Source organism: Rhinolophus hipposideros (assembly GCF_964194185.1).
Source record: "Rhinolophus hipposideros genome assembly, chromosome: 21".
Lineage (NCBI taxonomy): Eukaryota > Metazoa > Chordata > Mammalia > Chiroptera > Rhinolophidae > Rhinolophus > Rhinolophus hipposideros.
This window is the reverse complement of record NC_138067.1, coordinates 30,093,847-30,238,025: the sequence shown is the minus strand read 5'-3', so window position 1 is coordinate 30,238,025 and position 144,179 is coordinate 30,093,847. Positions and strand designations below refer to the sequence as shown.

The 144,179-nt window shown below is 48.0% G+C and overlaps 1 protein-coding gene across 1 annotated transcript; it reads right to left on the bottom strand.

Annotated features, from left to right (window-relative positions):
* Positions 1-49,053: 49,053 nt before the first annotated feature.
* On the bottom strand, positions 49,054-111,065 carry CRISPLD2 (cysteine rich secretory protein LCCL domain containing 2). The gene is made up of 15 exons (XM_081031433.1): positions 110,812-111,065; positions 95,410-95,724; positions 89,866-89,984; positions 88,563-88,695; positions 88,001-88,116; positions 84,072-84,172; positions 78,682-78,825; positions 76,933-76,993; positions 74,029-74,095; positions 73,367-73,497; positions 71,575-71,618; positions 70,259-70,331; positions 67,756-67,831; positions 60,067-60,200; positions 49,054-51,556 (listed from the first exon to the last, which is right to left on the bottom strand). The coding sequence occupies exons 2-15, from the start codon at positions 95,647-95,649 to the stop codon at positions 51,502-51,504; spliced, it is 1,494 nt and encodes a 497-aa protein (XP_080887559.1). The 5' UTR covers positions 95,650-95,724; positions 110,812-111,065; the 3' UTR covers positions 49,054-51,501.
* Between the last annotated feature and the right edge of the window lie 33,114 nt (positions 111,066-144,179).

The window sequence follows — 144,179 nt, the reverse complement described above, 5'->3', positions numbered from 1 at the left end:
TGAGGCATAGAAAGGTCATGTGAGTTGCTGAGGTCCCAGAGCGAGAACGGGGCCAAGCCAGGACAAACCCCGTGTTTTCCTGACTACAAACCCAACCTCCTCTCTCTATCCAGCTCTGCCCCTGGGGAAGGATCCTGTGACACTGAATTGTCTCTTTTTCAGAGTTTACTATCCGAGTTCAGGCCAAATCTGAGTGAGGTTTGCTGTTTCCTCTGAGAAGTTTGGCCTGATCTCAGGGTACTGCTGCCTGGTCCTTGGCAAGAGTCCTCCGTTGGCGGCTATGGGCAAGTGGACAGGCTGCTCTGGGCACGATTCAATCGAAGCTCAGATAACTCAATAAAAACTCTTATTTACCGTTGTGGCCAAAACACACAGGACAACATTCGGATGTCGTATATGATCATGCCCAGTGTTGGCATGGATGGGGGATGGGCACTACCACCAGTCTTTTAGCAGAAGTTTAAATCTGCACAACTTTCTGGAGAGCAATTTGGCACTATGACTCAATTGTCTTAAAAATGCTAAGCCTTTGACTCAGCAACTCCACCTCTAGGAACATAGCCCGAGGAAATAACCCTGCACAACACAATTGTTCTCATTCACACATCAGCCGGCTTGACTACAAATTGAGGGTCCCAAATGGTCCATAGAACTCACATCTGATTGGTTAATTAAAGCAGTTGTTCTTCCCTGATCTCATTTTGTTTTCTCGCCAAATGGAAGCGCATTTTGGCTATTTTGAAAACTAGCGTCTAATTATGCATATAAATTTCTATTTGTTTCACACAGCTTGGCTTGCAACTCCAAAGCCACAGAATTTTCCATCTGGAGGGGACCTTTGGGTTTTTCTGTCCAATATTCCCCAAAGTGTATCCCACAGGAGGTGAAAGTGTAGGTGAGAAGAGATACTTTCATGATTGAATAAGCTCGGGGAAATGGAACATGCTTTTCCCTGCAGGACTTCTCAGGGCCTTTGCTATAGGAGGGGTATTGCCAAGTCTCCACAGGCAGATAGAGGATGCAGTCTGTCTGCTCCATGTTTGGCCACTGTATTCATTTCTTGAGGCCACCACCAACTGGGTGGCATAAGACAGGAGACATTTATTCTCTCACAGTTTGGGAGGCCAGAAGTCCAAAAATCAAGGTGTCCGCAGGGCTGCTTCCTCTGAAGGCTGTAGGGAAGGATCCTTCCTGCCTCGTCCAGCTCCTGGTGGCCTCAGGTGTTCCTTGGCCTGGGGCCACCTCACTCCAACCTCTGCTACTGTCTTCACATGTTTGTTGTCCCTTTATGTCTGTGTGTTGTACTGTATTCAAATTTCCCTCTTCTTATGTCATTGGATTTAGGACCCACCCCACTCCAGTATGACTTCATTTTAACTTGATTATATCTACAAAGACCCTATTTCCAAATAACGTCGCCCTTATAGGTTATGGATGGATGTGAATGCTGGGGGGAAACTATTTACTTCAGAACAGATGGAAAGACCTCAGAGGCTTCTGAGCAGGGGAAGCACAGGAGCCAACTGATGTCATTCTTCCAAGCTTCTCTCAGCCTGCTGTATTGGGACAGACTGAGAGCGGTCTCACAGGGACAGCAGTAGGGAGGGGACAGCAGTGGGGAGGGGACAGCAGTGGGGAGGGGACAGCAGTGGGGAGGGGACAGCAGCAGGGAGGCCACTGCACAGTCCAGGGGAGAGGGGACAGCGTCTCGGACCAGGGGGAGGCTATGGGGTACGAGTACTGGACTCGGGCTGCATTTTGAAGGTGGAGTAATAGACAACCCCGCCTTTGGACACGAGATGGGAGAAAATGAGGCATCAAGGGTGACCTCCAGGAGTTTGCCCTAAGAAACCAAACGACAGATGTGCCATCTGCGGAGACAGCCCACTGGTTACCAGGCAGGAAGCCTGGTAACTGCTCTCAGGAAGCGAGCGTGACGTGGACTGGGATGGGGAAATTGATCCTCTAGTGTTCTGGGGCCTAAATACTGAGCCACCCCATCACGCCCTGGGTATAGTCCTCTGCTGTTTCCAGAAGGAAGTTCCAACTCCCAGAATGGTCCCCGATGTCCTTTGTAAGCTGGCCTACACGTCCTCCCTCCTGAGTCCTGCCCCCCACTCCTGCCCAGGGGTCCTACACTCCACTCACACCCCAACTTCCTAGGGACCCACCACATGCTCTGCAGGACACACCTGCCTCCCTGTCAGCATGGGAGGCTGTAAATATTGGGACTCCAGCAAGTCACTCCTCACTGGGCCTCAGGGTCCTCTTCTGAAATACGGAGCTCCAGACTCAAAGGTGGTCCTTTGGGCAAGTGCCCTTGGGCCCCTGTGGCTCTGCAGAAATGACCCTGCTTCCCCACCCCCAAGATCTCCATGGGGCCTTCCCGGCAGCTGCTATGTGCCTGGGGCATTCTAGGGGGGGTGGGATCGAAAGGCCCGGCCTGACCTCTTCCTGGGAGGGGGCATCCCTGTGGGTGCTGCCAGCCGACAACAGGGTCTACACAGTGCGGGAGAGGTCACTGGGTGGGGAGACTCCTGCGGCCACAACCTCAGGCTTGGAGCCCGTTTCTGTCGACAGGGCAGAGGGCAGTTTACGCTCATGAAAAAGAGTGGTGCTGCCCAGGCTGGAGTCGCTCACCAGCGCCACACCACAGTCACTTCTCAAGCTCACCACACAGCAGGTTACAGAGCCACAGTCCACTGTCCTAATTTGAGCTCTGAAATTCCTTGTGGACCTCTCCCTTTTGCCGGGAATTCAGAGGACCTGGCCCAACATCTGGGCCAAAAAGGAGGCTGCCCTGCGTCCACAGAACTGGCTAGACTGGGCGGCAGATGTGGCTGTGGACTTGTTTGGGCAAGGTGTGCGGCTCAGAGGCTTGGTTTTCCCATCTGTAAAATGGAATATCACTGATCATCATCCCTTTACAAAAGGACACTCTGATTCCCAACAATGAAGGAAGGACGTAAGCTGGGCATAAAGACCAGTCCTGGAACTTGGATATGTTCCGCGTGGAGGCAGATCTCCTGACTTTCTCATGTTTCCTCCCAATGGTGACCACTGGGAAATGGGCAACAGTAGCCAATGAGTGTGTGAGTGTCCGTGGGCTGCCGTAACCAAGAGACACAAAGGGGTGGGGGAGTCTCCAAACAGCAGCAACATATAGTTCTGGAGGCCAGAAGTCCAAGATGAAGGTGTGGGCAGGGCCGAGCTCTCTATGAAGGCTCCAGGGAGGTTCCTCTCTTGCTGCCCCACCTTCTGGTGATGCTGGCAATCTTTGGCCTTCTCTGTGTGAGAGACGTATCGCTCCGGCCTCTGTCTCCATCATCATGCGGCTTTCTCCCCGTGTGTCTGTGCCTACAGTCCTCTTTCCTCATAAGGACCTCATCGGTCATTGAATTCAGGGCCACCTTAATCCAGCATGACCTTATTTAATTACATCTGCAAACATTCTAGTTTCAAATAAGGTCACACTCACAGGTTTGGGGGTTAGACCTTGAATGTGTCTTATTAAAGGACACGAGTCAACCCAGTAGAATGTGTAGCATTATGGGGGCGCCCCCCACATTCTTCCCACGGTGACAGCCAAATGTGAGACAGCCTGAGTCTCGCGACAATTCCCTCCTGGCTTTTTTATTGGGGGGTAGGGGAGGCGACCAGAGACAACTGGGGACACATGGGGTGTCCCACCTTCCCTCACAGCTGTAAGTTCCACATGCTTTCGTTTCAAGGAGCAGCCAGCCTGAGGTCAGCCAGCTGCCCTCTGGCAAATCCAGGCCGGAACGGAGAACTTCTGTGCTGGGCCAGGGCTGGGCCATGACCCAGGGTTCCTTCTGGGGAAAGAGCTCAAACTCTCCACCCCAGTCCAGGAACCAGGCCCAGCCAAGGAGAGGCAATGAGAGCAAGAATTCAAGGCAGAGAGAAATCTGCACCTTTGCCTTTTGGATGGCAGGAGAACTTGACCTTGACATGAAGGCCTCTGGGTGACCTCTCAGGCCACGTGTACAGACACCACAGCAGCCGCCAGCCTGGTCAGTCCTCTGGATAGGGACCAGAGTCAGCTCACAGGCTCCCTGGAGGCTGGCACCACAGAGAAACTTGAAAATGCTACCAACCTGAACAATGCACTTCACAGAGAGGTGCGGAGACCAGCCTGAGGTCACACAGCAATCAGGGCCGAGGTAAGAGGCCAGGGGCCATGCCTCCCCGTTCTGCCAGTGAGAGCCTTATAGCCCTTTCCCGTCCAAGATGACATCCATCGGAGGCGGTTTCCACCCACGGGAACCCAGGGTTAATTCTGTAAGGTTTTATAGTGACAGTCAGGAAGAAAATATCCCCGGCTTAGCATCAGGCCTGCTGGGACACCTGGTGTTTGGGAAGAGGGGTGAGATAAGCACTACTGACTAAACGCCTGCGACCTGCCATGGAACTGCACACACACACATCCAGTTCTCACCTCACCCCGGGGGTAGTTACACACTCATCTTACCTGTGAGCAGCCAGAGGCTCAGAGCGGCCTGGAGTCGGCCAAGGGTTCCCATCCCCGCTCAGGCCCTCTCTGATGTCAGTTCAGCACAATGAGTTTCAGTTTCCTCATCTGTAAAATGGGATCACACGCTCAATGTCACAGGTAGTCGTCAGGATTAGGGATTCCATCCCAGGAATGGGCACATAGTAGGTACTCAAGAAAGGTGATGTATTGGTTTTCTATTGCTGCTGTCATAAATTTCCACACTTAGCTTAAACAACACATTTATTATCTTAGTCTGGAGGTCAGAAGTCCAACACAGGTCTCCCTGGGGCTACATCGAGGCGTTGGCGGGACTGCCTTCCTTCTGGAGGTGCTAGGGGACGATCTACTCCTTGCTGGTTTCAGCTTCTAGCGGTGGCACATATTCCTTGGTTTGTGGCCCCTTCCTCCATCTTCAAAGCCAGCAATACTGCATCTCTCGGATCCTTCTTCCACTGCTATGTTTTTCTCTAACCACAGTTGGGAAAGGGTCTCTGATTTTAAGATGCGTGTGCTGACAGTGGACCCACCTGGATACCCTAGGCTCATCTCTGCCTCACAAAGTCCTTAACTTCAGAGTCTCTTTTGCCATGTAAGGTCATATATGCACATGTTCCAGGAATGAGGGTGAAGACATCTTGGGGAGCAGGAGGGGGCGTTCTTCTGCTAACCACAGGTGAGTTGAGTTGAATTTCATAAAGCAAGGGACGCCTGGGCCGGTCTTTGGCAGTTCTTTTGGGAAGAAGAGAATTCCACTAAAACCAACTCATTCAAGGGCCATTTCCCATCCTTCTGCTGTTTTCACCTCTCTTCAAAGAGGCACTGTCTAGCCAAGGAGACGGAGCCAGGGCTGCCAAACCTTCGCTGCAAAATAAATCCTACCAGGAAATTTCCATGGGATCAGGCCCTTTGCTTTCCCCACAAACCTGCCTGAAGTCCCAAACCAAGCAGGGCTTCTCTTAGAAAGGCCATCAATCAGACTTCACACTCTTTGTTGTTGTTTTGGTGTTTATTTTCTTGTGTGTGTTTGTTTTTCTCTGTCAAACTAAATAGCGCGAGGGTACTGTTCTAGGCAAAGTGAACCTGGCTTAGGACATGGTCATGAGCTTAGGAAAGGGTTTTATACTTCTTATCCTCAAAGGGTCCTGTCTATCACACCACCCCAGCTTAAATTCCTCAGGGCTTCCTCCTCAGAGCCTTCAAAGAGTGCTCAGCTCTTTCGCAAGCTCTGGACACTTTACGGGGAGCATATGTTATGCCAACACTGAGGCAAATACGTAAACCCCACTGGCCGAACACCCAGCGTCTTTTGACTTGGATTCATCCAGAAAGTCACTATTCACAAGTGGACTACATTTGTTTTGGATTCTAACCAGGTTTACAAGGACAGATAGCATCTGATGAATTCTCCCGACAATTGTAGCATTCCCACTTTCCTGAGGAGGAAACAGGGTGAAACCAGGAAGGGGATTTGGTCACGGCCACTCAGCAGATGAGCGACAGTGCTGGGATTTGAAGCTGGGTCTTCTGATTTGAAATCATTCCAATTTACTGTGGCAACACTCATGCTCTACTGTGATGTCGTGATAGACTAAGAAATATCCATTTGGTCTTCATCCTGGGTTCCTGGCACAAGAGCTCCTCAAACATATAATTTTCTGATAGGGGTGAGAAGAGCGTTTTTGGTTATTCCTAGCAAGCCCCTTCCAACCACACCTGAGCTTACACTAGTGAAGTGACTTGGTGGGTCAATAGCTAGCTTCAGCATGGGGACGGATTGCCAGAGGAACCAAGCACGTGATGAGAGGGTTGAAACTCGCAGTCCCATCTCCAGCCTCCAGGTAGAAGGGGAGAGGGGCTGGCATGGCCAGTGATTCAATCAATCATGTCTATGTAATGAAACATCCATAAAAACCTTAAATGAAGGAGTTCAGAGAGCTTCTGGGTTGGTGGACCTATCCACCAAGAGGGTGACTGTTATGCGGGGTCTCGAGTCCCGCTCCCCGCACAAGAACGCAGGATATGGTGAGGCCAAAAAGGAACACCCACGGAGCCATAGGTAGGGGTGTCATACCACTACATTCTCGCTGGCGGCTGGGCTGGAGACACAAAGGCAAACATCTGCCAGTTCTACTACATGAGGTCTTCCTGCACTCCCGTCTCTCTGGTGGCTGGGTGAGACACAGGAAGCAGGATCCACACGATCCGCAACCTGCCATCCATGCTTGCTAACCCCACTTGCTAGCCGCAATCCGCCGTCTGCCTCTCTGCCAACAGTTTACTAACTGCAACCTGCGCTTGCTAGCTCAGCCACGGCAGTTATATCAGTGGCCCATGGCTAACTGGTTACAGCTGCTGGTCACCATCTACTACCCGAACCAGCACCTTTCCATGTGAGGCCGAGAGCCTGAAAACTGCTCTCTGGGACTCTGTCCCCACAGTGACACACCCCAAACTCCACAGAGACAGCCATTTCTACACTCAGCACCCTTCTAGACCTCACCCTATGCCCCTCTTCATCTGGCTGTTCATTTATATCCTTTATAACAAATCAGTAAATGTAAGGCAAGGGTTTCCCTGGGTTTTGTCAGCTGTTATAGCAAATGATGGAACCTAGGAGGGGATTGTGGGAACCCTCGATTTATAGCCAAATCAGATAGAAGTGGGGGTAACCTAGGGACCCTCTACCTGTGACTGGTTTCTGAACTGGGAGTCATCTTGTGGGACTGTGGGGTCTGTTCACCTTGCCTACATAACAGACCCCTTAACTTGTGTGGTCTGTGCTAACCCTGGGGAGTTAGTGCCAGATTGAATTAAATTCTAAGACACCCAGTTGTGTTCACAGAGAATTAGAATATTGCTTGGTATGGAAAACTCACATATTTGGTGTCTGATGTGTTGTGAGTAAAACACAGATCTTAGTTGTATCTATTTTTATCCGTGCATTAATTCATTCAATGTTTAGTTACTTCATTAAGTCAACTTTGTGCTGGTGGCAAAGTGATGGACAAGAAAGACTCACTCCCTCCCCTACCTGAAAGTACTAAGAAGGGAAGCCCAATCTCACCCCCCCACCCCCTCCCACACACACACACCCAACTAGGATCACTGTGGAACTCAAAAACAGCAGAGATTCTGATTCAATTGGTGTGGAGTGGGCCCATCACACTGGTCATTTTTAAAATTTATTTTTAATTTAGGTACATAGTAGGCTGAATAATGACCCCAAAGATGTCAGGTCTAATCCCTGAAACCTATCACTGTCACCTTATATGGCAAAGACTCTGCAGATGTGATAAAGTATCTTGAGATGAGAAAACCATCCTGGATTATCAGGTGGGGGCGGTGGGGGGGGGGAAGAGATGGGGAATCTAGATACAATCACATGTGTCCTTATAAGGGAGGCAGGAGATTTGACCCACACAAAGGAGAGGGCAATGTGATCACAGAAGCAGAGATAGGAATGATGTGGCCACAAGCCAAGGCTGTCTGGCAACCACCAGAAACTGGAAGAGAGAAGGAACGATTCTCCCCTAGGGCCCTCAGAGGGAGCGTGGCCTTGCTGACACTCTGGCTTCCAGGACTGTGAGAGAAATAATCTTTGTTCCTTTAAACTACCGAGTTTATTGTAATTTATGACAGCAGTCACAGGAAACTAATTAAGGAATAACTTACATACAGTTATACACGTAACTCTTAAGAGCACAGCTTAATGAACTGTTATATATACATACACTCATAGGCCACTCAGATCAAGATAGAAATTCCCAGCATCCCCGGTTTCTACTCAATACCCTCCCCAGAGATAACCTTTCTCCTGACCTCTATCACGATAGACTAGCTTTGCCCGTCCTAGAACTTCATACACATGGAATCATACAGTATGTACTCTTGTGTGAGGCTTCATTTCCTCAATGAATATGAATGATTCATGCATGCTGTTGGTTTTTTCTTTCTTTATTGCTGAGTATTATTCCACTATGTGATTATATAGTGATTTGTTCCTCTATTGCTGAGTATTATTCCACTATGTGAATATATCGTAATTTGTTCATCTGTTCTCCTGTTGACGCACATCTGAGCTGTTCCCAGTTATCTGCTATTATCAATAAAGCTGATGGGAACACCGTCCTTAGGCACATACCTAGGAATGGACTTGCTGGGTCTGGATTGGTAATTTGCTGTAGCTTCCAGGTGATTCAAATGTGTAATCAGGTGTGAGAAGCACTGGTCTAGGACAATGGTTCTTAACTGGGGGCGATTTTGCTGCCCCAAGGGACGTTTGGCAAGGTTCGGAGTTGTTTTTGGTTGTCACAACTCGGAGTGGGGGATGCTAACAGCATCTAGTTGATTGAGGTCAGGATGCTGTAAAACGTCCTCCAGTACAGAGGGCAGCCCCCACCCCTCCACACATACAACAAGGAGTTCTCCAGCCCCAATGGTCAAAAGGATTAAGGTGGAAAAACCTGATTATACGACAGTAACTCACAACCACATGCATGAAAAACCCACCTGCACATAAGCTCAGCTCACAGAGTCCAGCTCCTGCTTGGAGGGGTGGGATGGGTTGATGGTGCTGAGAGACAGAGGTCTGGCCACTCTGGGTGAACCCTGGAGAAAGAGGACAGGCTGCCCTGCTGAGAATGTGGAGAGGCTTTCTTGGAGCCGACCTCAGCTGCAGGCCTTTAGCTGAAGCTCTGAGGCAACCTCCTGCTCCATAGGTGCACTGTGTGGGTTTCTGTTCAGTGGTTCTCTCTTCCTGAGTCTGTTGGCTCCAGGGACACAGAAAGCTCCCAGAGGATGGGAAGCATGTCTTATCCATCACTGCAGATGTTTGCTAAATGAATGGATAAATGGGCTTCAAAGCCAGTCTTCCTGTTTCAGGGATAGGGCGTGCTGAAATGAGGTAGGCTTTGCGGCCCACAGGACACAGGAACAAAGTTCCAATGGGCAGGTTTTCAACAAGCTCCATCTGCTGGGGGGTGTTTCATGGCGAAGCACAGGCAATCTCAAGAGGTCCGCCTGTGGGGAGATTGGCTAACGGTTCACTACACCCCCTTCCTCGCCCTCCTAGGCACACAGCTGGACTACATTTCCCAGTATCCCTTGCAGTCAGGTGTGGTCATGTGACTGAATTCTGGCCAATGGAATCTGGGTGGAAGTCATGCACGTCTCTTAAAAAACCTCCCACACTTGGCTTCTTCCTGCCGTCCCTCCCCGCCAACGGGAAGCAAAGGGCTCCTGGGAGGTGGCAGAGCCACAGACAGGAGGAACCTGCGGCCTAAATTACCCCTTGGAAAAGCCATCCGTTTCACACCTGCTTTGCACTATTAAGTGGAAAACAAACTTCAGTATCGTTAAGTCGCTGACACGTGGAGATTTGCTTGTTACAGCAGCTACCACGCCCTTGACTAGTACAACATGTTTCTGTAAATGGGGGATCGGGTTTCAATTCCACTCCAGGTGAGAAGTGATTTCGCCCCCCAAAAAGGACTTAAAAGACAGAGTGAGGAAGAGGATGCTGAGTTTGCCGAAAAAGCACAGCTGCTAAACAGACCATTGAAAAACAGATAACGGTGGCATCGGCATTTCCCAACCAGCGCCGTGGGGGTGTCGAAATTTACAGACAGTGACTCAGACGCGCAAAATGAGTGAATCGTTCTATGCTATCGTTTTTAAAAAATTTTTATTTAATTTATTAAATTACACATACATATTTACAATCATATATTTCTTTAGAAATACGGCTCATTTCTACTTGCACGTTTCACAAAAGCATTCTATTCAAACTATTCTCTGCCTTTCACATCAGGACTTTTGTGTCCTGTCACCTGCATTACATTATTTGAGAGGTGGAACTCTTTGAATCCAGATATTATTTTGATTACTCCCAGCGTGGCGGTTCTGTGACCCTCGATCAGGGTCACTGTGCTCTTTACGGTGGTGACCCCCCTCCTCTGCCATGAGCTTGCCAACCTGCCCCCTCAGCCACCTCCCACATTCCTCGCTAGGGCATGGGAACTTTGCAAACCCCAGAGGCCATCCCCGAGCCATGGGAAGCAAGGGTGTTCTCTCATCTGCCAGGTCCCTTTGGCTGTAGATCCCCTCCTGGCCCTTCCCTTTCTCAGCATCATAGTTGGGGCGATCCCCAACAGCTGCATTTCCCAAGTGCCTGGGTCAGCCCAGTGAAACCAATGGGAAGCATGGGGTGAGGGTGGGGAGCCGAGTACTCCTTCCTTCCCTTCCGGCTATGTCCAGCTATGTGGCTGCTTGTCTCCTCCCTGGGCCCCCCTTCCTCTGGTGAGGTCTCTGTGTGCTAGCTTCCATCTCTGTTCCTTCTGTTCCAGAATTGGAGGAAGCTTCCTGTGGTAGCTGAACTCAAGGTTATTTCATAGCTCTGTTTGGCTTCTCAGCCATTCTGTCACTGGCATAACCCACTCCCTGCATTCAGTCCCTCATAGAAATGCTTAGAGGGCTATTTCCTGGGATGGACCTCAATTGCTACATGGGGCTCATAGTGAGGTTCTCTGCTGTGGGCCCCTCTTTCAAAGCCCACTGGGGGGAGTGGGGACAGGCCACCTGGGTCTCTATCTCTCTACCTGGAGGGCTGCAGCCAGGCTCTCATCTCTCACCCTTGCCCCTCTCCCCTTCTCTTCCTCTCCACATGCTGTTCTCCTCCCTCAGCTGTATCTTGTATCTTCCTCTCTCTGATTCACGCCGAGGTCAGTCTCCATGTGCGCTTTTCGGGAGAAAACACCCAGCCCCAGCTCTGGGAATTCCGGGAGCATTTACTCACACTTGAAAGCCTGGCTTTCAATACCACTGTCTCACTAAAGACTTTTTAAAAAAATCTCAAAAAAGTTACTTCCATGCTCGAAACTGAGTGTTTATCCCTTTGTATCTGTTTTCCTCCTCCCTCCGCACTAAACTGCATTTCATGGCCTAGTTGTGATAGCAGAAAGGGTGCTGCTGGGGGGCACCCCAAAAGAAAATTACTGAGCTATTTCATAATATTCTTCTCCTCTAGAAGTAAAGCCAGTTACCCTGTAAGGAATGGCATGTTCATGGGAGCAAAACTTTTGCAGAAAAAGAAGGTACTGGTAATTGGGAAGGAAAATGGGGTTTCTGGGGTGAGAGGAAGACTCAAGACCCTGACGCCCCTTTGGCGCTGTTATACTGGCCCATGTCTCACTTTCTGAAAACGAAGGGGGAAAACACATCTCTTTCCAAAAAGTTCAGTTGGCTCAATTCATCCAACCTGAAATGAAGAAGCAAATAAAGAAGAAAAACATCTGATAAAAGTCTCTTGTTTAAAAGCTGTACTTTGAGGAAGTACCTAAGCTGTGACTAATAACTCGCGGGCGATTTGTGATAAATATTTGCAGTTTCAAGGAGAAACAGGCCACAGGCATGTGAGGGAGGGTCCACGCCGCCGCCACCAGATCCCCTTCTGCTGGCTGGTGGGGGTTTCTCTGCCGTCAGTAATGTCGGGGATTTGAGTTGCTGTCATCTGCCTCCGCTCCTTGGCTGTTTGTCTGAACAACAGACCACGCACGTCTAAGGGCTGAGAACGAAGGCCGCTCCAGGATGGTGAAGGCAATCGGGATCTCTCTCCTCCCTGTGCTCAATATCTGAAGTCAGACCCAAACCAGGGACCCCCGGGAGAAAACCCAGGCCAGCTAGCCCTCTCTCTGTCTGTCTGCTCCATGCAGCTTTGGCGTGTTCTCTGCTATCGCCTGGAAAGCATGGCTTGGTGTCATGCCACCTGAGAGGCTGGGCCCTCAAAGCTGTGTCCTCCAGCACAAAGGAGCAGGCAGTCACAGAGAGACTGTATCTATCTATAGGCACAGCAAGGAAGACTTAGAACCAAGCCCAGGACCCCTCCTGGCCGCAGTTTCTGTAGTTCTGTGCGGCTCCTGAACATTGAGGGTGCCACTCCTCACACATCCACCAGAGGGCTCTGTCCAACACCCTTCTGAAAACCTTCCATGGCTCCTACTGGCTCTTAAGATAAAGGCCAGAGTCATAAACCCGGCTTGCAAGGTCAGGAATGAGCTGACCTTTCCAGCTACGTCTCACTCTCCATGCTCTCTGCTCCAGCAATGATGGCTTTCTCACAGTTCCTGGAAAAGACGGCACTTCCTGTGGTCACGGGGCTTTTGCAAGCACTCTGTCCATTTCTCAGAAGGCTAATCCACTCATCATTCATTCACCTAGAGCACGCCTGGTCATCTTTTAGGTTTTATCTGAAACGTCAGCCCAGTCCCAAAGGGAGGCTTTCCAAACACCCCCATGGAGTCACATCACCCTGTTTGGCACCCTGTACTCCTCCTTTGCAGCACTTGCCGTGGCTGTGATTCAGTCATTAGCTCTGTCATGGTTTGTCCACGGCCTGTCTCCCCATCTTCAGCATCTGCTGTCTGAGCCTACCTTGTTCGCTGTTGACTCCCAGGTCCACACAAGGCTCGTTCGGCATTGACAGCTACTAGAAGCCCGCTGTAGTAGTCAGTCACCAACTATTTCTGGATCTCACTCCCTGGGCACCTGGTAGGAGTGCACGTTCTGTCCCCTTGTGGTGGGGATGTGGCATTCCTTCCCCTACGTACAGCCAGTCCGTGAGCTGTGAGCCACTGCCCAGGCTAGAGCATTTCATTGCCAATGGCCACTCTCCGGCAGGGTGCCGGGCAATAGTGGCGATGGCAGCTGCTCCTGTAGGTGGGGTTTCTGAGTGTCTATGAATTGGTTTACAAACTTTACGTTACTGTCTCACAGGTGGCAGTCATGACAGTGGACGTGGCCTGTGCCGTGCAAACCTCCAAAGCGCCACCATCAGCACTCGTAGCATGGGTGCGAATAGCTGAGAAGAAAATCAAAAGGTGGTGCAGAGGGGTTGAAGGAGGTGACGAATCAGATGTGGGAGTGAAAGGGAGCCTAGGCGACTTTCTCTCTTTTTCCATCAAGACTAAGAAGCCCTTCCGTCCCAAACTCCTCCCCATTTTAACATCTCTGACGTCAGCGTGCATCTTACATGCAATGGACTCTCATAGTTGATGAAATATGGTCATTGTGAAGTGGGTTTAGTCACCTGTGCTCGTGGTGGCACAGAGAAAACAGAGACCTCAATTACAATGAGTCCAGAAGGGATTTGGAAGAGCTGGTCTCTGCAAGTGAAGACGTTTAGAATATTCTGTAACCTGTTTGTTTCATTCATGTCTTCTTTTTTTTTAATGTATGCCCAAGAGTGTTATACAATAAGAACCTCTGTGGAAAGAGCACTCTTTTGGTAAATGTCAAATAAAACGAAATGACAAGCCAACCCCATGTCGTAGGGGTGATGGATTTGTGCTTTCTTTCTCAGTGGTACAGGCTGACCAAACACCCGGCAATGGGGACAACCTACACTTGAGGATATACAGTAGTTCCCCTGTATCGAGGGTGCTGTCTGAATGCCAAAAGGGCTATATCTCCATTTCTCGGTGAGGAAATCAGGCTTCAGAAGATTCTTGAAAGTGCCCCAGGCCACTGTATTAGTGAAAAGCACAGTGGGGTTGGAATGGCCCCCAGTCCTCGCTCTTAACCCCCACCCTACCCCCTCTTTGGATTCATGGATTCCCCACCTCCCCCAGGCTCTTCCCAAGCGGCGCTGCTCCTGGCAGCTGACGTACAACGTTATTCTGGAGGTGCTTTAGTGACAACTTACCTACTTACCCCTAGCACTCTAACAGTCACTTAGCTTTCAGGGTGAAGGCTGCTGTGAGCAGGGCTTATCCTGAAGCAGCTTGTCCTGGGGGACAACCTGGGGACATGGCCACCGTGCATTGGCCACCTAGTGGTGAAGAAAGTGGGTCAGGCCCACCGAGGCTTAGAACCCAGTCCTGCCACTTACAGCCTATGTGACCCTCCACCTGCTCCTTGTACAGAAGGATATCAAGCACACATGTACACAGACACGCGGAGACACACACAGACACGCAGACAGACACACGTGCGTGGACATTCCTACCACCTAGAACAAGGCCTGCTCACAGTTAGTACTCAGTAAATATCGGATGAAATATCAGTACTTAGTACATGAATCAATCATTAAATGAATAAGTCACTTAGTCAGTCACATGCTCACTATGCTAAATGCTGGAGGAAACCCCCCAAAACAGTGTCTTAGGTAAGAGCCCCCAAAAGCACCCTGCAGGGGAGTATTCATGAGCATTACTATATGGAATTGTCCCTGGGGAGAAGGGACCTGGAGTGCGGGAGCACAGCAGGATGGGGTGAAGCCAGCAAGGGTGGGATTTCAGGCTCCATCCCAGCTTCAGCCTAATCCTGTGTTATCTGTAATATGCTGCACACATGATACGCACGTAAATGCTTTGGGAAGGAAAACCATCTTAACAAGTTTGTCCTGAATATGGAAGGAGAAGGGAGAAGAAATTACCTGGTCACCTCTGTTAATATCAGGCAGGAGTCCTGGGAGCCTCAGTTTCATCCATTATAAACGTGTGACGACCAGGGGCCTCACCCGCTAGGCCTGCCATGAGCCTCAAGGGACAAGAGGGCACACAAATCGTCAGCCATTATCATCCATCCATGCCTGGCACCGAGGCTGCCATGGTATGCAGCTTCTTTCTGGTTGGTTTGGGGGCCCGTCCACGGTGTTAAACTAACCACATCCCTTTCTGACCAAGATGAGGTGGAACTCGAGTATGACCGAGACAAAGTGCCAGCCTCTGGCCAAGCCCATCAGCTGCGCCCAGCTGTGCCGGTCCCACCCAGGATTTGCCCTGTAGTCTGGCCTCTTGTTAATGAGAGGTGAGCAACAAGCTTCAGGCAGGAAATGCCTTACAGATGGCAGGTGGGCCAAAGGCAGCTGAAAATGGGCTGGAGCAGGGTGTCATTTAAACACTTCCGTAGGATGAAAAGCCAGAGCTTGCCCAGCCCAGGCCACAGCTGAGCAAGCATCAGGCAGGAAGCCTGCTCTGTGCTTTTGGGCTGGACAATATCTTTTTAAGTGGAAATGTCAATGACTTTGAGAAGAAGACTCAGTCCTTGCACAGAAGCCAAGTTGTCCCCAGGCCAGTAGCCTTGGGCTGTGCGTGAGCTGGCCCAAATTGGAGACTGTCTCCTACATGGGAGTAGGAGGTTGGGGGATCTTGAGGACCTCCAAATGGGGCTGAAGAAGCTTTGACCTCAGAGAAGGTGGGCTATGTGATCCCTGCTTCTCTCCCTTCCTCCCTCCTTCTTTCCTTCCTTCCTTCCTTCCTTCCTTCCTTCCTTCCTTCCTTCCTTCCTTCCCTCCTTCCTTCTTTTCTTTCCCTCTCTCCTCTTCCTGTTTTTTCTTTCTTTTGCCAAATATTTATTAAATGACTACTCTGTATGTCCCAGATGCTCTGCTACGCACTGGGGATTCAGCAGTGAATAGATAGAACAACAACAACAAAAAATCCTGTCTTTGTAGAGCTTACATTTGAGTGGGGGAGATGGACAACAACTAAATAAGTAAAAATAAGTTTCAAAAATGTGCAGAAGAGAACAAATAAGTAAGGAACAGGGGAGAGGCTATAGAACTCATGGCTTAGGTCTCCAGGGAAGGAAGGTCTCACTGAGAAGGTGGCGAGGAAGTAAGATCACTGGGGAAGGGTATTCCAAGCAGAGGGCACAGCAGGTGCAAAAGGCCTGGGGTAGCACTGTGCACGGTGTATTCATTGAGGAACATAAAGAAGACTCAAACTCACCCATTGCCATTCTCTGGACTGTTGCAGAAACCTTCTTTTTGTCCCACCTGCTTCCAGGTTCTCTCTCGCTGAACCAAGGCTACTCGATGCCAGATGGGTGCTGTGCTCCATGCTGGGTCTCGGGTGGGAAAACTGCAGCGTGTGCCCTCATGGAGGTTACAGTCTAGTCCAGACATTGAAAATTGGTGGCTCATGGACTCACCTTGACCAAAATGCTTGTTTGGTTTAGCCAGCACTGAATATTTTGTTTTGATTGGAAACTTTTCATTTTGCTAGAATTTCAAACTCACAAAAAAGTCGCAAAAGTAGTACATGAAACTCCCATATATCCTTTATGTGAATTCACCAATTGTATAGATTTCCCCCCATTCCTTCCATCATCCATGCTCTCTCTCTCCATGTAGATTTATATATGCAAGTGTCTTCTCTGCACCATGTGAGAGTGAGTCACAGTCATGAGACTTGTTTGGTGTGATGGAAGCGACCTAAGTGTCCATGGGTGGGTACATGGATAAAGAAAATGTGGTCTATCTAGGCAGTGGACTATTATTCAGCCTTAAGAAAGGAGGAAGTAAAATACAAGAAAGAAAGAAGAAAATCCTGCCATTTGCAACATCACGGATGAACCTGGAGGATATTATGCTCAGTGAAATAAGCCAGACCCAGAAGGACAAATACTGCAGGATTCCTCTTATACGATGAATCCCAAACAGTCAAACGCATAGAAGCAGACAGTCGTCAAAGGACACACAGGTACCACACAGCACAGAGCCTGCAGTTAATAATGGGTCATATGTACTTAATTTGCTAAGAGGATAAGTATTATGTTAGGTGTTCCGATCATAAAATAATAAAAGGCAGGAGGAAACTTTTGGAGGTGATGGATATGCTGATGGCATAGATGGTGGTAATGGTTTCATGGGCTATACTTATCTCCAGACTCATCAGGTTGCATACATGAAACTTGTACAGCTTTCTGAATGTCAACTGTGCCTCAATAAAGTGGTTTTTAAAATACCGTAGTGTGCAGTTCCTGAGAATGAGGCTAGTCTCTCACATGTCCACAACGAGAAGATCAAACTCAGGAAAGTAACACTGACACAATCCTAGGCTCTACTCCATTCTAGTTCTACTTCATAATCTAACCTCGTTTGTATGCAAATTTCATCACCTATCCCAGGAATGTGTTTTATAGCTGTATTTTCTTTTCCTAATCTAAAATCTGATCCAAGATCAAGCATTCTGGATCCTATCTGTTTAATCTCTTTTCATCAGAATAGCTAACTTGACCTTTTTTTTTTTTCTTCTTCCATGACGTTGACATTTTTGAGGTGTATGGGCCAGTTATTTTGTAGACTTTCACTCCATTTGAGTTGGTCTCACAGTTAAACTGAGTTTCTGTGTTTGGGGTGGGAATAGCACAGCAGTGATGTCCTTCCAAGTGCATCTTATCCAGAGGCACATGATGTGGGTTTGTTTCAATATGGATGATGTGAATGTGTTTTTCTTTAAAAAAAAACAAATGCAAAAGTTTATTAGCCCTAGGAAAAAAATCGATTCCTCAAAATCAATTCTTGTTAAGCTCCCTGTAAAACAGTAAGTATACAGAAAATTTCTCTCTCATGAACAGAAAATCACTATGCTTTTGGTGCAAGATATGTTGGGGTCTTCCCTTCTTCTACAGATGACAGATGGATATAGCTGCATCTATGAACAAGCATACTTGCCCCAAATGTGCAACATAAATACAGATGCGATGAGCAGAAGGCTCACAACCAGTGCTGTGACAGGCTCACCTTGAGCCCAGGTGAATCTCCTGTGTGGAGTTGCCACGAGTCCCAGTGCTTGCCGAGATTGTCATGCAGCCTGGGGTCCTTGACCCACGTTAGCAATTGTCCTCTTCCCCAGGGTGGGGAAGGCGCCTACTCTGCCCAAGTTGGTGCCCCTGGGGGTCGGACCATGCGTGCTGGTGGGTGGCAGGGACTAAGGAAGATGACTGGGAAGTCGCAGGGGTTAGTTGTGAGCACTTGATAAGCCTGTTTTCTCCACTGAAAAGTTACTGTTTTCCCCCTTGTCAATCATAAATAATTTGTGGGGAAATACTATGAGACCATAAATATCCTGTTTCTCCAAAAATCATCACTCACTAGTTTTCAGCCTCCATTCATGATCTAAGTCCACAATTCGTAACATAGTTGTTAGTTGGCAAATAGGTTAGTTGGCAGATAGATAGTTGGCAAAGAGAAGCTTTCTTTCAAAGAGAGCTTTCTCTTCGCTCTCATTTATTTATTTACTTGTTCATTTATTTCTGTCAGCATGGTGTGGGTGTTTCATCCATGAAAGGCTCATTCTAGCCGCTGTGGGGAGAGTGGACGGAGGTGGGTGGTGAGTGAATTAGTCAGTTGTTGTGGTGTAACAAATCACCCCCACTCGTATTTGTAAACATGTATTATCTCTTGTTGTCTCTGCGGACCAGGTATTTGGCGGTGGCTCAGTAGGGCAGTTCTGGTTTGGGGTTTCTTGGGGTCAAGATGTAGGCCTGAAGGCTTGCTTGCAGATAAAGAATCCACTCGCGAGGCTGTCATGTTGGTGCTGGCTGTTGGCGGGCAGCCTCAGTCCCAGTCCACAGGCTGCGTGAGTGTCCGCACGTCACATGGCAGCTGGCTTCCCCCAGAGCGAGTGAGAGCCCGGCTGAGGCTGTCCTTCCCAGGACGTGCCCTTAGAGGTGGTCCACCATACTCTATAGGTTACAAGCAAGACTTAGTGAGCCCAGCCCACACTGAAAGGGAGAAGAGGTAGCCTCTGCCTTTTAAAGGGAGGAGATCAAAGAATATGCACGCATGCATGGATTCCTCGGAAAGTTAAACACAGAATCACCTTATGACCCAGATATCCCCCTCCTAGGGACAAACCCAGAGAACTGAAAGCAGGGACGCAAACAAGCACTTGTACACGCGTGTTCATGGCAACACCTTCTAACCACAGCGAAAAGACAGAGCCAGCCCGCGTGTCCATCAAGCAATGAATGCATAACCCAAATGTGCTCTATCTATGCAACGGAATATTATTTGGTCATAAAAAGGAAGGAAGCACTGACACACTCTACCACAGGGATGAACCCTAAAAATGTGTACTCACGCGAAAGTAGCCCAGACACAAAAGGTCACATATTATTGGCTCCATTTACATGAAATGTCCAGAATAGAAAAATCCATAGAGACAGAAAGTAGATTGGTGGTTGCCAGGAGCTGGGGGGTGATGGAAATAAGGAGTGACGTCTAATGGGAACAGGGTTTTAGTTTGGGGTGATGGAAATGTTTGGGGCCTAGACAGAGGTGGTGGTTGTACACCACTGTGAAGGTACTGAATGTCACTGAACTGACGACTTCAGAACGGTTAATTTTATGTGATGCGAGTTCACCTTAATAAATCATTTGATACAACAAAAACCACCATAGTGGGAAAGACTAAACTCCGAGACACCGGTTAGAGCTGCCATAGTTGATCGGAAGGGAGAGATGCAGAAGGAAGAGGCTAGAGAGAATCTTAAGGTGAGCAGAGAGATTTCAGACGGGTGGCACCACCTGAATGGTGGGGTCAGTGGGAGAGGACAGGATAGAGACACCCCAGCTTCGGGACGTAAGGTGGGGCTCATCAGAGTCTGGAGCACAAAGGCCCCAGAGTTTCTGGAAGAAGAGTGATACATTGTTTGTGTGTTGGGTTTGTGGTGCCAGGGGCCTCCTGGGGGATACTCATGTGAACGTCTTCTACCAAATGAGTCAGAGGGAGGGTATGCTAACATCTATCTGGAAAAACAAGCCATGTGTCCTGTCATCTGAAACCATCCCTCCCCACCACGTTCCAGGGGCTGCGCCCCTATGTCAGAATGGCTGGCGCCTTAGCCTGGCCTGACGTCAGACTAGTGGATGTTTGTGGGGGATGCAGAGCCATGTGGGGTTGAGGGTTCTTGTGGGTAGTGGGGAGCTGTGCTCATGTCAAAGGCATGCCCCAGAATCTTCTGTGCTTGCTCAAACTGAAGGGTAGCCTCCCTCAATTTCGTTGGATTTGTCTCTGTCCATTTTTCATTGGGGGCTGGAATCTGGCCACTTGGGTGTTCGGCAGGGCCCATTTCTACTCCAGAAGATACCCAGGAATTAAAGAGATCATTGGGGATCAGAGCAGATGACATTTTCATCAACAATGAGCTCCCGGGATGTTACTAGCCCAAGCGATATTCATTATTATGCGAACCCCTATTTAAGAAAGTGGGCGAGTGCACAAAGGTAACCACTGTGACCCATTTTGGGGTACATCACAGGGTCACAAACTTGGGCTCGGGTCAGATGGACTTGGAGTCATGGCTAGCTGTGCCAGTCACGCGCACCAGCCCTCTGTGCCTCGACCTCCCCTTCTGTAGAATGGGGTAATAGCGATACCTGCCTGATAGTGCCGTGATGCACTAGGTACCGTGCACACGACAGCAGTGATTACCCGGGATCATCCTTACAATCGTGGAAGTGCCTGGGGTGTTGGCCCCACTTTGTCTAATCCCCCTTCCCACAACCGTCTGGGGTAACAACAATTCTCCCCATTGTATTAAGGGAAGAGAGAGAGATTCAGTTCAGGCCTAATTAGGGGTGGGTCACATCTGCTTGATTTCAAAATTTGAAATTTTCTTTAGTTCAGCTTTTAGTTTAGCTTTTCTTTAGTTCGTGAGCCTCTCACAAACTACGTACCTACCATTCCAAATACGTTTTAGAAAATTCCCTTCTTGAAATGGCGCCAGGGTTTGGGCACCTACAGAGCTAAGTCTCAGCTGTGAGCACAACCTGGCACACGAGCTCTGCGTGGAACCAGGGCAGCCACAGAATAAGGCTGCTCTGTTTGCTCCAGAACCTTCTCAAGGTCACGAGAAAGCCACGTATCAGGAAAGGGGAGCAGGCAGAGCAGGCCCATGGGCACGTGGCATCACGGTAACTGAGGGGGACGTGAGTAGTCATCGTTGCACCCAGATGTGGGCAGGGAACGCGGGTGGGGCAGGCCACTCCCTGGGCCGGTAAGGGCAGTGGTCGGTGGGCACCAGGCCTGGAGGCAGCTGTGCCCTACTGCGGAGCCCCAGGATGGAGAGGGGGAAAGGTGGACTTATACTAGTGACAGCAGCTGTCAAACAAACCCCACATCCTTCTAGTCCAGCATGCGCAGGCCAGGAAGGGCCCACATCGGGAGACCCGGGGGCTGCTGTACGGACAGCAGGTGAGGCTGGGTGATTGCATGAAGGGGAGGTGGGGAACCTTATCCTGCTGTTTGTAAACCTCAGAAAGTCAAACAACCAGTCCCTCTTAGAAGCCAGGCCTGGATTGGCCATGGACATCTGGAAAATATTACCCGATTTCCCAATCTCTGATGACTGCTCTCGGGGCTGTGGGAATGCTGCCCTGGGCTGACAGGGATGGGCCGAGCATGTAGAGGGGCGGCCTTCTCTACAGGCCTAGCTAACAGGGCCCAGAGCACCTGAGGAATGTCACATTGGATGGCCAGATGGACCACTGAGAGGCAGAGCTCGCTTGGGTCCTGTTCAACGTAAGGCCAGACATGGAGAGGATGGGCAAGTGTTCTGGAACCTTCCGTGCGGAGCACAAGGCCTCATCTTAGGCCTTCTCACCATACCCTGGGTTCAGTTCATTTCCTAATACATGCCAAGACGCTTTCCACAGTGGGGTCTTCCTTGCACTGCTGCCTTTGTCTGAAACACTCGCCCAGCCCCCTTTCCTCCCCACGGCCCCCTCCCCCCTCAGATCTCATGGAAACATTCCCATCATCCTAAACTGGGTCTGAGCCACTGTGGGCTCTTGGAGCCCCCAATTAAATAATTCATCGCACTATCTGTCTCCCTAGCTGTCAGCCTAGGGTGGGCGGGGGTGTCTGTCTGGCTCACGTCTGTGTCCATGCCGTTCCACACGGTAGAAGCACAGCACAAAATGTGTTGAGTAAATGGATGGACCACTGGAAAATGGTGATCAAGGGTGTTTCTCAACTCCCAACTGTTTCTCCTGTTACAAATGTGTTAGAAACACATGGATGACAGAATTCCTAACTTTCCTGAGATGTATTTTTGATGTTTTGAAGGGAAAGGAAGTAGAAACCAGCAAAAGCTAGTTAGTTGAACCAACTGTGACAGTGATAGTGGGACACTCTTCATAGCTCGTCAGCCAGTCTTAAACCTTCATAGGTTTGCACCCTGGGGTAGGCATTACTGCCCGTTGGGCTGGGCCAGGCTGGGCTGGGGGTTTGCTAATATCCTGCATCATTCTAAAGAACTCTTTCCTCAGTTGAATGAATTTAAGCCGAGGCCTCAGGTTCCTCCTGGTGTTCTAGGAACGGTGGTACAGGATTCTGTCTACCTAGGTTTCCTTCAAGAGAGCAGGGGGCCGACAATTCAAACATGCATCCAAATGTTGATTCCTGGGCCGTGCTGATTTTGGAGGACTGGGTTAGGACCCCTGACAGGAAAATACTTAGAGGAGCTCAGGATGATGGAATGGCCTGTGGCCTCTCTATAGGAGGGCCTCCAAATCTGGAGTCCTAGGGTGGGGAACCCCAATGAACTACCACACATTTAGATATCCCACCCCGCACTTTGGTGACTTTGCATGAATGAAGATAACTGGGGAGTGGGGTGGCCCTTATTAGCAGTTAGATAAACAGAATGGTTTGACTCATAAACCGCCTCTCAGAAAGCCAGGTCTGGAAATTTTGTGCAAGAAAAAAAAAAAGTTGAAACAAACAAATATGAAAAAGAGGGGCAATGTTTTTAAAAGACTGGAACCAATTTGGGGGTTAAACCCAGTTGCCCACACAGATTCATTTCAGCTTCTCCAGCGTTATTCTATATGATTTATTTCCTGCTAAAGCATTTGACAACTATTGTGTAAATGGTTTCCATTTATTCTGGAAAGGCATCTTCTGCTCTGGGGAGGTCCGACGAGGACCCAACTAAATCAAAAACAACAACCGGGTTTGATTTGGAAAAACAAAATGTTCAAGACGACAGAAGAGTAAAATAAATGCTGATTCCAGAGGAATCTTCAAACACTACGGAATGAGTCACCCAGGGTACCCGGCCCTCTGAGAGATCTAGGTTTGAACCCTACTGTGTGTCCTTGGGCAAACTACTTAACCTTTCTGAGCCCCTGTTTCTTCATTTATGAAATGGTGACAGTAGTTGGACCACCTCACAGGGAGGTTGTGAGCATTAACTGAGATTGGGCCTGGCATATTGGAAACATTAAGAAATGGTAGCAGTTAGTATTCTCATAAAACAGAAACATTTGGAGCACAAAGGACATTTCCTCACTTTGCTTAATGCATCAGTTCATACTACAAGGGCTCCAAAGGGGACTGATAACACCTGGATCTGAGTTTTGGACATGGAAGGGACCTATTAGAACACAAGGGAGGTATAAGAATGGATAAGGGATCTGTTTGTTCAAAGGCTCACAGTCCAGTAAAGTTATCTTTTCAATCTGAAAGAATCTTTTCATCTGAAAGAAAAGGGGACTGTCCTGCAGAAAAAAAAGTGGTTTACAAACCTCACAATCAAGTCATTATTTTATGGCCATAACAGAATCTTTCTTTTTTTAAATTTAGCCAGTTCTGTGAAGCTAGTTGGAGAAAAAGAGAGCTTTCCATGAGCTGATATTGAGGTAGGATGAAATTCAGCTGTTGGGAAAGGGGTTTCTGGAAAGCTCGTCAGTGTTAGAAAAGACCAGTTTTCTTGTAGTGTGTGCCCGAGAATGGGACAGTTGGAAAAAGGTTTGGATTTTGCCATGAGTGGGGAGGGGGCCGCAGGAGGGCAGGGCAGCTTGCGGCTTACACATCTCCAGGTGGCTCACGGATGCCCTGTTCAGTGGAGCTGGGCTCCAGTGGTCACCATTTCTGTGGGATGCTTCTGCAGCTAGAGCCACCAGGCTGGCCTGAGAAGCCCACAGTGGCCCAAGTCTGCCAGCTTGGCCAAGGCCCCTGCAGGTCAGAGCACAGGGAAGGCTGGCTGCTGCCCTGGTACGTTCATCAGCACATCTGGGTACCCTGTGGTAATAGGAAGAGAGAGGCCAGGGGCTGGAGGCCAAGAAAGCGATTAGAGGTCAGCATCGGCAGGGCCAAGTGAAGGAGAGAGGGAGCAAGTGCAGGCCAGGCCAGGAGGCCAATGTCAGCTCCTGGGCTCCAAACTAAGCCACGGCCAAGTAGGCAGGCCAGAGAAAGCACAGGGATGCTGACGGGCCTCGGAGAGCCTAGCAGTGGGCAGGGAGTTGCCTCTTAGCCCAGGGGTTCCCAGCAGTGACACAGGCTGCTTCCTGAGGACACAGACCGCTCACTCTTGGCTATGACCTTAGCTGCCTCCTGTTGGGGAAGGGCAGATGAAGGGTTAGAGCAGCTGGGATGACCTAAGTGTCAGGGGGGGGCACCCTGTGGCTCCAACTTCTTAGCTCTGATGTGTGCTCTGACTCAAGGCCAGGCTTAGCACAGGCCTGGAGGGGCCTCAGGATGGGGACAACCCCCAAATGCCAAGAACCTTCCCAGCAAGTGAGGGGCAGCTCAGAGGGGTGGCTTAGACCCCTACAAGCCTCCCCTCCCTCCCCCCACACTATTCATTAGTTTTCTGCTAAGAACTAACTATTCATTAGTTCTTCTGCCTGTGTTTTAGGTTGGGTCCTCCAGACACAGAGCCTGAGGCAAGGATTTGGTTGAAATAGTTTATGGAGGAGGTACTTTCAGGAAGCACAGGTAAGGAATTGTGGAAGGGAGGTGGGCAGGGGAAAGACAATAAAGGAGCAGTCCTGAGTGGGAGGCCTGCTGGGGACCCCAGGGGAGGACTTGGAGCATGCCTCAGAGTTGTCCCACGTGGGGGGCAGGACCTGGGGTTTATACACCCACACTTGTCCTTCCTTGCTTGACCACTGCTCCCGGGCTGTTACTCCTCCATAGGGAATAACACTACTCATCTGCCTGGGACCAAGGGGTTTTCGGGGCTCTGGGACTTTCAGTGCTAAAGCCAGGAATGTCCTGGACAAACGGACACAAGTTGGTCAACCTACTCTCTGGTCCTCCTGGGGGCCCCCAACACATGCTGAGCTTGCTCCCGTGGCCAGAGAATACCTCAGTCAGGGCACTGCCAGTAAGAATATGTTGGCATGAACCATGACGGCAAGTTCAGAGGAGACATGGGCAAGGGGCACCCAGCAGCATCTGCAACACCAGACCAGCCACCCCCACAAACCTCCTACTGTCTCACCTCCCAGTATCCTTCCTGCTGCCTCCTCTTATTCACCAGCCGCGATGTCCCGCAAACACTTCCAGCCGGCACCTCTGACCTCTGGGCCTCTGTACTGGCTGTTCCCTTTGTCTGGAAATCTCTTCCCTAGACACGCCCATCGTAAAATGTAACCTTTGCGAGGGAAGTTTGTTGGGCATGATCAGTGGTGTTCCCAATGCATAGAACAGTCTGACACCTAAAACACCCACTAAATGAATGAATGGATCTAAAAACCACACTACACAGAAATAATGGTCTCAAATCCACCTGGAGATGAGACTCCAGGCGTTTCCATCCATGGAGAGTGCTTCCTCCAAAGGAAACCGGAGAATTGTCAAATGTGGATACCTGGGAGAGAGCTGAGGTTTCTGACTGTCTCTGGCAGCCGCCTCTGCTGCTTCGTGCCCTAGGAGCCGCCAGCAACCCCTGAAGCCGTCGTTGGAGGCATGGCCCAGGACCAGGACTTGCAGACTTCTCCACTTTACAAATTAATCTATGCACAACCCCATCAAATAAAACAAAAAATGTGTTTTTGCCTTCATTAAAACAGGGTTGGAGAGGCTAGACCTACCTGCTTCCAATTTGCCTCATGAGGGGCCCAAAGGACAACCTAGGAATTTGGGAGAAGCTTAGCATGGGGATAGGTCCAAAGCACTGAAGAGCTCAGACCAGAGCTTCTCAAACAGTGACATGTGCACTCCTCAGCTGAGGGGCTTGTTAAATGCAGTTTGGTGCAGAAGGTTTGGACGGGGGCCAGAGTCTCTGCGTGTCTAACAAGTTCCTGGTGATGCCAATGGTCTGTGGCCAGGGCTCTGAGCATGCACATTTGGGAAAGTCTCTCCTTTCTGCCTGAGTCAGGAAGAATGTGATAACTTTGTCTGCAGTTTCCACTGGCTCAGTATTGGTGAGGTATAGAAGGGAGGCAGCAGAGGCCCTTGGGGTCACTGGCAGTGTGAGGAACGAGGCAACCTCTCAGCTACATAGGTCTCTGTGTCTGAGTTGGGGTACTGTGAATGCTGCTATGACAAAGAGGTCCCCTAATATACTGGCTTAAACAAGACAGACATTGATTTCTCTCATAGTCCAGAGGGAGGTGACTACTAGTAAGACTGCTTTGCTAGCTTCAACACGTGGTTTTTATCCCTGGATCCAAAGTAGTTGCTGCAGCTCCTGCCATCATGTCCTACATCCCATATAGTGGGAAGGAGAAAAAAGCAAAGGGAGCTCACGCTCATCTTTTTAAGAGCATAATCTGGCAGTGGCCAGACCACAGCCACGTGGTCATTTCTGGCTGCCAAGAAGGCTGGGAAATAAGCAGTCTTGTGACCAATGAAAGCTGAGGCGTTCTGTCATTAAAGGAAGAAAGGGGGGTGGATATTAGGTGGACAACTGCAGGAAGAGAAGTTATTATAGTGACACTCTAACATTGAATTCATATGAATATTCCAACAATTTCATTAGACAGGGGCTACCTGTTCCAACGCTGCAGGTGTAGAATATGTGGCCACAGGTGGCCATGTTTCAAGCCCTAGAATTTGTAAATATGTTACCTTACATGACAAAAGGGACTTTGCAGATGTGATTCAGTTAAGGACCCTGAGAGAGGAGAGATTATTCTGGATTCTCTGGATGGGCCCAATGTGCTTATAAGAGTTCTTATAAGAAGGAGGCAGGAGGGTCAGAGTCAGAGACGGAAATGTGATGACAGGAGCAGAGGTTGGAGCGATATGCACTGAAGACAGAGGAAGGGGCCATGAGCCAAGGAAAGCAGATGGCCTCTAGGACTTGGAAAAGGCAAGGAAAAAGATTCTCCCCTGGAGCCTCCAGAAGGAACGCAGCCCTGTCAACACCTTGACCTCAGCGTGGAAGACTTATTTTGGAATTTTGGCCTCCATGACTGTAAGAGAATACCCTTATGTTCTTTTAAACTGGTAAGTTTGTGACCATTGGCTGCAGCAGCCAGGGGAAACTAACACCCTGCGCTCAGGAATAAACACCCTGTTTAGCATAGCTGCGTCCTGCTCATTTGAAAGCTTTCTTCTCAAGGCTCTGGGCTCCTTAGTAGCCACACAGGTCCTGCTCTCAGTGGGGGCGGGGCTGAGCCCTGACTCCCACCAGACCTTCTGTGATCTTAAATGACCCCTATTTGGAACCACCCTCCACCAAGCACAGATTTGGCTTTTCCTACGGTCAGCTAATAACAGTAATATGTAACCCAGATAAATGCTGAGCCCCACGGGGTTCAGCAAGCTGCAGTCCCCAAAGAAACACAGTCTTCGCCTCACAACTACCAAGAAATTTGGAACGGACATAGAAGTGGACCCAATCATCAGTCATTGCAATAATGTGACACCCCCTCTTCTCTCTCCTGTTCTCTAACAGGATAGTCTCAACTGTGTCAAAGCTGCTCGCTCTCACTGACACCCCCTGACCTCCAAAACCTGTCTCAGGGATCCAGCAGCACCGAGCTCTGGCCACAGCTCCTTTTCTCCTCACAGAGGAACTCTCAATCCTCCCCAACTCTGAAAATGCACTTTTCTCTCATGCCGCCTCGAAGGTTTCTGATGAATTTTACAAACCAGCCAACTTTTTACAAATAAGCCCTGGATTTATTTGGACTTATGTCAGGCACTCTGCTCAACACTTCCCAACATACGTGACCTTTCGCCTCCATGACCATCCTTCAGAATAGGGATGTGATATGCACCCCTAGACCTTGTGTTAGGTAGGAAATGGGTGGAGAGGTTCAGTGCTACCCCAAGGTCACCTTGCTGGGAAACAGAGTTGAGAGGGCTTCACCCCGGGTCTGGCACCCCAGTCTCTGCACTGTTCCATTGCCTGCATCTGGATGGTTGCGGGAACTGGCTGCAAAGAACAAAATCCACTTGACAGCCTGAACAGCTTGTCCATATTTGCTTTCCAGAAGGATGACCCTCAGGGTCTCCCTTTTCCTAATGGGGAAGATAAATGGAGCTGGAGCTGGGGGTCTGAGGTTGGGCCAGAGGCTCCTCCCGCCCAGGAGGGCCGCCCAGTGCTGGGCCAGGGCTGATGAATCAGCAAGTGCATGGCCAGAGCCTGGGGGACAGGTTCTTCTCAGCCAAAAGAAATGTGACCTCTCGCTCTGGCCAGGTCCGAAAGTTTTGTTTAAACGGCATCCGTTCCAGGAGCTGTGCCGGTCACTGAAGGGCTGTGGACTGCACCACGTTTCACCCTCGGCCAGTGGGCCTCCCCCACCATCTTGGAAACCCCAGGAAGCTGAAGAGGAGGAGGCTGGCCTTGAGTCCTGTCCTCTGAGGCTCAGTTTCTCACCTACAAAATGGAATAATCGCCTCCAGGTGCCTGCGAGGACCAAATGAGATAACGGAAGAGAACGTATTTTGGAAACTGACTCACGCTATTCAACACTGTGGTCAAGAGCCTGCAACAGCCGGGCTGGGCAAGCAGAAGGGATAGCAATGCCAGCCCGGCCCTCCAGGAGTTTTGGTGTGGTCAAAAAGCAAACAGGCCACTACACCATTATAGCCCAGGAGCCCTGAAGTGCCTGGCCATTCTGGAAGGTTCTGGAGGGAGGGCAGGAGGGGAGCTACCGCTGGAAGGATGAGCGGGCAGTTAGCAGGCCAACTCTGGAGAAGGAGCCATCTGGACGTGGGAGCCAATGGAAATACTGACGCACCCCTGAGAGGGGATTCTGGGCTGGGGGTGCTTTATCTCATGGGTCTTCACAAACAGCCCCAGGAGGCTCCTAAACTACAAATGGGGATTCCCGGCCCTGGAGGGAGTGACTTGACCAAAGGCATGCAGCCAGGACCTGGTGGAGCCTTCTGATGACAGCCTTTGCAAAGGCCCAGGCTGCAAGGGAGCTAGGAGAAGTGGCGGGGTTGGCAATGAGTCTGAACAGGAGGCCAGGGGTCAGCCTGTGGGACCTGAGGACCCCACTCCCCAACCCCTAGTCTGAAGCCATGTGAGGGTGACGGGAAGATGTGGGAAGGTCTGAGCTGGGGAGGAGGCAGAGGACGCAGAATCCTTCAGCCCCTCAGGAAGCCCATTCTTCCATCCATTCCCTGGGTGACTTCTACCAAGGAGGGCGGGTGACTTTCCCTTTGGTTGGGGCTGCTTCACCCCCGGGAACTCTGCCTGGGCCCTCTTCTTCTGGAACATTTGGAGCAGGGTGGGGACATTTCCTCCTGGAGATAAGGCCTGCAGGCCTCCCTGGCTGCTGCCTTCAAGGACAGCTGTGGATTCGGAGCCTGGCTCTCTGGCCACAGAGATGCTGGAATTTTTCTGACAATAAGTTAGTCCTAAGTTCCTGAAGATCCTAGGGGCTTAACCTATCTCAAAGTCGGTATGGCATTTACCAGCAATATTCAGCTGGAAAGTCTGCAGCCTTTAAAAAAAAAAAAAAAGCCCCACAGTTTGACGGGCTGCTTTATTCTGCTGTGTTACAAAGACCTGGCCTTGAACAAGGGGCCTGCAACAGAGCCTCTAACTTGGACGGACTTGAACTCAAGTATGTTTTCTAATCAATTTTAGAAAAATTTAAATATTCATAGGTGATCCTATCCCCATCCCCCCATTAACAATAAAAATAACATTTTATCTTATGGGAAAACGTCTTTTTTTTTTAAGAGCTCTTTTGAGATCCAATTCACACACCACACAATTCACCTGTGGAAAGTACACAATTCAATAGTTTTTCTTGAGCACATTCAGAGTCATGCAGCCATTGATCCAAACAATTTCAGAACATTTCATCACCCCTCAAAGAAACCCTGTACCCTTAGCCATCAGCCAGTCTCCCCACCCTCTGCTCCGCCCTAGCCATCACTAATCTGCTTTCTGTCGTCATGGATTTACTATTCTGGATAGTTCATATCCATGGAATCCTACACGATAAGATCTTGGTGACTGGCTTATTCCCCTCAGCATAGTATTCTCAAAAGGTTCACCAAGAAGCCTGCATTATTGGGTCCACAGGACCCTTCCTTGAATAACATGTGAAGTGCTTCAGTTTCGACTTGGGCAAAACTACCTGTAAGAAATGATTCCCGCTTCACCTGGGACCTTTTAGGACCTCCAGCTGGAGTTCTATGTAGGACGCACCATGGAGCACGCATTCAACTGGAAGGAAGAAGAGGGGCTGCTAGAAAGGGTGCGGGAGGGGGGAGAGTTGTACAACTTCAAGGTATAAATTCAGACCCCTCAATTTATATTTAAAAATTGATCCCGGTGCTCTGCTGCCCCCTAGTGGTGGGCAATCTGCACCACCTCCGTTGGGAGGCTCCCTTCATTGCTGACCCAAGCTAGGGGTATGACACTCGAGACCCCAAGGCCAGACTCCTCATACATACTCTGTCTTGGGAACCGGTCTGCTATCAGTCCATTGAACCTTACTTAGCAAGAGTAAGTTCTAGTCCTTGAGTCTCTTTTCCAGGGGAGATTTTCACTTAAATCCCAAAGCTCATCGCTGAAGGACGGAAAGGGTTTGCCCTTGGCTTTAAGTTTTATGCACCAGAAAAGGAAAAGAGGGGTGTCCTTCAGAGAACCTTGGAGAGGAAGTGTCTCCTCTGACCTGGCATGTGGGAGAACCTGGCTGAGGCCCTGCTTCCAGCCCTGGACCCCCCACCAGGCGGAGCGGGGTGTACAGTTTGCGTCCGCCTTGTCAGATACTAACCTCTGACTCCGAGCGTTTATCCTGGGCTAAGCTTCCTGTGTGTTTATACAGCCCTCCAGGGTCAGTTACCGTTATCCTCATCTTACAGATACGGCGATTGGCTCAGACAGCCGAAGGGCTGGCTACCTTCCTAACCAGTAAGCTGAAGTGACCAGGAGACAGCAAGTGGCGCGGCCAATGACCAGTTGGCCCGCGGGCCCTGGAACTCAGAAGAGGCAAGAGCTGAAGACGGGGGTGGGGTTGCCTCACATGGATGTACTTAAAGCCAAGGAGGGGGTGAGCTCTCCTCAGGAGCGGGGGTCCAGTGCGGAGGAGAGAGGCCCAGGGTCAGCTGTCAAAGGGGACAGGAAAGGGGCCAGGAGATGAGGCCAGGAGGGAGGGAGATGAGGGATGCAGATGGTACGTGTTGACAGGCAGACGCCAACGGGAAGTGTGTGGTCTCTAAGAAAAATCCATTTGATGAACTGCTTTACTGGCTGTGGAGCAAAGTAAATTTTGTCCATTTTGAAGAGGGGCCCAGAAACATAGCCCGAGGCTTCAACCCTGGGGTGGAATTGAACTCAGGTACTTTCCCTGGCCTTTAGCTTGAAGGCCAATTTGCAAGAGAATGTGTGTGTGTGTGTGTGTGTGTGTGTAATATGCAGTGGGGTGAACGGTGGTGGCCTGTAAAAAGATGTGGCCACTTCCTAACCCCCAGAATCTGTATGTGGGTCTTTGCAGATGTAATTGTTAAGGATTTCCAGAGAAGATCTTCCCAGGTGCTAAATTCGATGGGTGCTAAATTCAAGGACAGGTGTGCTTATAAGAGAAAGATGGGAAGACACAGACACAGAGGAACAGCCATGTGACAACGGAGGCGGAGATTAGAGTGATGCGGCCACAAGCCGAGGACCACGTGGGGCCACCAGGAGCTGGGAGAGGCGGGAAGGATCCGCCCCTGGAGCCTTCAGACTTCGGGAGATTTTACCTGTGTTGTTTTAAGCCACCCAGCTTGTGGTAATTTGTTGCAGCCCTAGGAAACTCAGGCTTTATATATCAATATGTCTATCTACATAAAGATATCTGTACATATAAATGTAGTTATAAAATAGACATCGTCCCTTGTGGACATATCCTATAAAATGGGAATATGCAATCTCAGTGTTTCTCAAAATGTGGTCCAAGGAACCCCTGCATCAAAACTGCCTGGGGACCTTTTCAAAAATAAAGATCCATGAGCCCACTCCCGGGCCTATGGGATTTGACACTCTGGTGGGGCCCCCGAATGGGCATTTTAAAGTAGCTTTCCAGATCATTCTGATGGACTTGGAGGTCTGGAACCCTGGTGGTCCCGGAACATGACCGTGAGAATGACTTGAGGGCAGGTGGGAAAGACTCATCACAAGGCTCTTCTGGTTGAGGGGAGGTCACTAGTGTGCCTTCCTTGAGACTCGTTTGTGCTGTGGGCCAGATGTTTGGGGTCACGGGGACCCAGCTCTGCCCCAGGCGCAGCTGCTCTGCGGAAGAGCCAGGAGCACACAAGGCCTGTTGTTGGGCTGACGTTTGTACTCGCATGCTTGGCTTTCCAGCTGTTTCCGCAGCTGCTACGTATTGGGCTGCTCCAGGAATTCCGGGGCCCAGAAACGTGGCTGGGGCTGACATCCCAGGAGCAGCTGGTGGGGTGGGCCACAGGGCCATCTGAAAGTTTCCAGGCCTCAAGGAACACTTATGTAACTTTCAGAAGGGAAGTTTGGAAGATGGATTTGCTCAGGGCCAAGGACAAATTGAGTATTTCACACATTGGGCTGGTGGCGGGGCTGGGGCGGCACTTCCAGGCCAGTCCTGGCAACATGGACCTTCTCTTATACCTCGAGTCTCCCCAGTTGCCCAAAGTGTTCCATGTTGTCAAGGCTGGAAGAGCAGAGGAGGGGAACATAAGGTCTACGAGGGCAGGGCCTTCTGTTTGCTTTGTCACCCACAGTGCTCAGTAGATGTTTGTTGAATGAATGCGTGCATGAACAGGGTTCCTGCCAGGAAGAAGGGTCTCTATAGAGCAAGGGGTCAATGTGGGGCTCCCTGTACCAGCAGCATTAGCATTGTCTGGGAACTTCGCAGACGTGCAGCTGCTCAGACACTGAGGGGTGGGTGGTGAACTGTACCACCCCTTCAGGGTTCTGATGCCCCTCAAGTGTGAGGACCACCTTGTGGTGCATGAGCTTTAGCCCCGGTTGTGTGTTAGAATCACCCTCAGAGTCCAGAGGTCAAAACCAAAGCAAACCAAACCCATACCTACTTCAGACTGATTGGAACCGAGTCCCTGCTGGTGGGCAGGTGTTTAGATGTTCCTGGCAATTCTCTTGGGTAGCTGGTGGAGAACCCCTGGTTTTAATAAAGGGGTACTCTGGGCATGTGAAGTGACACGGGTTTGGATTCAAATCCTGGACCTGTCTCTTAATAGCCGGGTGACTTTGGGTCAGTCACTTAAAGCCCTCAGTTTCTTCATCTGCAAACCAAGGATAGTAATAACAGTACCTGCTTCATAGATGTTGTGGGAATTCATGTGTTCCTTTCTGTAAAGGGTTTATGACAGTGTTTGGGACACAGTGAATAATAAGTGAAAGCTGCTGCTATTGGTAGTAGTTATGTTGCTATTACTATGAGTATCATTCCTACTGTGGTTAACATTACTACTATGGTTACTACTACCACCAGCATTATTACTATTGTTACCATAATTACTGCTGCAATTACTATTACTATATTACTACTGCTTTTAATACTTTTTCCATTACTGCTATGATCACTATTGCTGCTATTATTATTATTAGTGTTATTATTTATTTATTTATCTATTTATTTATTTTTGCAAGTAGGGTTTATTAGAGAGAAGGGGGGAGAGAGAGAGAAGCCTAGGCCCCTGGTAAGAGAACAGGCCTAACGGGCCTAGCTAAGGTCGGGGAGGGAGAGAGAGGGGGAGAAGGAGAGAGGGAGAAAGAGATAGACAGAAGCCTAGGTCCCCAATGTTAGTGATATGTTCTCAGGGAAGAAAATGGGCCTAGCGGAAGTGGGGGAGAAGGAGAAAGTGGAGAAGAGAGAGAAAGAGAAAGGGGGAAAGAAAGAGCAAGAGAGCAAGGACGAGAGTACCAGAGCTATTAGTGCTACTATTAATGCTGCTACCATTATTACTATGATTACTACACTACTACTAGTACTAGTACATTATTATCACCATTAATACTATCACCATTCTTACTATGATTACTACTGCTATTACTATTATTACTCCTACCATTATTACTACTATTATTAATGCTATTACCATGATCACTGCTATTACTACTATACTGCTATTTCTACAATTTCTGCTAATATTGCTATTATTGTTAGTTACTACTACCATTATTTTTACCATTACTACTATTTTGTCAAGGCAGAGAACTTTATTTTCCAAGTTTCTTCAAGGAGGGACAATTATTTCTCATACCTCCTGACTGAATTCTGGGCTATTGGAGCAGGAACTCAACTAAAATCCTACACTTTGTAGAATCATGACCCCGGCAGGGGTCAGAGAGTTCCCTGCCTCAGATGCTAAAGAACCTACTCAATGGCTGACCGAAGCCTTTTAGAAGTCACTGGATGGAAGCTGCAGAGGCCAGGCCACCACCCCTCCACTGCCCAACATTTGGGAGCAGCCCGGTTTATCAGCCCTGGAATGCAGCTGTGTTCTTCCCCAGAGGGTTCCAGTATGTCAGGGTTCCACGATGCCATGTCCAGGCTCTCAGGCTCACGTTTTAAAAGGATCTCAGCCAAGCTTTTGTCCTTCCCAGGCAGACAGACAGGATTTATGATGGAGGTTTCTTCAAAGTAGTTCTCTCCCCAAATCCTATCTTCTAGGGGCCAGAAATGAAACAAAACAGAGTGTCTCTCCCAGCCTTTGAAGCCAGGGAACTGAACGCCTCTTATTTTTTTTAAAGGCCCAAGTGCTGAAGGAAAATGTCAACCACATCAAACTGTGGTTTGATTTGCACGTTTCTTTAGGAGAAAATATAATATGGAACTTTTAAAAAGAAACTTATAATGAACTTTTAGAATTCAAAACATAGTGCGCAAACCTGGACTTAATAAATGGAGCAAAAATCTCCTTCAGAGAGGCTTCCGATGGGGAGGGCTGAGCCTGGCTTGCAAATCCTAGTGGAAGTGGGGGCGGGGTTAAACCCAGGGCCATTGAGTCCCAGTGCTGGGAATTCCCTCTCCCTGCTCTGACCAGCCAGAGTTACTCTCTGAAAAACATTGAAAAATTACCTCCATAAGAAACTCAGATTTGATCAAATGTATGTATTTTTTCAAGTGTAGTTTTCCCTAACTGTAGTATTAGTACATGGTCATTAATGAACATTTGGGAAATGGAGAAACGTAGAAAGAGGAAAATCCCATGTTCAGAGAGAATTTCTGTTACCCTTTAGTGAATTTCCTTTCAGTCTTTTTTCTGTACATTTTAAACACAGATAATATCGTACTGTAGATTACATTTTGCATTTTTAATTTACGATGACAAAGATTTTTCTTTCTCCCTCTCTCCCTTATCTAGAGTTACCTGAACTGACAACACTTGGTCCAGTTTCACAAAACCAGACACCCTGGGGGTGACTGTGACCCTGCCTTCTCCCTCTCCCCAAAGCCCGTGAACCCACAATCCTGTCAATGGTGCCGCCTCAGTACCGCTCCCTCCATTCACTTCTCTCCATGCCCACAGCCACCACCCTAAGCTGCGGACCCGCTCAGAGACAGAGGGAAGTGCTTTGGAAATAATTGGTTTCAGGCCTCTTACTGGGTTGGGCCGTGGTGCCCTGGTTTCCAGCTTCCACTCTGGACCCCTCAATCCACTTTTCACACTGTTGCTGGAACACATGTTCAAAATGCAAGTCCTATTACATCACGTGAAGACCAGATTCCTCCTCCAGGAAGCCTCCCTGACTGCACCCATGAACTCCCTACTTCATGCCACCACCTGCTGTTCTTGCAAGTGTTTGTGGGCCCACGACCTGCCCTCTCCTGAATCATGGCGCCTCTGGGAACCCTCTACCCAGGACTCAACCGAGAGATGCACGCTGAAACCGCATTTGTGACTGTAATGAATGGAAAAGCTCTCACCCCACAACCATCAGCACAACAGTAGAGCCGCCTTATAATTCACATTGTGGAGCTGTCACTGTTCTCTGAATCCTCGTCTTTTTGGTGGAATTTAGGATTTGCAATCACCCAGTACCATGCATATCTAGACACCCTCAACATTTCGGCATCCACCGTCCTAATGCTGACGATGGCAAGACCACTCTGATTTTGATGTCAAGGACACAGATCTAGTTCTTCGTCTACAGAATTTTGGGGAAAATAGCTTAGGAAAAAGTGGAGATTAAAGACAGCGTTTCCCTGAAAATCCTGTTAGGTTATGTGGACTCCTGCACTCCTGGGAGTGGGAGACCCAATTCTGAATGTCCTCTCCCCTTGCTCCCTGGAGTATGGGGATGTAGTCATCACATAACTATGCTCATCACTGCCTGCCATGATCAATGAATGAGCCTCCTGGGGACATTTGGAAAGACAGCTGCATGGTAAGCTGAGGCCACAGATGCAGCCCAAACAAAGAAACTGTTGGAATCCTCCAGGTGCCAGCCTCTACGCTCCCTCTCCTGGACTGTGTTTTAGGGTTAGGTCACTGAGCCCCTGGGGCCAATGCAGCAATGATACAGGAAGAGGTCATTGTGGGATGAACTGTGAAGAATCTGAGGTCACTCCGAGCTAGAACCCATTGCTGCTGATACCTCAGGGTTTTCCTACTACAAGCAGCATCCTTTCCGTTAAAATAATAATTCTCTTATTAAGTGGCAGGTGGTGGGGTTTGTTCCTCCTGCTTTTGGCAAAGCAACAAGAGGAGACACAAACCCACACAGTCTGGAAGGAAAGGAGTTGGCCAAATAATGAGATTTGGACCCGGTTCTTAGCAGCTGGGCCATGATTGGAAAGAATGACGAAATATGTTAGCCTCGAAATGATCGTTGTTCTGATCAGCATCTCCGCCGTCATTATAAAGTTTGTCAAGCACGGAGCCAATGCTTTGGATGCCATTAGTACTTATATTTAGAGATAAGAATATCTAGGTTTAGACTGAAGATCACAGGGTTCCTGAGTGGCAGACCTGGAGCTGACCCACACTCAGATTCCTTACCTGCATGCCGACGCCTGCAATGCTCCCCTGTTCTCCGGACAGTCGGGCTGCTCTAGTAGGCAGAAGACTGAGAAGTGGATTATACTTGTGAAGTCTCAGTTTTCCCACCTATACAATGGGCTCATACTACCTAACTCACAAATCCGTGGAAACCATTTTTTCCCCTTTCCTCTTCCCCTAGCTTTTCTCCTCTTCCTTTGAGCCTTGGTATAAACTATTTCCACCTGGATGCCTTCCCACCTCCTACCTTGCCCCAGACCAGGTGGGCTCAGACCCGCCTCATCTTTCTAATTCCTATCCTGTGTCAGTGGGTTCCCTGAGGGCAGGGATGAGTCTGTGTCTCATTGACCATTGAGCCACCAGGGTTAACACCAGTGCCTGGTACACAGTAGGTGCTTTTGTCATCACTGGAGCTGGGAGGATGAGGTGAGGATGTCCAGGACAGCTATCTATGGCCTCTCAGACAATCCGAGTAATGGGCTGTGCACCTGAGTGTGATAATTTCCAGCAGCCACGGGGGGATTGGGAAGGCTCAGGTGCGTTTCATCGTTGAGGAATGCTGGTAATCTGAAAGAGAGGGGCCAGGCTGCAGCTTCAGTGCTACTTTTGTTTGTTTGTTTGTCACTATTTTTTGTAACTTTTTATTTTCATATAATTTCAAGCTTACAAAAAAAGTTGCGAGACTAATATAAGGAATTCTCGTGTAACTTTCAACCATATTCATTCAACAGTCATTTACATTTTGCCCTGTTTGCTTTACCATTCTTTCTCTATATAGGTTTTCAAATATATACTATACTCATATTACATATACTATAGGTATGTAAATTGCAGGAATCAGTCCCTTTTACAAAACCCTTAGTATTTCAGCATTTATTTCCTAAGAAAAGCACTTTCTCTTATCTAACTACAGTAAAATGATCTGAATCAAGAACATTGACAATTTACATGGTAGATTTTACTATAGTATATAATATACTTCAATACTATTAGCTAACTCACTTTCTATACCAAGTTTTCCCAGTCATGCTGGTATGTGCTCCAGGGCTGTTTTTGTTTTCCTGGGTCCAGGATCAGTTGTGTGTATTTATCACGTTCCTTTCGTCTCCTCTAATTTGGAACAGTTCCTTAGCCTTCTTTGTCTTTCTCAACTTGTTTTTGAAGAGTCTGCCTCTTGTTTTGATCCACGAGTCGGGAACTATGAAAGCCCTTCTGGGCTAAGTTTAGAGAATTACGCGGTTTACGAGAAGGATGCCCCCACTTGTGATCACGTCCTGTCATGTGGCCCCAAAGTGTGACTGTGACTTACACTTGCTTTTGGAGGTTAGGGAATCCCTCTGAGGGTCGGGTAGCCTGGTGGTTAGGACCTGACTGCTCAGGCTCAAATCCTGGCTCCGTTCCTTCCATCCTGTGTGAACTTGGTTCAGTCACTTACTCTCTCTGTGCCTCATCTTGAAATGGGGAGAATAATAGTACCTACCTGATGGGGTTGTTATGAGGTTTAATAAGTGAATTTTGTAAACAGCTGAGAACAGTGCCTGATGCATGCAAAATGGAGCATTTTTGAGTACGGTGGCCGTCTGGTTTCAATCACACAATCTTAAAGATGCAGCTTGCATCACACTGATTCTGGGCACAGTGGCTCAGTCACATGAAACATATTCTTGCTTCTCCCCACCTACCCCCCTCCCATTCCTTTCCCTTGGGCTCTCCCTTTACACACACACACACGCACACGCACACACACACACACACACGAGGAAACACAAGAGCTCATTTTCTCTGCTGGTTTCCCAAGCCCAGAATGCTAGCTAAGGGACTGTGTCAACTGCCTTCTGAGATTCGACCCCAAAGGGATTGGTCACCATGCCTCAGACAACTCACCAGGAGAAATGATCCCCACTGACTTTCTTCTCTATGTTAGCCCCCATCATTGAACAAGAGGGGGCACAGTGAAAACTGGGAAGTGGGGAGTCGCAGAAATATAATCCCCTTCTTGCAGGGCTGAGAAAGTGGAGTAGGATGCTGTCTGTTGCTCAGGCTCTCAGATTTCCTGCAGGAAATCACACTTCACTCCTTTCCATCCACTTGGGCCTGGGTTTACAACCACACACATTCTGACCTGCCACCCGGAGCTCCTGACACGGGGAAACAGGACCAGGCTTCCGCATGTGTGTTTCCAGTGTTAGTCTAGTCAATCTTCTGTTCATTCACTCAGTCATTCATTCATCAAAGTGTTACTGGTACATATATTCTTTGTTGCTCAGTTGTTTTTTATAACCGTTCGCCTATTATTGTAATATTAGTGAACACATTTGCAGTTCTTTCTTTGTTATAGTATTAATCAGTCTTTATGAAGCAATCCAGGTGCTGTTTTAAGCACTTTAGACACACTAGCTCATTGACTTCTCATAACCACTCTATGAGAAGTGGAAGTACCTATGAGATAGGTACTATTATTGTCCCCCTTGTACAGATCAGGAAAGGAAGGCAAAGAGAGGTTAAGGCACTTGCCTAAGATCACACAGCTAGAAGGGACCACACAGGCGCTCTAACCTGTAGGCTCCTTGGGGATGATGTTGGGGAGGAAAAGGAGTCCAGAGTGGGGCTGACGACGAAAGCTTAAGTACCTGGGGTATTACATCCTTGGAAAGCAGAAGTGCAGAGATCTGTGAGACCATATCAGAGAGGCCATGCTGTCTGGGAGTGAAGCCCCTCTCAGGCACCTATCAGCCGAGTGACAAGTCTCTGAGGCGGGTAGGTTTCCCACTGAGGTTTAGGGAGGGAAGTCAATGACTCACTACTCTCAGCAACTCAGGGGTGGAGCTGGGCTGCAGCACAGGTCTTCCGGTTCTTGCTTTGCATCTGGGTGCCGTATAAGCTGGGCTGTGTGTACTCAGCATAGCTACCCAGTTCGCAAAGGGCAGCTGGGTCTATGGGAAGCCTTGGCCAGGATTCGTTTCGGCTTCTTGTCTGCATTACCTTGGCCAAGTGATCTAACACAAGCTGCAGTTTCCTCCTGTGACAAATGGGCATAATAATTGTTGTTATGTCATGGGGTTGTTGTGAAGAGAAGATACTTTGTTTTAGCAGACTCACCTCAATCCGGAGGAGCAAATGGGCTCTTCATTTTGACCTTGCACGTTGTGTGTTACCTTCCAGAAGTGAGCCGGGGGAGGCCCCAGGAAAGAATGGAAGGAAAGAGAATGGCAGTATGGTTTGAATTAAGCTGTTTATATGTGTCCTCCTCTAGTCACAAACGGGTGCAGTGACGGAGAAGTGTGGTTTCAATTTTCCATTTGTGATCAGCCATCTCCTGGCTCTGGCAGCTTCCTCCGGAAGTGGGCATGTCATCCCAGTGGCCTTGGGAGCTGGAGAAGGTAGTTTTTGACCATCACGCCCCCTTCATGCCTGCTCGGGCCACTAGGCCAACCAGGGAAGGAAGAGAGTCCTCACCGACCCGGCCTGAGGCCTCTTTAGGACATTCGAACTGTCCTTGAACATTTGTGCCCACACACAGGTGGCCTGTGTGACAAGGCCATCTTATTTTGGGGGCAAAACCGATTAGCACATGTCCACGCCCATCAGCACAGACGTCCATCTCAATTGACCCATTTGGCTAGAGTGGGCCATCCAGGCCAACCCCCACAGGGAGGGTGGGGCGGTACCGGCAGATGGAAGGGCAGGCTGGGCTTTTGGTAATTTCTGTGTTGATTTTCAAAGTCCCACAGAATGCAAGGGCAAGCCAGAGGTGACTCGAGCTGGAAGGAAGCTTGACCATGAAGGCACTCCACAGCGATGGCAGATCTCGGAGTCAGCTCGTGGTCAAGACAGGCCAGGGGACCTGGGCAAGGTGCTGAGCCTCACTGGGCCTCAGTTTCCCCATTTATAAATGGACATATCAACACCAGCCTTGTGGACTGGTGGTGAGAATTAAATAAGAGGATGCATGTAAGGCACTGTGAATTTTCAAGCCTCAAAGTCCATTGTGCAAGAAAAGGTGCATCTTTAGTTTTCTGTAATGAACGTTGACCTTTAAGTCTCGAGTCCTGTCGCGTCCCCCATCGCTAATGAACTTGGCAGAATAAAACTGGTCATTCAGAAAAAAAGCATCCTGGTTTTTCCTGTTTCAATTCAGTAGGTTCTCCATCACCCTCTCCCCTTGAGGTGGCATTCCTTTAAAAATGGAAGTCAGACCCCATCTCTCCTCGGCTCAGAACCTTCCCATGGCTCCCCAGCTCACTGAAGTCAACACCCGAGTCCTTCCTGATGGTGCCCTGACCTGCCCACCAGCTCCCTGCCCTCGGGTCTCATCTCTTCCTCTGCTTCCTCTCCTTCCACGCAGACCTCTTGGATCCCTTGGGCCACTCACACTCCCTTCTCAGCACCTGCAAGCTTGCTGTTTCCTCCTCCTGGAACTCTCCTCCCTCTGATATCCACCCAGCTCCTCTCTCACCTCCGACTCCTCTCTGTCAAACATCTTCTCAGTGACCCGCACCTCACCTTCCCTGACCACCTGATTTAAAATACCAACCCGCACCCCAGGACCTCCCCTCCCTTTTCTGGTTTCTTTTTCTCAATAGCACTGCTTGCCATCTAATAATATGTGTAACTTGTTCGTTTGTTTACTGCCTGCCTCCCCACACAAATGTGAGCTTCAGGTGGAAGCAGACACATTTGTGTCTTTTTTTCAGTAGGTGCTCAATAAATGTCAGATGGATAAATGGATGGAGGATGGGTAGATGGAGAATGGGTGGATGGAGAATGGGTGGATGGATGGATGGCTTCAGTCTTGGGAATTCTGCAAGTTCTGGACGGAAGTGGAAGACTAATTCCCTTCTACTCTCCAGTTTCCCAAAACTGATCTGGGGCTTCCCTTTGTTACCACCTGACTTCAGTATGACAAGGAGACACAGGCAGCCCTTCCCAGCACCCTGCACTCACTGAAACAGAAAAGGCACTTGTTACAAGAAACTGAATATCCCACAGAATCTCAGGGAGGGCTGGAGGACCAGGCGAGAAGTTTCTGCAGCTAGAAACAATGCCCAAAGTCATACCACAGAATGGTCTAGTGGGACCCACTTGTTGGTTGACTGAGCCTTGGGCAATGCCGTTTGTGCTATGGAGCTCCCTGGGCTGGGAATCTGGACTCTCCTGTTAGTCTCACACCTAGGGTTGCCAGATAAAGCTCAGGAGACCCAGGTCAATTTGAATTGTAGATAAACAATGAATAATGTTCTAGTTAAAGTATGTTCTACACAATGTTTTATTATTATTCTTTTATTTTGTCTAAATCTCGCATTCCTATTTGCTAACCCTGAAGCCCCCGCTGCTCCTCTGACAGAAGTCTCTAGACACCAGTTTCCTTGCATCAGGGGCTCCCAATTCAACGTCATAGAAACATGTCACACGTATGCATTCTAGATGCAAGGGAGTCTGAGAAAGTGACTGTCAGGTACGCTAAGCTGTTCCAGTAAAAGGGGGATCCACCTCATGAAACTGAGGTGCCCCTCAGACCGTTGACAGCATCTGGTTTTAGGCTTCTGCTGTCCTATTGTCCAGAGAAGCTGGGCAGGGTAAAGAATCAGACTCTTCCAAAATCTGCTATCTGTTCCATGAGATTTGGTTTTTGAGATATGGACATCCCTTCCCTCACCCTATTTTCTCTGCCAGATAGTTTTACGTCTATTTAGAAACAATTTCCACTAAAAGGAACGAGGGATCCTTGGAGAAATGGCTGATTATAAGCCTGGGACAAGGAAAGTACAAGATGAGCCGGGAACATCTTGTTGTGCCAGAAAGTTGTGCCAAAACTGACGGGGCTACGTCAAAAACACACAGAACACAGCTGGAAGGAGCTCTCACTATTCAAATCTGGGATGGTGTGAGCATCCAACGAAAAAATGATAGTAAAGCATCGTAATATACTGTAAGCAACAAGAATTAACAAACTCATACCAATATGTGTGTATATACATAATATGTATATAATATAGAAGTCATATATAATACATAAAGTATATATATTATATATTTATAAAACATACAGTAGAACACGTGTATGTGTGAATACATAAATGAATAGGGGAGAAGAGAAGACTTTTCCTTATAGGACAGTAACTAAAAAATGTGGAGGCATAGTGGAATTAGAAAAGTCACCACTTGGCAGCCATGATAAAATCCTTGTGTAGGCAAGACTCATCAATAGATGCTGAAACTTGTGAGTGAAGATTTTACGGGGTGTGGGATAGTTACATAGTCTCCATATAGCTTTCCATGAGATGATTATTTAGTACAAGAAATATAGAACCTTCACAGTGGAGAAACTTGGCAGACACCACCTTAAGCAGTGGTGAAAATTGAAATCCACAGCAACAAGGCAAATAGACCTGTGCCTCTTTCTCGGGTGCGTGGAGAGGGACACCGCCTCACTTCTGAGAGGTTCCTGCCAAAAACGTGTAACCTGAATCTTACGATGAAGAAACGCTAGACAAACTCAATCGCAGTGACATTCTACAAAATATTTGGTCAGTAATCTTTTCAAAACACCAACAGCATAAAAGAAGAACATAAAGTAAGGAGTTTCTCCAAATTCAAGGATGCTAACGAGGCATTAAAACGGAGTGCGATTCATGACCTGAGATTTTTCTTTTGTCCTAACCGACATTGCGAAGACAATCAGTGACATCTGAATAAGGGCTGCATATATCGTGGAATGCATCCATGCTAATTTCCTGATTTAGATAATTATACCAAGTTATGCAAGAAAATGTCTCCTTCTTAGTAAGAGAATGGCCTTTAGAGCTGAAGGGGGTTTCCATTCTGCAACTTCCTCGTAAATAATTTAGAAAAGAAAAAAGCGAAAGAAAATGATCAAGTAAAGGCAGGAAATTTAAAGCCTGGGAATCTGAATGAAGGGGATACGGGAATTCTTTATTCTATTCTTGCAACTTTCTGCAAGTCTGAAATTATGTCAAAATAAAACGTTAAAAAACAAACCAAAAAGTCTGTTTAGAAACTCAAAAGCTAGCATTGACCCTTTGTTCTTACTGTTCCCTTCCCGGAGAAAGAGAGAAGCTGGAACAGCTGGAGCTGCTGCTGAAGGTCCAGTCCAGGATTTTAGAGGAAAAAAACCTGGGAACACACAACACGTTTGTTAAAATAACAGTATTAGCCGTAACAACTACCAAGTATATAGCATTTATTATGTGCTAGGCTTCCAAACGCTTTTCAGAAACTCTATTTACTTGTTTGAACCTCATAACGACCCTACCAAGAAGTTGCTATTATTATGCCCAGTTTATATATGAGGAAACTGAGTCACAGAAAGGTCGAGTAACCTGTCCAAGGTCTCCAAGATCATAAGTGGTAGAGCCAGGATTTGAACCCAGACCCACTGGCTCCAGGTTTCTCTCCTGTCCCTCAGAAGTGTCATATTGGGAAGATTTCAAAGGTTCAAACCATCCATGAGGGACTGAAAAGGAAAAATAGGACAAGGTACAAAGGGGTTCTGGACCCAATTCCAATGTGGGGAGGGGAGGAAGCTTGGCGACTCCTGCTCAAGAGAAAAGACAATCACCAGTGATGGAATGCGTGATAACCCAGACATAGGAATTAGCTGGTAGACATCGGTGCAGAAGTCATAAAAGAAAATATCTTCAAAATAAATGAAAAAGCGAGAAACTTTGCAGAGAATTAGAAAACTAGAAAAGGAACCAAATGGACATTCTAGAATTGAAAACTACAATTATCTGAAATAAAAGGACCAGAATCAGCTGTCATATTGCTTTTGCCCAAAAGGAATGTCCTCTTCTTTTCCAGAACGCCTCTGACAGGCTGGTAGGGAAGCAGTCATATTTCAACCCCGAGGACACATGCCATGTGGAGGATAGCAGAGCAGGAAGTGGGAAAGAACCTGGTCACTGGGGACTTTCAAAGCACTGTCCCCTGGACTTCTTACCTTCTACTGTGTTTGGGTCGCTGTTACATCCAGCCAAATACATGGCTAACTGACACCGACAAAATCAGATAGTACCTGAATTATATTGGACAAATATAATTGAATTAGCAAGTCCTTGAAAGAGATGTGTGCTTATTAAATGAGATAGCATAGGCTTGGTACCCAACCTGGCACATAGTAGGCACTTGGCACAGGTGGACTTTTTTGCCACCTTCCTGTGTCAGGCAGAGAGGGGGCAGTGGGCCTAGAATGGTGACAATGGGATGGAGAGGAAACATCCTTGGGACCACAGCCACGATTGGTGATACAAGGTGAAAGCAGGTGAGCTGAGAGACTGTTTGCTGACAAGCCAGCCCTCTCCTGTCCAGTGTGGTGGCAGCCAGGGCACACAGGGAGGCCTTCTGCCCACCTCGGAGCTAGGCCAGGCGCTGACAGAGGGAATTGGTTTAAGGGCCTGTCTCCCTGGTTCTTGGCTGAAGGCTGCTACCAGTTCAGCTGGCCAAGATGAAAGAGTAAAAGGAATGTCATGAGGTTTTCAAAACCTGTGCCTTCGGCACCAAATTTATTTTTCTAAGGGTCTAAAAGATTTTTTAAGCCCCAGCGGCAGTCTTGGACAGGTTTTGGCTTGGTGTGAAAAATTGGAAGGAAGGTGGATAAACGAACAAACAAAAATCAACGCAATAAAACAGAGCTGTTTCAGGACCACCTACGTAGCTGCAGGGGTTATTATTTTTTCTTTTTTAGAAGAAAGTTGCCATGGCTTGAGGATCCAGGCTTCAATAGCTCCATGTCACCCCTTCCCTAGGGTCCCAGACCCCTCTGGGAAGGGCTGATGAGGGAAAGCCTTAAAGTCAATCTAGTCCAAGATTCTTCCATCTTCTGCTTGTATTCTTCCAGAGATGGAGAACTCACTCCCTCTTCACATTGACCATCTCATCTTTGGATAGTTCTTCGAGTTAGAATGTCCTTTATTGTGTTTGGTAGAAATCTGTCTTCCTGTGACATGCTCCTATTGGCATTAGTTTTACACTGCAAAACAATGAGAGTAACCATTTGTGGCAGCTGTGTGTGCATACCAAGTGCTAAGCATGTCTCAAGTTTGACCTCATTTAGTCCGCATAACCGCCCTGTGGAGTAGACACTGTTATTATCGCCCTTTTGTGGAGAAGGCCACTGGTGCTCAGAGAGGTTCAGTAACTTGCCCAGTGCCACACAGCTGGTAAAGAGCTGAGCTGGAATTCAAACTTAGGCATGCCTGAGTCCCGGCTCTTAATTCTTACATCACGCCGCCTCCTACGACAGCAAATCTTTTTTGTATTTAAAGACAGCTCTCATGGCCCCCTGGTCTTTCCCTGGCCACTCCAAACCTTCTTGCTTTATCAACAATCGCTTGTGATTGATCTGAGAATGGACATATGGCTCGTTTATGATGAAAGGGACTTAAAACCAGGCCCGCTGGGTGACAGCAGGAAACACTGTCCTCCCTGATGCAAGCGAGAAAAAACACGTGGGAATAAGTTTCTTTCACTCCATCCTTCTTCCTATCTCAAGCTCAGTGTGTGGGGACAGCTTGTGACTTGGCGCTGTTGTGACCACAGAGAACGGGTGAGGTTTGTAGACATGTCCTAACGTCCCTGAGCTGACGCCCCTGAATCATCTCCTTCCTGGCTTCTTCCCTGAGATATCTGAATATCTTTAGAGTGATGACCCTCCCACTGGAACAAGCACCCAAATTCCCCCGATACTTGTTAACACACAGGGTTCTGGGCGACCCCAGAGGTTCTGAGTCCATGGGTCTGGGCTGGGGCCTGCGAATCTGCGTTTCTAATAAGTCCTGGTGCCATTAGATGGGGGTTTCTGTTATCTGCAGCCCCAAAGCATTCCAACTGGTGCAAATAGTTACTATTACCTGAGCACGTTCTTGGAAATCTTCTTTTTATCTACAGCCCACCTGACTTGATCTTTACACACTGAGGAGGTAGCTGTGATAAATTTCTATTTGATAGATGAGCAGTCTGAGGCCCAAAGAGGCAAAGTGAGTTGTCCGAGGTCCTGCAGCTGGTAGGAGGACTCCCAGGTCCCTGCTGTCTGTCCCTGTGTTTCCTTGAGTTGGAGCAACCTCTGTCAGTACACCCCTGAGCCGTGTGGCCTCCCTACAGCATTTAACCTGAAGTTACACGAGTCTCGCAGATCTTCGCCTCCTCTCAGATGAGTTCTGCAAAAAGGAAGCACCAGCCCCTCTCCTCCGCACGCCCTCCCGCAGCAGCCACAACTTTTACATGCTGGAGGCTTGGGGACAGAGAGCTAGGGCACAGGGTGGTGGCATCCTGGGCTATCAAAACACGGGAAGGCAGGCCAAGAAAGCTGCAGATTGGCTGCATATTCGAGGGAGGCGAGCTGGGAAGGGAGGCTCCCCCACACTCTGGGGGAGTTGCCAAGGGTGAGGCTTTTCTATGAACTTGACAATGCTTTTGTCAGAAACCAGTGTTTCCCACACCTCAGCCATTCCTCTCCAACCTCCGTGATTCTGGCAATCCATCTGCACAATTGCTTACTTAATATTTTAAAATTACCATCTAAAAAGCCCGAGCCATATGTATTAGAGAGGAAAGCTATTGCACCACCAATGGAAAAGAGCAGCACTTGTCATACATAGGGGCAGTGTGAAGGCAGAGGCAGAAGCATGGATGGCGAGATGAAAAAGGCCAGCCAGGTGCCCCTGAAATCGCTTGGTCATGGCTGTACACAGATGAGCCACGTGGGCGAAGGGGAGGACAAAGACAAATCTCTGGAGTCCCTGCTGAACTCTAAATAAACCAGCACTGCCGCACCTAGAACCAGCCTGCTCGTGGCAGGATGCTAGCAAGGACACAGGCTATGGTGCATTGGGGCACAGGGGGACACGTGACTGGACTCAGAGGAAAAGAAGTCGATGCCTTTTCAAGAACAGGATGACTGTTAGGGACTGAATGGTGTCCCCCTTCTCTAAATTCTTATGTTGAAGCCCCAACCCTCAATGGGACTGTATTTGCAGATGGGGTCTTGAAGGAGGTAATGAAGGTTCAATGGGATCGTAAGGGTGGGGCTCTGATCCAGGAGGGCTGGTGTCCTTATAAGGAAAGACACTAGGGATGCAAGCAGAGCGAAGGGCACACACAGTGAGAAGGTGGCCGTCTACAGCCAAGGACAGAGGCCTCAGGAAAAACCCGCCCTGTTGGCACCTCGATCTTGGACTTCCAACCTCCAAAACTGGGAGAAATCAAATTCTGTGGTTTAAGACGCTGTGGTATTTTGGTATGGCAGCCCAAGCAACAACAGTGACAGAATGAAGTTGAGCCTGTCGCTATTCACCACTCAGAGAATGGTGCAAGGACCAGCAGTGTCAGCCACGCGGAGCTCCTGAGAAATGCAGACTCTCAGGCCCCACCCACCCCAGACCTGCTGGACCTGCATTTTGACAAATGCTCCCCCGCCACACACACACACACACACACACACACACACAATGACATGTGTGACATCGCATAATTTAAGTGACATCGCTTGCCATTTAGCAGGTGGAGGTCTCCTCAAGGCTCCGGAAATACTGCAGTAATTAGCATCTCTGGCCTGTGTGCAACATTCCTTCCTGGTACAAGTGGTGTAAACAAAAGAGCTAACAGCCTGTAAGGAGATTTTTAAATGGTTTATTTCACAGACTGTTCAGATTTGTCCATAAAAGATATGGCACAGAAAAGTTTTAGAAATCAAACCAGTTTTATTGAAACAACAGCAATGTGGTCCCTGTTTATGCAAAGCACAATTTTTTTTTTTTTTACAATAAACGTTTGTACATAGGAAGTAGTAAAATACATCATTTTTCATAGAAAAAAGCACACACATAAGCTGCGGGCTGAGTGAGCCTACAGACAATATGAAATCTCAGAACACGATGGGACAAAAATCTAAAAGGCACCGAAACCTTTCATTTTGGGGGCAGGAGACCCAGAAACATGGTTGACCTAATTTACTATCTTTTTATGGGTTAAGTGCTGATGGTGCAATAGACACTGTTAAACACAAAATTAGAGGTGGTTCCTGATTACAAGGGCTGATCATTTGTAATCTTAGTTTCCATTTTCAGAAGAAAAATAGTTCCAGTTTCAAAATGTTCGTGAGGATAAAAAAGACGTAAGATCTGGCTCTGCGAGAGAACTTTCTGTTATTCGATGGGTCTGCTTAATGAGACATTCAGGAACCTGGGAACTTAATTGAAAATGATGGAGTCGACTCACTCTGAAAGTTTCAGATTCTGCCTCCAGCATGAGGCTTCAAAAGCAAACCCACCGAAATTCCCCTGGATGTCACTAATTCTAAACACCCAGCCTTGCAGGCTCGACATAACCACAGCCACAGCCACAAAGGGCTGATGACAAGCAGAAGTCCAGTAGCACCAACACATAATATCCAGAAATTTCCTAGTACTCAGTAACCAGACACAGTATCTGACAGGCTGACCTGCTTTCACTCTGACATTTGAGGTGAACGGTCAGAACCAATGCATGGCTACAAGCCCACAGCACACACAACAAAAACAGTCCCACGAATTTCAGCTCTGAGGAGCTCAGAGCCCCATTCCTTATACAAACTCCCCAAAGGGGGGAGGGGAGAAGTTATCTACCGTCAGTGTTTGCATTAATTAGGAATGCACTCAACAACACACCATTTTTTCTTTTTCTGCGGATGCCTTTGCCTTTGAAATATTTTGATGGAGAGTGAAATCAAATTTGAAACTGGCACTCCTCAAAGTGTTCTATTGGCCAGGCTGGTGCTGGAGGGTGGAATTTTACCTTCCGTAAAGAAACGCTATTTACAAAAGTGGATTTGATTTCACTGTGGGTTTTTGGTCTGGGCTTATGAAGAACTTTTATAAAGTGATGGAAGCCAGAGAGCACCACACTCCTCGGAGCCTCAGGAACATTTGGCAAGAGCTGTTCCACAAAAACAGGAAGAGAAATCCTTCTAGAGTGTTACCCTTTCTTGTTGTTATGACACCGCAGGATGGTTTCATAACCACAGACCGTTCCTCGCCCCAAAGCTGCTAACTTCGGCAAGGAAGGTACTAAGGAATCCATTCCTCCCACTCCTAAAAAATAGGTCATCAGATGGAAGCAAAATCTGCACGTTTGTCATTTTTTTAAAAGCAGCAACCAAACAGCCCTTCTTTGGCTGTTCTTAGACATCTCCGTGGAACCAATAGAGGCGAGGAGTTTAAAATAAAAAAGTGGGGCGTCAAACAGAATCGCTTGCAAAGGAAAGACCCTGGTGTGAAATAAGACACGTAAACTAGTCTGGGCAGGCGCGGGAGTCACAAGGGGGAGGGGGTAAAAAAAAAGGATCCTGGTTCATTAGTCCTCAACAAGACCAAAAGTCATGGCAGCAAACAGATGGACCACATGGGTGAGGGGAAAGACAAAGACAAGATAAATCTTTGGAGTTACTGCTGAACTCTAAATAAACCAGCACTGCTGTATGTAGAACCAGCCTGCTCGTGGCAGGACGCTAGCAAGGATGGGTGCCAGGATAGAGCCTGAGTCTTACTTCCCTGGCCCCCTGTTCCGGCCCATTTGTCTGACCAGCAAACATTAAACCCATTTTTCTCCACTGGTAGGGACGGACTGTGGTTTGTAATTTTTTAAATAGCTACCTTCTATCCCATTCCTGCAACTGCCCGTCGCGAGTGCTCAGTATGCCTCTTCCCACGCGCCTGAACACCTCACTCTGTGAGCTCCAAAGCCGGTGCCCTCTCTGCAAGTTTGGAATCCTCTCTTCCCCCCAAAAAAGTACACATGGCAAGGACTTTCTCAGGTGACTGTCTGTGCAGAGAGGGCACCCAGATGGAGACCCCCAGGCCTCAGCAGGACCGGTCACCAGTTGTCCAGCCAGGCGCCCAAGGACACTGCTTCTCCACGGTGTGGAAATGAGACAAAAGCATGAAGGATGGGACATTGAACACCACTCAAAGGAACTTTCCTGACTTTCCATATCCCCAGCCCACCCCCAAAGGATAAAATAAAAATCAAAAGCAAAACCCCGAAGCCTTCTAGAAGACCCCCTTTCTCCCCAGCACTGGAAGTTCACTGCCTGACAGCAAAGATCCGGAAGGCCTTTCCGTCTTGAGGGGTCCTCAAGCTGAAAAAGAAGGGAGAGAGCATGTTATGTATAGGAGTACTTCCTATAGGGACTCTAGCTGGAAAGGGAGAGGGGGGTGCCCCTCATGAACCGGTGGTGGAAGAACCATGACTGAGGGATATTTCCCAACAGCTGCTGGAAAGAGAGTCTGCCCCAGCCAGGAACAGCTGGCGAATTCCATTCTCTTTGCAAATGGACCTGGGCCTGAATCTAGGTCAGGGTTGTTAAGTTATTTTCTTTTAGCTCTGGGACTTATTGGCCCCAGTCTGTCTGAATTGAACTCACCCTCCAAGACTTCTGCCTGGTTTTCGCTACCACCTGTCAACCAAAATAGTAGCCATCTGGTTGACCGATTAATAGGAGTGATTAATATAACAATAACGCATGTGCTGCTGTTATTAAAACGGCATTCTGACTGTGCTCAGATTTTGTGCTGAGCATTGTGCAAAGTACTTTGTATCCTCCATTTTGCCTTCTTTCCCAGGTAGGTGTCGTCAGTGTCCCTACCCTGTTTCCCTGAAAATCAGACCTAGCCGGACAATCAGCTCTAATGCATCTTTTGGAGCAAAAATTAATATAAGAGCAGGTATCATATCATATCATATCATATCATATCAGACCTGGTCTTATATTAGAGTAAAATAAGACCGGGTCTTATATTAATTTTTGCTCCAAAAGACGCATTAGAGCCAATGGTCCGGCTAGGTCTTACTTTCGGGGAAACACCGTATTTTGCGAGTGTGGAAATAGAGGCAAGGAGAAATTAAGCAACTTACTCAAGGTCACACAGCTAGTAAAAACCACCCTCTCAAGATAGGAATTAAATCCTTCCGCTAACCGAAAGCTTTTTTTTAACAGCTTTACTGAAATAGAACATGCCATGAAAGTCACCCTTTTTAAATGTACAATTGAATGATTTTTAGTGAAATTATAGAGCTGTGCAATCATCTCCACAACCCAGTTTTAGATCATTATAGTCACCCCACAAAGTTCTTTTGTGACCATTTATAATCAATTTTCCCTCCCCGGAGGCCCTGGCAACTTCTGCTTCTATGGATTTGTCAATTCTGGACATTTCATATACGGAATCATACAATGTATGTGGCCTTTTGTGACTGGCTTCTTTCACTGAGCATGTTTTTAAGGTTCATCCATGTTGTAGCATAAATCAGTATTTCCTTTCTTTTTATTGCAAAATAATATTCCATTATATGGATATACCACATTTTACTTAGCCATTCCTCAGTTGATGGACATCTACATTCTGTCCGCCTGTGGCTAGTCTACATAAAGCTGCTATGAACATTTTGTGTACAAGTGCTTGGGTAGACATATGTTTTCAGTTTTGGGGGGGTGGATACCTAGGAGCTGAATTGCTGGGTTGTATGTTAATTGCAGGTTCAACTTTTTAAAAAAACTGTTTTCCACAGTGGCTGCACCATTTTATATTTCCATCAGCAGTGCATGAGGGAGGGGTTTCAGTGTCTCCATGCCATTCATTGCCAACATTTGTTATTGTCTTGTTACAGCTATTAGGAGTGGCTTTCTATACAGAGAGAGTTTCTCATCCTTTCTATTCGACTGCATAGTATTCTATTGTATTAAAGTATAATAATACAGACAAGTGGGTCCTTTTTAATGGATATTCAGTTGTTTCTAATCTTTTGCTTTTGCAAACAATGCTACAGAGAATAACCTTGTCCAGGACTTTTTGCATATGTATGAAAGATACCTGTAGATGAGCTCCTGGAGTGGGGGGGGAACTGCTACAAAAAAAGGATGTGTGCGTTAGTAATTTAGACAGCTCACCAAGCTGCCCTCTACAAAGGTTGTGCCAATTGACAGCTTCCATCGACTTTGCATGAGGCACCCCTGTTTAACCTGCATGCTTTCCAGCACAGCATGTCATCTAGCTTTTTGTTCTCAGCCAGTTTAAACTAGGGAATAGCATCCATATGTATTACACTTTTAATTTGCATCTCACTCATTATGAATAAGTGTGAGCGTGAAGATGAACGGCCCAGCCATGATTTAAGCCTGATCTCCTTAGAGTGCCCCCTCCAGATGAGAGGGACCCAGATTGGAAACTGATGGATTAGATAGGTGGCCCTTGCCCTCTCAGACTACTTGGCAAGATCAGCCATCTGCACGGAACAAGCTGCTGGGAATCCCTGTTTCCCCTCTTTCCCCATGGCAGCTTCATGCTTTTGGTTATCCTGGGATAGAACTTTTGAAATGTGGATCACATAGGAGCCCTTGGTGAGATGGAGCTGTAAGGAAAAGCAAGAGCCTGGACAGAGCAGAATGCTTGGCCAAGGTGGCCTCCGTGCCAGCCATCCCCACTAGCTCATGCAGAGGTAGAGAGCGTCCATGCAGAGGCTGGCATTACCCCAGCTGCCCTGCTGGTTTCTGGAAAGCTCAGATTCCAGGGCCCTCCTCAGACCTCTGGGTTGCAAGATTTCCTTGGTTCTCTGCCCAAATGAATAGTCTGGGAGAACCACCCAGAGCCACAAGGCACTTGGCTCTTCCACATGGTGGGCAAGCCACACTGGGGAAAAGTACCAGGGTCTGTGTCTTCTGACTTACTACTGGAAATTGAGGCAGTGGACCTCCCATTCCCAGGGCTCCAAACAACCCAGGTACAAGGGGGCTATTCAGGCTATCATCCATATAGGTACCCCAAGCTACCTGGATGTTTTCCTGGACCTACCGAGCATCCCCACTGAACACCTCGTCTACCTTGGAGGTAAGAGCAGGCCCACTGAACTGGGTGTGTATTTCTTAACACATCAGACAATGTGCTGATGACATGAGGGTGTTGATGTATTATTCCCCAGCTCAGGTCAAAAAACCTGCATGGGTCCCCATTTGTTCATATTCCACTTACTAAGTACCATTTCTGCTAGGTAAGCAGACAGTTGCGCTTGTTTGATGAAAAACTGGTATGATTTGATAAATTATAAAATAACCAATTTTTCAAAATCTTGGTTTCTGATTCTGTTGTTGGGTTACCTTGTAACTCCCTCACATACACAAAGGGAGCGTAAATTGGCAAAGCATTTCTGAGCAACTTTCATAAAAGGTATTGAACAGTTTAATAAAGGTACTAAACAATTTTCATAAAGAGTATTAGCTATCCCTCAACCAGTTCTAAACACATTGCTGAACTCAGCAATCAGTCTGTCATTCAACCCCTGTTTACTGAGCACCTACTATGTGCCAGGCACTGGGTTGGATGTTGGGGACGTGGGGTTAACAAAACTGATGGGGTTCTTGCCTTCATGGAGCTTACGGTCTGGGGGGTAGAAGATAAGCAGCTAAATATGTGTAAGTAATAATTTCAGAGAATGCTGGGTACTGGGAGGAAAATAAAATCCAGGGCGATGGGATCAGATCAGATCGGGGAGGGTGACCATAGACTCAATAGAAGATGCTTCCTCAGAGAAGTGGCATTTGTGTGTAGATCCAAATGACAAAGGGGACCCAGCCACAGGAATCTATAGGAGGTAGAAGGGTTCAGGGTTGGCTAAAGTATGTGCAAAGGTCCTGAGGGCAGAATGATCTTGGCATGTTTGCAGAGCAGCGAGAATGCTGATGAGGTGCAGTGCTGAATGAAGATGAGCAATGCACCAGGAGAGGGTGGAGAAGTGGGCAGGGGTGGCATCAGGTGTGCCCTTGTGTGGTAAGGGGAGGAGATTTGATTCTTATCGAAATGGAAAGCCATGGGTGGCAGGGTTTAAACAAGAGAGAGACACGCTGTGCAATACATAAAGAGATCAATTTGCAGCTGTGACTACGCTACTAAGAGGAAGTTACCTAAAGAAAGTGTCAGGAAAGCATACGAGCTTGTGCAAAGATGTTCTTTGCAGTGTTGTTTATTACAGTAAAAGAAAAAAGGAAACAACACAGATGTCCATCAACTGGGTAAAGAAATGACAGTCTGGGGGCAGCCGGTTAGCTCAGTGGGTTAGAGCGCGGGGGCCTCTTAACAACAAGGTTGCGGGTTCGATCCCCACATGGGCCACTGTGAGCTGCGCCCTCCACAACTGGATTGAAACAACTACTTGACTCAGAGCTGATGGGTCCTGGAAAAACACACTTAAAATAAATAAAAGTATAAAAAAAGAAAAGAAGTGACGGTCTGTCCACACAAGGGAATAGTGTGCAGCCACTGAAACAGATGGTGCGGCTACATCACACGTGACTTGGACAGATACTCACAGTCTGTTGCTGACTGAAAAAAGCAACAGAATGATACAGATAATAGGATCCCATTTTTATATTTAAAAAGAAACACGAAAAATAAGGTGTTTGTGTGTAAACAGAAAAAATAAATCTGGAAGGAAACATACTAGAATGGGGATAGTGGTTCTTTCTGGGGGTGGGATTTTCAGTGATAGCAATGTCTTAAAATTATGTTCACTATTTCTTGAAGTTTCTCCAATCTTATTTTAAAAAGAAAGAAAAATGGATGGGAGGAAGGAAGGAAGAAAGGAAGGAAGGAAAAACCAACCCCAAAATTCCCTTGTAGAACTCGGGAAGAACCTGGATGGTCAGAGAAGATTCTGGGAAGTTCCCTTCAGCTGACTCAGTTAACAAGGAAACACTGATCTACTTGATGAGCTGTGACAAGTGTGCTCTGAGAAATAACGTGTCTGTAGCCTCAGGTCGGGTCACCATCCCAGCCCTGGCTAACGATTCCCAGCCTTCTGAGGGCCACTCACCCTGCCCTGGGGCTGACACTCACATCTCTGTGCCAGCAGCGCCGTCCAGCACACACACGTACTACACAACTGACGCTGCCTCAATCCTTTAAGTCATCTTACCCATCCATTCCTTGCAGTAACCCCACGAGATCTCTCAGGTTCTTCCCACTTAGAGACAGGAACCAGGGCTCTGAGAGGTGACGCAACTTGCCCCAAATGGAACACCTGTTCCAGGTGCAGCTGGAATATGAGACCAGATCTGTCAAAGCTCTGGGACCCCTGTCTAAACATTACCCTAAATGGACAGACTGTGGCCGTACCAGCCCTGAAGATGGCATTGGCTGACCCAAAATTGCAATGGAGGGCTCAGATGCTAGGAGCCCGTCGGGAGGCAGGGGCCTGCAGGTCCCTGAGGAGCTGCAAACATAAGGCTGTGTCCTGGAGGGTCAACCCTGCTGGTGAAAATGACTTAGGGAGGAACTGACCATCACTTGGCACCACACAGCACTGACTGGATTAAAGAGAGAGGACAGCTGGCAGTTCTGGGAGCAGGGTGACCTGCCCTGGGAGGCACCGAGAAGTTGTCCATGTCATTGTTGGTGTATTTCCCAATCTCCTTGTGAAATATGTCTTAAAAAATAGTGCTGGCCTAAGAAAAAGTCTTGAGCTAATATTCATCCAGATGCCTAGCTTCTTCCTGAGAATATTCGGACAAACCCCAGTCCCAACATCAAAAGCCCTTTCTGACACCTTCCTCTGCGATCCGTCATGGGCATGTGTGTGAGGTAGAGAAGGTGCCTGCCCGCTTATGTTGTCTGAATTCTACATGGTGACCTTTCAAAACTTTTAGGAAATCCTCTTCTAGAAAAAGGTCATTGCTAAACTAAGGCCACTTTGAAGCAGAACCGACTTTTGGCCCGTGTGCTGAGAACTTTGTTCAGGAGGGTTTTGTTGGTTTGTTGATTCCCTGAATTTAGAAAGCAATTAGCTGTGAACATGTTGCAGTATGGGACCAACATCTCCCTTGGGACCAACTGTGACCACTCTAGGGTCCCAGCAGATGTTGGGGACAATGCCACCCTCTGGCCCCAGGTGGGTTCCCACAATTCCTCATGGGACCAGGTACTGGGGAAATTTCTCAGCCTCGGGCTCTGTGTAGAGGGTTGCTGAGATCCCATCTAAACAAGGGGAGGGTGGAGCACGGCCATGCCAGAGATGTCCACATATCTGCTGGAGCCATGTCACCAGGAGGCGCTTCTGGACAGTAAGATGGGGGGCCCTGCTTGATGTGCTCAGCTCCCTGCACTTCCCCCCCCCCGTGACGCAGACCACCTGTGCTCTGCTACTAAAGTCATTGTTTCTGCATCGTCTGTCCCCCACTCTATGATGAGTCCCACAAGGGCAGATGGCAGGCTGTGTGTTCCCTGCTGGGTCCCAGTGCCTGGGACATGGCAAGAGCTCACCAAGTGTAAGACGCCTGATGGGTGAGTGCACATTGGAACGATGGATGAAAGGAGGAAGGACTGAATTACTGGAAGAGGCTTTTCCCCTTGTCCTTGGAAGATAATCCACATAGGCTATTTCTTATATTATGATCCTATGTGAAAAGAGCCCTAGCGTCCTGAGGTTTGACCTTAGAAATTGTGTCATACCAATGAGGGCGACAGGATTTTTGGGGCACTTACTATGAGCCACCAATAAGCATTCCTACATACTGCCCCATTTCATCCTCATAGCAACCGTTTGACAGAGAAGGGACCGAAACTTGGGGAGACTACCTACCCAAGGACAAACAGTGCAGCACGGTCCCAAATGCCATCGGACCCTTTGTGCCCTCCTGGCCTAGCGTCTTCCCTTTGTATGTGCAGGATGCCATGGAGCCCAGCAGGTCCCGGCACACAGTGAGTATGTAGTACATGAATGATGCTTACTGGCAAAATATCAGAATCACGTACAGCGCTGACTGCGTGTGCCAGAGACACGGTGACCTTCCATCATCCTTACAGGGGCACTTGTCATTCTCCAGTATGCATCAGGACCCTGAAGGGCACATCACACAGCCTGCAGAGCCCACCCCGCGTTTCTGATTCAGCAGGCCTGAGGCGGACCCGAGAAGCTACTTTTCTAGTAAACTCCTGGGTGATTTGGATGCTGCTGGCCTAGGAGCCCACTTTGAGGTCCCCCCACACCCCCCACAACACACAAACCTTACCACCATTCGGGGGGTAGGAGCTAGCTGCTGAATAGTGCGGTGGGTGTCAGCCACTCTGGGCCTGGGAAAGGCTACCTGAAAGATATTCATAATGACAGTGGCCATTCAGGTGGGTCCCTTGGAAAGAGCCAAAGAACAACGGGTCTCCCTGGAGTGGGGGGTGTGACAGTGGGAAAGAAGCCAATTCCTGGCTTCCTTCCCCATCTTGGTTCCCTGCCCTCCCCAGATGCCCACTTGTGAGGGCCACATGATAAGCCCTTGTTGTAGCCCTGGGGAGCTGCTGTGATGTCCTCAAGGGTAAATATAGGCAGAGAACAAAGGCCAACCTACCCCCGCCTCAGAACGACTGTTTCTCTTCAAGTGCACAAAAAGCACAATAGGTTGGTGTTCTGGGCTTGCTTTCTAGCCTGGCCAGGAAATTCCACCTCATCAGCGGCTTCATTTCCCTCCCATTAAATCAATGGAATTTCCCTTCGTTAAGCCTTTCCCAAACAAAGGTTGCAAACGCTGAGGGAGAAATGGCAGAAGCTGTTAACTCTAGCTCTTGGGGGCTGAGGGCAGTGACTGTGCAGAAACCCCTGGGAAGAAATGCCTGTGGTTCGCATCGCTTGATTCCACAGTTTGTTCATATACGGCACCGTCCTGAGGCTCAAAAGTGCCCCAGGAAGATGATGGAAGGGTGGGGATAGGTGCCAAGCTCCATGGAGCAATGAAAGCTCAAGCATCGAGTGGCCTTAGCACACACTGTTCTCGATATCATATTCCTTCTCTAAAGAGGGCTCCTCAAATATAAAGTCTTCAGCATTCCTCTCTGTTACGGGCTGAATTGTGTAGCGTTCCCTTGACCCAAATTCACACATTGAAGTCCCAACCCCAGTTGCCTCAGAATGTGAGTGTACTTGGAGATCGGGCCTCTAAGGAATAATTAAATTAAAATGAGGTCATTAGGGTGGGCCCTGCTCCAATATGACTGTTATCCTTATGAGAAGAGCTGGATGCCATCTCAATTAATCCTCCCAATAACCCTATGAAGTAGAGACTACTGGTATTCCCATATTACAGGTGAGAAAACTGAGGCTCAGAGAAATCAGGTGGCTCGTTCAAGGTCACAAAGCTGGTAAGAAGCAGACCTTAGGTCTGCGGAATTCCAGACTCTGCTCTTATGTAATGATATGTAACTATATTATCACGTAGTCATATGTAACCACTATGAAACTATAATTTGATTCCATTGTTTTGTGGAGGCAAAAATGCTTGCCCACACACAGAAAACAGGCCAGAGGGATATGTACCAAAAATGTAACAGTAACTCCCCCAGTTGACAGGTTATGGATGACTGTGTCTCTATGGGCTCATCTGATGTTTCTAAATTTTCTACAGAATCATGCACTGGTAATAGAAAGAAAAATGTTCTTATTTTGAAAAAAAGAAAGGAAGAGAAGAGAACCGGCTTGTCCTGGGTGTTCTGGTGAAGCATTAATGCAAGTCTGCTCAAGTTTTATTTTAATGGGCACTGTCTGGGGCCCTCTTGCCAGGACCCCCAAGGGCCAGCCTGCTAGCCTTGGATGTTGTGAGAGAGAACGCAGCCCTACCTTTCAGACTGGACCCCATTCCTGAGCGAGCCCACGTACGTCTTCTTTTTATCGACAGGCATCACGTCCACGTAGCCCCCACTCTCATTCCTGATGACTCCTGCGTGCACGGCAGTCTTACAGATGCTCGACGTCTGAAAATGCAGGAAGAGTACGGATCAATGTCAAGGAGATCGGGTTCCTGGGTGCAGCCCTGCTGGGGGCCAACCATCCCAGTTGGTGAGGTTTTGGCCATGTCTCCCATGAGGAAATGACCATCACCACTTTGATTCCTCCGCGGTCTCTCCGGAGAGACCTGGCATCATTCATTCATTCATTCATTCATGTGTTCATTTGTTTGAAAAATATTTTCCAAGCACCTATTATTATGTGCCAGGAACTGTCCTAGATGCAGGGGGGTTCTAAAATAAATAAAATAAAGACCCTGCCTTCATAGAATGGAGGGAAACAGACAAGTAAACAAATACACAAACAAGTAATTCAAGCTATGAAGAAAATAAAGCCAGATCATGAGACAAAATGGGTGGAAGGAGCAATTCTAGAACAGTTTATCAGGGAAGACTGCTCTTGATATGACATTTGAGCTTAAATCTGAGTGACCACAAGGAACTGGCCACAGTCATGGGACTATCTCTGAGCACAGCACAGGGAGCAGCTTGTGCAAAGGCCCTGAGGTCCTGTCCAAGGAACAGAAAGAGGGCTCAGGTGGCTGGAATAGAGCGAGTCAGGCAAAAAGTGACCGGAGAGGTGGGAGAGGTGAGGAGGGGGCAGTCACGGGAGGCTGTGAGGCTCACAGTGGGAGTCTGGGTTTATTCTAGGTGCACAGGGAGCCACTGGGCTTCAAGCAGTGGTAGGGTATGCTGTTTTCTAAAGTCATCACATAGTCCAATTCCTGCATAACAAAATCCTCATTTTAAAACTTTCCTTCGGGCCTTAACTTATCCAATAGAAAAATGGTCCTCAGATCGGGTTGTAGGAGAGTACTGAATCAACATTTCTCAAAGGTAGGGAAATTCATTCAGGGTGGGGTGGCTGGTACTTATTAAAGATGCAAGCTCCTGCGGCCTCACCCCCACCTACAGACTGAGAATCTCCCCAAACGAAGGCTATGTGGTTCTGACACACACTCAAGGTTAAGGACCAGGTAAGGAGCACCCCGCTGCCTCTTCTGTGACCCTTTCATCTGACACTGGTCTTGGCCGTGGGTCTCAATCCTCACCGCAGCTCAGAGCCATGTGCAGCATCTTTACTCGATGCCACTGCCCAGAGCCCCCAACCCCTCCTACCCCCACCAGAGTCACTTGCTCTGGGGTGAAGCCCGAGACTCAGTATTTTAAACGCTCGTCAGGATATGGTCAGCTGCAGCCAGAGTGGCATAGACGGGCTGAGCTGTGGGGTGACATTTGTGGGGTGACAGCCTCCTTCACAGTAAGCAGAGCCGACACTCACACTGAGCATGTTAAATGCCAGACGGCCTTTGGCTTGTCGTCTCATTTAATCTGCCAGTTAGATGGGTGACTACTGTTATGCCCATTTGACTGCTTGCAAAGCATGGGGTTAGCAAGATTCAACAATTTTGCCAAAGCCGTAAAGACAGTTAATGGCGTAGTAGAGATTCTCACTGAGGTCGGGCTATGCTTCTATGGTCAGCAGAATAACGGCCCCAAAGAGGTCCACATCCTCACCCCGAGAACTTCTGACTACGTGACCTCCCATGACAAAAGGACTTTGCAGTTCTGTTAAGTCAAGGAGACCTTGAGATGGGAGAGTGTCCTGGATCGTCCAGGTGGCCCCAGCAGAATCACAAGCGTCCTTGTAAGAGGGAGACAGGGGATCAGAGGCAGAGAGAAGCTGGATGAGAAAGACCCGCCTGCCAGGGCTGGCTTTGCAGATGGAGGAAGGGGCCACAGGTCAAGGAATGGGTGAAGCTCTAGAAGCCGGAAAAGACAAGACAGTGGTTTATCCTTTGGAGCCTCCAGAGGGAAGCTCTGCTGACCCCTTGCTGTGAGGCCGGTGAGGCCTGTGTCGGACTTCTCAACTCCAGAACCATCAGAGAAGCAATTTGTGCTGTTTAGGCCACTAAGTTTGTGGTCGTCTATTACCACAGCAATAAGAAACTGATACAGCTTCTAATCACTGTCTTATCACAGAAATATCTTATTTATTAGACCGTGTACGTCTGACGACTTCCAATTACAGGTTTACCCCACTATCTGAAAGTAGAGTGTTCTATGAAAACTTCTGTAGCTGAAATGGCATCAAGTGAAGAGTATCTCCTGTTTTCTAGAAATTCATGTCATGCAAGCGTTGGGAAAGTGGGGGATACCTGTATATAAGACAATAGAGCCACCCAGAGAATGGCCCCAGTGACGTCTGAAGATATGGAGTCACCTGCTCAGGCCAGCTCAGCAACTTGCCAACTTAACGATAAAACGCCCAACCCGGTATCTACAAGGCAGGAAGACGAACTGCAGTCCTGCCTTCACCCACGACCTAGTCACCTGTGGCCACGACCGTGACAGGGAGCTTAGCGTGTTGACTCCATGCGTGTCAAGGGTGGATGGGGTGGACGGGGTCAGGCTGTGCTTTAGGCCGCCCCTGTGCGGTGCCGGGAGTGGAGACAGGCCTCTGCTGACTAGGTCCTGACTTGGAAAACTTCAGCGCTGCCAAGGCAATGAGTCACTCAGCGGGAGGGTGGGTCTGCGTTCGGTTGCCTCTCCACGCCACCCCTCTGCAGTGCCTGGGACCCACTAATCCCCTGTCTCCACAGATGACTAAGGTCCCAACCGCAGGTTAACCAAGCCAGTACCTCCTTCATGAAGAGCACAGGAGAGGGAAGAAGACAAATCCTGTATGATTCTACTGACATGAGGTATCCAAAGGAGTCAGCTTCACAGAAACGGAAAACAGAGTGTTGGTTACCGGGGCCTGGGGGAGGGCGCTGAGGAATTGCTGTTCAATGAGTACAGAGTTTCAGATTTGTAAGATGAAAAACTGGAGATCTGTTACCCAACAATGAGGATATACTCGACATGTCCGAATATGCTCAAGAGCGAAATTCTTGTTATGTATATTTTACCACAATAAGAGAAAGAGATAAAGAGAGGGAGAGAGAACGCTACACCCTAGCCTAGAGGAGAATGATTTCTAGAGGTCAGCGGCACAGTCCGAGAGTGGTTGGCCCAGCCTCTGTCCCTGGCACAGCACTCTGAGTTCCTCTGTCCCCTGTCCTCACCTCTGTCCCTGGCCCATCTATGTTTGGAAGATGTACCCTGAAGCGCCTTTTGAATGGGACAAGCAACCCATCCAGCAGGTCCCTAACACCAGACGTGAGAGAATGGATTAAAGTGAGCTCTTTGAAAATTTGAAATGTCACTGGAGCAGGTGCTTATTAACTAACTGCTCAGAACCTGCGGCCCTTTCAGAAACTGCAAACACTCCCTCTCAAGGGATCAGCTACTGCCTTCTCCTTGAAAAGCCAGGTCATTCCAGAGAAGCTCCTGGTTTCGCTTAAGAAGAAAAAGGCTTCACAGCACAAGACCCCTCTCTGCCTGTTCCCTGGGAAGCTAATATTGCTGTTAAAAAGGTAGAGAGCCTCAGAGCCAACACACACATTCATACTACGGACTGGAGAATTGGATTTCTTGCTTTCAATGACTAATTCACCTGGTAACTGAAGGCCAGGGTTTTGTTTTGTTTCGTCTGTTTTAAACCCCGCACTAACTCATCTTGTCTTCCTCAATAAGTAAACGAATGAGGACAGGGTTCCTTGGCCCCAAGTGGCCTCCAGATAATCTGTGAGGCTCCGAAGGTGCAGGCAGAACTCTGAACCAATAAGGTCAGCGAGCACTTTCCTGGTTTAGCATTGAGCACAGGACGCGATGGGCGGGGACTTCTCAGTCCCGGGCCAACAGGGGAGGCTGTCACCCTCTCTGCACAAGGGAGCACCCCCTTTTTTTCCTGGAGAAAGGATCCACAACTTTCCAGTTCCCACCCTCAAAGATGAAAAAATAATCAATTTGCAGCCATCTCAAAGAGAAGCACAGAGATATTAGAAGGGAAATGATCATTTTAGAATTTCGCTACATTCGCTGTCAGTGAGGTGAGCGTTGTCAGTGAACACAAACATCCTTATTGTTCTTCCTGGCAGGCGGAACTGACTGGCATTTTCTTTTTTTCCGTCTCTCCGGGTATTGCTCACTCTGCTAACCGAGTTCCCAGAAGGGAGGCCCCGAGGCTGTTTCCATCTGGAGGACCACGAGGGACTAATCCTTCTAGTGTCCCAAGCCCGCCCTCCTGGGACCCAGACCAGGGAGGGGCACCGTTTTGACTAAAAGCTGCCAAGAGGCAGTGTCCTTTGGTTCTGCATCCTCTGTGACAGTCCTTTGCCTCCCATCCCCGGAGGATTTCTGGGTACCAGTGGCACAGAAGTTTTCTGTGATAACATCAAGCCATGGGCCGTGAGTATGCAAACCTCACACCCACGGCCAGATCCTTCTCACACGATAGTATCGACCGTTATGGATAACTCACATATTCCACCCCTGATGTTGGGCAAATACTTTTTTCCCTTTTGTCCCCTCCTTCCTCCCACACCTCTCCTCTCACCAAGCTTCTGGAATGGTACAGGTTGTCTACTTTCTCTTCTCAGGGCCCTAAATGACACGAATATCTGAATGTTTAGTAACAACTTATCTGCAGAAACCTGGTCTCAGTGAGGCTAGAAGCCAATCCTACGTCTGTCGCTTGCTGCCTGTGTGGCCTTGGATGACTATTTTAACCCCGGAGTCTCTCATTTCTCCATGTAAAGTGGGGATCATCATCGCTGACATTTTTCAGCATCCCCGAGGCAGGCTCTGTTCTTAGTGTTTTAGATGCGTTGATATAGTAATTTCCCAATAACCCTGCAAGCTAGGTGTTATTATTGTTATTCCCTCTTAACAGAAGGGCAAACTGAGGTTCAGGGAGGTTAAATGGCTGGTAAACAGCAGAGCCCTGACTGCCACCCAGAGCCAGCAAGTTATCCACTATTCTACAGGGGCAGTAATAGCCTAAAAGGGCTATCGTGAAGATTAAGAAAGATCAAGGGCTGAATGCAGGCTCGCACACAGTATGTGCTCAATAGATGTTAGTTAATAAGACAAATACGACCACTGATCAGCATTGTCACTCTCACCATTACTGAAAATTCTCAGGGACAGTCGTCTCTAACCCAGTAATCCTCGAAGTGCAGTCCCAGGTCAGCAGCATGAGCGTCACTGGGGAACTTTTCGGAAATGCAGATTCTCTGGCTCCACCATAGACCCACTGAGCCAGAAATGCGGGGGATGGGCCAGAAATCTGTTTGAACACGCTCTCTGGGGGATCTGATGCATGCCCAAGTGTGGGAACTCCACCGCCAAGGGAGAAAGAGAGGACAGATAAGAAAGCTGAGGTTCAGAGGGGGCAGGGAGGCTTGCCCGCCATCCCACAACTGGTAAATGTCACAGGTGGGGCTTCAACGTGCGTCTTCTGACCCAGACTCTGCTCTTGGGGCTACACCCTGATACTTCTGCCTGCAGCTCACCACAAACTGAGGGGTCTGCCAAGTAACGCACTCTGGATGAGCAGGCAGGAACTGCAGCACCATTAGGCCCTTCGAAGATCTGGAGACAACTCTCCCAAAATAAATCTCTTAGCTAAACAGACTTTTTCCAAAAGGCATCATCATTTCCCAGAATACAGAGTGACCTAGAAACCAAGGCCAGAAAAGAACCTCTCAAATGGAGGTAGCTTTCTTCTTTCCCTCTCTGTCTCCTCCTCTCTTTTACTTTTCCTTTCTCCTTCTTTCTTTCCTTCCCTTTCTTTCTTTCTTTCCTTCCTTCCTTTGTTTCTTCCTTCCTTCTTTCCTTCCTTCTTTCTTTTACTTTCTGAAGAGCTGTTTAAGCATTGACTACTGTATTATCTTTATTTATTTATTCCTTCAACAAATGTTAATCAAACACTTATTATGTGCCAAGCCGTCATGAGCACTGTGGTTCCAAAAGCTCAAAACCCTAGAGAACAAGTTAGTTAAAGACTGAAGACAGGTTTTCATCCAAATGCCTGTTCACATCTGTGTAATGACAAGTGCAGGTACGTTCAAGCAAGGCAGACAGAGTCAGGAAAGAACAGAGCCCAAGGCACGACACATCCTCGTGGCATCTCACCTTTGCCACGTACTAGTCTGCGTGATTTGGGCAGCTTATTCGGAGCCTCACTTTCCTTCTCTGTAAGATGGGGATAACAAAACCTAGATTTTTTTTTAAAAAAAGAACCTAAAATATAGTAAAAGGCAGCTTTATGTTACTACTAAATTTTCATCAAGTTCTCCTTGCACTTCTAACTTTTTTTTTTTTTGGTTTATGTTTAGCTGCTATGTTGTTTGGTACATATAGATTTGATTTTCATATCTTCATAAATTGTACTTTTTGTGTCACTACATAATTAATTGCATTGTCCCATTCAGGATGCTTAACTTTAAACTCCACTTTATCAGATAGCAACATTGCCTCTGCTATTTGTTTGTTTCTTTGTATTTGGCTGGAATCACTTGGCCCGTCCCTTTATTTAAAAATCAAAGTCTCTGTATTTTAATAGCAAACTTTGATTCAAATATTTAGCATAACAATTTGTAAACGTTATTTTACTCCTTCATTAAACTTTTAGAGCTCAATTTTGGCTGAACAGCTTTTGAGAAGAACAAAGACTCACTTAAAGAAAAAAGAAAGGTGACAAAAGTTAGCCATGAAGCTGCTTTGACCTTACAGAACGCAGTGTCCCCACATTTATAGTAATCTGGATCAAATGAAGGCAGATGCAGGCAAAGATGGTAGTGGTGGATGAGAGAGAACCGTAAAAATGAAGATGAGAAAAGGTTGAGTAAAAATGCTAGCAGGAGATGAGCGATGCTGACCGAATCATGGAAATTTAGAGCTAGAAGATTCCCTGAACTAGAAAATCCCAGCTGGCTCATTCAATAGTGAGGTAAACAATTTGGAAAGAAGATCACACAGCCTGTTGGTTAGAGCAGTGGCCATAGTCACATCTTCTGGGTCACCCTGTCCCTAAATCTTAGGCAGCTGGAGGGAGCAGACTATGTTCTGGATGATTCACTTTAAAAAAAAAATTAAAAATCAGGCAAAAGCTTCCTTGCTAAAGTTAGGAGGGAAATATAGAAGCACAGGCTTTTACATAATAAGAGTGGTTATTAACAAGAAGTACATTAGTATAATTTGTATTTTCTTCTGTGTGCTTTTAGCTAAGTGTATACATAGCCAAAAAGAAATGCTGCGAGTAGAGTGGACCAGTATCTACAAGCGCATCAGGAAAGCTGGAAAGATTTCTAAATATTTAGGGAAATGAAGAATGTGGTTCATGAAAGGCTTCACATTGAAAATGCATGTCAGCGGGGAAGCAGGATTCAGTTTACCAAACTATGAAAACGTTTTGTGTGAGATGAGGTACAGCTGCTTCTGAATGCATCAGCGTACATAGGTGGAAGTACTATAAATAGAAAACTAGGGTAATGGTTGCAGAAATGAGTGGTCTAAATTTAGCTAGAGGCCCAGGAATGAGATCTCAGGTTTCTGGAATCCAGACCTTGGAACGTGGTTTCTGAGGTCTTAACAGGCTTTGAGAGGCGGTCACTGAGAATACCAGCATACTCACGTCTGCATAGATGTTGGTTCCAAACACGGGAGCCCAGTAGGATGGCTCGTCTTTGCAGTGCGCTGGACAATGGACTCTGGAAAACAGGAAACATTTCTGTGATCGCTATGATCAGCAGAAAACAATACTTCTTGAGAAGCCGCTGGCCCTCTTTATTTGAATTTCAAGATTTAGGTTCTTCGAGGAAAGGAAACTACCATACCGTTCACGCTTTAAGAAAAAAATATGTATACCTCTCCCACCCTAGCCATGATGAAGATGTTTTTCCTCTTCTTAAACAGTTCAGATAGATTTTTTAAATCCCATACCAAGAGACACACACAAACAACAAAGGGAATAAATATCTAAGAGAGGTGAGTATAGGATTGTATGAGGTTGTACCTCCCACTCTTGGGCGTTGGCCAGTTCATACTGTGGGTACATTATGGAGATTATAATCAATAGACTTTTTAAAGGCCACTTCCCAGTATGGGGGAGGAAAGGGTGGAGGGCCCTCACCTCAGTGAGTCACAGAATATTCCAGGGAGGGGGCACTGATAACCTGAGGCGGAAAGGGGTTAGATCACTGCTGTTTCAGTTACCACATCCCAGCCATCCTCATACGGGGTGAGGTGAGTGCCTCCAACTAGCAGTGGGTGGACCCTACGTGGTTTGAGAGACTCGAACCAGGAAAAAGCATGAACTGTACTTAAGAAAAGGTCTTTTGCCTTTTTCTGGAACAGTATACCATAAGCTGGAGCTCAGGGTCCAAGAAACCAACATGGTGCCCGGAAGCCATCTGGCCCCAAGACAGGAAGGAAGAAAGCCAGGCAAAGGGACTGAGAAGTTGAAATGGTCCTATGGGGGGAAGTGGCAGAGGTGGGAGGAGAGAAAGGGGTGTGTGTGTGTGTGTGTGTGTGTGTGTGTGTGTGTGTGTTTGTGACACACAGATTTTTAAAAAGAAACAAGAATGTAGGTAAGAATGTTCTTTCCTAGATCTTCTAGAATGGCAGGTCAGAAACCTGTACTTTGGATACTTGTACTATATCCAGTTTTTCTTTTTGCTTGTTTGTTTTTGCTGAAATTATTTCCTTCTGCTTCTCTTTAATCTTTGGGGAAATTACTAAAAGGTTGTTAGCCGTGCTGGAACATTTAAGAGGAGGTCAGCGTGGTGGTGGCACGGACAATGAGAAAACCTACAGGTGAAGGTGAGAAATAAAAGGGACAAGTCAGGGACCCCATCCCATCTTCCCATCTTCTCTGTCACCATCCCATCTCTTCTGTCACTGACACCCTCTCAGGTCTCTTCTCTGCTCACATCTCAGGGCTCTCCACCTATCAGTGTTAAGGTCAGTCTTTCCCTTCTAGAATCTATAAGCTTCCAGGCCCAGGATAAGGGTTCACAGGGTGCTACATCACCCAGCTTCCGAGAGGACCTAATGGGTACCTCAGAGACACATGCTAGGAGGACACTCTTATGTTATGACGCCACATCCTCCAAAACTCAGACAAGTAAGGTTTTGGCAGACTCATGTGAAACCTAGTCCTTAGGCAAACACATTGTGGTACAGCCACAGAATAGACCACCACACGACAACATGAAAGCATAAACCAGGTACGTTCCACAACATGAATGAATCTCAAAAACATTATGCAGATGGAAAGGAGCCCAACATAAAAGTCTGCACAATATGATGGCTCCACGTATATGTAAGAAAAGGCAAAATTAGAGTGTCAGAAAGTAGATCAGTGGTTGGCGGGGATATGCGGAGGAGGTGGAGGAAAAGGGACACAAGGGGACTTTCTGAGGTGACGAAAACGCTCTCTATCTTGATTGTGGTGGTGGCTGCATGACTGCACACATCTGTCAAAACGCTTCGAGTTGTACACTTCTAATGGGTGAATTTGATTGTGTGCAAATTATACCTCAGAAAGCTGAGTTTTAGTAAGCTATTTCTAAAGTGACCCATAGAAAATATCACAGATCAAGTAGAAGAATCATCAGTGAGCTGATTTAAAGGGCACAAGCAGGTTCCAGCTTCCAGAGTTCTAGACTGACCTACGAGACTAAGAATGACAAATCTCGAGGTCTGTCTGAGGGGGCTTGGGAAGAGCTGTGCGGCAAATGAAGTCATTTCTACAAGTGAAGTAAGTACTCTGTCCAGTGAGTAGGGAATAGCACCAGGTGGAGCAGAGTCATTTACTCAGTTAAGTTGCCTAGCTGCCCAGAGGGCTCCCCCAGAGGCTTCTAAAGAGGCTGGTGCCCCGCTGGGCAGAGGCCCTGGGAATGTGTGCCCCTTGGCCGACTCCAATGTGCAGCCAGGGTTGAGAACGAGCAATCTCAGGGAAAGTCTCGTGGGCCCTTGACTTTGAGCACAAATTGACTGATTTCCTGGGTGTGCATATCCAACGGCCACATTGGAACTCTGCTGTGCTCGATGGCCAGGAGATGACCCCCAACACAGCACGGTACCTTCTTCTCTTAGCCCCCATGTTTACAAAACCAGATGCCAGTGAGCCTTACCTTGGGCAGTGGGTCCCCGGCTTCTCAAATGGGCAGAGCTGACCGACGGTGGTGTAGCAGTCCAGGTCCTGCACTGTGAACAGGAAGTGTCAGGAAGGGTCAGGCCACCGGCAAACCTGGGCCTCGGGCTACCGGCCCATGAAATGGGCTGCTAGACAACTGGATCCTAGGGCTTTGTTGTGCCCTCAAATAGAGCTGGGGTGAGAAGCCAGCAGGTGTCAAGTCCCAGGGCTTCTGGCACTCCACTTAAGGCCATTCAAGGGATGAAACAAAACCCATGGCCTGAGTGTGTTTATTGGTCAAGGGTGTTACTGCCCACAATAACTTCTCTGTGGATGGAGAATACTTTTCATTTGCATAGTGCTTTTCGATTTTGAAACTTTTCCCTTACGTTACCACATTGGATCCTCATGGCAGGTGTTATTGTAATTACATAGACGAGGAAACTGAGGCTGAGAAAAGCTGAAACCTCACAGGATATGAATGAGAACCCAAGTTTCCAATTCCAAGCATAGAGCTCTTTCCAAGGGGGCTGGTGACTCTTTTCTTCTGAGTTGTACGTTGTGTTTAAACAACAGATGTTAAGAAAGTGATGGTTCTAATCCTCACCACCTGTGGTCTCTGGCAGCGCGTTCTCATCTAGTCCAGGGCTGGGCAAACGCTTTCTTAAAGGGCCAGAGAACAAATACTTCCAGCTTTGTGGGCCCTATGGTCTACGCTGCAAATACCTAAAGGCTTTTGATGCAGAAACCAGTCAGAGCTGATGCATACATGAATGGGCATGGCTTTGTGCCAATAAAATTTTATTCACAAAAATAGCCTTAGGCAGAATTTGGCCTGAGGAGGGAGTGACTACAACGTGCTCTCCCATGGATGCATCTCACCCTTGCCAAATTAACACACACCATGTTTCCCTCTCTTGTCCATGGCAGACATTACTAATCTGCTAGGCTCTTTTTTCTGCTGAGCCCAGAATGAGCCCTCAGAATCCTTCTCAAGCAGTAGAAATTGACACGTCCTATGCCACCTCTTTGCTACTCTAGACGCAGGCATTGAAGAGTCTGTGACTTTCAGCTGGAACTCTAGGCCTATGCTTCTGATTTGGCAAGCTAGGGCCCACGCCAAGTTCAGATAGGTTTAGAAACTCGTTAAAGAAAAGTTCCTCAGGAACCTCTTCAGAAAGCCTTTACATTGCTGAGAACAACAATGTTAAGATGACGTGAAACACTAAATCAACAACTAAGGGAAATGAAATTTCCAGGGTTCCAAATAACCCGTGCGTTACGGTCATATTAGAAAAAAAACCACCCGCTTACCTTTTACTTTTGACACCATGAATGAGCTGGAAGCCTTGTATTTGCTGTAAAAGAAAATATTAGGTAAATGCAAACAGAATGGCTTCTATATGCGCAGACTTGCTCCTGCGCTTATTTTATTTACAGCCTCAACGTGACATTTCCTACTTGTTTTCCATTAGTCTGAAAGCCCTTAGAACATTCTAGAGCAGGATCCAGAACGAGAACTTTCTAGAACGTGACTCGCTAACGTCTTTGTGCCAAGGACCCCTCTGGCAGCCTGATGTAGACTACGGACCCCTTCTCAGAGTAATGATTTTAAAATGCATGTGATTTATTTAAAAGACTAATGGGCAATCAATTATTATTAAAATCATTAAGAAAGTATGAAAACAAATTCTCATTAAGGTAATAGCTGGGCTTCTTTATTAACGCATTAAAAACAGAATCTAGAGGCGAGTCTTCTAATTACTGTCATTTTAGGGCAACAACGGCCGAGACAGTGTTTTGCAATGTCTGCAGCAAGTGGATTTCTACCAATAAAAGAGGCACCAGCCCTGCTTCACACTGCTCTGGTTTGGGGGCCAACATTCTTCAAGGAAGGAAATGCTCCATTTCAACTGGAAGGTAGTGAAAAGCAAGCTTTCGTTTACTTTGCCTTGATGTTCACAGACTCCCTGAATTCTCAAATGTGAAGACCCCACACTAGGACACAAAGCTGGGCGTTGGAAAGGACCAGAAGTAGCCCCAGGACAAGCGTGTCGGGCAAAGAAGGACCCGAACCCGGCCAAGCCCACAGCTGAGCTTTGTCACGGCCAGTGCTGATGTCACCCAAATGACATTTCCGCCAGGATCTTCTTTGCTTTTGTTTAGACTTCCTTGCTCTTTTTTTTGTTTACATGACCCCCAAGTCCCTAGCGAAGACAGAAGGGGAAATACTCCAACACCCCCAAAGAGAGCCAGATCGTTCAAAGAGGAATGACTCATGTCGTTTTTGAAATGTTCTGCGTGGCCTTGTAACCTCGCGGGAGCATTGTGCTCAGCGCTTTTCTTGCCGCAGACCCTGGCATGGTCACTGACATGGAGAATCCCTGACCGGCTGTCCTGTTGTGGATTAGCTGGGTGTCAGCCCTGGGTTCTACTACGGTCCTCATTTATAAATGAGGGTGCTGCCACCCAGCAGGGATGAAGAAACCGGCCCAAGGTCATGCACAAGGAAGAGTCAGGACCAGGGCTGTTTGACCCCATGACCTCTGTTGGGCTCCACACTCCTGGGTTACTTTAGCATCTAATTCCATAGACAGACCAAGACATGGTCTCCGGCTGCTCTATATGGCCTCCCCACCGCTCCTCAGACAGGTCTGACCCATCAAGCATCCACATAACTTATGTGAAAAACACTATCTTGCCAAGAAAAGTAAGCATGTTTAAAATATGAAAAGCCTCATTCTTAGGAAGTAAGGAAACTGTGAATCCAGAATTAGCTTACAAGCTCAAAGATGCCATCAACCGTTAATGATGACATGTCTGAAGAGTTCTCGGGAACTAGGAAGGGAGAAAAGGCAGGAGTTGAAACTCAACCAAATTAGAGAGAGAGAGAGAGAGAGAGAGAGAGAGAGAGAGAGAGAGAGAGAGAGACCCACTGGAATGAAATATGCTCAATTGCCTATGGGGCGATTTCTGAGTTATGGGACTAAGGTCGTCTCTATTTTTGTCCTGCTTCTTTATATTGTTCAGTACTTTTCCAAGTTTCAACAACACTTTTATAACCAGAAAAAAAAGTTTTAAGGAACACTGATCACGGAATAGTTACCTCAAAGACTCCACAGCATTTCTCTGAGATTTGACGAAAAAGGGGACCTTTCCGTTCCTGGTGACGTCGACCAGGCCGCCCCTGTCGTCTAAGATCCCATAGTGAATGGCAGCCCGGCATATGCTGGACGACTGGAAACAAGGGAAAGACCGTAAGGACATCCGAAGTCATCTTTGTCAGAAATACCTAAGATGTTTGTCTTCAACCCACAAAGAGCCAAAATGTCAGGCCAAAGCTCACCCCACCTCTGACTCTTGCCTCTCTCTCTAGAATACGTCTTTGTTCCTGGGGTTGCTTATCTTAGACAACTCATCCAAGGTGCTTTGCAAACTAAGAACGGTGACAAACAGCCCTTTCGCCCCATGCAGCGGAGCATATTAACGCTCTGTCTAAAATGGAGACTGATCTTCATGATGGTTGGCCCCACTGCCCGAAAGTGACCTCACAAGTTATGAGCCCATAAAGACGCATGGATCAGCGGATCAGCTCCACAAACTTTAAGGTTGGATGAAGGAGGGAAAAGAAAATCTTTTCATGTGAAAACTACCAACCATGTGCTCGCTTCAGCAGCACGTATACTACAATGAAAACCACCAACCTTCTTTAAAAACACACGACAGCATTTCACACAAGCCATTTAAAGAAATACTGGCCACACTTACACTTTCATAAAAGAGAGTTCCAAAAATCTTTGCCTTGTTGTTCAGGCAGCCTGCTGGGCACTGGTACCTGAGGGAGATAAAAGAAAATGATTTTCAGAGGTAAACGTATTGATGAAAGTTCACCTGTCATTAAAGCTCATTTTTTTTTTTCTTCAGCAGCTCTATTATTACATGTAGAAAAGCTTCAGTGATGTAGAATCCATCATTTTTCGAGCAAGTCACAATTTACTCAGGCTGAAGTTTCTGGTCACATAAATATAATTGCAGACTCAATTTGACCTTGTTAAGGACTATTTTCATGTGCTCAAAGAGATTTGTATCTAAGGCATATTTGTGAATACTTGGACAATTCACAGAAGAAAGATAACTGGCAGCAAAGGCACACCAAAAAATCCTCAAACATCAGTCATCTAAGAGGTGCAAATTGAAAGGAGATGCCATTTCTAGGCGTCAGATTGCAAGGGTTTTTTACTAGAATAAAACTCAATGATGAAAAAAAAAAACCCTCAATGATGGTGTTCATATTCATGAAAAAGGACACATTACTCTTTCCAGAAAGACTGAAATTCGTTGATTCTGGAACTTGCCTTGCAAGTTATATCCCGAGAAGAAAGTCAGAAAGTCAGACCACATGTTATGACAACTGTTTATAATTGTGAAAAACTGGAAATAAGCCAGCAGGTATCAAAGGAATGGCCAAACATTTTTGAGTAGCCGTACGTCAAAGTGTTGCACAGCCCCTGGAAATAAAGTTTTTGAGGAATACTTAGTGACTCCAGGAAATCTGAAGTAAAAACTAACACACAAGAGCATATCCTCCGTATCGGCCCATCAGTGCACGGAAACAAGACTGGGAGGAACTACAGCAAATTGCAACCATCTTGAGGAGATTCCAGGCATTTTTTTTTTTCTTTATACTTTTCTGTTGTTGTTTTCCTCAATTACAATGAACAAGAATACCTTCTAAAGTCAGAAAAGAAGCCCAGCAAATACTATTTTTGTAAAAGAACCAGGTACAGAAAGATGAAATGCCAGGTGTTGGGACAGCTTCTAGGCAAGAGACTATGGATGCTCTCATGTTTACAGATTGGGGTGAGTTATATTTCTTGACAGGAGGCCTCTAACCGTTTTCATGTGGACAGGCTCCTGCGTTCTCCCTGCCTGGGGAGAGTCCCCTCTGCCCCTGACTCTGGAACTCTTTCGACGCTGTCTGACAAGGGATTTTTTTCTCCAGACATTGTAATTTTTTTCCATTGAGTACTCAGGCGTGATGCTCTCATGATGAGCTTACAGGACAGAGAGTCACATCATCACAAAAAAGGGACAACAAAGGAGCGTTCCCAAAACCCTAGACCCATGCATTTGTGGAGTGGATACCCCTTCCTAACGTCGTCTGCTTTCTGCCCCACGCAGCCAGCACACACAGAGATGAAAACATCCCCAGCACCGTACACAGGGCCAGTTATTGCATCAGGCATCATTGCCACATCTTACTCATCTCACCAACAAATTGACCGTTTGCTTTTGCAGTACTTGCTGGCCTATCGCCAGCTGCTCACGGGATACCATAGGAGCCTCTCGAACCACCTCACCCTGGGTTGCTCAATGTTTATTTCAAAACACTCCTGCCGAAGTCCGAGCCAGGCATTCTGGCACACCAAATTCCAAATCCCCCTCGTATAAAAGAGGACCTGCTGCCTACTCTTTTTAGCATGCTTTAAATGATGTGATTCAGCTTCAGATGGAGGAATGCCAGAGTCCACAGGAAGATGAGTAGGACCCCTCTACCAATGACATGGTTTTCCTACCGTGACCTGAGGTTGTGCATGAGGCCACGGCCCCTGTTGGCTGTTCACTGCCAGAGAGCGCAGCCCCGCAGTAGCACTGCCAAAACCAGACTCGTCCTCCTTGGCAGACGCTTTCCGACACCCAAATGGACAATGCTCAGTGACTCCGTTAGCTAGATGAATTCATTCAACTACCCAAGGCTACACTGGCAGCTCTTCTTCTGGGGGGTGGGGGTTGGGGGGGGGGGGCGCAAGGAAACAGGCTCACTCAGATGCTGCAGCAGGCCTGCTGGATTTGTCAACAGTAGGGCGCCGCCAACTCACACGTGCCCTCCCACTGCCCCAGCCCGAATCCTCCCTGCACAGAACTCTGGGCCACCCTGTGACCCTGTCACACGCAGAGGTGGAAGGGAGCCCCCGATCGCGCAAAAACATTGGTCAAGATCGTCATGTCTATAGCATATCTGCTACGTGCACATCTGGCATTGCTCCAGTGTGGGAATGCCTTTTGAACCAATAACCCAGAGCTTCTGTCATTTGGACACCTCCTCCCCACTAGGGATGAAATACTTAACTGGAATAATGTCCAGACAGGAGGAGACCAGAGCTTGGGCCAACCCTCCCGGTCAAAGATTACCAACTAGAGGAGATCTGACCCCTCAGGGGACACTGGCAATTTCTGGAGACATTTCTCAGGATCACAACTAGGGTGCTTCTGGCATGCGGTGGGTCCAGGGGTACTGCTCAACATCCTACACTGCACAGAACAGCCCCCCCACAAAGGATTTCTGGTCCTCAACGTCAGTAGTGCCAACACTGAGAAACTCTGGTCTAGGTTACCAGCAATGGATCGGCTTTGTGTGCCAAGCTCTGAATAAATGGTGGCGTCAGAGGGAGCTCTGGGATGTCGTGGTCACTCTAATGTATGACACGAAGCAAATTGAGTTATGTCCCGCTCAACCTGACACACCTTTGGTGCTAAAAGTAGAGAGTGACATTTTTCTCTAGGTTTTCACCCAGCTTGGTTTGAGTGGCCGTCATAATGGGACCCAGCACCCACAGCAGGTGCTTCAAAGGGCTAGGGATCGGTGAGAAAATGATCCAACCCAGACCTTACCTATTGCATGTGGACCCTTTGCACTTGTCCTTCATCTTGGTGTCACACCTGACAACTTGGGCTAAGAGAGAAATGCAGAAATATGTATCACATTGAGAAGATGGGTTTGAGTTAGAAGACCCCAGCCCCCCACGCTGAGGAATTTTCTGGAGCATTCTGGAATCTATGCCATCATGAAAGCAAGAGGATTGCCCAATGGCTGCAGCCTTCAGTGGTGAGGTTCAAATCCCAGATCCACTTTATAGTAGTCATGTGACCTTGGACACATTACTTCCCCTCTCTGAGGTTCAATTTCTGCACGTAAGTAATGGAGATAAGAATAGTGGATACTGCATTAAATGTGCATTACATGAGAAAGTAAGTGTGGCTTCGAAGAGAGCCTGGCACACACTAAGCGCCTTGTAGTCCCTCAGGGTTCTGGAGGACGGGACTTTCAAGTTTCATTCAGCCCAAGAAGGAAGGAGCCAACAATTCCCACCTGTGTCATCGCCCTGCCCTCACCCCCAAACAAGCTGACTTTGCCAAGCTTTCCTTTTTGTTTATTTTATAGGGACAGATCAGAATCTTGGAGTAGAGTTATCATTGGACAAAAGGACATACATTATTTTGTAATTTTACATTATTGTAAAAAACACAGTGGGACCGTTTCGAACTTTTACACAGACAAGAGCCTCAGCCTATCTCCTGGTCAGAGAAGCTACAGGGTGGTTCAACAGGCAGAAGGGAAGAGACACTTGAAGGCCCAAGAGGACAGAGAGGCTGACAGGTGGGGACAGGAGAGAAACAGTTGAGAAATAGGGGAGGGTTTCTGAGAAAGATGGGCACGAGGGGGGCCCTATGCAGGGCTGAGTCCAGTTTCATGCCGTTTGAGGCTCAAAATCAGAAGAATCGGAGTGCACTGCAGGCAGACAGCCCGTGCCTGTTGCTGTGTCTTAAGAAAGTGCCCCTCCAGGGCCCCCAACCTCCAGTAAAGGAGCCACCTGCACAGGTGCCCAACAGCAGCGTTGGGGGAGGTTGGAATGCTGAGTTCTAGCCCAGGCAGACAGGGCAGGAAGAAGAAACACCTTGAGAAGTGAGGTACACTGGGAACCAGGGGAGGGGAAAGCGCAGCAGAGGTGAGCGTCAGAGCGCTCTGGGGACTTCCAGAAGCCTTGGGGGAAACATTCAACTTTCCACCTAAGGGAAGTACTGGAGGCAACTTGATGACCTCAAGTACAGGGTCCCCCACTGACACTGGGGACCCACATTATCGCAAATAATCCTCACAGCAACTCATGGGCATTATTGCCCCATTGGATGGATGAGCAAATCAAGTCTCAGAGTCTAGTGGAGGTACGAGTCACAGAACCAGTACCTGGTGGAAAGGGCAGGAGCCCACCAGAGCTGGCCTCCACCCTGCAGGCTCTGTCCTCTCCCTTAGGGAGACCAGAGCTTGCAAGAGGAACCCAATTTCAATCCAGGTCCCTTGAAAGGACAAGGTCTAACCTTAAAATACTTGCCTGGGGGAAAAGGGCCACTCAAACGCAGCTCCTATGAAGCTCACCTTTGAAATAACTTAAAAATATCATTTTTTTAGGAACGTCTTAGGGTTGTGCTTTTGGAAACTGCTCCCCACCCTGCTTCTGCTGTTTGTGGACTTGGAGACCTCTTAACACACCAGCTACCCATCTCCATCCACCCCAAAGAAAACTGCCCCCTTTCAGAGATGGCTTGCTGGGTGACAGAGGGTGAAGAGGGAGCTCGACTCACTCATGTACTTCACGGCAGACGTTTTCTTGGGCTTGGCAGGTCTGACCACCCTCGGCTGGACCCAGACGTGTTTCTCTTCAGGAATGGGAGCTGTCTCCACCTCATTCATCTCATCCGTTTCAGGTTTTTGGTTATAAGTCTCTTCTGCATAGTGGAGATAGATGAAAAAAATAAATGCTGGGATTCAACAAAAATGCACTTTGGAGAAAAAAAATTGGAAACTAAACTTGTTTGAGGTTTAGTTTGACAAAGAGTCATTTCAGTGGCAAAGAGAAAGTTACATTTCAGAACACACCTGGCCAGGTGGAATTCTACCAGCCAAGACGAGATGGATAGGCTCTGCTCACTGTGTATGCTTTGGACCCAAGAGCTGCTAGGCAGACCAGAGGTGAGAAAGCCCACACTTGGGTTATCATAATGGTTTCTTGTCCCACCTCCTCCTGCACCATCATTTGCCCAAAGAAGTACATCTTCTGACTCCAAACTGTAGCTGCCTCCCCTGAGGTCCCTCTGGCCCTAGGTTTCCACTGGGAGAGGGGTCGTCCTCACTTACAAGCATACCACGATGCAGGAAGACCCCCGTCAATGGTCATGGGCCCCACTGCCCCTCAGCCACGGCCCATCCTGCTCCCTTCTCCACCCCTGTGAGTCAAGGTCACTTAACAACACTCAATTCCTTTCGCTGCCCAATAACATTGGATCCACAATATAGAACCAGCCAGAGACCCAACTCCTGGTTAAAAAAAAAAAAGTTAGTTCGTTGGGTCCTAATCTTTTCCCCAAATAGTATTTCTCCAACCATGATCATGACCCCCGTTGTTTTAAGATATTTTAATTAATCGAACAAATTGCATTTATTATAAGCATCAGTTTATTTATCTTCCAGTTTTCATCACGAAAGACAACTATTCACTGCTGACCAGCATCTGGAATCAGGCCACCAGAATATCAAACTGCAAATTTCAGCCAAAGCAAAGCAAAGAATTGCTATTTTCATTTGCTTGAATGGCCTTCTCAAAGATGAATGGATGCACATCTCTACCAGACGACCCCTTTGCACCTTTATAACTTGCACCTCCATCCCCCTCGGGTGTCTGTGGACCAGAGTTGGAAACCCCTGCCTTCTGAGTTCTCCCAATAAAAGACATGATAGATGTATTTGGGTAAGAACGATTTCAAGGAGGAGGAATGAAGAAGCACCCTCACGGGCCTTTTTGGGTCACTGGATTAAAACTCAAGTCCCATCCAGTGACCAAGTGTTCATCAGGACCACAGCCTTACTCCCACTTCTCCTTAAGAGCAATGACTTCTCTTCCCCAAAGGGCAGACCAAGTGTTTTGTATCTATACAAGACAAACATTCAAAGGAAGGGCAGATGAGTGGTTCTCTGATGCTTTTTGAGGCTGGAATATTCTGCATCTGTTTCATTGATTAATTCTCTACCACACAACCACCACCCCAGGTGAACCCATTCCCGAGAGCAGAAAGGTCGGCATTTAAGCCGGTAGGTGAACTGCAATCTTGAGTCTCAAGTCCATTCTCTGAGAGCTCATAGACCACCGGTGCTGCTCCTGGGCAGCTAGCTCATAGCTGTGATTTCATCACCACCTGCCTTTCCCACCCTCTGTAAATTCCCTGAGGCCAGGAACCAGCCTGTTTCACAGCCCACTGGACACCCAGCTCCCAGCACATAGTAGCTGCTCAACAAAATTCACTGAATGAAAGATAATCAAAACCCCAAAGAATCCTGTCTTTCAATTCTTTTGAAAAAAAATATATTCCCAGTGAAGTTTAAAGACATTCAGGAAGGGAATTCTGAAAGCATCATTTGTAGCCAAAAGCTATTAGGTGAAATGTCTACGAAGACACTGGGTTTGCAATGCCGTTTGGCACAATCGGTCACCTCTGGTCTGCCTTCCCGTCAATGTGGCTACTCAGGTTTGCCCTTCACTGAAAGCCAGAGCTGTCTCTGGAATAAGCTGGGTTTTCTTCCACTGGCCTTTAGGATTTTTATACCTCATAATCGTGGCTTTATTTAGCCAAATATAGTTTGGTGAAGCAGTCTAAAGCATTTGAGGGCTCACTATTTAAGAAAATGGGCAGACAGTCCTCGCCCTCAGACACACACATGAAAAGTGGAATGCTTGCCCAGAGGACAGGCTGTATTTGAGCACATCCTAATTAAGCTCCCCTGTGTGCATCGGTGCAGGCCTGGGGAAATTCCATGCCTGAGTTCACGGCAAGGCTACTGTATGTGCCGTCCAGCTCCGGACCAGGGGTCTCAGGGCACACAGCATGGCTTATGTCATTCTGCAGATCCACACCTGGTTCTGTAAGTGCTGAGAAAGCGCACCACTAATGGTTACTAAATGTGGACCCAATGACTGCCCACCACCCAGCCCTTCCCTGTATGCTCTCGTGACATCCTCTCATTGCCCTAGGAAGCATGATAAGCTCCATTTCACAGACAAGGAAACCAAAGCTCAGAGAGGCTAAGCCAGCTGCCTAAGCTCACACAGCAGAGAGTAAAACTGCCTTTACCCAAAGCCCGCACCCTTTATCTCCCCACCTGGCAAGGCTGGAGGGACAGAAACCTCTCTTATAGTCTATCCTTATCCCTGCTCTATCTCCATTATAGGTCAAGGCCCTGCCAGGCAACCTCAATAAACACTGATTAAGGAGCTTATGCAGATAAACCATTTGACAGGAGACTTTCTGCATGGTTAACTAAGAAAATTGGGATGCCTGCCAAGTGATGTTGGATATTTTCCACCAAAAATAAAGAAACAAGTACAAAGGCTTCACTGGATGGGTAAGCTGGCATCCAGAGGATCTTTGTGTGTATTTGGTCTTAGAAAATGACCCTGTGTGGGTTTGGGGGGGTATGTGTATTCGGATGACATGCAAAACACATTTGCTTCATGCCCCTGGAGGCCCTGGAGTGAACCAGCAGTTGTAACTACGGGTGAGTCTGTAACTACAGGTGAGTCAAAGTTCAAGGAGAGTCTGGGGGCAGTAAGAACAGGGAAGCATGTGCATTGCCTATCTGTGCAGTCAGGGAAGACTCCCTGGAGGAGGTGTGACACCGGGTTCCAGAGATGGATGAGACACTCAAGCTGGGAGAGAGCCGACATTCCCCACCAGGTGATGAAGGACCTCATGCCGGCAGCCATACCTTCCACTTCACCAAGGAGCTAACCAGCTGCATTTACAAAGCACTGACTATGTGCGGTTGTTGTGCTTGCAACTCTCATCCTTCTCACTGTATCCTCCCAGCAAATCTCCATGGAAGGACTAGGTTATTATTATTATAGATGGGGAAAGTGAGGCTCAAAGAAGGTGAGCAGTATGCCCGTGTACACAGCCAGGAATGGTAGAGATGACCCTACTCCATCTACCCTTGATCTGGAGAGCTCTGGCCCATCACACACACACAGAGCCCTCTGTGTGAGAGGAGACTGAGGAGGAACCCCAAGGGGCATCCTTCCCTCATGGTCCCCAAGTCTGAAGGGGACTTGACCCCTCTGGATGAGTGGACAGCAGCCACAGGACCTGGGCCTGAATAGGAATAAGGGCATGGAAGCTGACATGCCTGAGTGTTGACCTCGCCCTGCATTCTTCTCCTAGCACCCCCACACTCCCAGGGTTGACACAATTACCCTATTTTCAGACGGCAAGACTGAGGCTCACGGAGATGAAGTGACCTGCCAGGGTCCCACCGCTGAAATGTGGCAGGGTTGATATTCGTAAAGCAGGTGTGCTGGACTCTAAAACCCATGCTCGTCTCACAAATCCAGAAATCAGAAGGGGTGTGTCAGGGAATAGTTCGCTAAAGACAGGCATGTGGAGCCCATCCAGAAGACACTGAGGAGGTGTGGCCTGACGGGAAATGGGGAAGTGGGAGAAATTCCATTGAACAAACACTTACGGAGGCCATGCTACGTGGTAGGCACAGCTGGGATCTGCACATCTGTACAGGGCTTCCCGTCTTCCTCTCCTGACCATGCTGCCTCATGCCTCCAGGCCTTTGCACATGCTGTTCCCCCTGCCAAAATACCTTTCCCTTCTCTCTTTCCTAGGCTCTATCTCCCTCCTTAAGGGCATTTGCTTGGGGAAGGCCCCCCTCATCCCGCTATAACTTCTGCAGCATCAGTAACTGCCCTTGAAGGATGTCCATCACGCCTTGTGTCCATAACCCCACTGGACCTCAGTTTCATGAGGGCATCCCCAGAACCGTATGATTCCCGTAGTTACCCCCACTGATAGCAGCCAGCAACGTCCGGGCACACAGCAGACGCTTGATACATTCCCAGCAAATGCATGGACTCTCATTTGAGCCTGCAGTACGTTATGAAAGACGTAGGTGTGATCACACCTATTTTGCTGATGGGTAGAATGATCGAGGGGTTTGCGTGCCAGCCTCCAAACCTGGTTTGTCAGATGTCCAGAGCCTCACTTGTCCTGTCCCATCCCTGCCTTCCACAACAGGCAGAAGCAGCGGTGACAGGACAACAGAGCACCCAGGCCCCTGAGTGGGACCCCTGCCTTACCCCAACGGGTTCTTCACCCCAGAGGCCACAGGACTGACCCCATGTCCCCTCTGACAGGAAAGGCCTGACACAGAGAGTTGCTCTCCCCCATGCGTGTGCCCCGCCCTCTGCAACATCACAAGGCCTGCGGATGGAACCATGAGAAAAAACCCATCTTAACCACAAAAACATGGTCATCCCTTTTGGCCCAGCTATGCCCCCATCTGGGACGGAGCCCAGAATATGAGAAAGGCTTTCGGCACGAAAAACGTGCGTTATTTATAGTAGCAGGGCGAGTGGAAACATTCTGAGTGGCGACAATAGACAAACGGTGGAAGAGCTGGAAATGACACAGCCTTTGCAAACTTCAGTTTTGCCTGAGATGTGGGAGGAAGGAAAACGTAAACGTTTGTGACAAATTAGGTGAAGGATGGGCAAGATGGGAATGTGCGTGGGGGGACAAGGACGGGAAGGACAACCTCCCAGAGGGACAACATTGCACAGTGTGGAGCTTGCCTGAAACACCAGTCTCGTCGTTTGTTTGTTGTGTTTTATACCAAACTGTGAGCACCAACAAACAAGGTCAGGGACGTGTCTGTGTGGATGCTGCATTCAGAGTCTGGCTATGGCACGTGTTTCCTGGGGGGGGTACCCCAGGGCAGCCACAGGCCCTCAGGGAACTGGGGACTGAGCCCCAAATCTTCATGTGCACAAGGCAGAGGGAGGGAGGGGAGACGAAGGGAGTACTGAGGGCAACTGACACACGGCTGGCAGGGGAGGGGGCACCTCGAACTCTACTGTCCACTTTTCCCATTTTACGTAAGCTGTTCTGTGAGTCACGGTTTTGAGGTCATTTCCTACCTCGGTAACACAAGTTGTTCTTGCAGCTGCCTCCGTAGCTGGGCGGGCACTCAGAGCAGGGCCGGCCGCTTCTGTACGGGGCCTCTCCAATCCAGTTTCCCCTGAAGACAGACCAGAAATACCGTCAGGAGGGATGACGGACAGCTGCTTTCTCCTTTCTTGGGGCCACTTGGAGTGGGGGGAGCAAACACACTCGGGAAGGGAGGAAGCTGTGCACCATGGAAAGGGAAACAGGAGCCGCCCCGGGTCTCTCCTGAGCACAGAGAGTCTAGAGAATTCTAAGAAAACCGAGTGCAGAGCTACGACACCTCGCGTTGGTGTGTGTGCCAACACGGCACCAGCTCCATATCTACCCCTGATGCTTCCCTTACACAACCTGAACACTGTCAGCCCCCCACGAAGCCCCAATGCCTTTGCACTGGAAAGCTGCCAGGATCCCCCTTATAAGCCATTTATTTCTTAAACGAGCGAAAGTCAGCGTGATCAGGGAGTAGCTTGTGTTTACCCAGTTCTTACCACATACTAACCCAGGTCATGCCATCCTTCCAACACCCCAGGAGGGATGTGCCAGAATCCAATCCTTTTGCACAGAAGGCAACTGAGACTCAGAGAGGGTCAGCAACTTGCCCGAGGTCACAGGGTGATATTGGAACCCGGGCTGTGGGGCTCAGGGCCTCTGACCATATTCTGCTCTCAGAGCTGGGACTAAGATCCCTCTGAGCGTCCAGGGTACTTAACCACCTCCCTCTGAAGTCCCCAAGGCAGGACAACTGGAGGCCACTCAGTAGGATGTCTCCAGGGCCCAGGTACAGGTAGTGAGTGGAATTCCCAAGCCCTTTTCAGTGTGTGGGTCTTTGGCAACACAAACTGGAGCCATGAAGGACTGGGGACCAGTCTCGGGGATTTGTTCTAGAAACTTCCTTTGTGGTTGTCCAGTCATCCATTTGTTCACTCAGGAAAGGGATTCAGGCCGGCCGCTAGGCCATGCTTGGCCCTGCCTCCTCCAGCAAAGCGGTAAAGAGCAGATATCCTGGGTTGGACCCCATCCCTGCCAGCTGTGTGATCTCCAACTTTCGCAGCCCTGAGCCCGTCTCCTTCTCTGTAATGGGGGTAACAGCAGGAGGCTGTCGGGAGGATGAAGGAAGTGACTCTGGGACACCCTCCGACTAGGGCCCGGCTAAGGTGAAGGCCACAGCTCTGTGAATGCTTCCTAAACCAACAAGCTCATCGGGTGGTGTTTCTGACAGCTTTCCAGGGAGGCCAGGGAGGGGCCTGCTAGTGTTGGCTGGAAGACCAACTACAGAAAACACGTTCTCTGTTTAACCTCCGACAGCTCAAAATAGTGGGATGGCATCACCCAGGGCCATGTGGGCATCAGGACTGGGGATGGAGGGCAGGGGACCCATTATAATATGCTCACCACTTCAAGCCCTGTACATCCCGGATGGCAAATGACAGCGTCCTACCCCATGCCACAGGCCCCACTCAGCTGACCACCTCTGCTCAGACATGCAGGCCGGCAAGGGACTCACGGGGGACTTAGGAATGATGCCCCTAAATGGACCATCACCGGGCAGAACAAAATGGCCTCAGAGCATGTCCTGTCACTGGGTAAGGCTCAGTAGCTTTCTTCAGACTACCAGGGGCCCCAGATGGGTTCATCCCTCTCCCCCAGCTGAGATCACCAGTCTGTCTAGGGTTCCATATTTCCTCAAAGACAAATCACACCTCTGATGCTCCAGAAGTAAATAACCCTCAGGTAAGTGGTTATGGAGAGCTGGCTGGGCATCAGACTCTGCACCTACGTCCTGTAGATGGACAATCTCCGGCTCTTCCAACAGCCCTGTGCAGTAAGTGTCCTCCCCTCATGCACAAGACCCCCCCACCTAAAGGGATCTGAGCCCAGACCCCACCCCAGGGCCCACCCTCTCAGCCATTGCCCGCTGCAAGGCTTGGACTCTTGAAGAAGAGGCTGTGGACACCGTGGAATATCAGGCAGCAATCTAAAAGAAAGGCCCATTGAACACACAACACTACGGACGAATTTCACAGACATGGTGTTGAGAGGAAGAAGTTAGGCATCAGAGGGCATATCAGGTCCATTCACATGAGTGTCCAAACCACACGGACTGGCCAATGGGGAGAGATGTCAGAATGGTGGCTATTCTGGGGGGCATCCTGGGGCGCTGAAAATATTCTCTATCTTGACTGAAGTGGTAGTTACATGGGTATATATGTACCTGTGGACTGAATTGTGTGTGTCCCCCCAAAAAATTCATCTGCTGAAGCTCTAACCACCCCCCGACCCCGTGTGGTTGTATGTGGAAATGGAACCTTAAAGGACATAATGAAGTTTACATGAGGTCTTAAGTGTGGGACCCTGGATGGGATTAGTGTCCTTCTAAGAAGTGATGCTAGGAAAGGCCATGCGAGGACACAAGGAAAAGGCGACCATCTACAAGGCAGGAAGAGAGTCCTCGCCAGAAACTGTCTCTGCTGGACCATGGCCTGGGATTTCCAGCCTCCAGAACTATAAGAAATCCATGTCCGTTGTCTAAGTGCCCAGGTTCTGGTATTTTGTTATCAATACAGGTATATACGTGTGAAAATATATCAAGTTGCACACCTAAGAGTAGTGTATTTTACTGTCATAGTTGATTTCTTTTTCAAGAAAAGAAGTGGGGGGAGGGTAAATAAAGAAAGAATTATATGTCCAATGGGATCTTCAAGTATATTTTTTTATATAGTCAAATCGAATTATTCCTCACTCCTCACCTGCCACTCCACCAAGAAATCCACCACCGTGGACCAGTCTGTTGTTCTTCCAGGGGCCTGTGTCCCTTCCTATTGATGACATAACCCCCCCCCCAGCCCTTATTCCTTGGGCTGTGGAGACACTGCCATCACAGGCATGCCAGATGGTTGGTGGAGAGTTTTCTTCCCAACCTCAGCAATTCCCTGTTCACCCCACCTTCTCACAGCCACTCCTGACCCAAACCAAATAAATGAGGTCATTCCCATTTCATTCAGTCCCTGAGAAAATCGGCCTCCCATGGCCACTGTGTATAGGGCACGGTGCTAGGATGGCGGCCAGCTCAGCAGCCCACGTGCAAACCGCAGACCGTAAACTGGGTGAGCAGTTCTCTGAGAATCAGCACATATTTGTCTGATGAGCGATGGAGGTGAATGAATAAAGGGATAAATCACACACTGGTAACATCAGGATATGTAGAGAGAAAGAGGGGTTAGGATATAAGGACCTGATGTGGTCCCTTCTGGGAGGGGAAATCTAAAGATGCAAAAAGTAGGTCTAGCCTGAAGAGCTGTTTTCTAGAATGTGATCTGCTGCATATTTTTCAGAGAAATAAGCATGATATTGAGTAATAGTGCTGTGGCAGACCCAATGTGTTGCTCAGCCAAAAGCTATTCCTGCTTCTGATTTGTTCAGGTAGTCCCTGGAGGAGACGCGCAGTCAATTGGGGCAGTTTCACTGGCTGAAACCAATTGGGACAAGCTAATTGTTCAAAGCCAATGGGGGCGATCGTGATCCCCATTGTCTGAGAGTGGTCTAGTTCTGGCCGATGACACAAGGAGAAAGTGGGTGAGAAAGACCTAATAAGAGAGCCCTTTTCTACGATTCTCCTCCCTTCTGCTTGGGAAGATATGATGCCCAGTGCTTTGCAGCCATCTTGGGTCCCTGAGGAGAGGATAATACAGCAAGAAGACAGAAGGAGCCTGCGTCCTTCTGTCGCAGCTGACTCTACCGAGCTATGAAGCTAACCCTCTTCTTGAATATGGTGTCCACAATCTCAAAACACCTTGTTATGTGGAATAATGGAGAGATGCCGCTGTTGAAGCTAATTTTAGCGGAGTCCTGCACGTCAGGCCAACGCATGCCAACCCATACAACCACGTCGACTTGTTCTTACTTTGGCGAGTAATTGCAGACGAGGTAGACAGCATTCTCCCAAACATCTCCCCAGACGTTCATCCTTCGGCAGGTGTTCACGGCACAGCCAACCTTATTGGTGGTGGCCCAGACAATCTGGAATGACGACACCACGTATTAGAATGTAAGGGGCAAGGCACAGCAGGATGACATCATCTGGTCTGGATCTGGGTGCTGGGGCTAACGTGGTATATGGTGAAAGGGTGAAGGCTTGGGTTTTTCCCCTGACACACCGAAGATCTATATGAGTACATTCATTGAAAAATAAACAAAAAACCAAACAAACAAACCACATACAAGGAAAATACACCAGCCTGTAAAAGGGCCATAGAAATGTCTAGTGCTTGCTCTGTTTCTGTACTTGTGAACGGATCACCCACTGTGCAGTCCCCCAGCTACGCTTTGAGTAGCACTGACTTAAAGAAAACAAGGCAATGAGAGCAGAGGTTTTCTAGTTGGGCAACAATCCTGCAGGGCCAGGTGAGTGGCTAGTGAGCTTCGGGGTGCTGAGCTGAGGTCCCAGCCTGTTCCTCCCGTGTTACCTGTGTGTAGTGGGTACACATGGCCCCAGAGCACCTCTCCGGACACCAGGGGTTGCACTCATGGGGGTGAGGGTAGGTGTAGTCCTTCACCTCGTCATACCAGGACTGCACGTGGAACCCAGGGGATCGATACCTGCAGGGAGAGATCAGCTCGTTTCACCCCGGCCACCGTGCACTCGGGGACCGAGACTGGGGCTGGCAGCACCGCCACCCAGGGGGCAGGCTGAGGGGGCTCCTTCAGGGCCAACAATAGCCCCACAGCCTACCCAGCACCTGCTAGTCCTTAAGACCCACATCGGCAAGGCGTTCACCTGGAGACCCTCTGGATTTCAGGAGTGTCCCTCAGGTGGCCCGCATGCCATCTGTGCGTGCAGGAAACTTGTCCTGGCCCCCCCCCGTGAGTCACTGTTTATGTTAACAATGATGTATTTATGTTCATGTACATTTGGGAAAATATATGCAGCCCATGAACCCCATGTCTCACAGATATTACTGCTAAGGTAAAACTTGATGCAAGACATGAATCCATTTAAAGTCAGTATAGAGAAAAATATTGAGTAATGTAATATTGAACAGGTGATGCACAGATGGGACACCTACCATGGCAGGGGAGGGGCCTGGAATTGGGGAAGTCGCTGGCTATGGGAACCCAGAGGACAGGCCCCCCTCACCCACCAATGGATCGATCGCCGTGACCAGCTTTGTTCCTCAGCTGCCGGAGGCCCCCAGGATTCCAATACAAGGCAGAAAACTCATTCAGGGCACAGAAACCTGCAGGTATGCAGTCAGGTATGCAAACCCTTTTGGAGACTTCCTATTTAGGCTTTCTTACTGAGCCTGCATTGCCTCAGGAACGAGGAGGGCCTGAAATCATCATCGTTGGTGGTCACTGCGCCTTGCTTCAGCGCCATCCACTAGGCTGGCACTGGTTATTTTTTACCAGGAAAGAAAATAAACTGTATGGAAATCCCAGGTTGCCATCACCAGCAAGTGCAAACAAAGTGGTTTCAATAAAGAGAAAGGAAGTGAGGGGGACTGGCCACTTCTGAGTGTTGTGGTGAGATGGGCAGTTAGAGGTCTTGTAACAATTGCTGGCACTGAGCCTCTGTTTCCCAAGACGTAAATGACATGGGTGGTTTCTCTCTCTCAGTGGGTGACCGTGAGGGCTAAATGCGATAACGAACAGCAACCACCAGGTTTATGTCATCCTGGTGACACAACAACTTGCCCAGCCCGGCACACAGTAGGTGCTCAGCAGTGGTGGCCAGTTCACAAGCAAAGGGGTGACCATGGTGGCTCGTACCTGCCCCAGTGGACGGCCAGGTTCTGCCCAATGGACACCAGCAGACTGGTGGGCCCGTGTTCCCAGATGCACTCGTGGGCCCACGCCGCTGCCGACTTCGCCAGCTCTTCATCCCAGGTCTGCAGGGGGACGAGAAATGGGCATCTTCAGAGTCAGGGATGGGTGTAAGAACCAAAAGTGCTGCGACACCCACAGCTGTGGCTCCAGGTAAACCCACTGGCCAATTTCAGCTTCTGTAACACTAGGTTCCGTGCCACACTAGGTTCAGTTAGGTTCCTAACTCAGCCAGTGGGAAGTGGCAGGTCGGCAAAGAACTCAGAGGAGCCTGGATCCAAAGCTGTCTTCAGAGTTCCTACTCAGCCTCTCACTTGCCAGTGACCTTGAGTAAGTCCCTTCTCTTAGCCTCAGTCTCCTCATCTGTGAAATGGGAAAATGAATAAATCCTGGAAATGATGGATGGTGGTGATGGTTGCACAACAATGTGAATGTACTTACTGCTACTGAACTGTACACTTAAAAATGGTTAAGATGGTAAATTTTATGTTATGTATATTTTACTGTTATTAAAAGAAAAATAACAAGAAATATCTTCAACTTGCCCAGTCCTGCTCCACATCCAGCATGGCCCACCCTGAATCAGGGGGCTTGGGCAGGGATCTGGGCCAAAGAATCTGAAGACAGGCTCTACAGCTGGTCCTGCCTCCCAGCTGGCCCAGGGAACACACATGACTTCTCAGGAAAGGAGACATCAAATCAACAAGTGGGGTCATATCTCTCCTGCAGAGGAACAGACGCCAAGCGGCCCTCCGCGCTGACTGCAAGCCAGCTGCTGTGTGCCTCCTCCCAGAGTTATCCAGCTGATGCTCCAGCTCACGGGCAGGTAGGGGCTGTCCCCTGCTCTGGGGAGCCCCGGCTCCTGGCACACTGTACGTGCTCACTGAAGGACTGTCCAGGAAGAACCCTGGGATGCGTCCAGGAATGGTTTACCCCACTGCGGAACCCCCAGATGGAGTGTCATGAAGTTACTCGCTTCCCTCTCCTGCTGTCTTGAAGTCTCTTTCCTGCCAAGATAACCAAGACTCCTCCACATCCGGGGGCAGGTCCTGCCCTCGGGCAGATGTCTCTGGGGAATCTGGGTCACAACTCTGATCCACATCCTATTCCAGCTGCAGGGGATATTCCAGGTACGTTCAGACCCATCTCAGGCTGACAGCGCCCCAGCTTCAGGCCTACCATACCCTGAGCCACTTCTGCCTGGGATCTTTCTCCAGTGTCCAAGCAAAGCCTGACGGGGGGGTTAACACTCCCAGGGGCCACCCTCAGCCAATGGGGGACAGGCACCTGCCTCCCACCTTCAGGAGGGCAAGCTGCCTGCTGCTCCCTTACTCAGTAGATCCTGGCAGATTCCATTCCCACCATGAGACCCCCACAGTGCACCCTGAAGTTGGACTTCCTCCTTCCTGTCTTCTGGACTCATGGATCACCCCACAAATAGCCCACCTGCCCCAAAGTTGGTGAATTCCTTTCCGAGCTGTGGGGAGAGAGGTGGGCAGCAGGGTCAGGGGCAGCTTGCACACACACCGAGATCCCTCTGGAAGTGGCCAGCCAAGGCCCTTCCCAGCATCCAAGGAGGCAAGGCAGAGACTGGGCAGGCGCCGACCCCACCCTAAGGGTCACTGGCTCCCTATTTATTCTGTGCTGTGGATCAAGAGCAGTGTGAACCTTGCTTGCCTCTGGTCTGTGTCCATAACATTTCCTACAGCTCAAAGGGGAGGGGAGCAGGAGGGCGAAGGTCAGCTTAGGGAAAGAAAGACATGCCCAGCAGGGTCTCTGGGGGTTAAAGGCTTTTGAAATCATGGCTGGAGATGTGCAGACTTGACGTCTAGTCTGCAACAGGACATAGCCAAAGGAGAACCCGCTCTCCCCTCCCTCCATTCGAGGCTGAGTAGCCCCATCTTGGCCCGTCCTCGCCTCCCACCCTCCTCTTGGCTCCAGCCACGTTTGCTACATAGTAGGACTTCAAAACAATGTTCCCCAAACAAAGGGGTACAGGCCTGGCACTCACAAGTCACACACTCTGTTGATCAGAGTCCTTTCCTCAGCAGTGTTACATGTCTTGACTACCATCCAGAATAATGCATGCGTGCATGAATGAACGAGTGCATGTGAGATGAAGCCCAGATCCCCAGCTCACGCCAGCCTTCACTGACCTGCCCCAGTCCCCATCTGCCCTTTCGCTTCTCGCTCAGCCTGTGCTTTCCCAGCTAAAGATCTGCCCTCCAACTAGTCCATGTGCCTCTGAAGGAAAGGCACAGGGGACATTCTTTATCCCTCAAAGAGATGATGAGAGGAAGGAGAAGGGAAAGAACAGAGCAGTGGTGAGAGCATTTGTCAGCTGGACCTGGGTAGGATGCCAGGTTCTGCCGCTTGCTGGCTGTGTGACTTTGGGCAAGTGGCTTCACCGCTCTGCGCCTCTGTGACCCTATTATCTCTAAATGAGATAATGGTGCCTGCTGGAATAGGTTTTGGGGAAAAGCTGAATGAGAGCAGACATCAAGCTTCCAGGTGAGGTGCAAGTTAGCCCTCGGTAAACACAAATATTAATTTTCTCAAGCATCTACTAAGTGCTAGGGGCAATGCTGGGCCCTGTACCTCTGGAGGGCCATCATCTGAGCGCCTGCCACTTACCAGAGAATATTAGCACCATTTTTAAAATTTAACCCCCACAACAAGCCCTTGAGGTATGTTTTATTTTTCCATTGCTGAAGACAAAAAAAAACACAACAGAGAGGCTAAGCGAGGTTAAGTAACTAGCCTAAGATCACACAGCCAAAAAATTAGAACTTTAACAACCCAGCCTTATCTGGCTTCCACGGGTATCATCCTGTCTGCATGCTGTCACCACGTGGTAGACCCCTCCACTAAAACAATAATAACAACAGTATAGCTAACATTTATTTAGTACTCATCATGCATTATCTCATGGGCTCCTCCAAATTACCCTATAGAAAGGTACTTTTATTGTCACCATTGTGCCAATGAGGAAACACAAACACAGAGAGGGTAAGTAATCTGCCCAAAGTCACACAGCTATAAGTGGCCTCTACCTAAACCCAGGTAGGCGGGCTCCAGAGCCTGTCCACTTATAAATATTCAAAATGGGGTGTGTTAACTCTTTAGAGTTTTAAAATCCACCTTTCAGTGCTGAGGCTATTTCAAAGGACTTTGGCTAGAAGCTCCAGCAGGCAGGGCTGAGCAGGAAGCTACCTTTTCAAGACACGCTCAAATCAATGCCACTTGTTTGGGTAGAAACGGAGCAGAGGGGCAGCACTGGGCCTCAGATGCTGGCGTGAAGGGGCTGAGCCCTGACCGCCTTCCCTGCTCCACGGCCCCTACCTGGGGGTGTCCCCTGAAGGCTCAGTTTCCCTGACAGGTAGGCTGTTTAGACCTAAGAACCCAGATCTCAACTCTAATCCTGAAATATCATGAAGTAAGTATGGCAAGCTCATTACGGGCTGTCCAGGCAACCTGACCTTGCCTGCTGCATACTAAGTTCCTTTCATTTGCCCCGAATCTTCCATACAAACACTAGACAAGCGCAGTACTGCCAGGAAAAGACCAGCAGAAACCCGGCCTGTTCCAACGGAGGCAGGAGGCGGCAGGCAGCTGGAATCCTGGGGGGTTGTGGTTTAATAAGCATCAGGCCAAGGAAAACACCGGCTCCCTGGTGGGAAGCATGCAGGCCTTTGGGGTAGGAAGGGCACAGGATGCAGGGTGACCTGTCTAGAGAGAGGTGCAGAGCGTCCTTTCCCCACGGGGACTGAGGCCAAATGACCTGGTCCTGAGAAGGGTGTGGGAGGAGTCCACACTGAAAGCCCTGAAGAAATCTCCCCTAATTTCCTATATCTTTAACGCAACAAAGTTCTGCACAAGCTGCGCCATGAATTTAGAAAGGGTACCCACTCTTCCTTCTAAAATTAGCACAGCCCCTTCGGAATAAATGCCCAGACGATTTTCTTGAGGGAAAAAAGAAATGTTTCATAACAAGTTCCCAACAGACAACCTTGCTCATGGGGCCCTCTCCAGATGGGCAACCCATTCATCTGCCTGACAGCTGTTGACAGGCCACCTCGTGTGGGCACAGACAGGGACAGGGAGGGGCTTGCAGGCATGCAGGATGGTCCCTGATCACGATGAGTGCTACCAAGGTCAGGGCACAAGGCAACATGAAGAGTGACAGCTGAGTCTAGAAGAAGGAGAGGAGTGTGACCAGGGCTGAGGGCTCCAAAGAAGTTAAATAAGGAGGGTGATGACGGGAAAGAGCTCCCGGGGGCTGTCACACACACATCATCTTCAGAGGACACCCAGCAGACTTCTCTGGCTGAAGGGAAGGGAGGGAAGCAAGTCATCAGGACAGATAGGACACCTGATAGAAACCTTGGATGTCAGGCAAGAAGTATGTGGGCTCCGGCCTGGGCACCGAGGCCCTTAGAGGCTCCTGAGCTTGAAAAAGGATGGAAGAAAGGGAAGATTTAGGAAGCGTAACATGATAGCAGGATTCAGGATGGGCTGGAAGAAGGCAAGAGGGGAGGTGAAACCACTCGAGGGCAGAGACTGTCCTACTAATCAAGGTGAGACTGGCACAGGATGGGAAGAGAAGGTGGAAAACGCTGGAGAAAGAGTCACAGTAGCTGGGGGTGGGGTTTATTTAAATAGAGTACAGAGTACGAGCTAAAATCACGGTCCCGGAATCAGCTGGACTCAGGCTTGAATCTGGCTCTGCCACTACCATCTATGTGACCTTGGGCCTCAGTTTCCTAATCTATAAAATGGAGAAATAACTGCACCTACTTTCTAGGGCTGGGGGATGGGAAATGGCACAGACAGCAATGGAGGAGTGGGAGTGAAGGCAGGGCAGGAGGTCTGGACGTGGGAGACCTGGTTGCCCCTTCTGATCCTAAGTTTGGGATTTCTCCAGAGGGGACCGCCCCACACCATCCCTTCTCTTCCTTTTCCTTTCAACAGACACCTCATCTCACAGACTCGGCCACAGTTGCTTCTCAGACAGAGAAGATGCATCTAAAGAGCTGGAGGAAGACCGAGCTGGCACAACAGCACCAGTAATACCATAGCCCCACCTGTGAGGTCTGCGCTGAGTCGTCACAGGAACTAGGAGAAGACGAGATTCTCAAAGTGGAAGCTGAGGCTCAGCTGGCTGATGCCCAGGGCACACAGCTAAGAGGTGGCAAAGCTGGGACTGAAGCGGCCAGCGCCCAGCCCGGAGACCATCTCCACTCCACCTTCCGCACGGCTGGGTGGGAAGAGTCAGGGCAGGGACGTGGGCTGAGCTCCCAAAAGGTGGCACAAGGAGCTGGCAAGAGGCAGTCTCTGCTGAGGAATTCAGGGCTACTGTTTCAGTGGGGTGTCAAGAACAGAGGAAGGGGACCCTCTTCCGCCTGGCGACCTCAAGCCTGCCACACACTCAGGGGGCACCACAGATGGTGCCAAGGCCTCCCGACCTCAGGGGGGAGGGCCAGCACTCACCATGTACTCCATGTTGGAGGCTGCGGGGTACACCTGGCCCCGCAGTTTATTGTGAAGCATGAGGATCTCTTCCTTGTCCGACCTGGGGATGGCCCTCCGGACCCGGGAGTGGGGCTCGTCCTGCTGGTATTTGCTGAGCAGCTTCTCTAAGTGTGTGACGTTGGGCAGGAAAAAGCCTTGGGTTCCACAGACCAGCAGCACCAGCCCCAAGGGGATGATGCCATTCAGAATGCAGCTCATGGCTTCTCTCCAGCAGCAAGAACTGGGGTGACAGGTGGCCTGGGCTCCCGAGGAAGAGCTGGGCACTTGAGAGCTCTGAAAGGAAGCAGAGGGCAGCAGGAGAAAAAGTCCGTCATTATTAAACCAGGTACAGGGTTGACTTGAGCAGTGAACAGAGAAGGCAATATTCTCCCCACTTTGCAGATGTGCAAACTGAGGCTCACAAGAACTAAATGACTAAGGTCCCACAGACAGGAAGTGGTAGAGCTGGGATTCAACCAAAGGGTTTCCAGCAAGGTAAGCAGCCCGGACTCCACGTAGGACATCCTGGCACAATCCCTCCTGGACTCAAGTTCTCTTGTCACCATCTTTTATAATTTCTAGTCAGCATTTCTCCTCATTCAGCCCTCAGCTGGGTTTATGGCCTGAGGTAAGCTCTATCTCCTGCTCCCCAGAGAGATTGATAAAGTCATTTCACATCACCAAAGAATTACTTTGAACAAATGTTAGTAGCCAACTCCCTGGTCCCTGTGAAGTAAGACTCAGTTTACCAAAAGTGGTTGGCAGGCATCCCAGACCCACCATTGCACAAGATTCCCGTATCATGGCCCTTCCAACAGCGCCACACACTCTGTCGTCCCACATTCTGACACAGTCACCCAGCCCCAGTCAGGGGCCCAGATGTGTGCTCTGCCAAGAAACAAGTCACCTGTGGATTTGATCCTTGGAGGAAGTAACAGAGGAAAGTGGGAGGACCTCCAAGGGGGACCTGTGTACTCTACTCTCATCCCCCAAACCTGTCTGGCAAACGCATTCAACAATCAAGCATGTGGCTTCCCTCAGCCGGCTGCTGTCTGACAATGAGCCTGTTAGAGACACTGAGTGTTATCCTTTGTCTGCTAAGTTAGTGATTCACAGGGGTCGTTAATACCCAACCAAGGCATCAGGATAGGTCCCTATTGTGGGTTGACAAAACCAACAGCAGTGCTGAGGGGACAGAAGAAGACAGAGACCAGGACTGCTGGTCCTTTGTGGCCCCATCTTGGAGCTGCGCTTCCTAAAGAGAGTTCCTGGAACCTTAACTCTGACACATGCGGGGCTGTGGGGCCACGTCAGTTGGGGTTCACCCCTGTCCGAAATTTGTGGTGCCAACTGCAGTGAAGAAAGCTCCCTGTGAAGGTAATAAGAGTGACCATCTTAATGGTCCTTCCTTGCCTTTTGGGCTAAAAATCCTTTTCCCAAATAATCCTCTTACTAACTTTTCTTCCCTTGCACGTATCTTAGGAAGAACTGTCTTAGTCTTAGAACATACATACTAACTTTAAAATTCCCAGGTCCAATTTGATTAGATGAATTTTTGCTGTGCCTTTTGTTCCGAAAAGCTTTCCTGAGCATCTGTGTGAGCTGGTTACTTCATTCACATCATTTTTCAGTCCCAGGACAACCTACTCCTGTTTTACAGATGAGAAAGCTGAGGCCTAGCATGGCGATGAGACAAGCCCCAGGCCGTCCTGCTGGAAAGTAGAGACACTGAGACTCGAACTCAGGTGTGATGACTCCGAGCGTCCAGGATTTTCCATCCTGCTACCCTGGCCCCTCTCTCCCTGGAAGCCAGGGGAGTCACTTCCACTAAAGGACCACAAACGGTGGTCCTCCTCTGGGCTGTCGCTGGCGTCAGAAGACAAAGCTGGCCGTGAGTGAGAGTGTTCCTTTACATCTCTGATCTCTGCTTTACTCTCAAAGGAGAGCCGGTCAGCCACCCAATGACCTTGACTGGGCGCCTATTTCGTGATGGACCCTGGGACACGAAGATGAAGAGGACACTGTCCCTGGCCTTAAGGAGTTACCAGTTGGGCTGGGGAGACAGTGAGGAAAGTCCCAGCCTCAGCAGCAGCACCGGGGGCTGGAGGAGGGGGCTCCTGGGTGAGGAGGGCGGCAGCCGCAGCTGGATGCTGACCCACCTGGAGCCCCGAGAGACTTGGTCCTTTCTCCAAGGCTCCTCCGGTCTCCACCCACATTAGCAATGACCAGGTGTTTCCTATCGTTTCCCCGAAAATAAGACCTAGCCGGACGATCAGCTCTAATGCGTCTTTTAGAGAAAAAATTATATAAGACTCGGTCTTATTTTAATATAATGTAAGACTGGATCTTATATAATAATATATAATATAATATAATATAATATAATATAATGTAATGTAATGTAATGTAATGTAATGTAATGTAATGTAATGTAACGTAATATAACATAATATAACATAATATAATAATATATAATATAACATAACATAATATAATACTGGGTCTTATATTAATTTTTGCCCCAAAAGATGCATTAGAGCTGATGGTCCAGCTAGGTCTTATTTTCGGGAAAACACAGTAGTCGAGCTGGGACTGAAAGGTGGCAGCAGAGGAGGGCATCCAGGGGTAAGATGCAGAGTGGGGCAGGGAGGGCACAAGCCGGGACGGGCAGAGCCGGGAATCCCAAGAGACAAAGCGGAGCTGAGGAGCTATGGGAACACGGCAATTCCCATCTCCAGCTCTGGAAGCTCTCCAGAGTCCTGACCAAGCCTGTGCTTCAGATAAAAATAACCACCATCCAGAGGGGAGGCCTGGCTTTCTTTGGCGTGGGCCACACGTGGCCTCCCTCCTAAGGAGTTCCCTTTGGGGCACAGCCCTAGGGACAGCGGAGAGGACTTCTGCGTGCTCACTTGCCCTACTGGGAATCAAACCAGGAATGCAAAACCTCTCTGGGTCCCTGATGGCTCGCTCACGTTAGTCACACCACCATATAAGAACATTTCCCAGCTGCAGAAGGCCAGGCTGAAAGCAATGCCAGAACACACTGACGCCGGATGAAGCTTTGAGATGAAATGAGAATGGGGATTGACATCATGGATCATCTGCTCTGCTATCATGAGAACACTCAATTTGCTTTCCTCTACAGTAAAATAACTTGAGGGGCAGGGCACCTCCCAAGGCACAAAATGTGAATTTCTTATATGACTCAACTATGACTCAATTTGACTAAAACCTGAGTTTGGTTGAAACTTCCAGGGGGCACAACTCAAATGGCTATCAGTAGACTGTGGACTAGTCGTGGGGGAATATTACATAGCAGGTAACAGGAATGAACTGGAGCTTTGTGGTGTCAGCATAAATAAAACTCACATACCGTGTTGTGTTAAAAAAGCAAGTTATAGAATAGTATGTAATTGTACTATTTATGCAAATTTCAAAACATCTAAATCATATTTTGCATATGAGTCTGTCCATAGATACTATATGTATATATTATACACACTTATATGCACTTACTTATATCCACATACATCTAGACTTGTCTGTATATTTGTGTGTTTGTATACATCTATGTACATGGGGGGGGTGCGCGTATGTGTGCACGTGCACGTATTTGCCTGGTAAAACTAAGACTGACTCAGACCAAGTTCATGGTAGTAGCTGACTCCCGGGTGAGGGCAATGGAACTGGGAAAAAGAATGTGAGGATTTCATCTTTCTCTTGAATATGTTATTTCTATTTTAAAACCTCAAGCAAATATGGAGGTGTCAATTTCTGTTCACTTTAAGTAGGCGGGCCGAGTTGGCAGGAACTTCGGTGGTCACCAAAGGACGCCAGTCTGCAGCCCTTACTTATGGCAGCCCTAGCAAACGGATACGTGCATCAGAGAAGTGGATGAGCAGGATCAGGTTCCAAATACCCCACCGGCCGTTGTATGCATAGAGGCAAGAGGGAAACAGAGGCAAATTAGGAGGCCAAGGCAAGGAACCAACTGGAACCTGGCAGGGACCTCAGGGCTGTCTGTCAAATCAACAAGCTCACCAGCTGAGGCCTCTTCACAGGCAATGGCAGCTCCCTTGGCCTGTGCTGACCATTCAGCCTCCACTGCCCAAACAGCGCAATTAGAACAGGATGGGAAGAGAAGGCCAACGCACTTCAGTCCCTTTTCCATTTTTCAATTAAAACAACAACAACAAAGAACTTTCCCCAAATGAGACACACACCATCCAAAGCTGCGTGGAGCCTTCCAACGACAAGTACCTGCTCCCAAGGGAGGCTGGCGGGGGGTTTGTACTAAGGGACACCTACAGTACACCAGTTGTTGCATTTCTCAGTTCACCTCCTAATGACCCAGAGGTTTGGGTTCCACTATCCCTGAGGCCTCTGGGATTTACAAGGTCATACAACTGGCCAGCAGAAAACCTGGGGTTGGAATGCAGCTCCATTTGACCTCAGAGCCCTTTCTTCCTGGCACCTTGCTATCCCCAAAAGTGGACTTCCTTCCAGATTTCCTGTGACCACCCATGCAGTGGAGGGGCCCCCACCAACAACCCCATCTCCCTCTGCAACCCTGTCGCCTTTCTCTGCCTCCTAGGCAGACTGCTGGGTTCCGTGGAGCCAAGGCACTGGCGGCCCAGGTCAGACAGTGGCTCTGTTGAGAAGGCACCAATGTGTCACCACAGGGGAGAGAAATCTTTACATCCTGGTGACCTTTTACGGAAACACACCCCTTTCATGGGGCTTGGCCCCCATCCAACCTCCATCTGCTGATGCCCCTTTGACTCAAATGGGACCAGCTGACCTCTGACCCCTGGCATGAATGGGTGATCTCTGCAGAGCGCTCTCCACCTACTGGGGTCCTCGCTGTTTTCCTAATGTCCTGGAGGAGCTCGCAGTTGAGTACCTGGAGAGTGAGGCCCATACTCTTTGGCTCTCCACTTTTGACCCCCAGTTGTCCTATTGTTGCCAGTGGCTCGAGGAACAGGCACCCCCAAAGGCATTTTCTAGAGAAGCCTGCTCAACACTCTGTCACCCCTGGCCTTGTACCAACAGCTTGAAACATCCACCATAGATGGCTCTACGATACGGCAGAAATGCTTTCTGGAAAATGTTCCTCCCCTTTGCAAAGCCAAACCCGTAAGACCACAAATAAGGTAAAGACGCTGAGGTCTCATGGGAACCGACCAGACATCAGGCCACAGAGGAGACGCAAAGGGACCGACAAGGCTTTCAAGTCCCAGAGTCAATAGGAAAACCCAAGCCTGACGAACAAAAGTCACAGGAGTGAAATTCTTGTAGCATAGCCCAGAGCTTTCAAAGACATTTGGAGTCTGCCAGGGTAGTAGCTGCTTTCAGCCCCATTTTACGGAAAATAAAACTGAGTCCAGGAGACACTGCCTGGGATTTGTGAGGCTGTGCTGCTCGTGGGACCAAGACTTGAAATCAGGCTTTTAGGGGAACTTTGGGGGAACTTTCAACCTGCTGTTGCTATAATGTCAGCTCTACAACTGCCCCCTCCACCCCGGCGAAGACTCTAAGTGTACATAGGGGATCAGCAGGTCCTCGTGTCCCCAGTCTAGCAAGGGGTCTCCTGGGCGATGTTGTGACCAAATTCAACTCTCAGGAACAAGTGAAAGAAAGGGAACGTGGTTTGAGTTCGATGCGTCATCTCGCCCGGCCTCCTTTGCCAGTGTTTAGGAAAGTCTGCCAAAAAGATGAATCTTAGCACTGAGCCTGTCAGCCATCAGCTCCGACGCTGTGCCAAGCTCTCTGCTTTTGCACATGCTGTTCCCACAGCTCATCCCATGACCCCAACCCACCCCCTCCCCTGGCCCAGGCTGGGCAGATTAATTCCTGCTCCTTGCTTAAGACTCAACTGCAGGGTTACTGCTTAATCACGCTCACAGACCTGTCGGGCTCATTCATGGCTGAATTGCCAATGTCTGCCAAGTCGGTGTTCAATAAATATTTATGGAATGAATGTGTGGCTCTCCTCTTCCTCCTGAGATCAGAAGAGCCGTATAAGGACTATGCATATACATTTACATGAAGTTGGCTTCTTTGTTACTGCCTGCAGCTTGGGTTCTCAGGGACCAGAGCCTGAGTTCAATTCCTGACACTGCCCCTCACTAGTTGTGTGACCTTGGACATGGCATGTTGCTTCTCTGGGCCCCAGTGTCCGCATCTGTAAGGTAGCGGGGAATGATAGGTCTTGTCAGCCATGGGCAATTCAATGGTGAACAGGACCAGTGGGTCTGTGGGCGTGATTAAGCTCCAGGAGGCTTCCAGGAGACAGTGACTCTTCAGCTGAGTCTTCACTGAGGAGCAGGGATTCATCTGCCAGCCTGTGCTGGATGAGGGGCAGGTTGAGCCGTGGGGTCAGGAATGAAGGAGAGAATGAACGTGAGTATTATAACATGACCGTGTTAGCTATGTAGTGTATACAGCTAATAGTGTTAGCTATTCTAATCCTGCTGCTGCTCCTCAATGTCCCACAGATGCATTATCTGAAGGGATTCTTAGAAGGCTGGAATTAATAAGGGTGGATGCAGTGAAGAACTCTTCATTCTTTACCACATTATTTCAAAGCCCCATCTCCGGCTTGAGACAAAACCTAATTTTTAACAATCTCATTAAATGTCTAGCGCTTGTGGGGTTGTCGGGAGGAGGGAGCACACTTTAAATATGAAACACACTGTACTCTGCATGTGCTTTGAGCCATGGCCACTTTTTCCCACCTTCTGGGGAAGCAGGTACCAAGTATGAATCAGGTCTGGCGCATTAATGCGGACCATCTGGCCAGGAACCATGCACAATGGGACATGTACAAAGTCACGTGGCAACTCACACTGATGCCAGTGACCCAACTGGTGCCATGAGTGCCACGGAGCTCTGTCTCCTTTCAGGGCTCGGTCTTAGCTGAGTGAACTGGTCCGGGGGCGTCCTGGGACTCAGCACCCTGCATGGCGTCTGTTCATACTATTTGCACTCCAACTAGACGGTCGCCTTTTGAGGGCTGGAACCAATGGTGTGCTGTTACATGGTTAACAACCAACGCTCAACAAACAAACAAACAAACAAACAAACTCACCCTGATTTCTAGTGTTTGCCAATTGCCCCGGTATAAACACTCCCACCATGGCCAACTTCAAGCAACCGACACGAGGTATTGAACATGGAATTTCTGGAAAGAGACTCGTGCGAGCACACCATTATGTAGTCTTTCCATCACATGGATACCACAGACACCAATAACCTCAAGAGCAGAGGTAATAGTAAAGTGCAGTCAAAAATTAAGACAGGATAAGTCGAGTGTTTATTACCTTCGTTTTCAATGACATTTAATTGTAAGCTTATATGATTTGATTTTTCACGATGGCTCACGACCTTTCTCAAACTTTAACTGCTGGCTCTCACAAACCGGTACAAGCCGTCCACACCACGCTACTGGCTGGCACTGAGTGTTGTTCAACTTCAAACCCCAGCGTGCATTCACTACTCAACAATCATCACCAATGAACTGGCCAACGTGCGGTGAGTGTGGACAAAGCAGCAGACCCTGTGCTGGGGTTTTACTCCCAGCATCTCATGTTTTTCGTCTCCACAGGCTGAGGGGGTTGCTGCGATTAGCTTGACTGTACAGATGAAGAGACTGAGGCTCAAGCCAGATAAACACCTTGCCCACGGTCCCACAGAACGCCTGCGGACAGTGCCGAGGCGTCCATCACACTCCAACTGCTTACTAATTTGGGCTCATCTAGGTGGGAGTTCCCCAAAATGTCTGGGCGGTTCTGACTTCCAGCCCCATGTCAGCCGGACTCATTCAGTGAAACCCCCCGCCCACAGGACAGCAGCCGGGGTGCCCCAGGTTCTGCTCTTCCTCAGAAGCACAAAGGAGAACTCGACATGTGAGCAAGGCCAAGCACCGATCCGACTCATACCCACAAACCACCCAGAAATTCCAGGAATGAAGTTGTGGCTGGGAGGCGGGAGGAGGACACCCCAGCATGCCAGGCCCGGGCAGAACCTCTCAGGAAGAACATCTGGATCAAAACCAGACCCCTGGGGTGCAGGTGACAAGGGATCTCGTCCGTTTTCCTTAAACCCTTCTCCACAGGATTACAGCTGGATAGGGAGGACCCAGGCTCCCTGGATTCCCCACAAATGAGGATGGAGGGCCAGCAATCCACCCAGCGGAAGAGAAACACCCACCCATGGCCTCTTCTTCCTCTTGCCCCTTAGCAAAAGATACATCCTTGGGGATGATAAGTCTGGGTGCTGAAGTGAACAAGTACAATGTACAAAACATATTTGATTTTTAAAATACTACACAGAATACGCAAAATTCTGGACAAAACTCATTCAACAAACACTTCAATCACCTTAGTGGGGGGAAAAAATCAAAACTAAAAACCAGGTGCCTTCAATGCAAGCCAAGAGAATATATAAAAGAAACCACTCTAAAGTGACTGAATAATACATTAATAAAACATAACTCCCGGGGCCTCTTTCTCTTTTCGTGCAGATGTGTGGATGTTTTTTCAGGGACAATGCTCTCAGCAAAGCTTTAGATAAACAGCAGGAAACCCGTCTCCAAAGGAAAAGACATCCAGGACTGCCAGAAGGCAATGTGGAAAAGCGTGGACGCTGGGTCAGACCCGAGTTCGAATCCTGTTTCGACCACATAGAGCTGCCCAGAAGGTCCCTCAACGTCTCGGTGTCTCTCATTCTTCATGGGCACAAAGAAGCCCTGAATTTCTCCCAGGGTGCGAAGATTACAAAAATAGTGGTTCTAAAAAGCCCAGGAGCGGAGTCCCGGGACCTAGCGGTATTTAATGACTTCCTTTCCCTTGTCTTCCTGGGTGAATTCAGGCATCCCAAATCCTCTGTGCTCCAGGCTTCCAGGCTGGCAGTACCTGGACCAGCCTCCTGCCTGAAATGCATGATTTACTGGTACTGGGTGGCATTTACCAGGATGAGTCATGGCTGCTGGTTTTGAACCAAACTCAAAGACACAAGTTCTATAGCACCAGGCTATGGACTCTCCACACTGCTTTGCAGATGAAAATCGCCAGGGCAAACCCTCGGTGGCCACAGAGTCCTTGGGACATGCAAAGGGACAAGACAGTCCACCCTTAGGAAGGGGAGGAGACACAGCAGCAACTAGATAAAGAGAAAAGGCGTGAGGAAAGCAGTCCCAGGAATGGGGAAGTTGAGCAGAAGTTGGGGCAGAGACCACTCTGGTGGGATAGACAATGGGGTCCTGCTGAGATATCAAGGAAAGGGATTTCCATGCAGCAGAAACAGTACCCATGGCGAGGCGTAGGAGGGACACCGTGGGGGCTGGTCAGGCCATACAGCTTGATCTGGGGCCCGGGCACACACATCTGCATTTTGTGAAAATTCATCTGCAGTACACAAACGAGTGTGCAGTCCTCTCTAGTATGGTAAACCTTAATAAAAAAATTTTATCACCACTTGGCAATTGCTCTGGCTTCTGTTTGAAGAATGGACCAAGACAAGCATGAGTGGCTGCAAGGGGCAGGAACATCACTGTGCAAGAGAAAACCCTCAAGGGCTCGCCCCAGGACTCTCAGAGCTGAGACAAGTCTGGAGCCTGGTCTCTGACAACCCTTGAAAGTGAACTTACACGTTGGAGCCCAGATAAAGCCCGGCGAATAGCTAGGGCCTCCCACTTGGACCAGATACCAGCTCTCCCAGACAGGGCCCAGTTCATCCCATGTCTGAGAGGGCACTTTGTCCAGCGATGCCAAAGCTGAAAATATCTCCACTCCCAGTGAAGCCCGGGCCTTGAAGGTTCCCGGGAATAAACAGTGTTTTCAGCAGGCGGTGCTTCTCCCCACAAGAACAGACTGGCTGTGTTGGGAGCTGGTTTGGGGCAGGAGAGAGAGGGGATAGCAGCAGATAATATATATACCTACTGACATATTTTCAATGTTGTTGTGGAAACAACTCATTCTTTCAGAGGGGGCACTTTGGGGTTACAAATAGATGTGCTTTGCAAGCTCGTGGGCATACGAGGGCACAACACGAGCGTACTTGTATATGCTCTGAAGAAAGATGCTGGAATCCTCAGGACACTTGCCCAGGCCCCAGAGCAATGAGTACCAACAAGCTGAGCATCCTTCCGGAAGAAAGGCTTATGGATACGTGAACAACTTGTTCTCAAGGGGCCTCTTGCCTCTGGACAAAGGCAGTCATTTTAGCTCCCAAGCTACTCACTCCATTCTTGCCACGTGACTGACTACTTTCTGGTCCTCCCAGGTCGTGTACACAGAACTTTGCACACAGTTTCACATATACCCCTACTACCCAGCACCCTCCCACCCCATTTTTATGCCAGGCCCCAGAACAAGTCTTCACCAGCGTTCTAGGGCAGGGGGCTTCCTGTTTGAGCCTGACCCAGAAAGTGCTGGAAGCCTCTTTTAAACACAGATTGCTGGCCAAACCCTGTAACTTCTGACTCAGGAAGTCCGGGGCAGGGCCTGAGAATGTGCATGTCTAACAAGTTCCCAGGTGCTGCTGTGGCCCCCCCCTCCAACTTTGTGTGGGACCCCACTTTGAGAACCACTGCTCCAGATTACACAACCTCTCAAATCTTCTCACGCCCTACCTTAATCCAGCGTTTTCCAAACACCAACCCTTGGCACACCCCTTCCCAAGCTTGTCTACCTGTACTGGTACGTATTTTGTATTTTTAATTCAAGTTGGCCAGCTTTGAGGGTACAAAGAATTTTACTTGGAAAAGGTAACTTTCTATCACCACCATCTTGCAGAGAACCTGATCGATTCTTCCCTGAATGGAAGGAAGCGGGAGTAGATTTAAACACAAGGAAAACAGAACAAAGTGAGGACCTCCCAGCTGGGCGCCGATACCAGCCAGAAGCTTTGTTGTAGAGAGTGCTTTCTTTGTTGTAAAGGGACAGGGAGGGTGGGGCGTTAGCGACCGATGACACCACCTGAGATGTTTACCTTGCCTTCAGCAGAAGGATCACACAGTTATAAGAACAGGTTGACAGGTTTCGCTGCTGGGTCTGAACACACGCTCAATCACCTTGAGGACAAGCAGAGATGGGCTCCCCACACTTTGGGGGACACTGCTCACTCCATAACGATCTGTTCTCAAGTGAAAACGCCACTCTGTCACACTCCTATCCCCTGTAGCCCATAGCAGGGAATCCAAACACTATACAGCTCACCCCATCCGCAGGGCAGACTCTAGCTACCCTGAACCTGACACTTTAACTCCAAGAGCACGGAACTTCTCGCCTTTCTCCAAGGGTGCCAGGCCCCTCCCGACCTCCTGGCCTCTGCACACACATGGTCCCTCCATTTGGTGCACCCTCGCCAACTCCCTACGCACCACCATCTTTTCCTGCCAGAGAATGCAGCTTCTTTGCTTTAGAAGGATTTCTCAGGCTCTTATCAAGTCATTCTCAGCAGATGCCAGCTGGATGCCAGCTCCCATAGAGAGATCCAGGGGAGTTTTTTCCAATCCGAAAGAACTTTGGGACAGGGCCAAGTCCAGGACCACTTGCCTATAAGTGAAATGAAAGCTCAATTCCTTTTCCAGCTGGGACAGTGCCATTCTGCACTCACAATGGGACACAATCCAGAAATTTGGATTGAAAATGTGGGATTTTTTAATAATTTGCATGTTTTAAATGATGGTCCAGAAGTTGCATAATCGTCTTTTCCCCCTAAATCTGTGGTTTCTGTCTAAGATGATGCAGCACTTAAGATAATCAGAGGAGCTAAATCTCCCTTGGGCTGGGTCACGAAAAACTGCCTGTCCTGACAGCCTTGAAAAGGGGGTGTCTATCTGCGAGTGCCCACAATCGCACAGCCTGGGGTACAAAGCAGCACGCTCCCATGGCAACATCTCAAGACAGGACTCTCTGCCAGTTGCTACTGTGACCCCCAGTGCAATGTCAACACCCAGATGCCAGATTTCCCTCCACCCACGGCAGAGGGCCTTGGCCCATTCTAGGATGAGATGACATGAGTTGACGCTTCTTTAAGAAGGAAGTCAAGAGAGGAGAACACGGTTTCTCAATAAGTTAAATATTATAAAGTTACCGTGTGACCCAACAATTCCACTCCTGGGTGTAAACCCAAAACAATGGAGAACGGGTGTTTCAACAAAAACATGCATACGAATGTTAATAGCAGCATTCTTCACAAGAGCCAAAATGTGGAAACATCTCAAACCTCCATCAATGGAAGAATGGATAAGCCAAATGTGCTCTATCCATACAATGGAATATTTCTCAGCCATGAAAAGGAAGCGCTGACACACGCTAGAACATGGATGAACCTTGAACTCATTATGCTCAGTGCAAGAAGCCAGACACAAAAGGCCACATATTATATGATTCCATTTATATGAAACATCCAAAATAGTCAATCCAGAGACAGAAGGTAGATTAGTAGTTGCCAGAGGCTGGGGAGGAGAGAAAGGGGAATGACTGCTAATAATGGCTATGGGTCTCCCACAGCCATTTGGGAGAATAACAATGCTCTGGAATTAGATAGTAGTCATGGTGGCCCAACACTGTGAATGTACTAAGTGCCACTGAACTATATACTTTAAAACGGTTAAAATGGTAAATTTTATATTTATGCATATTTTCCCACAATAAAACACCTTATTTTTCTTTCAAGGAAGAAAACAAAGCATGGCTGGCTCTATGAAGCACCACCACTCAGATCTGCCCGACGTCCCTGTTCCAGAACAGAGCATGCTCCATTTAGAACTTTACGCGGGCCTCCGGCTCCCTATCCCATGAAGGCCTGAGAATCTATTCCACTCAAGGAACTGAAGATGAAATGGAATGATGCTTGTGTTGTAGTTTCCTTTCTTGACAAGCCATCAGCCCCTTTGAGTGATGCTGGGTTTGCACATCTGGGATTGATCAAAAACCAGTGAGTTTGCAAAAAAAAAAAAAAAAAAAGCCTCCTAGGTTGGGAGCAAGCAGACACAGAGGCACCTCCCATACATAGTAAATTACGCTGGTGACAGAGGAAAGAAATGTTTCAGTTCCCTCAAGGCCAAAGAGGTCAGCATTACCGGTCCTGCCTCTAAGAGCCAGTTTTCAAATGCAACTGACTAAAGCCCAGATGGCCAATGTGAGGTCTTTGAGGGAGGGGTGGAACGTAGGGGCTCTCAGAGGCCTCGTGTTTGTCTGAGGAGGCTCCCGGCCCTCCCCCAGCCAGCCAGCCAGCTCTCCTCACTAGTCCAGAAGCAGGACTGTGGGGGCCAGTGTTGGTCCAGGTCCAGGGGCAGGGCTCTCTGCAATGACACTGGTACCTGTTGGCAAAGGGAGCCCAAGCCACCATGTCAGCACACCCCCTCTCCAGGCCCACCCCTCCCTAACCCAGGCTGGGGACCTAGATGCCAGGTGGTATGGGAAGTCCTAACTGACAGCAAGCTCTGCTGTGACAATCACATGGCTCATCATTGGACGAGCACCGTCTTCCAGACTCTGGAGCAGAGCCCAGTCAGGATGGCAGCTCTCCCTGACCCTCGCTATATCGTGCTGTGTACATGCCTTAATCACTCCAAGCCTCAATTTCCTCTTTGGAAAGAGGAGAACGGGCCAGTGCCCACCTCATAAAGGAGTCAGTGAGATCATCCGTGTAAAACTCTGGGTACCACTATCCTGTAGTAAGTGCCAAGTAAATATCAGAGGCTGGTATTATAAATGCTTTTATTACTATTCCCATTCCTATATCTTAAGAGACTGTAAAACTCAAAATGACCCTCTTCATTCTCCTCCTATGGCACATCGTCGGGGACTTGGGACTTGAGCTTAACTCTGCTCACGGCTGTTTTACCTGGAGCCCCTCTCAGATAAAACAAAATCTTGTGTAAAGTTCAGGCCCAGAGGTGGAATTAGTGGCTGGGCTGAGAATTGTCTTAAAAGGACACAGGACCCAGCGGTTAAGAATGTAGGGTGTACAGCCAGACAGGCCTGGGGGTGACATCATGACACATCAGCTAGGGAACCTTGGGTATGCACCTTACCTCGGTTTTCTCATCTGTGAAATAGGGATCCAGAGGCCTGCTGCCCAGGTGTGTTCCAGGGATGATAATGCAGGTAAAGTGCATAACACAGGGCCTCAGAACTGCCATACCTTCTGGCCCTCCCTTGTGTGGAAACAGCTAGATCAGAGGCAGCAGAAAATCAGGTGCACAAAAGAGCCCTGGGAGGTCCTTTCTCACTCTATTTGAGGAAGGGGACCTACCCTTCGTCTTGTTCTACATGACTCTGGTCTCTCACTTGTCAGACTCTAGACCCTAGATGCTCTGACCCAGATGGGAAAGGTAAGGCTCATCTTATTCCGTCAGAACAAGGGACCCCAATGCTCAAGGTGGAAACTCACAAATCCACTCTTGGTCCAAGGCAAGCTGGGCATTTGCACAAATCCCTGGCTGCTTCTCTCCACCAAGGCAGCACCTCACCTTTTGGCTAAAAGATGCCCAATTCAAGTTAGACTTCAATAAATAGGCATCAGCTGAGCCCTTTCTGGCTTGTCCACCAGCCCAACCCTTGGCAAGGGAGGCTCTGGGTCTGAACCGCATGAGGGGCTGGCCCTGGTTCTCTCATCTAGGGCAGCTCATCTCCCCAGGACTGCAAACCAAGTCTTCAGCTTCCAGCACAATTCTCCCCACACAAGAATTTAGGCAGACGCCCACTCTGGCTGAAGACACCCAGGAACAAGTTCCTAAACCTGTAGGAACTCTGACACGCGGCACACCTGTACACATCCATGGCCATCTGGGGCTTCAGAAGCGGATCTGCGTTCCAGCCCTGGCTCTGCCTGGACAACTCACTTCACGTCTCTAACCCCCCTTGTCTTCACCGGAAATATGGGAAGAAGAAGGCTACCCTGCAGGTTTGCTGCAAATGAAACATAAAGGGGTGTGGCCCTGTAAACTGTGGAGCAGAAGGCACAGCCGTTAGTATCACCCCTGCCATCCACATGTGGGTAGACACAAAGTCCTGCCACATCCACACCGTCTGCTTTCCATTTATTGACGCCCACTGCGTACACAGGAACGCGACGGATGCGAGCGAATGGCACAGGGAAGGCAGGAGTACACAGCCTCCAGGAGCAAGGTTCGGCTGTCAGAACAGCTTCGAGTCCCGGCTCCCCTCCTGCCTGCCTTGAGCAACTGACTTGCCCTCGCTGAGCCTCAGTTTCTCCACCTGTGAAACTGCATGCCGCTGAGCCTGGTTCGGAGATGCAACAGGCGTTCAGCTTAGTGCTTGCACACAGTAAACCCTAAGAGCTCCTCGGAGATTAAGGGAAGGGATTGCAGCTCACGGAGAGTAAAGGAATCTAAATCACACTTACTTCCGCAGGGCTTGAAACACCAGGTGGTCGGCGTCTCCCGCGGCGGCGGCGAAGTCGTAGTACGGGCACAGCAAGATGGTCGAGGGACGAGGGAGCCGTGGGCCACGGAGGGGAGCAGTGGATCCGGGGGCCCAACGCGCGGGCTCTTGTATGCGGTCTCGGAGCCCGGAGGCCACGCCCCCGTCGGCCCACGGTGCTGATAGGGCCGCGCAGTCCAGCCCGGTCTCACCCTGCGCTCAGGCCCCGCCCCTCCCGAGCTCACCCCTCCCCCGGCCCCGCCCCGCCCCGCCCCTTGACAGGGGTGGGTCCTGGAGCCTCGGGTCTGGGGGCGGTGCGGAGAGCCAGGACGACCCGCGCGTCCTAATAACTTGGTTTGAGAAGAGGACTTGCTCAGTCTCCTCACAGTGACCATAAAAATACCAGTTCCACTGAGCGCTTACTATGTGCCCAGCGCGGTGCCAAGCACTTTCCACCAGGGGTTTGCAAGTTTACCGAACCCTGTCTCTCTGTGGCTCGACTGGAAAATACGAATACGGAGGCAACCTCCCGGGATTGTAGCAAATAAAATCGGGAAGGACATGGACTCTGTAAACTGTGGCGCAGAATACACACTTGTTAAATTTATTGCCATCTTCTACACACGGGTAGAAAATTTCACTCATGCCACCTTGACACACACACACACACACACACACACACACACACTACATCTGTACTTCATTGGGAACAATGTACAGATGAAGAAATGAAGACTAGATAGTGGATGAAGACAGTAAAACCGTGGTCCAGGCTAAGTGTCTTTACTTTTATCATCCCAAACATGTCCACAGGAGTCCAGTGAGGTGGAAATGATCCCATTTCACAGACTGGGCAACTGAGGCCTGGAGAAGAATGTCCCAAGTCCCATAGCTAGTGAGAAGCAGCACAGGTTCAAACCTTGCTCTTACAACATTTTGCCCGCAGGCATTTAGCATCTTTAACCTGTGCAGGTAAACACACAAATCAATTTAGAGCCAAAAGAAATCACCCTTGGCCCTTGTTGGCAGGTGAAGAAACCAAGCTGTAGAACCAGAATAGACTCCCTGGGCTCCCCATCCAGTCACATAGCTGGACCCACCGTATGCCAACATGCCCATGAAGAGCCTGTCCTCACGCTGCTTGAAGACACTGAAATCAGCTTATTCATCACTCCACTTCCACACACTCCCATCGAGTCATTCTGAACCAGCCTCTGTCTATACAGCAGTGAGCAGGCACAGACAAGCCCCCTCTGGCATCTCAGGGGTGCCTAGATGGGTCAGAGTATATGGGGGAGTATATATATCAACAATGAGGGAGGAAGACCCCCTCCATGACTGATGGGGCGTGTGTGACATGGATTCAGAAAGCTGGAAACTCTTGCCCAAGATTTGGTTGCAGCTCAGCTGCAGATAAAGTATAATGTAGACATCCTTTATCTTTTTTTTCATTTCTTTTACTTTGCTTTCTTCTCTCAGTTTTTGAAGCATCATTCTCAGCTCAACAGTCATTCATTCACTCAATACTTATTAAGCACTTACTATGTGCCGGTCTCTGTTCCAAGCATTAGAGTATTCAGTGGTGAACCAACTTATTCCAGAACAAATCCTCACTTTGACAAAGGGCAAACACAAAGGGAGAAAAGACTTGCATTATTAACAGAAGCCTCTCAGGTACCCAGCCTCACATATATTAGCTTGTCTACCCCAACAACACTGTGGGGCTGGTGCTGTGATCATCAGGAAACTGGACACAGAGAGTGTACGTAGTTTTCCCCAGGCCACACAGCTTCCGAGTGGAGGAACTGGGATTTGAACTCATGCATTGCCCACTCATCTGCCACCACCTTGTGTACCATGAAACCTTGGGTGCAGGGGAGTGGAATACTCTGACTCCTGGCCCCAGCAGAGGGGAAGGGAAGCTACACAGGGTTAGATTTCTCATGAGCCCAGCATGTGGGTGGGTGTGGAGGTGGTTAATACTGAGATGTTCACAGTTCTGCTAACTCAGACCTCCACTGATGCTTCCTGATGCTTTTTATGGCAACTCCGTGGGCTCCCTGCTGGTCTAGAATGGCTCTGAGGACACCCTCTCCAGCCCAGGCATTCTAGAGGTGCCATTGGAATAGCTTCAACCTGAGGGCACCTCAACAATGACGCTCCCCGCCCGGGCTCCCAACTCCTGTCTGGCCTGGCAGCCACCGCCCTAGCACGCTGCACAACACAGAAACTTCCAAAGACTCACCCTTCCTCTGCCTCAGTTTCTCCTTTCCTCTCCCTCTGCAGTCTTCTCCTCATCTGCCCTCCTGCTTCTTGTCTGCCCTGCTAAGCCAACCTGGCCTGGCGTCTGACTGTGCCCACCCCTCCCCGCTGATTTCCAACAAGAACTTACACATCGCCCTGTGAACCTCTCCCAACTAAATGAGAAGAGGGGGCTATTGTTGGCTTTCTTTTATAGAAGGGGAAACTGAGGCGCCAGTAGATGAAGGCATTTGCCCACGGTCACTTGGCTATCGCGTGATAGGGCTGGGACTCCAACTCAGGCAGTTCAGAACCAGAGTGCATGACCTTGGCCTCTAAACCAGGTGACCTAAAGGGATTAGGGAGTTTGGGTTTGCTGCCGTGTGAACCCATTTGGCCTTTCTGAGCGATTTCATCTCTCTTTAATAGCCCAGTTGGGCTAACATTTATCAAATGGGATGGTACAGTTACTACTGCTCCATAATAAATTACCCCAAAACACAGTGGCTTCAAACAACCATTCTATTTTGCTCATAATTTTGTAGGTCAGGAATCTAGGACAGACCTAGCTGGCTAGTTCTTCCTTGGGGGGTCTCTCATATGGTTGCAAGTCAGATGTTGGCTGGGGCTGCAGACTCAACGGGGCTGGATATCCAAACTGGTTCACTCATGTGGGAGGAGCTCAGCTGGAGCTGTTGCCTGAAGTGCCTCCATGTGGCCTTTCCAGGAAGGCAGTCTCGGAGCAGCCAGACTTCTTACTTCCTCCAGAGCAAGCCTGCCAAGAAAACCAGGTGGACCGTGCATGACCTTTGTGACCTGGCATTGGAAGCCACTGAGCGTCACTCTGCCATACTTTTGGTTGAATCATGGAACCTGCCTAAGGTCAAGGAGAGAGAACACACAGCACACTTCTGGACATGTGGAGATGAAAGAATTGGCAGACAAGAGATATGAAAACACATAGTTCAGTGCCTGGCACCAAGCATTCAATAAGACAATCCATCCTTCATAGGGGGCTAAGTTAGTCCAGTGGAATGAGCACCCTCTTGGCATCTTTGAGACAGATGAGATTGAATCCTGACTCTACCAGGCACCAGCTGTGTGTCTTTGTTCAAGGGACCCAACCTCTCTGAGCTCTAAGAGCCTCCCAAGCTGGATCACCCCAGGGGGCAGACTGAGTCCCCAGCTTGCTGTTTGGTGCCATTGTCTGGAACCATTTGGGCTGGGTTCCAATCCTGGCTCCTCCACTTCCAAGCTGTTGTCCTTGTGTTCAACACCCCATCTGTAAAAGGGGGGTGATGATAATGGCATCTTTCTCCCTCAGGGCTGTCATTAGAATATTAAAGGGTTAATAGATGGAAAATAATTAGAACGGGGTCTGGCACACAGCAAGTATTAGTTAATATTGTTAATAGAGCCAATAAAGTAAAAAGAGACAGAGTTTAGTTTTCATCAACTTTTCCATCATTGTGTAATCTTAGATTTCCAAAAACTTTCCAAAACTTCACTTTGACTTTGAATAAGATGGTGAGTTATGGGCAATGTGTGCTCCTGGGAGGTCCTGGATGGGGAAAGACCAAGATGCACCCAAGAGTCTTCCTGGGAAGGGACTGGCCACTGATATCCTTGGAAATCCCAGCAAAAGATCCCATTTGCGATCCAGGAAGGAGTTAAGTCATGGAGAGTTTGAGGCAAAGGAGAAGGTCCTCCGGAAGAACCGCAATGAAGCCCAACCTAGAAAAAGGAACACACAGGCCTGATCAGGGCATCCTGGAGAGGCTCCACCCCTCTGCCCACTCGCTCTGTCAGAATCAGGTGGGCTGATGGGAGGACCACACGTGTGAGTGCAGAACGGTGGGCTTGCACTTTCTTTCCCATTTTGACAATGTTGCCACAGGACTGACGTGTCGAACTCACACCATCTTCTTCGCCAGTTGTTTTCATTGGAGTCTCCTGAGCTGGACACCAAGAGCCAAGGCCGGGAAGTCCAGCTTCTCATTCGTTCCAGCCACACCCGTTCAGCAGCTGTACAATTGTCACAGAGCCTCAATTTGCATTGCAGACCACTAACAGTTTGAGTCAAAGAGACATGGACGCACCATTTTGATCTTCAAAAGAGGAACCAAAAAGACAGGAAAGGTGGTGACACCTCTGCGTTAACATGAGCCAACGTGTGGTCTTCCAGGATCTCAATGGGAAGGATTTGTTGGACGTGTAGAAGAGGAAGGGTGCAGAGGTGAGTGCCATGGCTTCCATGGTCAGGCAACTCTTTGGGCAGGCCCTGCTGGAGGGAAGTGCTGGGCGAGAGCGTGATGGACTGAAGTTGTAACAGAAACACATTCAAGTTAGTGCAAGCAGAGAAAGGGGCTTTTTGGTCGCAGACCGGGTTATTATGGAGCCCAAGGACAGTCGAGACCCTCAAAACACTACAACTAGTCCTGGAAAAGTGTCAGGCATCCTAGAAGTACTGTCTGTGTATTTTTCCCCTTTTGGTATGGGGGTCCCTTCCTTCTCCCTCTACAGCCAGGTCTCACCCATTCCCTGTGGACACGACACCCCTTAAGCATAGAAGTCCACATCTCCCTTGTGGCAGGGACCAGCTCGAGCTGGGCTCAGCCGTCTCCCAGTTCTAACTTCCTAACAAGAGAATCAAATTTGCCTTGTCTGGAATACGTGTCCACCCCTGGTCAATCAAGTGAGGCTAAAGGGACATCACCGGGCAACATGAATGTGACAGTGAGGCACGGTGAGCGGCCTCACCCAATGACCAGATGCCACCACTGTGGATATAGCCAGAAAAAGACCCGGGGTTCAGTGGGACAGCAGCCTGCGGTAAGAATGCTACCTATAAGGCTGAAGCAGACTCTTTCAGTGTCCCACTCATGTCCCTAGAATCCCCAACCATTTCCATGCACACCAATCTGACTGCTAACAGCCGCACCTGTGTCTGGGGAGGGCTGCCCCTCGGCTGTCAGAACCCACTTAGCCCACGAGCATGGCGGCCCCCAGGTGCCTAGGATTTAAGACCCCTGGGCCATCAGCTCACAGTGGCTATCACGGATGGAGGTGTAAATACCACAGATCCCGCGCTCTCAGCTAGGATGTTTCAGAGGTGAATGTTTCCTGGGATTCTCTATTCAGCCACATGGTAGCTGGCTTAAGGACGCACATTTTACCAGGTTCCTTCCCCATCTGAATAACTAACCCACCTCTTTCCTCTATCCCTTGCACCATTCAAATATACTGCTTGCCCTCAAATCCTTAGCTCAACACTCAAATCCTCATCTGGGAACCCAAACTGGGAACCCAGACAAGGTCCCTGAAGTTTGGGGAGAGGGACCCAGGAGTCACTCTATTCTCCTGGGATATCTGTGCCTGCATTCACCTACCCATTGACTATTTATTGAGCATCTACTACACGCTACGGAATACGCTGACAAATACAGGAAAAAAACAGGGAGCAACTGACAAAATCTAAACAGCCATATTAAGAGGGCTTTTTACAAGAAGAGCTTGGGAAGCCAAGGCTTAGCTGTGGGATTATTTCACTATATAAAAACGATGACTCATGAAGGAAAAGTGAACACCAAATCCCAGAATATGATGGGCACCCCCTTAAAGTTTGACAGAGGTACTTTAGAGCAAATTAAAGGAATTCTACATCCAATGGTGAATAGCAAATTTATCCAACTCGAGTTACCCCACAAGAAGTAATACAAGCAGAAAATATAAATAGATGTTTAAAAATAAATGAATGCTGGCGTTCATTTACATTTACTGAGGACTTTCTTGGGACCAGGCATTCTGGAAAAAGGAGATGAATAAGGCAGACATGAGACAAGGCTTTTAATGGAAGGACCTTACATGAAGGACCAACGCAGTTCTCCGTGCTAAGTACAATAACAGAGGCATCTAGAGGGTTCCAAGGAGCCCGGGAGAAGGGTGGGTGCCTGGCCCAAGGCGTTACAGACGTGATGCAGGGACAGTACATTAATCAGGACTCCTCCTTTGCTCCTTACAGAAACTCAATGAGGACGGACTGAAGGAAGGAAAAGGCAATATATTGGCTCCAATAAGTGGGAAGTCCAGAAAAGGAACTGATTTCAAGTACTCCTGATCCAGGACCTCAAACAAGATGGCCACGTCTCCTTCCTTCCCCTCCCCTGACCTCTCCGCTCCTCTCTGGGCTCTGTCAAACTCCTATCACACGATTCAACCCTGCCCAGCTCTGTGACCCAACAGGCCAACACCTTCCACCTGGCTGCAAACTGAGAAATAAAATCCCAGGGAAAGACACAATTGGCTGGGCTTAGGCCACATGCCCACTCTGGCAAATGCCATCATGCCCCATCCTGGTCCTCTAACCCTGACAACCATGGTACATGCCAGCCTGACTTCCAGCTGCCAGCACATGCGTTCCTTTGCCTCAGAGCTTTTTCTGGGCACGGACACCCATGCCAGGTCAAAATCAACATAGAAGTACACCCCTCGGAGGGTGCACCCACCAATAACTTAGTAAGAACTGGAGTACAGATACCCCAGCTCCCTTGCCTCTCAGGCAGGACAACACGGGCTCCCCAAGACTCCAGGGAATTACGCTCCAGGGGCCACAGCGGCAGCTGGTGCAACAGCTACTCGTTATTGGCTCCTTCCCATCCCTGTCTCACTTCAACTTCCTCCTGGTATTTCCTGGGATCATCTCCCCCCAACAAACTACCTGCACTCACATCCTGTCTCAGAGTCTGTTTGGGAGGAATCCAAAGTAAGACACCCAGCTACTGCCACAAGCCCGTGGTTGGGGCGAAGGGGCCTCGGGGTCAGCCAGCCCGGTTCACCCAGTGACCAGGGCAGCAGGAGTCTGTGACTGGTGTGGGGAAGGAGCAGCTGCCCCAAGGAAGGGGGGTTCTGGGCAGAGAGATGGTCACAACAGATGGATCTAGAAGGATGAACAGAAGACAGGTCAGGGCTCTCTGGGCAGAGGGCGGCACGTGCAAAGAATGGAGGCAGGAACCCCGATGCGGGCAAGCAGGGATCACAGTGGAGAGGTGACAGTGTTGAGTGAAACTTGCTAAGCAATGCAAACCTTAACCCGGGGGTGGGGGGAGAATAGGGAGGCCCCAAAAGGCCAGACTTCCATTTGGGGCAGACTCTGGAGCATCAGTGGGGAGGGAGGAATGAATGTTTTTGGGGGAACTCCTGATACCAAAAAGGATGGTCAGCCACAGCCCCCAGAACAGCTCCCTTCCTCTCTGGGCACCTAGGTGAGCCCCGAGCTCCCAGAAGGGAACTCGGAATTCCAAGTTCATTATCTATGGAGCATTCAACACGAATCGTGCATGCCATCCTCACCCCAACGCTGTGAGGTGAACTCTGTCGCATCCCCGTTAAACCCAGAAGAAAACTGACATCACATGCATAAATAAGTAGCCCAGGATCACACAGCAGCAGGTGCAGAGAGTGTGAACCCATGGGACTCGGAAACCTGAGCAAGATTTGAAGAATTCTGTGGTGTGTCAATTGTTAATAGGTCCCTATGCAGGTTCCTCCCTCCCTCTCTCTTCCTTTCTGAATCTATTCAAGTCCTAAATGCCAGTTGTGAGCTTTTGGCTAGTGAAGGATACCTGTTGAGGCAACGAGGTGGTCAGAACGGGGGAGTCCTATTGAATCCTTGGTCAGAAAGTACTGGAAGCTTCAGGGAGCTTGTTGTCATAGGACTTGGGATGGAAATACTTTTATGGCTTTGAAGTATAAACAATTATCCTGGAAGGCTCACAAATAACTCCACTGCAGCCAAGGGAAAGTTTATAAAAAGTGATGAGTTTGCGAAGTCATCAGCCCCTGGGGTGACACAGTTTGGGGCCACCGTGGGACAATAATGCTAGCTTCCCAATTCTCTATCTCAGTGCTAGGTCCCTTTTGCCACATCATTCCCCAGCAGTGGTACAGACGGCTCAAGGTGCCTCCTGACATCTCTTTTCTTCCTTAAAAACAGGAAGAGTCTTGATATCTAATTGAATACATTGTCACTCAGCTGAAAGATTATACTTCTCAGCCTTCCTTGTGGCTTGTCCTGTCCATAGAGCTCTTTAGCTAAAGAGAAGTGTGTGGCTTCAAGGAAGTCTCCCTAAAGAGAAGGGGAGGTTTGCCTTTCATCATTCTCCTTCCTGCCTGCCTGGAATATGGGTATCGATGGTTGGAGTGCAGCAGCCATGTTGGACCATGAGGAGCCTTGGGGACAGAGCCATAAATTGTGGCACCTAAGTCCATGATACTGTAGGTCTCTGTATTAGTCCCACTACCTACATCAGACTTCTTTTACATAAAAGAGAAGTAAATTTCTATCCCTATTTAGGAGGGGAAGTGGGCTGTGGCCTTTGTTCCTTGCAGTGGCTAATCCTGATAACATCTTTAGTTTAAAAGTGAAAATCGATTTAATTTAGAAGAAGGGATTTTTTTTTTGTTATTGTTTCTTAGTTTTCTCTTCTTTGAATCATTTGTCTGGCATCTCTTCATTCTTGGGTGAAAAAGACAGAATGGAAGTATGATTATATCTTTACAAAAATGGGGAGACTCCATTTCACAATCTCGTAAGAAACACTTTGCTCATGCTGCTTTGAAATCATCAACCCAGAACAGCCCAAACCCATGTCCAAAATATCCTGGGTTCATCACCAGGATTTCTGACCCTTCTCCTCTCTCCAATATCCAAGCATAGAAGTCAGAGAACACCGATGACCACGGCTGGGAATTCCTCAGGAAATTCAGCCTCTTTTAGAAAATGCTGCCACAGTGGTTGCTTTCTCCCTAGGTAACAATCAGTCTTTTTCAGAGGAGGTTGGACCGTGGGTTTCACGCCCAGGGTGTGGTGTTTCCGGAAGATTCTTAACCTTTTTGTCACCTTGAGAAGAAACCAAGCCTCTCCTACAGGGGGTGGTGTTCCCCAGGGCGTGTGAGCTGGAGCCCTCCACACCAGCCCAGGGGAGGTAGGGTGTGGACAGAATGGAAACTGGTCTCCCCTTCAGCCCCCACCCATTGGGCACTGACCTTCCAGATTTCCTGTTTGGCCCTAAATCTCAGCTCCATCACTTCCTGGCTTGAGACCTTAGATCAGTGCCTTGACTTCTGTGCTCCTCAGTCTCTTCATCTGTAAAATGAGAATAACAGACCCACTTTACAGTCCCGTTGTAGTAGACGAGCTAATTGTTGACAATTAGTCAATTGTCCCTTGACAATGACAATCATCCCTTCCACTTTTGTTGTCCAAGTTTTCAGCTCTCTTGTTTCTATAAAGACTGTCCCTGACAAGCATTACGGCCTAGGGACACACTCCCTAATCACCTCCACCCCAGAAAGCAATCAAATAATTATAGTCTGCTGTCAAAGTCTCAAAAGCAGGGTAAAAGAGAGCATTAGTGTCCTGGGGTTGCCCAAACAAATGAGCACAAACTGGGGGTGGGGGGACTAACACAACAGAAATTTGTTTCCTCACAGCACCCGAAGTCAGAGTCTGACATCGAGGTGTTGGCGGGGCCACGCTCCCCCGGGAGCCTGCAGGACCTCTCCATGCTGCCTCTTCCAGCTTCTGATCTGCCCGTTTCCTCTCGTTATAAGCACTCCGGTCATGTCAGGTTAGTGGCCACCCTGGTTCAGTATGACCTCATCGTAACTTATTACATCTGCAAGACCCTATTTCCAAACAAGGTCACCTTCGGAGGTTCCAGGTGGACATGAATTTTGGGAGGACACTACTCCCTGGACTCTGAACTACATGACTAAGAATATGGCGGAAGTGACGCTGTGCCGGGTCTTAAGACACTGGCAGCTTCCACTTCTGCTTCTTGGGACACCTGCTCTTGGCAGCCTGTCACCACACTGTGAGGAAGCCTGAGGTGCCATGTGGAGAGGAACCAACGGCCAGCACCGACGTGCAGTGATGAGAGTGCAGCAGCCAGAAGGGGTCGGACCCAGCTGATACACAAGCAAAATAAATCGTCAGCGTTCTAAGCCATTAAATTTTGGGGTGGTTTCTTGTGCAGCAATAGATAATAGGAACAGGAGGCTCAATCAGTTCTTTGCTTTTATAGCACAGCGCTGGGCATACAGCAGGCACTCACCAAATGTTTGCTGACTAGAACAGAATCATCTCCGACTCCCAAGAAACTGCTCGATACTGGCAATAATTGAAGTCATTACTACCCAGCGATCTGTTCAATAGAACATGCCAGGCCTCTGTCTTCTTTCTTGAGTAAACCGAGATAAATTGAGATGTTTATTTAGAAACAATGGGGTGGCTTCACTGTTCCTGTGAAATAGGCAATGCGGACCCCTGATGGGAAACAGCCCTTCCGGAATCATTGGCAGGCTTTGGCTGGGCGAGTTAAGTGAATTCATGAGACCTGCAGATGGGCAAGTCCGAGCGGGTGCTTTCTCCTAGGAACAATTGCAAGCATGATCTCATCTGGCATGCACGTATTCCGGGTCACTGTCATCCATTGAATAACTGAGGTCTGTGGCTCATTGGATCTCGCTTTCAACCCAAGCCAAAGCTGAAATTGTCTCTTCAAGAGAGTGACGACCACATGATAAATCATGACGATGGCTCCCAATGAATCCTGCCTCCCTGTGTCCTCGCCCCTTTGCGATGTGACTTTGTCCCTCATCTCGTGGAGAGGGGGAGTCTATTTATCTGTCCCCTCGTACCTGGGTTGCCCATGTGATCTGCTTTGGCCAATAGATTATGGTGGAAGGGATAGGACACCTGTTTGAAGCTTGGGATTCAAGAGGTCTGCAGTTTCTGCTCTCACTCTCTTAGACCCAGAGACAAGATGCTCTGAAGAAGCCCCGTCTAGCTTACTGGAAGATGAGAGAACCCATGGAGGCAAAGCATGGCGCTTGAGCAGACTGCAAGCATCAGCTGCTGAGCACGAGCGAGCGACCTTGGACCCTCGGCCCTAGTCAAACTGTCAGCCACTCATGGCGGCATGAGGGGGCCCCAGTGAGACCACAAAGGGACCACCAGATTGCCACCCCACAGAGCATGAGACTAATATGCTGTCATTGTTCGAAGCCCCTACAATTTGGGATGCTTTGTTACGCAGCAAAGGCTAACTAACAGATCACATCATGTAACAACAAAGTTGTCAAGGACAGAATGTTCTAAAAGCCACACATTCCTGGCCAAACAGCCAACCATATAGTGGAAAATCCCAGGGAATACTTTGTATTTCTGTCATGGGCTGAACTGTGTCCCCTGCACCTTCCCCCTCAAATTCCTATCTTCAAGTCCTAACCCCCAGCACCTCAGAATGTGGCTGTATTTGGAGATCAGTGCCTAAAAAGGTGATTAAGACAACATGAGGTCATTGGGGTGGGTTCTGATCCAATCTGACTGTGTCCTTATAAGAAGGGGGGATCAGGACATAGATACGCATGGAGGGAAGCCCCTGTGAGGACACAGGAACAAAACAGCTGTCTTAAGCCCTGCCGACACTTTTTTCTTGGACTGGTAACCTCTAGAACTGTGAGAAAAATACCTCTCTGTTCTGCAAGATGCCCAGTCCGTGGTACTTTGTTATGGCAGCCCCAGCAAACGGGTACAACTTCCTGTGCAGTTCAGGCTGGCAGCTGCCTTCTCTTCCACACCTTTAAACTAGAAATTCGTGCTGACCTTAGCTCAACCCCTGCTTTGTCATCTCAGGAGAGGGAACCATTTCCTTTCTCCAAGGGCCCAAAGGGGCCTCCAGCCTCAAGCCCATCTGACACTCCTGCTGCTCACTTACTACTTGAATAAGAACTTACAAGATGCCAGGACCAGGTAGTCTTCTGGCCAATCCTCTCCCTTCCTGTAGAGGTAGGTGTTATTTCTCTCCCCCCAGTCACTGGTGACAGAACTGAGGCCCTGAGGCCCAACCTCCCTGGGTACACATAGCTAAGGGGTAGGCCAGGATTTGAAGGCCCAGCCCCCTTCCATGCCACCGGCGCCAGCATTCCAGCTCATTTTGGCATGGAGGTTTCTCCTCACCGCTAAGCCTCTGTGGCCGGCTGCATAACCGTCCCCAAAGATGTCCACCTCTTAACCCCTGGAACCTGTGTAGGTTGCTTCATGTGGTACCTTAGTTTCCTAGGGATGCTGTGACAAAGGACCCCAGATGGGGTGGGCTTAAAACACCGGAAACTTATGCTCTCACAGTTCTGGAAGCCGGAAGTCCAAAGTCAAGGAGCCAACAGGGCCGCTCCCTCTGCAGGTTCTAGGAAAGGATCCGTTCCGTGCCTGTCTCTCAGCGTCCGGTGGTTGCCGGCGATCCTTGATGTTCCTTGGCTTGTGGGAGTATCACTCCCATCTCTCCCTCCATCTTCCCATGGAACTTCTTCCCTCTGTGTCTGTGCCCAAATTTCCCTCTTCTTACAAAGACACCAATGACGAGACTAGTGATTAGGCCCATCCTAATCTAATACGACATCAAATTGATTACATCAGCAAAGACCCTATTCCCAAATGAAGTCACATTCTGAAGCATGCATTTGGAGGGGACACTAGCCAACCCAGGATCCATTGTAAAAGGGACTTTGCTAATGTGATTTACTTAAGGGCCTTGAAATGAAGATATTCTGATTGGTCCAGCGGGTCCACTGTGATCACAAGGGTCCTTATAAGAGGCAGGCCAGGGGTCAGAGTCAGAGACGGCGATGTGATAACAAAAGCAGAAGTCAGAGTGATGTATTTTGAAGACGGAGGAAGGGGCCATGAGCCAGGGAATGCAGGCGGCCTCTAAAAGCTGGAAAAGGCAAAGCAATGATGAGCCTCCAGCAGGAACCAGCCCTGCCCACGCCTTGATTTTAGCCCCGTGAGACCCATTTCGGACTTCTGACCTCTAGAACTATAAGACGGTAAACTGAAGTTAAGCCACTAAGGTTGTGGTCACTTGGTACAGCGGTCATGATTAGTTGTGTCTGCAAAAGGGCATCAGGGTGACGGCAGGGCTGGACCGTGAGCTCCTGCGCCACCCCTCAGAGGGGACACCAACGTGAATCAGATGCAGTGCACGAAAGGCTTCCAGGCAGCCGCTGGCTCGCAGACCACACAGAGCTCAGCACGGCCCTGACTCATCTGGCTCCGAGAGGCGCCTCCTTTGAGCCTCTTTACCAGAAATGCCCTGGGTTCGCCCTCATTATTTTTCTACTGATCAAGTTAACGCTTTCCAGATGCACACATTGAACAGCAGCCAGTGTCAGACTTCGCCTGGTCTGGGGGTCCACAATGGCCCCTCTGGAGGCCGTCATGGCATCCCCAGTGCCCTCAGAGCCTGCAGTCCTGGCGGGCAGCAGCTGTCCTGCCACCCACAGGGGAGCCCGGAGACACCTGCAGGAGCTCTAACCAGGCTGCACGCGAAAGTGGCCAGGGCCCTGGGCGGAGAGTCCAGTGCACCCTCACTGTCTCCCCGAGCTGTCCTCCTCCTCCGGGCATTTCTCAGCGTGCGCGGCAGTTACCTTTCCACCCACATCGACACAGGGCTGTGCTTGTTGTCTGTAACAGGGTGGTTGGGGGTGGTGTGGAGAGCCGAACTCCACTTAAACTTGACAATAAGCAGTGTCCCAGTTTCTCCCTTGACACCATCTCTTGTTCCTTTGAAGAGTCTCAGGTCACGAGTCCACAGCTGTGTCTTCCCCCACTCTCCCCTTCCAAAGAGGCCGCCTGGCGGGGAGGAAAGCTGAGGGTCTGTGTGGTTTTGCTGGGGGAGAGGAGCCCACCCCCACCTCCATCTCCAGATCCTTTTACAAAACACAAGAGCCAAAATTAGTTTCCCAGGGCTGCCATAACCAATGGCCACAAACTGGGGTCTTAAGACAACAGGCATTTATTTTCTCCTCGTTCTGAAGGCCTGAAGTCTAAGATCGAGGTGTCAGCAGAGTCACACTCCCCCCGAAAGGTCTAGGGGAAACTCCTGCCTGCCTCTGCCGGCTCCTGGGGGCTCCACACGATCACCCCAATCTCTGCCTCTGTCCTCACATGGCCCCTACCTCTTCTTATAAGGACACTTACTGCATTTAGGGCTCACCAGGTAATCCAACATGATTTCATCTTGAGATTTGCAGACTCACATCTGCAAACTATTTTTCCAGACAAGGTCTCATTCATAGGTTCTGGGGGTTAGCATTTGGACATATCCTGTTAGCAGCCCCCATCCAACCTCCGAAAGCAAGCTCAGGCCCACTCTGGCTACTCACTCCTAATCAGGTCACACCGGCAACCGGGCTTCAGCACTACCCATGATGGAGCTGGACCACCAGACATGGGGGTCTCCCCTCCACATCACATCGGAGATGGCTCTAAGGCCTTCTGCTTTCAGCCTTCCCCTCTGGCCCTCAATTCTAGGGATCAGACGCAGGGGGCAGCTCAGGACATGTCACCCCCCCCAATCTCTTTTTCATCTCCCCCCTCACCCAGCTGGAGATGGGAGGAAAGGATTTTCCACCGTCTTATGTTGCATGGATGTCCTTTTCGTGAAGCACTGAGTTTTATTTCCCCTCTGCTGATAATCAGCTTGGAGGTCAAGTTCAAAAGGCCTGACTCCATGCATAATCAGGAGCTGAAGGAATTTATAAAACCCTTTTGTCTTTTGGACTATCATCTCAATGAGAACTCTAAAAGCAAGCTAACTCGGACTTCTTTCTTGCTGAGCTCCTGCTAAGCATTCCTAGACCCCCTGAGGCAGATCAGAGCCTCAGCTGAGAAAGGGTTGCGTACCCCAAATACTAAAGAGAAAAGCAGATCCATGTGTTGTAAGAATAGGATCCTCTTCCATTGACTAAGGGAACCCGCACTGACCCAATCCCACCAGCAGGAGGCCTCAGAAGCGTTTTCAAATCAACCTTATAGGTACTTAGGTTGACTTTATATATTAATACGATAAAATACACACAGCCCCACGAGTTCTAATGTCTACACCTGCGTAACTACAATTACAAAATAGAATGTTCCCACCATCTCGTGCACCCCTAGTTAACCCTCACCCCTCCTTCACCTCCCTCCCAACTTCTGCCTCCCCCCACTTTGTCTGTTCTAGGATGTCACATAAATGGAATCATACACTGTGCTGCGAGTTGCTTTTGACCATTCCCTTCCCCTACAGGTGTGCATATTCAAGCCTCCAGCTCCTCAAACGTGGCCAATAAGGAAAGATTTTTAAACAAGTTAAAAATGCATGGATTTGCATGTTAAAAATAATACCTATTTCACTAGGTTGTTGTGAGGCTCCAATGCAATTAGGCATACAAAGTGCCAGGCACTTATCTAAAACCCTATAAGTAATAGTCATCTAGGAGTGGGCACAGAATGAAGATATGTGGAGAATTGGATCCAACCTGCAGCTTGGAGGCAAGCCCAGCTGCACCTGGCATAGATCAGGTGTCCTCACTGCCCTCACTCCCAGCTGACCTGCAGACATGGGAGCCAGTTATGGGTGGTTTGTTACTTGGCGCCACCGTGGCAATAGCTAACTGTTATGATGATGCTCTCACCTCTTTTTAAGACAAGCATCTAAAAGGCAAAGACCATGTCTCATTCCCTCCGTCTCTCCAGCACTAGCAAGCGCTGATAATTGAAGAGGAATGTGTTTCAGAGGCCCTGTGAAATAAGAGAGTGTTCATTTCAGCCATGGGAAAGAAAAGACAGAAATAGGAGATCAAAGTGTACTGGGCTCTTCCTGGGACAGTTTAAGGGTTACGAACATGGGTTCTGAGGGTTGGACAGCCCAGGCTTTAATTCTGGCAGCTTCTTTAAGGGCCTGAGCCTCAGTTTCATCAGCCATAAAGTGGGGCTAATAATAGCATGAGCCTCACAGTTGTTGGAAGGAGTAAATGAACGAATGGAGGTAAAGCTGAGTAGGGTGCCTGGCACATTGTTAGCCCCCCAAAATACTATCGAAAACTGAAATACTGGAAAGATATACAAGCTAACCCAAGAACTGTACTTAACAATGATAAGAACTGGAAAACACTAGTTAAGGGAGGTGTCCTTTGGCTAGGGAAATTTTGGAGCATGGAATATGCAACTCCATTGAGAAAGGCTTGGCATGAGGGAAGAAAGGAGAATCACAGGCAAAGGGAGTAGAGGTGAGCATGTCATTGCAGATGGCTGGACTTTTGGCCCATTACCTCATTTTCCCCAAATTACCGGAACTCTCCACTTCACTCTTTTGATGATTCAAATCATGGACAACACAATTGTGCTCTTAGGGAATAAAAGGTACTCAGCTTCTGGTGTAGGTTTATTTCATTTCCTAATGGTAAGCAGAGGTAAATCCAAATACGCATTATTATTCTTGACTTTTTCCTTACTCAGACATCTCATGATTATTGTCATTGTTTTAGGGAAAACCTGTACTTTCTATACATCCCCAATGAAATATTCACTTTTTAAATATCTGCAAGCAAATAATAAAGATAAATTGGAATCAAATAAGCTAGGCAATTAATCAAAAAGAAAAGGAAAATGGGAAAAAAATAACAAAGAGATGGGAAAAATTAAAAACAAATAACAAAATAGTAGGTTTTAACCCAGCTACATTGATATTTACATTAAATGTAAATGGTCTAAACACTCCAATTAAAATTCAGAGGTTGTCAGAGTGTATAAAAAAGCAAGGCCCTGTCTTAGATACAAAGATATCCCACACACTTACACTAACCAAAAGAAAGCTGTAGTGGTGGTGATATTAATATCAGACAAAGTAGACTTCAGAACAAGGACTATTTCCAGGGACAAAAAGGAACTTATAGTGATAAAAAGGCCAACTCAGAAAGAATTTATAAAATTATATAAATGTGTAAGTGTCTAGTAATAGATGTTTAAAATACATAAAATACAAAAACTTGTAGAACTGAAAAGAGAAATAGACAAATCCAAATCATAGTCAGAAATTTCAATACTCCTCTTTCACTACTTGGTGGAACAAGTAGACAGAAAATCAATATAAGGTTATAGAAAGCTTAGTTACCAAATAACCAACCTAATCAACATTTATACGTGTAGAAGAATCAACCCAAGCACAGCAGATACACATTCTTTTTCAAGTACATAAAATATTCAGTAACATAGATTATAATCTGAGTCTGTGTTTTTAACAAATTTTAAAGGACTGAAGTCTTACAAAATATGTTTTCTGACCACAATGAAATTAAACTAAAACAAAAAAAAAATCAATAAAAGAAAAATATCAGAAAAAATCTCCAAACACTTGGACATTAAACAACATACTTCTAAATACTATATGGATTAATGAATAAATCATAAGAAAAAATACAAAGTATTTTAACTGTATGAAAATTGAAACATAACATATCAAAAATTCTGGGATGCAAGTAAAGCAGCACTTAGAGAGAAATTAATAGAATCCAATGCTTATATTTGGGGTGGGGGGTGAAGCTCTCAAATCAGTTACATAAGTTTCTACCTTATAAAACCAGAAGTGTAAATTAAATCTAGAGTAAGAAAAAGAAAAGAAATAATAAAAACAGAAATTCACGAAATTTAAAACAATAGAGAAAATCAATAAAGCCAAATTTGGTTTTTTTGAAATCTCAATAAAATTGATACATTTTTATCTAGACTAATCAAGACAAAAAGTGAAAAGACAGACCAATGTAAGGAAAGAGAACATTACTACAGATCCTGGAAATAGTAAAAGGATAATAAAAGAATACTGGGAACAATTTTATGTCAATAAATTTGGTCACTTAGATGAGATGGATAAATTCCTCAAAAGACCAAACTATCAAAGCTCACTCAAGAAGAAACAGATAACCATAATTGTCCCATAGCTATTAAAGCAATTGAGTTTGTAGTTAAAACCTTCCTGTAATGAAAACTTAAGGCTCACTGATAAACGCAACAGAAATTTTCAGGAAGAAATCATACCAATTCTAATACTAACTCTTCCAGAAGATACAAGAAAAAAGAACACTTGTCAACTCACTTTATGAAGGCAGCATTACCCTGATACCAAAACCAGTCAAGGATATTACAAGAAAAAAAAGAATGCTACAGACCAGTATGTATCATGAGAACAGATGTGAAAATCGTTACCAAATTCTAGCACACCAAATCCAGCAAAATAGAAAAAGAGCCATTCCAGCACTCAGATCTTGGTTTCCATATACCACCCTCCAATAAAAGGAACCAGGGCTCCTTGGAGAAATGGCTGATTCTATGACGGGGAGAGGGAAAATACAAGATGAGCTTAGAGCATGTTGCAGTATCGGGGGCAAAATTTTTTTTAAGAATAGCAGCAAGTCCAAATAACACAGGAGCAACCCGAAAGACTTCCAGTGACCAAAGCTGGAACAATATAAGCAACAAAATTATGTTACACTGAATTTTAATCTAAGGAGTACATGGGAACTCTGTATTACCTTTGCAACTTTTTATTTTTTGTCAAATCTAAAATCATTCCAAGTTAAAAGAGTTTATTGAAATCAATGTAATTCATGATATCAACAGATGATCTCAATTCATGAGATCAACAGGAAAAACAGATGATCATTTCAACAGATTCAGCATTAGACAAAATTCAACATCCAATCATTAATACAACAACAACAAAACCAACCTCTCAGCAAACTAGGAATACAAGGAAACTGTCTCAATATAATAAAGGGTACTTACATATCTTAAAAAGTCCACATTTAACATCATAATTAATGGTGAAAGACTGAATGTTTTTCACCAGATTAGCATGTCCACCTCATCACTACTATTCAACATTGCAGTAGAGGTGCTAGCTAGTGCAATAAGTCAAGAAAAAGAAGCAAAAGGCATCTCACTTGGAAAAGGAGAAGTAGAACTCAATTTGCATACAGGATCACTTACATAGAAAATCCTATGGAATCCACAAAAAAGTCCCTAGAACTAAATATAGCAAGATTGCAAAATACAAGATCAATGTACAAAAGTCAATTGTGTTTCTATATATTAAACAAGAAAAATTGGAAAGTGAAATTTTTTTAAAATGCCTATTATACTAGTATACAGAATATGAAATACTTAGGCTTAACTCTGACAAAACTACAGAGGTTGCTAAGAGAGATTAAAGACCTAAACAAATGGAGAAATACAATGTGTTCATGGACCAGAATTTAAGGAACTCTCCAAATTCATCTATATGTTAAATGCAATCCCAATCAAAATCCCAGCAATGTTTTTTTTTTGGTAGACGTTAACAAGCAGATCCTAACATACATATGGAAATACAAAGACTATAAAATAGTCAAAACAACTTTGAAAAAAAAAAGATTTACATTCCTTTTGAGAATTATTATTATAAAACAGTAAACAAGTAAACAAGTAAACCAGTGTGGCACTGGTATCAAAAGGGAGACAAATAGATCAATAGAAAAGAACAGAGAGTCTAGAAATAGACCCACATGTATGCGTATATGGTCAATTGTTTTTACCAAGGTGCAAAGGCAAATTCAATGGGGGAAACGAGAGTATCTTTAACAAAAGGTGCTGGGAGAATTGGATATCCACAAGCAAAAAATTAATTTTGATCTCTGCCTCGCACCAAAATTAACTCGATCAAATCACAGACCTAAATGTAAAACCTAAAACTATAAAACTTCTAGAAAACAATGTAGGAGAAACTTTGTGATGTCAGTTAGGCAATGATATCTTAGATACAATATCAAAAGTACAATCCATAAAAGAACAAATTGATAAACTGGATTGTAACACTGAATTGCTGGGTTTACCATGTGTATAGAAATGATATATACTACAATACCATGAAATATGGGGGAGGGGTAAATGGAAACATACTGTTGCAAGGGTCCTTTCTGAAGTAACTTAGTATTAACTCTTAGCAGGTTGTGAAGTTAAAGATGCATGCCCAAGTCCCTAGAACAACCACTAAAAACGATGCTGTTTTCCAAGGCCTCGGGAAATACATTAAGCAAAAAACGAGGAAAACAGTATTCTATCAAGGATACAAACCTAAATAGACAAAGAAAAAAGGAATAAAAAAAAAAAAAAAAAGAAATATGCACAAATGAGAATGATGAGATTATGGAGGGTTTTTCTTTCTTCCTCCTGTTCTATGCGTAACACAAACGTTTAGAGGGGCCGGCCTGGTGGCTCAGGTGGTTAGAGCTCCGTGCTCCTAACTCCAAAGGCTGCCGGTTCGATCCCACATAAGCCAGTGGACTCTCAACCACAAGGTTGCCAATTCAATTCCTGGAGTCCCACAAGTGATGGTGGGCAGCACCCCCTGCAACTAAGATTGAACACAGCACATTGAACTGAGCTGCCACTGAGCTCCAGGATGGCTCAGTTGGTTGGAGTGCATCCTCTCAACCACAAGGTTGCCGGTTCGACTCCAGCAAGGAATGGTGCGCTGCACCCCCTGCAACTAGCAACGGCAACTGGACCTGGAGCTGAGCTGCGCCCTCCACAACTAAGACTGAAAGGACAACAACTTGACTTGGAAAAAAGTCCTGGAAGTACACACTGTTCCTCAATAAAGTCCTGTTCCCCGTCCCCAATAAAATCTTTTTAAAAAAAAATAAAAAAGTTTAGAGTGAGCATGTATTACTGAAGGGGGAAATGGGCAAAATGGGAAAATGAAAGAAATGTGAGAGGGAGGGAAGAGGAAGGGAAAAAACAAGGAAAGACAGGGGTGTGGGTGTGGGGGGAGGGCATGAGGGAGGGAAGGGAAACCAATTGACAGAGTCCTGTAGAGCAGAGAGAGGAGGGATTGATTGGCTGGGCATTTGAGCCAGTAGCTGTCCCCTAGCCTCTAAAGGCACTGGCAAATGTAGGCCGATGGCTGCTAGGTGACTTGAAAAAGCAAGGCGTCCTGTGAACTTGGAGCAGAAGGAATGTCTACATCTGTAGCCAAATGGTCTGTCCTCGTTATGAACTGAGGGCTGATGGAAGCGTGTTGCTACCTGTGTATTAACTGGAGAACAGTCACCAAATATACCTCTTGCAGCTGTGCAAGCGTGCCAGCAACCAACAGGGATGAAGTGCTTTGGGTGCATGGGCACGGCCTGAATGGGGTCCTGGGCAGCCCCTCTGAGGCCTTGTTTCTGAGGTTCATCAAAATGACAGGGAGTCAGGGAGATTCCAGCTCCTCACAAGCCCTAAGGAAGACGCAGGGTTTGGACCTCTGAGTCAGTCTCGCTGACCAAGGCTGCGACGGGTCAGCGGGACAGAAGTTTGTAAAGTCCCCAAGAGAATCATGGTCTGGCTCCATCCACAGAAAGAGCCAACTTTGGCACAGAAAGGGCAGCTCTCTACGCAGAAAGACGTCTGTGGCTTCCTGGAATTCTTAATCTAAACAAAACACCATAAAAGTACAAACTTTTCAGGGGTAACTATTCTGAGCTAACATTTCCCGCCAATAAATTAAACTCATCTGAGAGAGCACGGACTACTCAGCCTCTTGATGAGGCCTCTGTGAAGAGCCTTTGCTGACACAGTGGCTGATCTGCTGGTGTATTCATTAGAAAAGTTGTGATCAGCAGAAGGCTGAAATTCTGAAAGTAATTCATTGAAAGAAAGATAAGCCAGCCCCCGGTGTGGACCTGGAAGATGTGTCTTCAGCATTGTGTTTTTTAATATTTCCTGGCTAGGATGCACCATAAAAATGGGCCTGGGTCCTAATCCTTCCCATAGCACTTTCTTGCTGTGTGCCCTTGGGAAAGTCACTTCCCTTCTCTGGGCCTCACTCCTCTCATCTCTCATGACCTACCTCCTAGGGCTATTGTAGCGATAAATGAGAGGGCACAAAGTGCTTAGTAACTGCTAAGTGTGTAACAATCAATGTTTAATAAATGGAAGCTCTCTTATTCGTATTTAAAATGTAGATTCTTGGCTCTGTATGCTTGACCCAGGTACATTCACTCCCTAGATGAGTCACGCTCTGTTAGCCATTAGCCGAGACCCCAAGCACCCCTTGCAGCGTCCTTCATGCCGGCTGGGGTTCACATACACCACTGTGGTGTCACTGCCGCATGGCCCTGGGGGGAGGAGCTCCAGGTGGGTCTCTCAGCTCTGCCACACTTTTCCTCCTTGCACCTCAGTTTCTCCATTCGTAACATGACAGGACTTGGCAAGCTCCCTAAGACCCCTTCTACTCTAACCTTCTCCACTATTCCAGTGAAGAGCAGAACAAAATTCAGCTCAACATGTAACATGTGGAGTTGAGCTGAGGGGTACATGTCTGCCCAGAAAAGCTGAAGTCACAGGAGTATTGTCTAAGACAAAATGGCTTTCTCGGTTTAAATGTAATTGACTTCCTGGGTCCCTGCAATGCCAGGATGTGCTGAGATATACAACACACATGGCTGCCCCTGGCTCCCACAGGTTATGTGTTATTAAAAATAAAACTGCAGAGGTTTGGGTCCTCAAAATGAAGGAGCGCTGTCCACCCTGGCTCTCCCACTGAATGCAGCTACCTCTAAAAGCACATAGGGAGCAGCTCTCTGGGACTCTGAGAAATACAGACGGGAAGAAACCAGCACTCAAAGCCCCCCTGGGGCAGCAGTGTGGAGGTGAGGCAGGCATTTCCATGTTTTTCTGCCTGTCGGTACCTCCTGGTCTGAACTCACAGGCAGCTGGAAGCGAACTGTGCACCAAGAGAGGCAGAGAGAACTCCAAGAGAACCTCTCGTCTCTGGACCAAGCAAACCTAAGGGAGATGCTGACACTTAAGAATCAGAGAGAATGAGGGAAATGCAACAGGTTAGTTTTCCTTTGTTCCGTTTTTCCCCATGGTCTCCTGTGCCAGCCCCAGGCAGTCTGCAGCAGGGAGGTGGCTGGCCAGGCACCTGCAACCCTGAAGGCGAGAAGGCTCCTCTCTGATCAGAAAAACTGTGGTCCCAAGAATGTGGAGATCCCTGTAGCTGTTCCCTCACTTGGTCCTGCAGGCAGACAGTAGCAGGAAGAACATGGCAGGGCAGAGAACCAGGGCTCCACTCTCTAGCCACTGCAAGGGGAAGGAGGAACCCTGTTAGGGAAGATGGGGAAGGGGAGAAATTCGAGAAAGTGACCCCCACGAAGTAGTGTGTGAACTCCTGGGCTCATCTCTGAGCTGCACATGCATAAAAGTCTCAAGAAAGATTAGAAAACTGAATGGAACATGAAACTACAAAGTATCAAAATTGGTGGGATGCAGCTAAAGCCATGCTTAGAGGGAAATTTACAGCATCTGAAAAAATTAGAAAAAAATAAAGGTTTCCTCAATTAAATCTTAATCTACAATTCAAACTCCCACCTTAAAAACCCACCCAGAAAAATAACGTGTTTCCCCCAAAATAAGAGCTAGCCGGACAATCAGCTCTAATGCATCTTTTGGAGCAAAAATTAACAAAAGACCTGGTCTTATATAATGTAATATAATATGTATTATATTATATTATTTAATATATATTATATATTATGTAGTATATTATATTAATTTATTAATATTAATACATTAATTTTTATTAATATTAATTTTTATATTAATTTTTGCTCCAAAAGACATATTAGAGCTGATTGTCTGACCAGGTCTTATTTTTGGGGAAACAGGGTAAGAGCAAAATAAACCCAAAGCAGGCAGAAGGAAGGAAATAATAAAGATGAAAGTAAAAAATCAGTGATATTGAAAACAGGAAAACAATACAGAAAGTCAGTGAAACCAGAAGCTGGTACTTTAAAAAGACCAATAAAATGTGACACACCTCTAGTAAGACTGACACAAATGACACAACTGATCAATATCTAAGGTAAAAAGGAACTATCACCAGAGATAGCCCCCACAGACATTAAAGGGTAATGACGGGACACTCTGAATACCTCTATGCACATGAAGTCAGCCACTTCGATGAATTAGAACTATTCCTGAAAAGCCACAGATGGCCAAAACTCATCCAAGATGAAACAGATTTATCCTACAGTCCTTAATCTCTTAAAGAAATTGAACTTATAGTTAAAAACCATTAAAAAAAAAATCCTCAGGCCCAGATGGTTTCACTGGTAAATTCTATCAAACGTTTAAAGAAGAAATAACACCAATCCTACACAGTATATCTCAGAAAATAAAAGAGAAGGGTATACTTACCAATTCATTTTATGAGGCCAGTATTATTCTGAATCCCAAACCATATGAAGATGGTTCAAAAAATGTGTACAGACCAATGTGCATCATAAACATAGGCCCCCAAGACTGTCAACAAATATAACACTAACACATTGAATCCAACAACACATAAAAAATATATTATACCATGACTAAATGGAGTTTATCCCAGGAATGCAAGGCTGGTGGAGTATCAAAAAAAACCCACAATCAATATAATCCGTCACATTAACAGACTAAAGAAGAAAAAACATATGATCATTATCAATTGGTGCAGAGAAACATTTGACAAGTCAACATCCATTCATGATAAAAACTCAAAAAACTGAGAGTAGAAGGGAACTTCCTAAATCTGGTAAAGGATGTCTATAAAAACCCCACAGCCTGCATTCTATTTAATGGTGAAAGACTGAACACCTTGCCTTACGATCAGAAATCATTTCTGTGCCACATTTTTTTTGGAGAGCCCAGCTAGTGAAATGTTGCAAGAAAAAGAAATTATAGGCATTCAAACTGGAAAGGAAGAACTTGAACTGTGCTTATCTGCATATTTCATCGTCTGTCTGTGTAGAAAATCTTAAGGAACCATAAAAGTAACTCATAGAAATAATGAGTTTAGTAAGGTCTCAGGATACAAGGTCAACACACAAAAATCAATCCTATTTCTATATACTAGCAATAAACAATTGATATTGATGTTTTAAAAATAATACTGGTTACAACAACTCCCCAAAATGAAATACTTAGGTATAATAAATCTAACGAAACGTGTGTATAATTGGTGTTTCATTTTGTATGTTCTGTAACTCAAGCACTCACCATATTATTCCAGTACTTGGTTCTTGCTTTCCCCCACTGACCACGACCTCGACCCCAATTGTCCACATTTTCACCTCCTTTCATTTTTGATCTCCCTGCAACTACAAGGAAAACCTGACACCAAGATGATGCTCAATAACCGTTTAATGAATGAATAAACACACATGAAATTGACCTAAGATCTGATTCTGGTAAAGGTTAATAGTGGTCTTGGTGAAAGTATTTCTGAGGGGAAAAAGGAAAAATAAAGCTGTTTTGTGATGGTGGGGAGATAGATTGGCCAGAGCAGCGTTACTGGTGATCCCCACTTGCAACAGTCAAAATTCTCAGCACAGAATTCTCCTTAGCTATTGAGTCATAAAAACAGACGGAGAAAATCCCTATAGACATAGTTATTAAGTATCAATTAGGATTCAGGCTGGAACCATTCGGGGTTTGGAAAAATGTTTTCAGATTATTTTCCAAGTGTTTGATGAAACCCCAGACATTTTTCTCAGGCATATTTTCCCAGAAGTTGTAAACCCGTACATATTTAAAAGAGAATTTAATCCTTAGGTTTAGGAACTGTCTGTGCTGAACTCATCTGGATGGAATGGCACACCATGCCGCCGTGGCTTGCGCTGTTTTAAAAGTGTTATTAGATACTTGAATTTTGGGTGCATGCAACTGAATCTCACATTAATTCTCAAACCAGTACTTGAGTTCCAAGAGGGAATAGACTTGGCAGATGTGTTCCCCAATTATTGGAATCAACATAAGGCTCTTCCTTGGGTTACAACACGGCCACACTTCAGGCCTTGGAGAACCCGGGACCCTTGATGGGGGATGGGAAACGTTCCAGCAGCTACCCTGAGCTGGCAACACCCCTTGTGGGAGATACAGGGGGGAAAATATTTCTAAATTTAGAAAGTAAAAAATGCCCATTGTAGAAAAATGGGAACACACCAATAGGAAGATTGAAATAAAAACAATAGAAAAAAATAAACCAACCTACACAGAAAACCCCTAGTGATGTTGCTTTCAGGTTTTTCTGCCCTGGGCTTTGGGGATTGGCTTCCCAGGTAGCAAACGTGTGACTGAAATGAAAGGGGGAGCTGTGTGATGAATCAGCTGTTGGCCCCTTCAGTAAAGCTTCAGGCCCCAGATGGGCTGGGTAGCCAGCACTCCTGGTGGGCAGCAGGTGAGGGGGTGGCAAACCAGAGGGCGGGGCCCAGAAACCAGGATTAGGATTCCTGCACTGGCTGCACTGTCACTCATGCAAACTTCCTCCAGAAAATGTGGACAACGGTTTCTGCCCATTTCACAGAGGCAGGGAAAACTGAGTGGGAGCAAAGAGGTATACCATGGTGAGATAAAATGTGGTGACTTGGCAACAACCACGAGCTAAACTTCAGTTTCCTCGTTTATAACCTGGACCAATCCCACCTCCTTCCTAAGATTCTGGTGAGGATTGGAAGATATTATGCTAAGACTCAATGTTACCGCATTAGCCTGGCATTTGATGATCCATGAGCATTCGATAAATGGGAATCAGGAAGAAAAGGGTGTTTTTTCATTCTGAACTGTGAGTTTTATCATTTTGAGAATAATTTATTAGTGGATACACTATTATTAAAACTGGCAAACCCTGGGTATATTCCTGAGTCTGACGCCCTTATCGTGAATTTCAACACAAAGCCACTGCGAGCACATCTAAAGGACTGCGTTCATCCTGCCACACACGTAAAGTCCTGACCAGAGCCCGTGACTGGCAGCCCCTCACATGGCTGGTGGGAGTGGAAACTGCTACAGCCCCTTTGGAAAACTGCGTGACAGTGTCTACTAATGCTGCATGTAGGCCTACCCCAGGACGCTGTCCTTCCACTCCAGTGTCCGCCCAGAAACAAGCACACACGTGCACCAGAAGACAACTGAGAATCTTCATGGCTTTATCATAACAGCCCCAACTGCACACAACAGACTGTCCATCAACAACACAACACATCACTACTGCAGCGTAGTCATATAATGGAGTACTACTTGGCGATGAAAAAGGACAAGCTACTGGGACAAACCACCATGTGGGTGACTCTCAGAGAAACAATGATGAAAGAGATGAAGAGCACATACTCTATGGTGCCACTTACATGAAGTTCCAAAGAGTCAAATTGATCTATGGCAGTGGTTCTAACCAGGGGTGATTTGGGGCCCCAGGGGACATGTGGCAATGTATGGAGTCATTTTCGGTTGTCACAACTGCACAGGGAGTGCCAGGATGCTGCTGACATCCTAAACTGCAGGGGACAGCCCTCACCACGTAGAGTTATTGGCCCCAGATGCCCACAGTGCCACAGGCGAGCAGCTGCTGTAGAGGAGGTGCCAGGTACTGGTCACCTTTAGGAGACAGGCAGGAAGCTCCGGGGCCCTGGGGTGCTGGAAACGCACTCAATATTTACATGATGTGTCAATATGCAAAAACCCATAGAGCTGAACATTCACCACTTGCAGCCTTCGCCATATGCAAGCCATACGTCCACCCCTGAACACGAGACCAGCACCGCGCTCTAGCACAGCCATGGCTCCCGCTTAAGTCCTTTACGTCATCGTCATCGCCACCACTCCCACTTAAGTCGGACGGGACATTTTCGTCAATGTATCACTTTTACTCAAGGGAAATTAAAGGGTTTGGTTTTGGGGTATTCCAAGTCAAATAGGAACCATATGAACATGTAGACTCATGGTAGCCACTTGGTTCTTTCACAATTTTTTCCAAACCAACCGCCGTCGTGAGCACACACAGCATGTGGAGTTTAGAGCACCCCCCCCATCCCACCCCACCCTCAGGTTTTATTGTTCTGGCACCAGCAACTGACTCAGAGAACAACTCATTTCTGTGAAAAGGGGGCAGGGCCTGACCCATCCCTTCTTGCTCAATCAGCCGCAAACCTGCTCAGGGGTGTCAGTGTCGGTGGGTGTCAAACGCCCAGTGGGTCACCTACTAAGTGGGCCAGGAGGTCAGTTCTGAAGACCTTGACCGCTGGCTTGTGCCCACGTTCTGAGCCACAACTGGATTCCATCCAGTCCAGGGCGGAACTGGACGAAGGGAGGCTCTCATCAGACCCTGCAAGGGTATGTTGTGTGGCTACGGCTGCTGGAAGAGTGAGCTTCCGCGCTGAGCCAAGACATGGAAGAACTGCCGGCCTGTTTCTTCTTTTTTGTTTTCCAGTGAATTCTATTTTCCCTTTGGTTTATATGACATACTGTCACCATCACGACTCACAGGACCATAACACTAACACAGATTTGGTTTCAGTCGAACGAGACTGAGCAGTCAGCACACATGGGTTTGTAGCGCAACCTGCAAGCACTGGGGATTTCACCTGACGCCATGAGAAGTACGGCAACCACAGGCCAAGGCGACAGACACAAATTTCCAAAATGAACTTCTGAAACGCAAACGGTGTCGAAGTCACTGAGACCGTCAGAATGGCAGAGTAAACTTCTTTCCAGAAGAGCTATAATGACTGCCCTGTCGAGATTAGGGGGTCGGTGTGAAAGTTGTTGTTCAGCGGCTGGTGGTGACCGAGAATAGCCAAGCACGGTGAGGCCTGCTGCCACTGTCAGCACGGCACCCCGGGAAGGACCAGGCAAGGCCAAAGCATCCCCCCGGGCCACATCCCTCCGGACGTTCTTCTTGCTCCCTCTTCTCCTCCACTTCCATGACCTTCCCACAGCCCCGCCTTTTCTGCACCCTTCCCTGGTCATGATACAGAAGTAAAGCACATTTTACATTGTTTGCTGTATTTATTTAACAAAGGCCAGGCTTTCTTCGTAGTTGTACATGTGGGTGAATTGAAGTTTTGTATTTCTTTGAAAACAAATCTTAGGTTGCTCCAAATCTTAGGTTGGACCAGTCTTTAACTGGTTTCTTTGTCCCATTTTTGAATAAAAGTTTTGAATAAAAGTCCCATTATAGCTGTGAAGAAGAGTAACAGCAAAAGACCAGGCATGTGTGTGCAGCCAGCCCTTGGTTGTGCATCTGAGTCAAAGGAAGACGGTGGAGTGAGGGAGTTTTCTATTAACCTATTCAGGATCACGCCCTGTGGCCCTCCTTTACGGGGTTGCTCACCACCCGGGCACACCTACTTTTTAGTGGAAATTCAGCCAACAGCAAACATCTCTCTATTATGGTGGGCCCTGACATGGCAAGAGACACTGCCCAGCTATCTGGATTGAACAGAAACATCCAGAACCGACACGATGGCAGGAATTCAAATGAGGGAACAGGCAAGCAGGGTCAAAGATCAAGGCAAGTAAAAGACCAAAATTTAAAAGGCGATTTGCCAGAAAGGAGGCCCCATGACAGGACACAAAGGCCACCTGTGTCCAGGGCTCACTGGGCCCCAACACTATGCTAACTGATCACACCTATGACCTTGCCTCATCTTGTCCCTGATCTGGTGTGGCAGTGCCACCCCAGCCATTTCATAGAGGAGACACTGGGTCCCCTCCCCAGGGTCACATGGTTGATTAGTGCAGGGTGAGTTTGGAATGCAGGCTGTGTGGCTTCTCCCTCCCCGGTTTTGAATAGTTTGCTGTTTTTGTTTTAATGCTATAAGCATTGAGAGTTCATCTAGATCTTTCCCATCTGTTTCTCTGCAATATCCACGGGCTTCTGTCTGCCATTCCAGTTTATTTGCAGGTACCAAGTGAGCAGGTAGGCAGCAGGAAGGCAGGGTGACACTTGCGCAGGGCAGTGTCAGGGCTCCTAGCAGGCTCTGAAGCCAGTGCCAACTCCCCAGGTGCACACCGTACAGAACAAGTACTTACGGGTTGTCAGGGCCAGAGGCCTGTAAAGAGCTCAAAAGTGGGCCTGGTCTGTAGGAAGCCCTATATCTTAGCTACGGTGAACATCTTAAAAAGAAAACATGCCAAGCGCTAAACCAAGGGAGAAACCGTGTCCCGGAGAGGGGAGGGGAGGCAAGGAAGCCAGAGGTGGCACTGAGGGGGGCTGCAAGCAGGACACCCCAAGGGTGGCCACGGAGGACTGTGCTGTGAATCGCTGGCCCCAGCGACCAACCCCGGAGGAGGGCTCTTTGAAGTCTGTGCTTCCCTCACTGGGAGCAGTGGCCCTGCTTTGGCAGGGAGCACAGAGAGCCACAGGAAACGGCATGTCTTCCTAGAAAGTGAATGCTACTCGCTGCCAAGTTAATTTACACCTTTTCAGACATAGCACAAATTTCATGCACTGCATCACGCCCTAGGACCCACTCGCTGACCTCAGATGTGAAGGGTAGCTTTTCCCTGGAAAGCTGAGAAGAAGCACAGGAGTACAATGCTTTAAGCGGCATGTGACCAAATGAGCAGGAAAGCAAACTCAGCCCTACCGGTCTCAGAAGCTATTTAAGCAGCAGTAAGTACGTGGCTGCCTATGCAAAGAGGGAGACATCCAGATCAGTGGCGCTACAAGTCCAGAGCCCGGCCCTACTGATGAAAACACAGAAGGAATGCAGTCAACTGTCAGATCAGGAAGTAAATCCGTATCTTACACAAGGGATTGTCAATCTTATTGTTAAAGCAGAGCAATATTTTTTTCTTAAATCATATAGAGAATCCCCAAATACTCAGAATACATGAGAAGAGATTTGCTTTCTTTGAAGGACAGGTGGCAAACCCAAGGTCAGTTTTACCAGACCCAATCCCAGGGTGACCCCCAATACTTTGAAAACTACGAAGATGACCATCGACATAATCCAAAATATACTCTGGATGGGTTTAGATGTTTAAAATAAAACAAAAACCTTCTATTATTTTAAAAAAAAAAAAAGACAAAACAGAAACATAGCGTTGAGATTGTCTGGTTCCCAAATGGGCAGAAATTCTATCCAGGAACTCTTCAAATGCAAATATATATTTTATCGATTTGATACAGAATAAACAAAGCTACTTCAATATTTCACTTGTTGAAAGACAGTACTTTCCCAATAAATGATCAATAAGACTAAGAGCAAGCACGTAAACGGAAGTCTATCAGAAAATGAAAATACCTTCGGTGGTATCCGTGTGAAATCCGACAGTCAAAACAAAATATTTCAGAAATACCACAGCTGCCAGGATTGAGTAATTTCCTTTAATGGAAATACAGTGATTTAAAAGCTTACTTCCAGTTGTTTGCAAGGAAAACCCAGCAAATCAGTGCTTAGCAGGTAATTCCTAATTATGATCAGTGTAGAGTGGTAGACACGACTAAATATGTGAAACAAAATGCAAGCACAACTAAGAAATAAACGTACAATTTAAATTCCATTACAGAAACCCACACTTGTTAACTAAAACAATATACCCTTTTTTGTGTGTGGGAAAGAAAAGTGAGGAAAGAGAGCGAAAGATCAGAAAAGGGGAGGGAACCAAGCATTCGTTCACTGGTTCATTTGTTCATTCCTTAAAAGACCAAACATCATCACAAGGTGAAGCCAGGCTATGGAGAAAATTTCATTTTTTATGCAAACAACTTTTTCTCTAAAATAAATAAGATGGGAAGGGTCAGACCAAAAGATGAATAATAACACTTAAAAAAATATATATCCTAGGAAGCAAGAGAAAACGTTTGCTGAGGGCAAAGCATGTCTGCTTGGCAATCTGCTATGACTGAATTTAAAGAAAAAACACAACGCTGCATATAGTGTTGGCTGTGACACATTTTGGCCTTGCTAGACAGGAACTATTTTTAAAACACTCATATTTTATCTAATGTTTTCTAAGTCCACTGACCCTCAGGAAATTGGTGTAATGGATACACTACCCTCACTGGGGAGAGTCAACAAGATGGTTTTCTTTCTTGAGTCAGAGAAGTAATAGAACAGCCTTGGGTCTTCCATCTCCCCCGACGGACAAAACAAACCATCAGACTGAGGTAGCCACACTGGCACAACTTACCATTAGGTTGGTGTACAAGTAATTGAGGTTTTTGCAATTATTTTTAACCTTTTAAACCTCATTTACTTGTGCACCAACCTATCATTGATTCGTGCAAGTTAACTGATAGCTGTACGATACCAAATTCAATGGTTTATTTGGTTAATTCAAAGCAACTGACTTTGATGGCAATCTCAGCTTTCTAACCAGTTGGCCTGCTCAAGTACAAGCAGCCTATGAGAGCAATAACCAGAAATTTTCACTGAGGAAGAGACATAAAATGATGTATTTGCTGATTATAATGTTCCTGCTCATGTTGCTCACACATTAGACCACGACGACATTACTATGCTGAGAGATGAAAGCAGACTGCTGCTCTGAGCCACTCAGACAGCTGGACTCCGGTTATACAAATAGGACAACGAAATGACCGCCATTTTTAATTCTGAATGGAACCCACAGTGGCTTGTGGACTTTCTTTAACTATTGGAAAAACAACATGCTGACCAGATAAACCTCATTACATCCTTCCCTGTAAGAGAACTGCCTCATCTTGTTAGTTATAATCAACACATTATAGAAAAATCTCCCTGTAACATACTTCTAACAATATGTCAGCATTCACACTGGTTTAAGAGTCATCTATAAAGACATGAAAATGCCACCTGAAACTCATAAAATACCAAATGTCAGCTGTAATTGAAAAGACATATCAAATGCTAATGAAGGAAAATCATTAAATTTGTACCTCCAAAACCAAGGTTAATGGGCAGAGTTCTAAGTGTAAATGACCAAAAGCCAAGGAAATAGTCTATGAAACTTACAAAAAAAACCCCTAAACATTGCAGCACAAAATACTAAATGTCGAGTCCAAAACCTCAACAGATAACATGGATATGCCCACCATTCCTTTGGGACCCTAGAAAATACTGGATTTACTAGAATGATCTGATTCTATCCATGGGCCAATTATCCACTCTAGGGACCAAATGGAAATATTTTTAATTCCAGGCTGGCTCTCCTTGCTATGTATTCTGTTCCTTCCTGAGTTTTGCTCTTCTGTCTGCAGCCAGGTGTGATCTGGCTTAAGCAAAATTGGGACGCTGCATCTGTCATGAATACAGTCGGAGTTGTTAAGTGGTTACACAGGCTTTCAAACAAAAGTAGCTTTCGCCTTTCAAACACACAGCATCTCACACATAGGGTCATACTGAAGTCCACTACAAGCTACCACATGGCTCAATTTAAAAACCCAGGTATGGATGCAGTATTGCTGTACG

What these genes read in the sequence shown, in the direction of transcription:
- CRISPLD2 (XM_081031433.1), bottom strand. Translation starts at nt 95,649, where the DNA reads ATGAGCTGCATTCTGAATGGCATCATCCCCTTGGGGCTGGTGCTGCTG. An exon ending in CCGGGGACCCACTGCCCAAG is followed by an intron (nt 67,832 to 70,258) that starts GTAAGGCTCACT and finishes CCTGTTTTCCAG; the next exon opens with AGTCCATTGTCCAGCGCACT. An exon ending in GAACCAACATCTATGCAGAC is followed by an intron (nt 60,201 to 67,755) that starts GTGAGTATGCTG and finishes CTGCATTTTCAG; the next exon opens with ACGTCGAGCATCTGTAAGAC.